The sequence below is a fragment of the Ostrinia nubilalis genome, chromosome Z (assembly GCF_963855985.1).
Source record: "Ostrinia nubilalis chromosome Z, ilOstNubi1.1, whole genome shotgun sequence".
Taxonomy (NCBI): Eukaryota; Metazoa; Arthropoda; class Insecta; order Lepidoptera; family Crambidae; genus Ostrinia; species Ostrinia nubilalis.
In genome coordinates, this window is record NC_087119.1 from 27,248,678 (window position 1) to 27,370,573 (window position 121,896).

The window sequence follows — 121,896 nt, forward strand, 5'->3', positions numbered from 1 at the left end:
CTATTTTCTTTGAAACTATGAGTCATTTGTAAATCAGGTCAACATAATGAGAGGGTTAATGCGCTATTTTCGTACGATTTTAATTATCAATCTCGCGCAAAATACATTTTAAACACGATTTTCTTTCAGTTAATGTCCGCGATTTTATATTCATTGAGGAAGGTCCCTTTTTTGCCAACTGGTAATCGAACCCGATACCCTTGGAATGAAAGCCGAGGTCCCGCATAAATTAATATTACCCGTTTAAAGCGCCTACCATAAATTGACTCAAAATTGTTTATTTTCTCCTTGAAAATTAAATTATTCATATCGAGTACATAATCGATTTTACAAAGTTTAATTATAAATATTCGTAGAGGATTATCAATGCTAATCATGGGAAGAAAAATATGGCATTTATGCTTGCTGAATGAAAAGATGTTTGGTAATATGAATTTTACATACATTTGATGGATATAAACAAGCTGAAGTGGCAAGGGTGTGTGAAGCGAAGACGGGCAGTAAAGAGATTGCGCGTGGGCAGCTCGCGTGGGGCCCTCCAGCGCGATGGAGATGCACTCGTATAGTCACAAATTCTAATATTCAACTTCAAGCTTATCTTTGCTGTGGTATTTTTGAACAGTATTATTATAAAACATCAACATATCGCACTAAAACATAGAAAGAGCGTTGGAAAACAGTAGCCGATATCAAATAAAGTCTTCAAAAGTTTAATAAAGAGTACAATAGTCCGTAGCCTGTCAAAGTTTATTCACGCTGGACACTGCGCGCTGCGCCGGGGAAATATGAAGGATTGCATGCGGAATTGGAAATTTTCGTTGCAGATATTTTCAACTTTTAGGTTTTCCCGAAAAAAACTGTTACGGAATTATTACTCTAACAATACTCTACACAACAAGGACGCTTACTAAAGCAATATTTTTCCGTTTCGAGTGATACGAGTAGCTTTTATGCTGGGAAATAAAACTATTCCCAAGAATGAAAGGCAATCTTTCCTTGACGACGAATCGTAACGTAGCCTACGTTACGATGTGGGAAGGTTTAAATTCAGAATTATTCATAATATCATGCACTTTATATCGTTAGTCCTCGCGGTCCTAGAGATAGCTTGATTCGGAGAACCAGAGTTTAATTTTCCTATGTCTGTCTTCAACTTATATTTTGTCATATTATTTAGCTAATGGAATACGAAATACAATATACGATATAAGAAACAGTTTACAATAATCTTTATTTTTTCAAGTTTACAAAAATAATAACGTTTTATTAAATGCTAACAACATACGTTTGATTATTGATCTTGAGCTTACTACAATGGGCTAACGGAACTATTAGTAATTCTTTAAAAATAAAAACTATTTCGTTTTTTATTTATATACCCATCTTGTTACGGATCATAACTAGTACTATGAGAATTCAACTGCCAAGACTTATCTTTCTGCTTTCCAGGGACTAAGTGAGAAAAATAAGTGACCGCTACATTTCGCCAGAAAGAAATAAGTACAGGACGGAGCGAGAAGAATGAAGCCATGAAAAATTCTGTGTCCATCGGGCCGGCTGATGAAGCGCCGCGATGTTTGCAGCAGAGCCACCCGCCGGAGTTTTGTTCCAATTAAAACGCGCATCGACGCCATCGCAGTGGGAAAATATTACACTTCAAAAGCGAATCCATTTTTAAATTACACCTATGTTTGGGTTACAGATTAAACCTATTTTTAGTGATTTATTTAATTTCTACCATAATAAAGAAATTTTATATGAGTATGAATTATATTCAATTGGCATTTGTTGTACGAGTAGATAGAGTTTGTTACAACTACATTATTTTCAATATAAACAACACTTCGTTCGAATCATCTCTTTATGATACGTCTCATTAACTTACCTATAACATTACAATTAAAACGATAAACGTATAAAATACCAATGCATATTTTATGATTTGCATTCTTCTTTTACCGGTGCCGTTGCTGTTACACTTGATAGTAAAACTCTATCAGAATTTACAAGAATAATTCTTTCTAAAATGGTTTCCGATTTAAAGAACGAAAAACGGGTAATTTGTAATCAGCTAATATATCATCATCATTCATATTAAGCTACCCGAAAAAAGATTTTTTAATTGGCTGGTATGAAATTAACTGATTAGAATTTGATGTTCCGAGCATTTTCCGAGGGATATGAAAAAGTTATTTAATTAACGAGCAAGTTCTTCTATTTCTTGCTTCATAATTGTCCAGAGAATACTAAGGCCGAGTTGTACCAGCTTATTTTAACCGTAACAATAACAATAACCGGTGCTTTTTGTATGGAGTTTGACAGATTTTAAAGTTAAATGGTGCAACTCCCTAATTCTTACAATAAATAATATGTAATTACTATGGCATACCTACTTACTTAAGATTTGCTTTGCGGGACTGATTTTATTTTACTCATAATTAGATTTCCCTGCAGAAAGAGACTGAAAGCAGAAAGAATAAATTAAACAGCTAGAGATATCTACGATACTCTTGTTTGTTACACAATAGACAGTTTGACACCATACCCCTATAATTCGAAACCACAAATTTTTTAAAAAGACCCTTCATTCTGGTCTTAAAAACTAAATTAATTTTATATTACCTGTAAATTACGATTTTTGTTCGCATTGTAATTGAAAAAAGTAGTTTTGAGTTGACAAAATAGGGACGTCACTTTGCTTGTAGTGCCATACAAAATGTATGGGAGAGTGGGAGAGTTTCGTTTTGACAGTTTTAAAAAGTACGTCAATTGATTGGTGGTGTCAACATGTCTATTATGACTTATAGTGTTTTGCCTTAAATTAGTTTAATTTTGGTTTTTAAAATGATGGCTTTAGAATAATATTTCCATATAATATCATTAGGCACCTATCTGACTAATCACGGTAATAATAAAAACCTGCCTGCCAATTGAACATAAAATACGTTGTAATAAAACTGATAACCCAGTTTACTGGCCATAAATTATTGGAAATAGGTTAGTTAGTTGCAGTTTTGAAGTTAGCGTGCTCGCGGCGCCGGCGCAGCCGTAACGGTCCGCGCGCGTTCGCTAATCACCCCGTGATGCGATGATGACTAATGACTGATGCCTCTTTGTCTGCCTCTCAGCCCTCGCTCGTAACTCGATTTGGCCACGATAAAGTTATCTTAATTAATGTTTTATTAGTGTTCGAGTGCAATTATGTTTCTACAGCTCTAGGTTATTGAGTGCTATTTTGTATAATTGTTAAATGGCAATGCCAGATTTTGTATGGAAGGTGGCGTCTTTCTTTTTTCGCGCGGCCATCGACCAAACTTTGTTTTTTGATTACAAAATAGTGTAATAAACCAAACTTACTATGGCATGTATACCTCTAAACTCAGTCTGAACTGAGTTACGAGCATTAGAAGTTTGATGATTTTCATACTAGATTTGCTTTTTGCGCGCAAGTTTTGTAAGAAATTGCAACAAAATATTGCGCTATTTCTTTTATTGCGCTGATTCTGCTGCATACTGATGTCTGGAGCCTTTTAATGGATGGTATTGTTTGTTGTCACATACAATGTCAATATTTTGTTGCAATTTCTTACAAAACTTGCGCGCAAAAAGCAAATCTAGTATGAAAATCATCAAACTTCTAATGCTCGTAACTCAGTTCAGACTGAGTTTAGAGGTGTACATGTCGTAGTAAGTTTGGTTTATTACACTATTTTGTAATCAAAAAACAAGGTTTGGTCGATGGCCGCGCGAAAAAAAAAAGACGCCAATTTCCGGCATTGTCTTTTATGTTTTACACCAAAACACGGGTTTTTATTTAACAACCAAGCAGTAATTCGACATTTGATAGACACTAACAAGAATCGCAGAAATATTTTTTCCAATGGAAATTAAAGAAAGTGGCCAGCAAATAAATAACTTCGCTTTAAACTTTTAAGGAAAAAACTGCGTTACAAACTTTGGCAGTTAAATATCCAGTAGTTTTTGTGAAGTGTTTAAAAATGCTAGATTGCTATCTAACAGTTAGCAGTAACCGGCGAAACAGGCCACCGTAGTGTTCGTTGATCTCATCAGAGCAAAGTTATGCTTTCGCTTGAATTACTCGTAACAGTAGCGCTATTTGCTTGTTAAAGAATTAACACAGTTAGCGTTTTACTCGTATTTACCGAGTTACATCTGCGCAAACAGTGTGAAGTTTTGGTATTTTATGGCGTATTAAATTGATATGTGTATTGTGCGAACTATATCGGGAAGGTTCGTGTTGGAGATCCTGGTGGTATGCGAAATTTGCGGGCTCGCGGGGCGCAGAGGGGCGGCGGCGCGGGAGTGCGCTGGTCTCGAAATAACCCGTCGTATTTCGGTCGCGGCCCCCCGCGCCACCCCTCGCGGCGCTCGCGCAGCGCGCGCTCCACACTATCCGCTAACTATTCGCAATCGACCGACGTCTTGGTTGTTGGACTTGGGTTATAATGACTTGACTTCTGCTAAATGAACCCGTGGACTACTAGTATAAGTTATAAGTGGCGTATTATCAAGAGTTCCGTAAGGACAAGTAGCGTCGAGTGAGAGTTTTTTGTGCGTTGTGCTGCGCCGCGGCGTGATGGAGAAGCAGTCGAGGTGGTCCTCGGAGCAGCGCTCCGAGCAGCACTCGGAGCAGCACTCGGAGCGGCGCGTGCAGCAGGAGCGCGTGCAGCGCACCGAGCACCACTACTCGCGCCAGATGATGACCCAGCACCAGGGTGAGTGCTGCACTGTACCTGTCATACGCATCCACACCATCGGTCCGCCCGACTAACCTGCTGAGCGACTAGCCTAAGGCGGGGGCGGGCGGCGCGCGCGGCCGTCCGCCCGCGAGTGTATTTGGTTTCCTGGTGCGTAACTTTATTTGTGCATAGCGCTTTTCCTCCGAGCGAGATGGTGCGCCTATTCTGGGGACGCGTGGGCGGGCGCGGCCGGGCGCCCGCATACTTTCCGCGCTCGCTTTTCTCGTTACATCCGAGGAATGATCTCACTGTCTCCGCTCGCCGGCGAATGCATCGGCAGCGGGAACGTGAACTCTCGCCCGACCGCTTTTATGCAACAGTTAAAACTTAAATGGCGCGCGAGAGTTCACGAGTCCCTCCACTAAGGTCGCTGCGCGAACTCACGCATCGAAACTTGTTTACTTTTATGGTACAAATTCGAGTCCTAACATGGAGGTTGAACGAATAATGTTCTCATTCAAGGATTACTTTTTTACTCGGCTCCATCTCTAAACTAGGCCGACTATTATTGAGAACCGTAACTCGTTTTGCCGAAGTGGACTGTCTCGAGTTTGTCACACATCACCATCACCGTTCGAGAGATGAGCATGAAAAAAACAAATGAAAATATGAAATCGAGTCGAGGTGTATGTTGCATTGTTGCGTGTCGCGTCGCAAATCGCTGATTGCATAAAAACAACATAAACACGAGAGAAAACGATCGCATCGAGGAATGTACGCGGCGCACGAGTCGCGGCCCGCTCGGCCTTTGTTGAATTTAGAAATGACCATTGATCAATTGTGCTTTCGGAAATGATGGTCGTGATTCAGCTAATTGTAAGATCCGTCCAAACATGATTAGTTGCTTTCTCGCATCGATCGATGCTATGATAGCTTGAAAAATCTTCAAATATCGAGGCGATCGGTGTTACTGGCAGCGGCCGGGGCGACACTTGTACAAACGCGCATTTGGCGCAAATTGAACAACAAACAGAGGTGTCGTGGGACCGCTCGCGTGACTCATGCGCCGGCGCCGGTAATCGAGTTAGTCTAAACGGAATGAGATGCAACCTAATTTACATACCCGCCTTTCAGTAAATGAATTAGCTCAATTAATGTACACATGTTTATGATGATTTTAATTTGTAAACTTACTTTGAAAGACAACGAATAGAGTCACGTATTATCGGGGCAATGTTTTAAATAATTTAACCTCACACGCGATGATTCACGTTTAGTAAGAGAAAGATGTAATCATCTGATGGAAACTATTAATGATATTCGATATTCTTATAAATAAAGGATCTATCTTGATTATACCAAACTTATCACGTGAACGAATAATACACATACAACGTAAGCAGTAGAACATCGTAGTAGCTCTTATAGTAAATAAAACACGGTCATAGAGAACACAGTCAGCGCGGCCCCCCGTTGTTCGCGGCGTTTTTGCTTCGGTGCATCAATTAACCGTTTTCTATTTCTATGTTCGACTGAGAACTAAAGCATAATGGAGCATTACGCCGCGAAAAACGCTTCTGCCACTGCGTTTTCACTCTCGGGGAACGTGGCACTGGCGATCACGCTTCTTGCCGGGCCCACTCAGCCGCGCCAACGTGTGTCAATCATCATTAATGACTAATTGTATGTTGCAACGCGAATTACCTATTTGCTCTGCGATTTTTTAACTATGCAATCATCACAACATGGAACCACAACTTCATGTTAAATATTATTAAATCTAATTAGACTTTTACTTCTTGAACTTTTATCAAGGGTCAGTCAGCATTCTTTATTTGTTGATTGGTTCGTATGTATCGCCGAGTGCACACGCTCAGTGTCGAGATGTTGCATGTGGGGGGCCCCCGCGACGAATGCAATATTTCGGTCAAAAATTATGATGCGTCACTTGCAGCCTGCGATACAAATGCCGATCCTCTTTGCAAACAATGGCTTGAACCCATCACTTTCCGATAACAATAAATTTGGTCACCATGTTGTGGTTTGCGCTACTAAATTAAGATGTTAAGACAATAACAACCACACTAAGGATTATCATTGGCATTAAAAACGTCGTGTATGAGTTTAATTGGCGGCATTAAGACGTCGAGGCCATCGAGGCGGGCAACGGTCGCGCATAGCGGCCGCCGCTCATTGTAACGTAACACCTTAACTGTAGCGCGTTGCGGTGCCTGCCCTCATCTCGCTCGACCTAGTCACACTGGGGGCATGCGCAGAAGTTCCACTCACATATTGTTGATACCAAAACAAATCAGTCGTCAATAAGCTGAAGTTGTTTGGTCTAACCTTACCTATCTTAAGCAATCTGAATTTAGTCAACCCAACGTTTCACATCGTCACCCACTACATATTTCATACAACTCACTATGACTCCGAGGCTAGCTAGGCCATGTTCATGACATCTCCGAATATCGTCAGACCACCAAACAGGCCGCTCGGCGCATTGGCTAATGGTCGTTCGCAGCGTGGCTACGGCCAGTAACTACGCTATGATCTAATCTCTGCGCACGCGCTCCCAATCTCGCACGTACTGACATACCACGCGTCGAAGCCATCATGCGCGTTACTGTTCGAGATGAATATCATCCGATGTAGAGCATGGGGTAGCTGCTGATAGCCACTGTTCACTAAGAATTCTATTCAATAAGCTGTTACTTTGGATTGGATACAATAATTACTATGTTGTTACACACCTCCCTATATGTAATTTAAATTATTTTCATGTAAGGTTAAATGGAACATGCCGTGGAAAATCGAACCAATTAAATTGACTTTATTGCTCACAATTTCATATTTATTACACACAGCTAATAATATGCACGACTAATATAACAGGAAGTAATGATAAGAAGTTACCTGTAGTGATTATATTTACTAAAATTTTAGAAGGTTTATGTCAGGTCAGAACTCTACCAAATATCTGCTGCGAAATTCCGGAAATTCTTTAAGTTTAAGTTGTAATATTTTATTGTCCGAAACAAAAATGAAAGGCAATTGTGCGGTTCACGTAAGCACAGGCGTCCCGCGGCCTAATGGCGATGAGCGGTCGAAAGTGCAAGCGGGGTCAGCGCGCGACCCGCCGTGCGCCGTCGCATCGCAGCGGTTTTACTACAATCGCAGTTCATTGCCGCCATTTTTTCGATGATACAATGCAAATACCTCTTAACTCTTTTCTGGATGGTAACTCTTACTTTATCCGCGAAATATTAAAGCAGTAATCCAATAAAACTGCTCAATCAATAAATTATTTTTGTAAGAGTGATATTGACGGCACTTTTAAGTTACTAATATTGTTCGTCATTGGAAATCATGAAACTCGCTATCTTATTGCCACTATCTAATCGTAGTGTCAGAAAAGAACTCATTAATTGTTAACGTTTGGTTATTAAACTCATTAATTAACAATAATTATTTTTAATGGTTTTGTAAATATTAGCCGCTCAGTTATTTAATCAGTGGAGTGTAACGTTTAACAATACGACATCTATCATAATCATTATAAAACACATATAAAATATCAATCAATAATTGTTTAGTGACAAAAAAAAAAGGCTACCGAGTGCATTACACGCTCGTATCTACATACTTGGTACATTCGTTGCAGTTTTATGAATCTTAGAATGAATCGATTTCTATGAGGCGGGGGTCGTGGTGTCACGACGTCGCTTGAAAGTTCAAGCGGTGAAAAAAGATAATGAAGTCGCAACCTGCGCCAGGGGGCGCCCGCGACGCTTTCTACGCGGCGTTACTCGTGGTATTAAGACTCAGCATAGATTCTTGAAAGTTGTCAGAAATTCACATAAATGTATTGCTGAAAATATTTTCGAACTTGAACAATCGCAATCGGTTCATCGTCTGCCTGTACTGTCTTCCATGTATTATTGCTAAACAAAACAACGCGTGAAAACTCGCAATTGTAATAAAAGACATAAAATGACACTTTTCTGCACGTAATTTGGGCAGTATTTCGAAAGCAGTTACGGTGGTCCCGTCAATGCCGCTGCACCTTACTTTTACCTCTTATCACCAACGTTCGATCGCGCCCGAATCGCCACTTTCGCCGTTCGCAGGCAGAGCAGAGCAGAGCTGAGCCAGAGCCCGGCAGCTAGCGGTGCTCCCCGAGCCGGCCAGCCCGGGCCAGCTCTCGGTGCACGCGCAGCCTAAGCGCCTGTTGATTGACGCTGCCGAGCGCCGCTTACCAGCTTAATTGTGTGTCAAACACGAACACAATTATATTAGCTCGAGTTATGATGTTTGCTTGATCAATTAGCATTGATTTCCGAACAATTTACTTCAATTCCAATCTGCCGGACTGTCTACATTACATACAACAATCGCATTTCTTAAACTTTCTAAGTAAACATTCTCTGATTTGTTTCTACTATTTATTTTTATTCTATACATTATTGATTTACTTTTTATTGAGTTTAGAAATTTCCAGCTTGATTCTTCGAATTTCAACAAATTTAGTGAAACAAATTGACACTTTCCAAACTTGTTTGTCTGTAATTGGACCAATTAGAAGAAAAGCATTTTCGTCATTTTGATTGGCACTATCTGGTTAGTATTTATTCTGTTAAGGCCCCACACAAAGATCAGCCCTTTTTAAGTCACAGATGTGATGTTATTGCAGCTGTGATCTTTTTTTGGTCACAGATCTTCTTTTATAAACAGTATAATTAGGTACAATAAATATCGGTAATGTTACTGGTTTGCTTGCAAACTATGCCCCCTCAGCGTGAGCACTAACTAGTATGAATGGCGAAACACGGTTTGAAAACTTTGTGACGTACTCGCGAGACAGCAAACGAACTTTGGCACGTGTGTGTGCCTATTGAAGCTGTGGAGTGTTTGAGCTCGTCAGAGAATGTTTCTATGGGCTTTGTGTCAAATTAATTATTCATACCATTCCCTGAACCTCCTAACGAGCAGAAACAACTTAGAAAGTGGTAGTTGTGATGGCGGAAATTGTCATCTGCCTCACTCACATAGATAACTGGCCTAAACCATGTAGATGTCATGCAGAACTTTCGCATGTTTATTTCTCCGTACTTTGAAAGTAATCAAGTGAAAAAAAAAACCATTCAATTGAAAACGTTGACTTCGAACACCTTTCTATTGCACGACATTCTGTGTCGGGAACCGTTTGCTATTCTCTAGATCATAAATAAATAACAGGTACCTACTATAATTATGTTTCTCATGCTGCAAAGTCGCAAACTAAGAATGAAATAGGTGTGTATAACTCTATTTTCGAATACCTATATTTCACCGTCCCCGATCTATTTTAAACATCTGCCCTCTACCTTAAGGTTGTCTGGAAAGACAACAATCTTAGGGTAAATAGCTAGCTATTACCACAACTGCACGGTGAAACCATCATAACTGGATGGTATACAGAGTCTGCGCCGCCAACCACTAGCCCCTAGAATCTAGATTGCTGAAAGCCGTAATGACGTTGAAAGTGTGCACAAACTTTTCGAATACTACGGTGGCTTTCATCAGAAACTATAACGTCGTATTACCCGCCATTACCGCCGGGCCGGTGATTAGCCGAGCCATGCGCGATCGAGGCGCAGTCACGGGCGCGTGAGATGCGGCCCGATGCCAGCACTGGCGGCTGTGCATGGAATATGCAACTTACAAAAAGTTAATTCGAAGCTTGATTACGATTAATTATGCATTCTTATAATAATTACACTGATTATCTAGCTATTAACTAAGCTAAAGCTTATACTTCAGTGGCTAATCCATACTTTCGTAAAAAAAATATAGTGCACATCGATCACTATGATTACAACGATACACTATGCATAACTGTATAATGTTTCTGAAAATTTCTTAAATAGGTACGAGAATTGAATAGATTTACTGAACGAACTCATTGCATTAATTCATCGCATAATATCACATAAAACAAAACCAAAAACGGTTATCATATCTTTTTATCCCTGAAAGAAAACATTATTTCACCAGCCATCACCAAAAATATTGAAATATAATATGCAGGCAAACTTTACATGTTTCATAATCTTGGCACCGACTCCAGAAGTATCAATCATGGTATACCTACATAAATATTAATAATTCGTCCTAATAAATAAGTAGGTAATTAGTAATTATTTTTCTACGTTTTAGTGTAGGTTTTTTGGAGTCGGTTTTATTTTTTTTTATAAAATTTTACTTATTTCTTGCTTTTTAGTTAACTAATTATTACCTTGATGTTACCACTGAAGGTAGGCAGTACACTGAGACCAAAAAAAATTGGTTCATAATCGGCGGAGATATTGCGTATAAAAAAGTTCATCCCCAATTTTCCACCCTTGGGGGTGAAATATTTTCTTCAAATTCGCATGAAACCACCCTTTTGATAATACCTATTCAACAAAAAAATAATCGTTCAAATTGGTTTATAATCGGCGGAGATATTGCGTATAAAAAAGTTCATCCCCAATTTTCCACCCTTGGGGGTTGTTTTTTTATTATTAAATTTAAATGGGACCACCCTTGAGGTATTACCTATACGCCGAAAAAAGATTTGTTCAAATCGGTTCATAATTGGCGGAGTTATCGCGTAACAAACATAGAAAAAAAAAAAAAAAAACATACGGGTCGAATTGAGAACCTCCTCCTTTTTTGAAGTCGGTTGAAAATTATGAACGTTCAAAATATGAAACTCTCGTGCATATTTAAAAGGAAATCTCTTCTGACTAATATGTAGGTTATATTGGGTAGTGTGGTCTGAATTCGTAAGCAATATTTTTGCAAACCTATTTCCAACATTCCCTTGATTTTCCACTTGTACATTATGTAGGTATGTAATAATTTTAGGATATAACCGATATAGCTTTTGAGTTATATTTAAAGCAGCGTAAAAATGTAGAAGTTCCAATTCATGCAAAATCGAAAAGATGGTTGCTTTTACCTTTATGGGTTTGAGTTTTTATGATTACGAGAAAAAACTGAGTATCTATTTATTATTGTGTGAATCTATGTATTTTATTGTTGTTATTTTCTACTTCTGCAACATTCGTTCACCAATAAAGCACTAACTTGCGAAATGACGCGTAGCGATCTCACGCATAGCTCGATGCGTGCGCGTAGAGTCGCGTGCCGAGCGAAATTGAACAAGCAATTAAATCAACAACGAATGAGTTGGCTGCGAGTGGTCTTAACGGTCGTAAGTGCAAAGTAATTGCTAAAAATTCTTTACCATTTCATCATGGTCTGTAATCTGGGGGCACGGGAGTGCTAATGTTTGACTCTACACGCGATCTGAAAGGTTTTTCAGTGTGGGCCATACGGTTCGCCTTGGCAACATTTGACATGAAATTTTTTTGGAGGAATCATTTACTTCTGAAAGTAGGTCCTAAGTTTTGCTCATAACGGTTTTCCCTGTCCTGTGGCCATTCTTAGCAATTTTGCAAATTATTTCGATATCCTATTTACGTCTATTTTAGTTATCATGGATAAGAAAAATCTGTCAGATTTATGGGATATTTAAATTGTGGAGTAGCTACCTACATATATTTGCGGTCGGAGTCCACGATAAATTACCCGTTATTTGGTCGTTGGCGAGTTGAATGCCTTGTGGATATGACTATTGTCGAGCAATTTGCCAAGTGAAGCTGTGAAGAAATTTAACGACAAATAAAACAAGTCAACAACAAGTCCAAGTAACTAGTCAGGAATGTCAGCCTAACCTAACCAGTGAAAATACTAGTAAATCTGAAGAGTATGCAGGTGGATGAGACTGCGCGTGAGACGCGTGGTGACGTTCGCTTCGAGCCGGCGCGCGCGCCGACTCAATATGCTCTACTCTACATATAAGGACTATATTTGCACCTGAATTGTCACTCTTGAACTAAATTTGAATTGTCCGAGCAACCAGCCCCGTAAGTAAATCGAATTAATTATCTCTCTGTAGTCGCCCCGGCGGCATGCGCATACATTAAGTTTAATAACCTGATGATACGCGAGATAAAGGTTGTTCTATGATTTGTTATGGCTTGTGCTCTCCAAAATTGAATCTTGACGATGGTTTAATCGCCTACAAAGCCTATCTCCGTGTTGGCTTAGAAAGATTGTAGAAAAAGTATTGATAGTTTTCACAGAGATTACCATCAATTGACTAATCAATTGACTCTACTGGATGTAACTACTACTGAGTAATGGAAAAGAAAATTATTTTACAAACTTCCACTTTATTACTTTGAACGCAGAACCATGGGTCTACATAAGATATCATTTTATGATAATTTAAATTCTTTACAATTTATTTCAATTCTTTAGAATTGGTTTTAGTTAAATGAAGGTTAGTGTGCGAAAGTAAATGATTAATACCTAAACTAAGCAAAATTGTTGCCTGTGGCATTAGGCGTTAAGAGGGATTTATGTACATTTGCGATCAATTACATTGTTCGAGCAAGACGTGGATATTTGACTTTGTTTAAATAATAATAGTGGGCTTCATACTCTTATTACACCTTAGTAAAATATTTCTTTTATTAAACGTGTGTGAATTGAACAATAATGTGTGAAAATGAAAGTTCGGCCAAGTTTCATTGCCGACAGCGTATGCGACATTCAACGGTGGGACTTAGATAAGCGGTGTGAACTTGCATAGTAATTGATCTCAGTTTTGCATTTTGTTGTTGCACTGTTTAAGTTCAATAGAGCATAGTAATAGTTTTGGCTGTACAAACTTTTACTGACCTTTGGTATGTTAGATACTATTAATAATGCATTTCTCATGAAAAAAAAATATCTTACATTCGCATATCCTGAAAACCACATACCTTTAATCGGCACGCATCTATAACTAAACTACCAAGTCGGTTAATCTGTAATTTAAATGTTTAATGAATTATAGCATGCATATTTTAGTAGCTACACCGCGTATTTTATAGCCAGATAAAGGAAGATTCGGAATGCCGAACGAATATAATGAATAATTTTAATTATTGTATTATAATTACGCCTGAGACTCGTTTATTGCTCATTCTCGTTTCACTTCTAACTCTGTGTTCAATAGGTGCATGACAAAACTCCACACGTAATGACAGCAAACGCAACGAACGTAAAATCAAATGATTTGCACTGCCACTTTCTCAAGTCAATACAATTTCCCATTAAAACATATTTTACGTATTAAAAAGCGTTGATCCTTCTTTATCTATTCTAATAAAACATATTTTGTCAAATTAATTAAATATTAGTTGAGCTCATCAATGAGGTCGCCCCTAAATACCACGATTCCCGCGTGTTTAGACAACAGCTAATTATATGCCCATTTTATATTATTCTATCAGTTGGGAGCGATGCGTAACGAGTTTGTTTCGAGTGGAAATATTTACACCGTTATGTGTTTACATTTACTGTTGGTCGACCAAACTGTTATTTGTAAAATAATAGATAATTAAGTTGTAAGAGTTTACTCTGTTATTTTGGTGGCGATTAAGTTCCGTGTGGGCGTGTGTGGTGGCGCTGCGTGGTGATTAGCTGAGCAAACATGGCGTAGGTTTTGGAAAAATTACTATATTAATTGCAATTGTGGAACGGTTCGCATTTCTTCTGCGGGTGGTTCGGTTGGCCGGCGTCAGCACAGGGCTGCCTACGAGATTGTATATGTTACGGTTAATGTGATAAATTGAAAATTATTAATAATAACCGGTTATTATGAATAATTACCGACAGTCGCGGTAAAAGTGATAAATTAATCACATTTAACAGTGATTATTTAATAATTCAACCTTAGTACTAACAAATTTCTTAAAAGAGAACAACATCTTGTGTACGTGCTCGTGTACAGCCAAACTTTAGAACGTTTTGATATCATATATTAATATAATTTGGCATAATGAGTTTGGAATGTTTCTTGCATAATATTACTTTTCCATGATGCCTATAACATAATGTTTTGATTTAAAGTGGAAAATAGGTTAAGGTGCGGCGGGGGTGGCCCTTGGGCCACCCCTAAGCCGCCTATTTAGTTTTATACACACATAAATGACCTCATATTAATCACATTAACCAAATCATGCGGTAATTATTCATAACTAGCTTTCCGCCCGCGGCTTCGCCCGCGTGGAATTTTGTCTGTCACAGAAAAACTTTATCGCGCGCGTCCCTGTTTCAAAAACCGGGATAAAAACTATCCTATGTTCTTTCCCGGGACTCAAACTATCTCTATGCCAAATTTCATCAAAATCGGTTGCGAGGTTTAAGCGGGAAAGCGTAACAGACAGACAGACAGACAGAGTTACTTTCGCATTTATAATATTAGTTGGGATGGGATAACCGGCGATTATTCATAATTTTCACATTTATCACTTTGACCGTAACATATACATATACATTATTATGTATATATCAAGCTAGGTGTGTCGTCAAGTTGGGGGTACAGGTATGCACTATACTATAGTGGATAGTTATGGAGTGGATATTTCGAATCGAAATAAGGTTTGCCAAAAAATTTCCCCAAGGCAAGAGAATTTAACTATCGTACAATAAATAATTTACTTTAATTTTATAACTGATATTAAATATAATGTAAGCAAAATGATGAATCTGCAAATAAGAAAGTACAGTTAAGTACATGTAGGGTATTCTTGAACTTTTAGGAAGTACATATTATGTGCATGTTGTGCATGTTGCAATGGCAGCCCTATGTAAGCCAATTATATCGGTACTAACGGCAGCGATCGCCTTCAGATAGCACGAAAGATATGCAATTTAAAAAAGGTTATTTACTAAAAAAAGCTTTGTACTTATCGAAACCGGTTCCGTCGGATCACGCCACCGTATCGCTCGTCAAAGTTTAATGGACAGCATGATCGATCGCCGAAGCCAATGATCGAAATCATAACAGTTAATGTGATTAATTGTAATTATGAATGATATCCGACGGTCGAGGCTTCCTAGTTTTGGTGAAGTCAACCAATTAAATTATCGCTACTGTATTGCGCGGTAACAACGTCCGTCTCGCCATTGAGCGCATCAGTCGGTGCATTCCCGGCTGCCTTCCGGGTTCCTATGAGCAAGTTTCACTTTCCCTGGGGCGGAGAAGCCTTGCAGCTAATCAATGTTTTAGCTAAGTACTGACGCACCTACAGCTTGGCTGATAAGAAGACCTTTTAGGGTGATAAGAAGACAGTATGATTTTAAGACATTCACTTGCGACTATAGCCTTGTTAAGACAGGCAAACCAGAAATACCACGTCTGGTGTTCTGAAAGTTCTATGTATCCTTGGAAAAAGAAAATTGTCCTGTAGCGGAAGCTAAAATAAGTCGAGTTCTTAGTTGCTAAAATATATTAAAAATAGCCAGCAAAAAATTTTAATTAACATATTACGTAAAATAAATCGGAAGGAAGGAAGGAACTAGTAAATCAGTCTAACCAATATGTCTAGAACACTACAGAAATACAATAATATCAGTGTGTTTACCTGTCAAACTATCTTATCGTGACTTTTTATTGCTGTCTGTTTTGTTTAAGCGAGATCTTGTTGTGTGTTCTTGTTATCTAGGTACTTAGTTACTTGTTCATGATACTATTTATAAATGTTATGTTCGATAATAATAAATGCTTGTTATTCTTGTAAAGAGCTGAGCGTTGAGCGTGTCTTTCGCACCCCGTTCAGCAGATAAGGTTCGGCCAAATCAACGCATGGAGCAAGCGTACACGATGGCGATTAGACTTAAACGCATTGATCGCCATCGCAATCGCGCCCGCAGGATGATCGCGTTGGTTTGGTTAGGCCGAATCTATAGCGTCAGGAACAATGAGTGACGCTGCGCGTGCGCGGGTAGCCGAGACAGTTACAAAGAAGGTGCGATTCAGCGAGGCCGCTGGCCATATGGCGCGCGGGCGCGGGTCATGCGCAGGGCTGACAGTATATAAAATTACAATCTCTCACGCAATTCTACAATTACAATTGAGACTAATTTCAAATTCTTCACTTTAAATAGAAAACTCATTTTTCTGTTTAGTAGTCCGTAGTCAAATAATGATACAAAGGATAGGCAAGCGAACTAATTCAGATCAATAAAATGATGATCTCCCTCCCTGCCAGATGGGCAGGGCCTACTCACTAAAACCTGAAGGTGTCCTCCCAAAGTCTTTGGGACACAGCCGTAATTTGCCGCGCGTCTTGCAATGTTTATCTACGATTAACACAATTTGATCAGATTATTGCATTTCTTCACATAGGATTGTATGAACCGAGACCATAGTAATATACGTTGTAATATCGAATTTGTATATGACAGTGGTTAGTGTCGCATTACGTATGCTTTCGAGACACCTCACTGACCTCGCCGGGCCCAGACCTGACACAATCTCAGCGTAACGTCCCCAAACAACTAGATCCAGAATGTCGTAGGTGTACTCAGTGCCTAGATAACACGAAATTGAATATAAGATGAAAGTACGAGTAACTGAGACTACTATACTAGCGCAGCGATCTTAAAGCACTTTGACCATATGGAGCGAGTTATTCCAAAATAGGGACAATATACACCTACTCTAATGTAACCTGCTGTTTACAGTAATACAATAGTATTATTTGCCTCGACGCCTTGTAGGCTTCGTGTGTAGTTTGCATTTGCAACGTGGAACCAGCGTCTTGGTTTGAGCACCGCAGCCAGCTCCGCGAGCGATGAATGTCATCTACTGTTCATGCGTTGATTGATTGCCTCCAGCCTCCACTCTCCGCCAGCGAGCACTAAACAGTACAATCGTAAAATACGCGTCAGATTCCAATTACGCGGCTACCGTGCGGTATTAACAGCGGGTTCGTATTAATTATTAATTAAGTGAAACCCGTCAGTCAGTATGACGAAGTATTGAGTTTCCCGAACGGGAGGGGTCAACCCAGGAATCGATACAAGGAGGTATCGTGCAATCTGCGGTTTTACACCTCCACCGCATTCTGTTCGGTACTACTTACTTCTGTAATTTAGATGGATGAGTCCGTAAAGTAGCAGAGTCTAACTTCACCTTCACTGATCTCTCTCCAAGATAGTATCTAAAATCAGATCGAAGTACCCAGGTAATAAAAATGGCCTATGTGTTCTTAGACAGACCATTTTTATGGTCAAGTGTAATGCGATTCGGGTAATAGCTACCTACAAGGAATTTATGATTAAGGTAAAAAAGCTAACAAATTATTTCGGTTGTTCGTTTAAGCCAAATGACGTCCACAGCTGGACTAAGGCCTACCCGGTAATAATGAACAAATGATTTAATTGATATTGTTTGTTACTAATTATCTTCTAAATGTGTATTATAACTCAAAGGTGACTGACTGACTGACATAGTGATCTATCAACGCACAGCCCAATCCACTGGACCGATCTGGCTGAAATTAGGCATGCAGGTAGACGTTATGACGTAGGCATCTGCTAAGAAAGGATTTTACGAAACTCCACCCCTAAGGGGGTAAAACGGGATCCACGCGTACGAAGTCGCGGGCGGCCGCCAGTTATGTATAAATGTAAATTTTAACATCTGTTAAATTTTCCTATGAAAGTCACGCGATATTATTCTAAAATGTAGGTACAGTCAAATTAGGTACATTTATGTGTTGTTTTGCAAATGCTAATAAACGTTAGGTGCACCCAGTCGCTAACAGGTCCACGAATGCTTTGATATTCAATTTCATGCTCAAAACCAACATTTGTACAACACGTTCCATTTGCGTGATTTTCAGCTGTAGTCATGTAAATCGGACTACTAAAATTGACTGAAGATATATGTATGACTCGTATAACACTGTTATATTTAATATTTAGTGGCTAAAACATGAGCTATTTAATTAACCACCGAATATACCACTGGAATGTGTTGTAAAGATTAATTTGCTAATTGGCTTGAAATTTTTGTTGAAGTCGATATTACTTAAATGAATTGTAATATTTTTTATTACTTAATTTTGTACAAATGCACAATAATAGCAATGAAATAGAAATCTATTGTTATTGATTTTTGCCTATATTGGTCATAAACATAATTATGTTGAGTTTACCTAAAATGAGATTAATTGAATACATAATATATTAGCAGTACATAGTATTTGTGGACTTTACTGTTCAAGAATCTACTTTTACTACTAATTAAAGCTCCATGAGCACTTGTAGTAACAGTTGACAGGCCGTGTGTTGGTCGGGCGCCAAAACATTGCGTCCAGTCCAACATTCATTTGCGAATATGTACACTCGCGAGCAAAAATATGGAATCACCCTATTTATTCCGAGCGATCATAAGAACTAATTGACTAATAGAAGATCAATAAAAATGGTACCATTTTAAAGGAGATATTATAAACTTAAAATTGATACCATAGATACATACAATACATAGTCATTCAGTTCTTAAGACCGCTCGGAACATAAAGGGGTGATTCCATACTTTTGCTCGTAAGTATAGTTACTATAATACATTCAGCGTACCACTTTTTTGTGTTTTCATTCTTCCAAAATAACAATTATTATTCTTTCTTCGCTAACCTAGTCAAGAATTTAATATAATTCAATAGTTATTACGAGTATTTTATTAATAGGAACTTTATTGCGTTAATAGGAACTTTTGCTCATCATACGGATTGACATGAACAATCGCAATAAATCAGCAATTGGTATGGCGGCGATCTTACCATCGAATTACGATTATTATCTCAGGCAGGTCAAAGGCCATTCAGAACGTGTGCGTTTCCCTTGTATGCCGGTTGTGTTTTATGCGATTTCTCCACATGTTGTTTATTATTGAATAAAATGCATATATTTGATTCTTTGTGATTTAGTGTACCACAAACAATATTCACATTAATTTAATATCCAGAAAGTCTATTAGATTTCTAAAGAAAATATTCACGATTATAAAAAATATCGATTAGGTTTAAAAGGAGCGCCTCACAATTAATGTCAAAATGGAACTGTATAACTAAATCACCTTACGCTGAATGGAGCATATTAAGTATGCGTGCGCGCATCGTCCATGCATTACATTTAAGACAGTTTATTACATACTCCACGTGAGGTGCATTATGTTTGATTTATATCTTCGACTTAAGTGCATATTACTGACAAGTTACTTTCGCATTTATAATATTAGTATAGAAGTATAGATTAGTGTCGATTTTTAAAAAGTTCACACGAAGTGATGTAACTGCTTAAAAACTGGTTGGCCTATATTTTTAGAGTAAGTTGTGTGTATTATGGTTGAGGGCCTTGAGGGAGAGTAACTCTTGAAATATTGGTCACTAAAAAGCGCATTCGGTATTTATTTGGTATTGTGAGAACATAATGTGTAATGTTTTTGCTGTGGTTATAATAATGGATGCTTGCATAAATTAAGACGAATAAATTTGAGTAAATGTATTAACAATCGAGCGGATTCCTCTAAATACAGGTTTTTACAAACTTAAAGAGAGGATTTCCCCAAAAAATTGTAAAATTTCATTTGGTTGCAATGAATATTAATCTTTTTCTTTAATTTTCTACTAAGGTTATAAAGCTGGAGAGTTTGTTTGTTTGGTCTAATTTGAGAAATTATTTTTGTGTTGGATAGCCCATTTATAGAGTTAGGCTATTATACCATCATGCTAAGACCAATAGAAGCAAAGCATCAACGAAAAATGTTGCGATAACGGGAAAAAATATTCAAACGCGTTACGAAATCGCGGGCACAGCGCTTGTTCATAATCCATGAATCTAATGTGAACAAAAGAATAAGATGTCTATTGAATCTTAAACGTCAGAAATAACCAGGGACACGCGTGAAATGTTTAATCATTCCCAGTGACCTTGACCCAAAAACTCGAAACCTTGGGACTGATGACGAGTCATTGGTACTTTGATTACGACCTTGAATTTGGACTAATTCAACAACTGCCCAAAGCTAGGCTTGCGTTGAATACATTCTTGTATGGATAAGTCTATTTACATTGATAAATAAATACTACATTGACTCATCATCATTGACTCAACCAATGAGAAATTGTAGTAAATGTAGGAATGCACATTCACACATATTTAAACGAAAATACCTACGCATAGTTGGATGGGTTCATTGTTTTCACTATAATTTTCCAACATACATAACGTAGCTGCTTTTATGATGATCCAGTAAACGTTCTAAGAGGGATGTAGATGTACGGTTGGGCTCGCAACCAATGCAAACTGCACTTCTTTAATTCAGAAACCGGTGAATAGTTGCCCTTACAGGGCAGCTAGTAGCTGCGAAACTGGTCTGCAAGGCCGGTCGCGGCCTGCTGCCTGCTTGCTGCTTTGCGCTTGAAATTTCTCAATGGTTTACTAAGACTCTTCAAGTATTTTTTCGTGTAAGCCCAATATTTAATATAAATGGCCTGCTCGCACTTTATGTTGTATCTTGTAAATTATATCTAATTTCCATAAAGTTTCAGACTTTTACTGACAATTGATAAAACATTTGAATGTTTACATTTTATTCTAAGGCATTTCTCTTTTCTAAAGTAGAATTTGTGTGAAATAAAGGTATACCTACATTAGAGGACGCTGTAAAGCTGAATAAATAGTAAGTCACGTTACATTAATTATAAACAAAGACTAGGAAACTGGTTTAATCTGTACATTTGTGCAATAATTGAAAGAAAGCTTGAGCTATCACATAATCATAATAATATCACATAAAAAAAAAAAAAAAAAAAAAAGCTTACGACAATTCTCCCTAGCTCATAACAATTTTCACGACCTTCGGTAACATGAACAAGTTTAAGTAGCGTGTTTACCGCAATGAAACAGGGCAGTTAACGAAAAAGGCGGTCGTAACAAGATCCAGAGTGTGCGCTCGAAATAGCCGATCATCCCGCGTGACTCAGGCTGGAGTGCACAGACGAGCCAACCCATGCGGCGTCAGAAGGGCCGCCCGAGGCCCGACAAATGCTCCATCATCTACGTTGATAAAAAATTTATCATTATGCTAATAGTCTAATACTACTTAGAATAACTAGGTACTCATAGCACCCAAATCTAGGTAAATGATTTTCTAACAATTTCTCAACTTATACTGTAGTTGAAAGTCGATCCTATTCATATTCAACTATTTCAAAGTTCTAGAACGCAATTACAGAACTAAATTCGAGTCTTTATTTGGCTTGTTTAGTCACATCACTAAGTTATAATGAGTAGGGGTTGAAGATGACATAAATTGGAAGCATGGACACGTAATCATGTCCAGCTATGAGCTGATGTAAGCCAGTGATGATGTTGTCGACGCATTTGGTACTCACTCCGCAAGTGAGGCTACTAGGTCTATTTATAGTAGCAACTCGCCCGCAGCCGCATACACGCATGATTCACTGATGCATTTCAACGCTCGCGTGGATTACAAAATTGTTATAATTAGAACGGACTTGCATATATTTTAGCCGGATTCTTTCACCGGTGTCATTTCTTGAAAGTTATTTACTGCGAGAGCACAGCGGAGCATTAATTCAAAAGTAATTACCTAGTTTTATTTGATTAATTCCATAATATTGTATTAAGTATTTATTAGTTTATGCTCTGCGAAGTTTTAAATAGAAAGTAAAAAGAAAATTTGCTTATTATAAAAGAATGTGTACTTACTTAGTTTATTTAATCATTCATATCTTTACCTAATCCTTTAAAATAGATTAGACCATTGATATTAGTTTCTAATAAGAGTTTCCCTATTGTTACAGTGGAAAGCACCGGGGGCGACCGTCTGGCTATCGCATCGGGCAGGCCCGGCGATCCCTCGCCGCCGATATTCGAGCAAATCTTTAAGAATGCGAGATTTGCGCAAGGCGGCAACGCTAAGTTCGAGGGGAAACTTCGCGGAAACCCCACGCCCGTCGTCTCGTGGACCAGAAAGAAGGCCCCGCTGGTAGAGTGCAACAAGTACAGCATGAGCTACAACGAGCAGACCGGCGACGTGTCGCTGCTCATCAAGCAGATCGGGCCTGGCGACGAGGGCGAGTACACCTGCACGGCCCGCAACCAGTACGGAGAAGCCATCTGCTCCGTGTACATCCAGCCCGAGGGCGTGCCCGTCCCCGCACATCAAACCTCGCAGCAGCACCAGAGCTATCGCCACGTCAGTGAGAGCGTCGAGCACAAATCCTACGGCACCCAGGGCTACAGCTCGGAACAGACACGACAGACACAGAAAGTAGCCTACACCAACGGATCCGACTACTCCTCCACCGAGGATTTCAAAGTAGACACATTCGAATACAGACTCTTGAGGGAGGTCTCCTTCAGAGAAACTATCACGAAAAGATACGTAGGAGAAACCGACATTCACATTAGCACAGAAATCGATAAATCACTTGGTGGTGTGTCTCCACCGAAAATTGCACAGAAACCAAGGAATTCCAAATTACAGGAGGGAGCAGACGCTCAATTCCAAGTGCAATTATCGGGCAACCCCAGGCCGCGAGTAACGTGGTTCAAGAACGGGCAGAGGATAGTCAACTCGAACAAGCACGAAATCGTAACGACACAGAATCATACGACACTTAGGGTAAGAAACACACAAAAGTCTGATAATGGCCACTACACATTACTGGCCGAGAACCCTAACGGATGCGTTGTCACTTCGGCGTATCTAGCTGTAGAATCTCCTCAAGAAACTTATGTACAGGATCACAAATCTCAATACATTATGGATAGCCAGCAGACAGGGATCGAAGAAAGAGTAGAAATTAGTGAAAAAGCTCTTGCTCCGCAATTTGTAAGAGTCTGCCAAGACCGAGATGTCACGGAAGGCAAAATGACGCGATTCGATTGCCGCGTCACAGGCAGACCTTACCCAGAAGTCACGTGGTTCATTAACGATAGACAAATTCGAGACGATTATAATCATAAGATATTAGTAAACGAATCTGGTAATCATGCACTTATGATTACAAACGTCGAACTCAGTGACAGTGGCGTAGTGACGTGCATTGCGCGCAACAAGACTGGAGAAACGTCTTTCCAATGCAGACTGAACGTTATCGAGAAGGAGCAAGTAGTAGCTCCGAAGTTCGTAGAGCGCTTCAGCACGATGAACGTGCGGGAAGGTGAGTCCGTCGTGCTGAGAGCGCGCGCAGTCGGCACCCCTACGCCACGGATCACATGGCAGAAGGACGGCGTTCCGATTATACCCAATCCAGAGTTACGAATCAACACCGATGGTGGGGCCTCGACGCTGGACATCCCTCGAGCCAAGGCGTCGGACGCGGCATGGTACCAGTGCACCGCCCAGAACGTCGCAGGCTCCACCGCCACTCGGGCGAGGCTCTACGTTGAAGTGCCGAAAGAGCCGCCGCCTGAACAGAAGCGTCTTCACTTACCGCGGCCTACGAAAATCATTGAGCCAGAGTGAGTTTAATTATCTATACCTACTTATTAATCTCTAAATAAATATGTTGAAGTCAAAACTCATACTCAGTCAAAACCACTTTTAGCTGCAAAAAATCAGTCTAAATTCAAAAAAAAGTGTTTGATAAGTGAAAATTACTTGGAAATCATCAAAAATGTGATAAAAAACTATTTTAAAGTCTAATTTTGATATGATTTGTGCATATAACGTGGTCACCTACCTTAGATATCACAGTAATGTTGCTTTTTATCTTTTATCATATTTTTAAGAAATCTAGGTATTTGTTAGACAAAATATAAGTAAAATCATAACTTTGTATGAAGTTTGGACTGATTGGTAAAATTTTAAATCAGGCGAAAGCACTTTTGACTGATTTCTTGTAGTCAAAAGTGGTTTAAACTAACTTTCCTCTTTGTCCAGTCAAAACCACTTTTGACTGGACAAAGAGGAAAGATTTTATTGTTTGTTTGTTTGTCAGAATCAATTTGAAATATTCTTTCAACATTACAATCCTACGTTATTTCTAATGAACACAGGCGGCACTAAGTTCGCTAAATCAGCTAGTAATAAAATAAATACTAATACAATTTTCTCAAACTATAATGTTTGTTTAATGATTCGAAAAATATTCAGAAAACATCGATTTCTACTCAGATATTTATACATTGTGAGTAATAGCGTCTATAAATACAGAATATACATTATTTTATTCATATTTATGCATGCTTAAGATAATGCATATTTTGCGTTTATAAAATGTTACATGCTTAGTCAAGCGTTCCATACGTTGCATGTTGCAGGCCAGCTCCTGGACCAGAAATCATATATTTGAGGCACGTGGAAAGAGCAAGACCTTACATTCCTCCGGGCGAGGAGGATCGCGTCTATCCTCCGCCACAGTTTATTGTGCCACTCAAAAGCGTCACGCAGATGGAGGGTGGCAAAATTCACTTTGAGACGAGGATAGAACCCGTTGGCGATCCAACGATGAAGATAGAATGGCTGAAGAATGGACAGAGTATCGAAGCCAGTAAGTGTAACTCATTTACAAAATTTCATTCATTCATTTTCAGGCATAGGTCGTCCACAGCTGAATATAGGCCTCCCCTAATGATTTCCACAATGGCCGGTTGGTGGCGGCCTGCAGGTCGTCATTTACAACACCTAATGTAAATCAATAACAGGAACTAAACTACATTTAATACGTAGAAAATCTTGAAATGAATTTAGCTCTTGTATATTTGATAAAATGAACTACGGATACTTGTTTCAGGTTCAAGGTTCACGTCAATATTCCGATTTGGTTACATTTCTCTCGACATGCTCAGTCTCAACATTCAAGATAGCGGCGAGTACACTTGCCGTGCTATAAGCGCGACCGGCGTTGCCGAGACCAAAGCTTTCTTACAAGTTACACCGCGCGCTACGATCGAAAGGACGAGCCAACACCCAGAGAGTTTGCAGTACATTCAACAGCTTGAAGACTACTCTAGGTACCAACACCAAGAATCAATAGAGGAACAAACTTCACAAAGGCCACAATTTATCAGGCCCTTACAAGAACTCGGCGAACTTCAAGAAGGAAGGAACGCTCATTTCGAGGGACAGCTCACGCCTGTGAGCGACCCTACAATGAGAGTCGAGTGGTACAAGGATGGCAGACCCATTACAGCCAGCTCGCGAATCACGTCAATCTTCAACTTCGGTTACGTCTCCCTAAACATCATGCACCTACGGGCTGAAGATGCAGGTTCGTACACAGTGAGGGCTGTAAACAAACTGGGCGAAGCTGTCAGTACGGCGTCTATTAGAGTAGCAGCTAGAAGTACTGTGACTGCTGACCTCGGAATACCTGAACAGCGACGATACATCGAAAAGACTGAGCAGTTAGAAGCCTACCAGCAACAACAACACCAAAAATACTATCAGGAAGTTCCTGAAAGCACTCAAAAACCAGAGTTCAAGACTCCGATCAGGGATCAAATTAATATTAAAGAAGGAGGCTTCGCGCACTTCGAAGCACGTCTTGAACCTGTCGGAGATTCAACTTTGAAAGTAGAATGGTTGAAGGATGGACGCCCAGTTGAGGCGAGTTCTAGAATAACTACATTTTTCAATTTCGGATATGTAGCATTAACAATTAAGTCAGTAACCGTCCATGACGTCGGCCACTACACTTGCCGAGCTTACAACGCTCTTGGACAAGCTACTACAAGCGCCAAATTAACAATTGTTACAAAAAAAGATATAATTGCTGAATCTCAGCATCCTGGCGGCCTTGAAAAGATTCAGCATCTTGAAGATTCAAGCAGATACATGAGGCGGTCTGAGGAGGAAGTTAAAGTAACTCAAAAGCCTCGTTTCTTGGGACCATTAAAGGGAACAAATAAGATTGTCGAAGGCCAGGGTGCTCACTTTGAGGCCAGAGTAGAGCCTCAGAGCGACTTAACAATGACTGTGGAGTGGTATTTTAATGGTAAGCAGATAAAGTCTGCCAATCGCATACAAACATATCACGATTTTGGATACGTTGCGTTGGATATCTCTAGTGTCCGCGCAGAAGACTCCGGTGTCTACACTGTAGTCGCTCGTAACGCAGCTGGAGAAGCGCAACTCAGCGCTTCTATGACCGTTGAAAGTAAGTACTTCTATAACATTATTTAATAAATGTCCGCATAAGCTTAGAAATACACTGATGTAACCTTTGTAAAGAAAATAAATATGACAGTTATAATTCTTATTTAATAATAGAAAATATGAAAAAAATTTATTTTGATAGCATAATAATAAATTAGTGTTCATTTTATTTCAGCCCGCTCAAGCATCGACACTTCCAGCATTCACAGAGGCTTATACGAGAAAACAAGGCAAATGGAAGAATCAAAATTCGTGGAGCCTATGTACGTAATTGAAGAAATTTCGAAATCGAAACCAGTATTTGTGCAACCTCTGACTGATCCAAAGCCAGTATCTGAGGGAAAAAATATTCATCTTGAGTGCCGTCTCGAGCCTATGGGTGACCCAACAATGAGAGTGGAATGGTTCCACAATGGTCGCGCTGTAACAGTCGGCTCACGATTTAGAACGTACTACGACTTTGGTTTCGTAGCACTGGACATAATTCACGCAACATCTGTAGATACCGGCGAGTACACAGTAAGGGCTGTGAACCATCTTGGTTCAGCCCACACTTCAGCTATGGTCCGAGTCATTGAAAGATCGGATATTGTGACCGACACACAGAATGAACAAGCCGTCGAACAAATTCAAATGCTGGAAGATGCTGCAAGGAGAAACCGACAAGTTCAGGAGGACATCACCGTCATGCAAGCACCTCAATTCTCTAGAGCGTTACATAACATTGAAACAGTTGAAGGCACCAACGTGCATTTGGAATGTAGACTGCAGCCAGTGGGCGATCAAACCATGCGAGTAGAGTGGTTCTGCAACGGCAGACCTATTAAGACTGGTCACAGGTTCAGACCAGCTTACGAGTTTGATTATGTAGCGCTTGATCTCTTAAGCGTGTACCCAGAAGATTCCGGTGTATACACGTGCCAGGCCACCAATCAACTCGGCGAAGCAGTCACATCTTGCGCATTACGTGTGATTGCCAAGAAAGATTTGATATTTGACTCTCAACATCCATCGGGTCTTGAGAAAATTCAATACTTAGAAGATACATCACGTTACAAGAAATCTGAGGTTATTGATGAATCCATAAACATTAAACCTCACTTTGTAACTAAACCCAAATCAATTGAAAATGTGGTCGAAGGACATCACGTCCATTTCGAGTGCAAGCTGGAACCAGTTACAGATTCAAACCTAAAGGTAGAGTGGTTCAAAAATGGTAAACCAGTGACTATCGGACATAGGTTTAGGCCTATCCATGATTTCGGCTATGTAGCGTTAGATATTATTGATCTGATTGCAGAAGATTCTGGAATTTACACATGTAGAGCTGTCAACTTAGTAGGCAGTGACGAGGTAAGCTGCAGGTTGACGTGTCGTGGGACTGCAGACATAATAAGAGCTACTCAAAATGAGGCTGGCTTAGAACAGATCCAGGTTCTCGAGGACAGATCCAGATACCACAGATCAGATGTCATGGATGAAATCACAACACAAGCGCCAATTTTCACAACTTCCTTAAAGAATATTGAAATCAAAGAAGGTCAACGCGCCCACTTCGAGTGCAGATTGATCCCAGTATCAGACCCGACTATGAAAGTAGAGTGGTATCACAATAACAAACCACTAAAAAGCGGTTCAAGGTTCACCGAAACTAATAATTTCGGTTTTGTGGCTCTGGATATTATGTCGTGTTTGCCTGAAGACTCAGGTACATACACTTGTAGGGCTATTAACGCTCTTGGGGAAGCAGTCACTTCTGGAATCGCTATAGTCCATTCTAAGAAATCAATTTATTTGGAATCGCAGCACGAAGGTGCATTGCCAAGATTGAATCAGCTGGAAGATACATCGAGATATCAACGTCATAGTGCACAAGAAGAGTTCACCACTCAAGCACCAGTATTCACTATGCCAATGAAGGACATTAAGGTGGCTGAAAACCAGGCAGCTCACTTTGAAGCTAGACTTATCCCCGTTGGAGATCCTAAATTACGGGTAGAATGGCTCCGAAACGGTGTACCCATTGAAGCATGTAAGTATTATTTATTTAGATAAATTAGTTTTATTGATCAATGAAACTCAAACTTCATAAATCGTTAAATATTTTTTCAGCTAACCGTTTAACCACCATGCACGATTTCGGATATGTCGCACTTAATATGAAGTATGTGAACCCAGAGGATTCCGGGACCTACACGTGCCGTGCTATCAATGAACTGGGAGAGGCTGTGACGTCATCAACATTATTTGTTCAATGTAAGTATTGCAGCATCGCACCAATTTGATGGACAGAATGCAATATAATAATGTTGAATATCACTTTTAATTTAAACCACTTTATTTTCAACGCAGCTAAAGCCTCTCTGCAATTGGAATCTCAGCATGAGAGTGCTCTGGAGAAAATACAGCAGCTCGAAGACTCCTCTCGCCATCAACGTAGAGAAGATGTCGAGATAGCCGTTAACCAGGCACCTAGGTTCATCACTCAACTGAATGGTCCTTCTAGACTTGTTGAAGGCCAGAGCGCTCACTATGAGTGCCGCATTGAGCCTTACCCTGACCCGAACATGCGAGTTGAGTGGTACTTTAACGGGAAGGTCCTGCAGAGTGGTCACAGGTACCGCACTGCTTACGATTTCGGATTTGCTGCTCTTGATATACTCACAGTATACGGCGAAGACTCTGGTGAATACACATGCAAGGTTATTAACAATCTGGGCCAGGCTATCTCTTCTATTAAATTAAACGTTCAATGTAAGTGTTTCGATATTAATTAAATATTATAATTAAGATTTTGTTATTAGCAGAAAATATAATGAAAATATCCATTACGTTTTTCAGCCAAGGAATCTATCATTAGAGACACTCAACATGAAAGCGCACTTGAAAAAATTCAGTACCTTGAAGATGACAGCAGATACAAACGAGTGGTTCGTGACGAGAGCTTTATCGCCGAAAAGCCACAGTTTGGCAAGCCCCTGAAGAATGCACAAGTAGCTGAGGGCCAGCCGGTACATTTGGAAGCTACGCTCACCCCTGTCAACGACCCTACGATGCGCGTTGAATGGTACTGTAACGGCAGACCAGTTCAACAAGGTCATCGTTTCAAGACAACTTATGACTTTGGTTACGTTGCATTAGATATTCTGTATGCTTATGGTGAAGATACTGGCACCTACATGTGTAAGGCGACTAATGCCGTTGGTGAAGCTGTAACCACCAGCTCTGTAAAAGTAGACGGTAAGACGAAAAAAGTAATTAATTGATCAATATAGATTAAAAATATCTAGTACATGTAATAACTTCACATGATGTATTTATTTCAGCCAAATCCGGATTATATCTGGATACACTTGATGAACAACGATTGAAGAAGATTCAAGAACTAGAAAGATATGAAAGACCTAAAGCTGTAGAAGAAGAGAAACCGGGGCAAAAGCCTGTCTTCTTGACAGCTCTTACTAGCCTTGAGAACCTTAAAGAAGGAGATCATGCCCACTTTGAATGCAGAGTAGAACCTATAAATGATCCTGACTTAAAACTGGAATGGTTCCTCAATGGGCAAAAGATTAGAGCCGGTCACAGGTACAGAACGACACATGACTTTGGTTACGTCGCGTTAGATATTCTGTACACTTATTCTGAGGATTCTGGAACTTACATGTGTAAAGCCACAAACAAGCTCGGTGAAGCAGTCAACACATGCACGTTGAAGGTTGCAGGTTAGTGTCTCAATTATTTTATAGTTATTATAATTATTAAACTAAGGGATATTACCGATACTTACCGATTATTTTATTTTTAGGGCACAGGAGTATTATTTTGGATACTCAACATCCAAATGGTCTTGAGAAAATTAGACAGCTCGAAGCACAAGGTCACCACACAAGATTAGAAGTGGAGGAGCCCAAAATTAGCCCACCACGATTTGTTACTGAACTTAGAGGAACAACACATGTTTTCGAGGGTAAAACAGCTCACTTCGAATGCCAGGTTGAACCTGTACATGATCCTAATTTGCGCATTGAATTTTATCACAACGGTAAAGCCCTGCAATCTGCCTCACGGTTCCATATCACTTTTGATTTTGGTTACGTGTCATTGGATATTCAGCACTGTGTTCCTGAAGATGCTGGCGAATACTCAGTGAAGGCAATCAACGCCCTTGGACAATGCACTTCCTCGATATCCATGACAGTAACCGCAAAAGGTAGTATTTTATCGGAATCTCAACGTCCCGAAGGCTTAGAGAAGATCCGAGAGCTAGAATCAGCAGAACCATTTAAGCGGCCTGAAATCCCGGAACCAGTAACAAGGCAGAGGCCTGTCTTCACACAGCCTCTACAGAACATCGACAACATTCAAGAAGGACAAACAGCGCACTTTGACTGCAGACTAATTCCTGTTGGCGACCCCACACTTAAAGTGGAATGGTTCAGAAATGAGAAACTCATTGAAGATAGTTCTAGAATTACGAAGACTCACGACTTCGGTTATGTGTCTATGACAATAACTCATGTACGCGATGAAGATGAAGGCGTCTACATGTGCAGAGCATCCAATTTACTAGGTGAAGCAGTAACGACAGCTGCTATGCGAATCAGAAGTAAGTATTGCAAAACGATTATTTGATTATTTATAGACGAATTAGTTTATTTTCAAGTAGATAAATGATGTATAAACTTTTTCATAAATTACACTGGAAGTGAGTTTTCAAAATTTGTTTCATCGTTATTGTTTTTCTTTATGAATCAGTTACCTACATAACTACACTAGCAAGATTTCACAGAAAAATATGGTGATCGCGATTTTAAAAATCATACTTTTCATTTCACCTACTCGTATGTTTATAGGTACGTCCTAAAACCAAAAAGACAGTAACTGATAAAATCAATGTATATTGTTAACAGCCAAAGCAGCTATACAACTGGACACACAGCATCCAGAAGGCATGAAGAAGATCCAACAATTGGAACAGCCTCACCCCAGGAGAGCTGACGAGCCTGACCGAGAGTTTGACAAGCCCATTTTTACTCAGGTTTTGACAGGACCTTCCGAACTATGGGAGGGTCAACACGCCCATTATGAAGCACGTGTTGTACCCGTCGGCGACCCTAGTCTCCGATTTGAATGGTACATCAATGGCGTAGAACTGAAAATGGGTATGTACCGTTATCACAATGTATTGTCCTCAATCACTGTATTCTGTAACAATTAAATAGTAAACAACATTTAATATCAAAGTATTACCTATGTTCATAGGGGTTATTAATAACACTAATTACAACTACATAAATCAATCATTTTTTAATAATAAAAAATCTTTCATTCTCTTGTTATAAATACAGTAATAATTTATAAAGTGGACTATGCGCATGTCGCAAGCTAGTTTGATAGTTATAATTAATTGAAAATATTTGTATGTTATAGGATCAAGATTCCGCACTACACACGATTTCGGATTCGTTACTTTGGATATCAACTCTGTGGTCGCAAATGATGCCGGATTGTACATGTGCAAGGCTATCAACAGGGCAGGTAGTACAGTTTCCTCTACTTCTTTGAAGGTGAAGACTAAATCAACTATAGTAGATCAAGCCATGCGTCCAGAGTCCTGGGAACAGATTCAGCTAAAAGAAGCTGCGATGAATAGAGTACCTGAAATGTTTGTGGACACTGGAGTCCAGCAAGCTCCTATTTTCACTACTCACCTCAAGAGCTACGACAAACTTGTGGAAGGCCAACATGTCTACCTCGAAGCTCAGGTAGAACCGAGAACTGATCCAAACCTAAGGATTGAATGGTTCAAGAACGGTGTATCTCTGACAACGGGGTCGAGATTAAAGAGTACTTTCGACTTTGGATTGGTTACACTGTCTATCAATGGCTTGAGAATCGATGATTCTGGCATTTACACATGTAAAGCTACCAATTTGATGGGTGAGGCTGTATCTACAGCTTCGATTAAGATTGAAGATCGTCACTGGCTTCTTGGCGAATCACTTCATCCTGAATCCTTGGATAGGATCGGTGCCCTTGAGCAACCTAAATCTGCAAAACCAGAATCACCTGAACCTAACTACGAAATCCCAGTATTTATATCTCATTTGAATAATATTTTGTGCAAAGAGGGTGACAATATTCACTTCGAGTGCAACGTTGAACCATCTCGAGACCCCACCCTTAAGATCGAATGGTTCTTTAATAATAAGCCCCTACCTTCAGGTACTAGGTACAAGAGCACACATGATTTTAGTTACGTGTCTTTGGATATTACTCATACATATGAAGAAGACTCAGGTATTTACACTTGCAAAGCTACAAATAACAAAGGATCCGCTACCACTTCAGGCTCTCTAAGATGCACAGGGGACAAAAATATTTTCTTTGATACCCAGCACCCACAAGGAAAAGCTGGTTTGGAAGCCGTTGAACAAGCTGAAGAAGCAAGGCTTTCTAAAGGTAGAAGAACGTCAGTACCTGATACTGAATATCCCAAACCTGAATGGGTTGTCCCAATTTCAGCCGAACATCAATTAATAGAAGGTCAAGCGCTTCACTTGGAGGGCCAAGTAGAACCTAAGAACGATCCTGACCTAAAGATTGAATGGTACTTCAATGGTAAAATACTGGAACAAGCTTCGAGATTCAAACTTACCAGCGATTTCGGTTTTGTGACATTAGACTTAACAGACGTGTATGAAAGAGACAGTGGAATTTACACTTGCAAAGCTTACAACAAGAGAGGTGAGGCCTTTACATCTTCGACTGTTTATTGCACTAGCAAGGAAAATCTAATAGAAAGGACTCAACATCCTAAAGGAACTGAAGGATTGGAAAAGATTCAAAATCTGGAAGATTCTTTGCGTCGTGAGCCTGGTCAGAAACCCGACGATGACACAGGAAGAGCACCTGAGTTTACAACTGTCTTTAAAGACATTGTTGATATCAGCGAAGGACAAATTGCTCATTATGAAGCATCACTGATACCAACAGGTGACCAAAGTATGGTAATTGAATGGTTCTATAACGGCAAGACAATTGAAGCAAGTCACCGCATCCGAACAGTGTATGCGTTTGGTATGTGTGTCCTTGAAATATTGGGCACTAAGACTACTGATTCTGGAACCTATTCCTGCAGGGCCACAAATAGGTGGGGCCAAGCTGAAATAAGCGTAAAACTTGAATGCGTTGATAAGAGCAAAGGACAAAAACCGAAGTTCACTACACATATACAAAGCATTGAAGGTCTTAAGGATGGCCAATCCGCACACTTTGAATGTACAGTTATACCTGTGGATGATCCAGACATGAAGATTGAATGGTACCATAATGGCCAACCACTTCGTCACTCTACAAGAATAAAAACAGTATCCGATTTTGGATTCGTTGTTATGGACATTGCTTATACGCAAAACCATGATACTGGAGAATATGTATGCCGAGCTTATAACAAATACGGGGAAGATTTCACTAAGGCTACCATTAACTGCTATGGCAGAAGTGGAGTCTACTTGGACAGCTTGCAGCCTGACTCTCTGGCCAAGATTAGGGAATTAGAAAGCATGCAGGGGGCACAGCAACAGGCGCCATCAGCAGCATCTGCCGAACCGCCAAAATTCTTGACCCAAATACAAGATGTTACAAAGTTAGTAGAAGGTCAGAGTGCACACTTTGAAGCTAGACTAATACCAGTTGATGATCCAGATCTGAAAGTAGAATGGTTCTACAACGGCAAGAAGTTACCACATGGACATAGATACAGGACTTTCCATGATTTCGGAATTGTCATATTGGATATCTTATACTGTTATGAAGAAAATTCTGGTGTTTACGAATGTGTTGCTACGAACAAATTGGGCAGAGACTCAACAAAGGCTACGCTCAAATGTACATCGAAGGAAAATTTGATCCTGGACTCGCAACTTCCGCGGGTAAGGATTTTAACTAAATACAAACCTTTCTTAGGATGAGTTGCACCACCTTAATTTAACCGTAACTATAATCATGACCAGTGACATACTTTTGACATTTGTTATACGTTAAAGTAAGATGGTGCAAACCAGCCTTAGAAATAATGCATAATATTTTGTGATGATACATTCAATGAAATGAGCTGTTAAACCAAAATAAATAAATGTATTTTTACAGGGCATGGAAGGTGGTTTAGAAAAACTTCAAACCTTGGAGGATTCAATGATTCGCAGAAAAGATACTACGGTTGAGGAAGAAAGGGGCAAAGCGCCTGTCTTTACAGTTCCTCTGTCAAACATAGACAACCTAAGAGAAGGAGAAAATGCCCACTTTGAGGCGCGACTTACACCAACAGACGACCCTAATCTTAAAGTAAGTAAGCTTTGATTAAAAAAAAAATTGACTACTAAGATAAAATACCAATTTAATAATTATTGTTTCAGGTGGAATGGTACTGGAATGGCAAGTCACTTAAGGCTGGATCTAGATTCAGAACGTTCTGCGATTTTGGATTTGTTATTTTAGAAATATCTCCTACCTATCCTGAAGACTCGGGAGAATACCTATGCCGCGCCTATAATAATTATGGTGAAGCTGTAACTACAGCAACTATGAAGGTGCAAGGCAAACGCAATATTATTCTAGAATCTCAACTACCAAAGGGCATGGAAGGAACAATTGACAAAATTGCTGCTCTCGAAGGCTACACTGGCACAGTCGACTCAATGACACCTGAAGCGGAGAGTGGTAACCCTCCTGAATTCATCACAACTCCTTCTGATCTTGTGCTCTCAGAGAACTCATCGGCGCACTTCGAGTGTCGCCTAGTCCCTGTTAATGACTCCAGCATGAGAGTAGAGTGGTACCATAATGGAAAACCACTTCTTACTGGATCTAGAGTCAAAACCATTAACGACTTCGGATTTGTCATATTAGAAATTGGCGGTGTTTACCAACGTGATGCCGGTTTATACACCTGCAAGGCTACTAACCGTCATGGTGAAGCTACAGTATCTTGCAAGTTACAAGTGAAAGGCAGACAAGGCATAATCTTGGAGCCTCAGCTACCATCTCACTTTAAATCAGGAACTGAAAGTATCCAAAAGTTGGAGGAAACATTACACAAACGAGAGGAAATTCAAATAGAAGATGAAAAACCAAACCCTCCGCGATTCACGGTAGAAATCAAGGACAACCTGGATGTCCCAGAAGGTGGCCCCATCCACTTCGACTGTCGTGTCGAGCCAGTTGGCGATCCAACAATGAGGATCGATTGGTTCTACAACGGTAGGGCATTTGCGACTGGATCTCGTGTACACATGCTTAATGACTTTGGTTTCATAGCCTTAGACATTGACTATATTTACGCTCGTGACGCTGGTGAGTACACTTGTCGCGCTACGAACAAGTGGGGCTCGGCAACTACTACAGCAAAGATCACTTGCAGCGCAAAGCGCGATATTGTACTGGAATCCCAGCTTCCGCAAGGCATGAGTGGCGAAAAGATCAAAGAGCTTGAAAGAGGACGTGTTACTGACGCTCCTAAAGAAGAGCCTGTAGTCAGCACGCCACCCAAGTTCATTACACAGATTCAGTCGCACACTGTCGAGGAATCAGAAGGCGTTCGTTTCGAGTGCCGAGTGGAACCTAAGGAAGATCCAAAACTTCGCGTCGAGTGGTACCGTAACGGAAAGCTGTTACCATCGGGACACAGATACCGTACAGTTTACGACATGGGTTTCGTTTCTTTAGATATTTTATACGTGTACGCGGAGGATTCCGGCGAATATGTATGCAGAGCAGTCAACGACTTTGGTGAAGATTTTACCAAGGGAACTATTTCCTGCAAGCGTAAGTGTTTTTCAATCGAACTTTAAGTTATTCACGAATAATAACAAATATGTACTAAACATTTACTTAATACTTGCAGAATTGCCAGATATCATCTTACAAAACCAAGTGCCACGCGGAATGAAGAGGTCAGAAGCTTTGACTCAAATGGAGGCTACAATCAAGAAATACACTTCGGAAATATTCTTGACGGAAGATGATTTGTACGATGTTGACAAAAAGCAGCCACCTAGATTTGTTACCCAAATTCAAAGCCAAACAACACTTGTTGAAATGGAGTCAACTAAGTTCGAATGCCAATTGGCACCCGTCGGAGACCCGAATATGAAAGTGGAATGGTTCTTTAATGGCAAACCATTGCTGCACAGTAAGTTATACTATAAATACATTATTGTTGTAAATCAATGAAAAACAAGTTTCAGCTATTAATTGTTACGATTATGTTCGCAGAGAACCGATTTACTCCAATCTACGACTTTGGCTACGTGGCAATGAACTTTGGATGGGTATACCCTGAGGACAGCGGCGAATATGTATGCCGCGCTACAAACCTTTACGGCATGGACGAAACTCGGGCCATCATCAAAACAGCCGGCAAGCCTGGCATCGTTTACGATTCTCAGCTGCCTAAACACATGAAGAGTATCGAGAAGATTCGCGAAATGGAAGCAGCATGGCAAACGTTAGTAATTTAAAATACATACCGGCTTTTTATAAATTTATGTTAAAATGATGCAGTATAATTGTATAATGATTGCATTATTTATTTTAAGGGCCCCTGAACCAATGCCGGATGAAACTAAGGCTCGGTCAGCGCCCGTTTTCGTGAGCCGACCGGACCCTGTAACAGTAGAAGAAGGCGAATGGGCCCGCTTCCAATGCCGTGTCACCGGCCACCCCAAGCCGCGTGTAATGTGGCTGCTTAATGGAAACACCATTGTAAACGTACGTTAATCATAATTATTATTACTTAATTGTTTGTAAAAAAGAAAAACAAAAGTCTTATTCACCTTTTATTTTTAGGGTTCCAGATATAAATTGACATACGACGGAATGTACCACTTTGACATACCTAAGACCAGGCAATATGATACTGGCAAGATTGAAGTTATCGCTAGGAGTTCCGTTGGCGAGGCTTTGGCTACGACCGAATTAAAAGTAATTCCGAGACACGACGATTACAGAGGAGTCCTTAAGAATGCTCCGAGACGTGAGTGTTTTTTACAACTGTACAAAAATCACTTAATATTGAAGTATTTATACCACGCTACATGACATACACAGTTTGGCATATTATTGAAATCTAATACCATAAGTTGGCTTGTCGACACTGCTGCTCTAACACACTTCAGCAATATCACGCACACACCAACAAACCGCTTAAGCACAAATAAACATTTGCTTTCCTATGATCCCTCCCTCTAAACCCAAAAGAAATCTGCAGCTAAATCACCTGCTTCTACCGGCTTAGCATCGGATTCTTAAGAAGGTATGTCTTCAGGTATTTACTAGATGATACAGTTTTCATTTGCCTAACTTATATTTTGATTACATACAGCTTGGTATGATGAGACGACACAACACCAACGCTCTGAAACTGAACTAGAAAAAACCTTCGAAGAAAGGCAAACTATGCAACGACAGGGTGTCATTGACCATAGACCAGAACTGAAACCTAAAGTCATTAAGGAGCCAGAAACTGAATGGCAACAAACTGTTAAGAAGAAGAAGAGCGAAGAGTATTACAACAAACTCCAGGAGTTAGAAAATGAACAGGTTATCAAAGAAAGCAGGATGAGAGAATCAACTCATCAGTATGCTATCCCTGGAGAAAAAATAGCAAGTAACTCCATGGCCAGGGGTATGGCTCAGAAGTACGAGGACAGTTTGTAAGTATTATACATTTCTTTTGTTCTTATAATAATATTATTATTTAATATCAACTAAAGTACATACAAATAGCATGTGCAGGCCCCACACTAGGTGAACCGGCGATCTGGTGAAGGTCATTAAAAAACTCAAAAGTCATTAAAACTGATTTTATTTTGCATAGGCTTTTAAAAAGCACTTTTACACGTCCCAATATTAACCCTACCACAGCTTCGGGACAATAAATGGACCAGTGTTGAGAAAAGGAAGCGCAAGAAACTCAGTCATTATTGTCAGCCTCTTTTTCAAAAGCTAGTCTAAAATATGTGTCTTATTTCAGAGAACAAACTGAAGAGGTCGTTGAACAACAAGTGCAGAAGAAGATCGTTCAAAAACCAAGGATTCCTGATCCATCTGAATCTACTGTACATGGTAAAGAAGTGCACGTAGCCAAGCAGAAGCAAATACAAAAAGAAGTCGTAGGCGATACAGAGATTACTCGAAAGATCACATCCACTGAGACTACTGAGGTGGAGCACAAAGCTCAAACACACGAAAGAGTTGTCGAAGGACCTGTTAAGCCTAGCAAACCCCCCGTATTTACTAAGAAAATGCAGCCATGTCGAGCATTTGAACACGAGCAAGCCAGATTTGAAGTAGAATTCGACGGTGAGCCATTACCTACCATTAAATGGTATCGTGAGAACTTCCCGATCAAGAACTCTCCTGATTTCCAAATTCACACGTTCAGCACAAAGTCTGTTCTGATTATAAGGCAGGTGTTTGTTGAAGATTCTGCAGTATTTGCTGCTGTTGCTGAGAATAGAGGTGGTACTGCAAAGTGCAGCGCCAATTTAGTAGTGGAGGAGCGTAGACGTCAAGGCAGAGGAGGTGTCACACCGCCCAGTTTTACGTTGACTGCACAGAATGTTAACGTGACTGCTGGCCAGCTCGTGAGATTTGACACTAAGGTTACTGGAACCAAACCTATTGATGTGTATTGGCTGAAAAACGGTAAAAAGGTTCAGCCTGACATAAGAAACAAGATTTTAGAAGAAGATGGTACTTTCACACTTCTTATTCTGGAAGCGTACCCGCAAGATTCGGGCAAATACGAGTGCGTGGCTATCAACAGTGCTGGAGAAGCAAGATGCGACGCCGAGTGTGTGGTCAGCGCACCTGCTACCAAAGAGAAGCCTAAACCTCAAGCTAAAGCTGCTAACGCTCCTCCCGAAATCATCGAACCTCTAAAAGACAAGGTCGTTACTGAAGGACAAGCCATCGAATTCAGCTGCAAGATAGTGGGCAAGCCGACACCTACAGTTCAATGGTACAAGGGAGATAAGTTGATAAAGCCGTCGAAATACTTCCAAATGTCAAGGACTGCTGACGAATACACTCTCCGCATTTCCGAGGCTTTCCCAGAAGACGAGGGTGACTACAAATGCGTTGCGTATAACTCTGCGGGCAGAGTGACCGTCGCTGCTAAGCTGAAAGTGACTCAACCAGACCAGGCTGACAACCTTCCCACCCTGACACCTCTTCGCGATATCGTCGTCAACGAAGGACAACCCGCTCAATTCAAGACGCACATTACCAGCAAAGTGAAACCTACGATCCAATGGCTGCGTGAAGGAGCTTTGATCCCTGAAACTCCTGATTTCCAGGTAATTATTTTTTTTTATAGTTGAATGGTAAAATAATAGGTCTAATGTGTGTAATTTAGTGTAGTAAAAGATTGAAAGCGACATAAGTGTCCATGCAATGTAGTATAAAAGATTGACTAAGTGATAGATAAGCACGTTCCAACAGTTACATAATGTTTAACAGCTAATCGATGCCTTTGTTTCGCAGATGATCCACGAGGGCAACAACGCCGTGCTGTTGATCGGCAACACGTACGAGGAGGACACCGGCACGTTCACCTGCCGCGCCACCACCGCCGCCGGCCAAGTCGAGACCTCGGCAAAGCTAGTCGTCAAAAGTAAGACATAGATACAGGCAGCGAGCTCGCGTCGCGCACTTTAATCCATTAATGTAGTGTTTCTTTGTTTCATCACTATACCTCTATGAGATCGGGTGAAAACTACTATTTATCAAATTCGAAAGTTGACAAGCGAATACACTTTAGATGGCTTCACACAATCGTAGCGGTTTCCGCAGTAATGACTCTCGCCCGCTTCTAGACCGCGCCGGCCCGGTCGTGGTGTTATGGCACACGGTCTGGACGACCGGCTGACGACCCTCCTCGACCGCGCGATCGTTCGATACCGCCGGGCGCACTCTAACATTACCTATACTTGCAACCGAGAACGATAGACGACTTAACTCAGTAGCACTATTTGAGCGAATTTCCGCATCTAACAACGCTGTACATTTAAGCTTTTTGTGTAAATAGTCCTAGTCGACCACGAGCAGGCACGCGGCAGGACACCAGGGGCCGAGCTGGAGCTACCTTTATGGACAGGACACACGTAACATGTGATTAACACGACACAAAACATTCTACGACTGTTTTGTTTTGCTTTACCGCTACGATGTTTACTAAATTTTGTAATTATTGATCGTTTAAATCATGACATAGAGACACATAGCAAAACGAGATGCGTCTTTCGACGAACTGTAAAATGTATTTTTCACCCAATACTCTATTTTTAAGCCTGCGCTAGTTAATGATTTATTTGGCCTTATTAACCTCAGAATTGTTGAGTCACGACGCTTTTTGTGTTGAGATCTGACCTGTGAAACTTATGCAAATGATCTCAGTCTTTGTTCTAGTAAGAACTTTCCGTTTCACTGAACGTATGTTGTCAAGTGATCGCCGGAACTGGGACTTGCGTGGGCTTCAGCGGTCTGCGATCGGTACCCGTGTTCGAGTTTGCTTTCTGTGTATATAAAACGATTAAACAACGACGACGTAAGAGTTCCCGCTTCAGCTTTGTCCTCGAGCATGAGTAATGTTTGTATTGTCCAGTTTAGATTGGAGTTCCGTCGAGTCCGTTGCTCTAACCCACCGCACGCAGGCCGCGCGTTGCCCGCTGTCACCTAACGCCCCACTAACCGTCACTGTCGTCCCCGCGCCCGGGTCGTCCGTCCGCCCGCCCGCCCTCGGCCCGCGCCGCTGTCAACTGTCAACTGTTCGGTGACAAAGAAACATAAAACTGACCACTACTCTCAAAGTACGCACGCACTACTTGCCTTGCCAGTTTCTATGTTTTGAAAACACTGCCGATGTTTATGACCTAATGTTTTCTGCAAGTACAAATCCGAATTGAATGAGATTTTATAGTTTAACGTTACAGTGATTTTTAACTTAGTTTGTTTTAAGTGCACGATATTGTTAAATTAAATTGTGTTGTATGTTTCACCTAATTGTATTAAGTTATTAGGCGTGGCAATATTTGATCACTAAATATTTTAGTGCCTATCCATATTTAATAATATATTTATGAAATAATTTTTTGTATGTTACCTTTATGTGAAAACTGTTTAATAAACGCTATTAAATTAATGACGATTTCGCATTATTCTACACACGTGATAAGAAAGAAGGGCTCCCGTGTAGGCAAAATATATCGATATCGAACAACACGCACGGACACGGCTCTGGCATCCATCAAGCCCGTCCCGCCGCCCGCCGCCTTGCGTGCGGACAATGCGCCCTAACCGTCCGGGACGACTGTCATCACCTTCTATTTGATGGATACCGAGATCTCGTTCGCTTTGATTCATTGGCTGACACACACACTCTTTCTTTACTTCTTTTTCTTTCATACCATTAAATGGATTTGAACAGTGATATAATATCACATTTTCTTTGCTACTGTTGTAACTAAACAGTTGATTAGCTTCTTTCTAATATCTTTAATTAAACCAATAAATGGATGTTAACTAATAATGAGAATGATTCAGTTATTTTCGGTCTTCGAACTGACTCGATTGGAATGGACCGCTGGGGAGATCCAGCATCAGCAATGGATATTCAAAGAGACTTTAGAATCGAGGCGGTTTGAGTCCGATGGTTTTGAGTTCCCATAGAAATATTAGATATTAAAATATTTTAGAACACACTATTATTAAAATTAAATAATGTATGCTATGAACCTTCCCCTACACACAAGAATGATTAGATGGTTTTGACACGAATGTTGTTGCCTCACGTCGCGGAAGGATTCCAAATGGCAAGTAACTACCTCGTTGCAGTAAAAGGTGGAACACTTGATAATAGTTTTTGCTCATTCATGTAAATGTTTGTTGATCATCAGTTATTTTAGATGAAATTTATTATCTCGTAGTAAATTAATTATGGCAAAAACTATTATCATTCATGGAAGTTCAAGCAAGAGATCAGAAGAAAATGGAATCTAAAGATAATACGATCAAAGTAGTAAGTATAAGAAATGGTAAGAAAAATTCACAGATGTTTCGTAAACTTGGTTCGGTTCCAAAATGAAAACTTCATTATTTTATTAAAACAATTAAATGGCCCGGCGAATTTCGTACCGCTCAAATAATGTAGTTTCGGAACTTATTATAGAAACAAACAATCACATTTCTCCTCTATGACGTTAGTGTAGATAGACACAAGTGTAGAGATGTAGATGACGAAACGTGTTAATTATTAAAGATCCTTCCAAAATGGAATACTTTAGTACCTATATTCAGTGATTTGAAGTATAGACCGTTATCATAAGTGCCACTTGTGGTCTAAACTGAATAAATATTTTTTGATTTGATTTGATTTGATTTGATTACAGCAATATTGTCATTTTGGTTGTAATACTAAAGATATTTTCAAAAAGGTTTTAAATAAATACATAAAATACTCGTATGTCAAAAGTCTCCAAGGGCATATTCTATTTGGCTTCACCCGCTCAGATTTCGATCTGTCAAAGAAAGATTTATTATCACGCGTCCGCGATGATAAGTAAATATGGAAATCGAAATGCACAAACACAACAATCAAATTAATATAGGTAAATAATGTCGGCATCGGACAACCAAGTCGAGATAGATTCAAGGATCAAGCGCTGGACTATTGTGGTGCACTGCATTTTGTTTGACACAAGCACATACATACATAAGCTTACTTCGAGGGGTCAACATAATAGTAATTTGTAATTATAACTTATAAAAAACCTTGACTATTTTTGAATGGTTATCTAAACTTTAGATATTATCACAAGTTACTTATGCTTTAGATTCTAAGGCATATCATTTCATACACGACACCCAATACAACTCCGTGACCTCACACAAACCTAAATCTATTCCATTCCTCGGCGTTCGTCAGCCGAGCGTTCGGAGGTCGAGCCGGAGGAAAACAGAACCTTAAATCATCACCTCACAATTTCAAAATACCGACGAGAATTCATTAGTTTCCTACCAAAAAAACATGGAACGAGATCTTTGAAATTCTTTTAGCGAGCCCCTACTAAAACGGGGAAAGTTTTAATTTTGGTTTTGTAACTCACTATAAAACAAACATGAATTAAGGGTGGTCAGGGTGGTGACGTTCAAAGCTTAAATTTAGATTCCTTAAATCAAGGTGTACTCGTATGTTCTACCATCTACGACTTTGCTTAGGAGATAATACAATCAATTTTGTGATTTTAACTTTCACCTATTGTTGGTTTTTAATTCTTTTCTCATTGTGGCGAGCACTTAGACCCTGTGTGATACATGCATAAAAGAATAAATAGAATAAAAGCTGAAAAAAATAATGAAACATAATTAAAACAAACTGGGTTTAGCATAAAGCGTTTCTTTCGAAACTCCCTTCCTATGGGCTACCCGAGAGATTATGCGGATGGGTGGCTAGTTTGTTAACAGACAGAAGCATAAAGGTCGTAGTCGACGGTAAATGCTCAGACTCTGTCTGTGAATGCTGGTGTCCCCCAGGGCTGTGTGCTATCGCCTACGCTCTTCCTTCTGCATATAAATGACTAGCTTTTGCCCGCGGCTTCACCCGCGTGAAATTCAGTTTGTCACAGATTGTCATAAATTGTAGTCTATACAGGGTGGAAACGATAAGTGATCTCACTCGATTATTTCTAAACTATACAATATATCGAGAAACTGGTTACTGGTCCTGAAAGTGCTTCACGAGCTCTTTCAAATGGTACCAATAACAGGTTACAGATTAAACTGACACTATCTGAAAATTCAATGTTTCCAGCTTCCATACTAAATGTATGCCAAACACAGAATGTTAGAAGTGTATTTAAAAAAAAATTAAATAATAAACTTAAAATAAACTCGTAAATTGCATTCTTATTTAAAATTATATAGGAAAACATTAGTTTTAGACTTTCCTTGCTATAAAATTTGCTATAATATTATCAAGAGATGAGTGCCATCTGTGATAGTACTAAATAGTAATAAAGTATGGAAGATGGAAACATTGAATTTTTAAATAGATCCAGTTTATTCTGTAACTTAATATTGATACCATTGGTTAGAGCTCGTGAAGCACTTTTAGGTTCAGTAACCAGTTTTACGATATCTTTTGTAGTTTTTAATATTATGAGGCCGTACCAAAGGTATGGAAGCCGGAATCATTGAATTTTCGGATAGATCCAGTTTACTCTTTAACCTATTATTGGTACCGTTTGATAGAGCTCATGAAGCACTTTCACACTTTCAGGATCAGTAACTAGTTTTTTTTATATCATGTATAGTTTAGAAATAATCGAATGAGATCACTTATCGTTTCCACCCAGTATGTTCTAGGTTATAAACAATTGTACTGTAAAGTTTCATCAAAATCCGTTCGGTAGTTTTGCGTGAAAGAGTAACAAACATCCAGACATCTACACAAACTTTCGCAATTATAATATTAGTTCAATGATATGTTGCGAATGAGCGGCATTCATTGTTATGCGGACGACAGCACGGTTGATGCCTCCTATACCGGTCGCGCAAACATCTCTCGGGAGAACGTACGTCATTGAGAACCGTAACAAACTTGTATTCGAAATTGAAACCTCCTTAAAAGAGGTCTCAAAATAAGGTCGACGCAATTTGGTTCAGTTTAACCCTACAAAGACACAAGTTTGCGCGTACACCGCCAAAAAGATGTCGTTTGTCAAATCTCGCTGTTTCGAGAGCACTCCCCTAACTGCCTCAACCAATATCGGAATCCTTAGTGTCGACATATTGAGTGTAGTCCAGTTCCGTGGTCACTTAAAGATAAGGCTAAATTAGCCTCGAAGAAGCTTGGTGTGCTTAATAGATCGAGCGAGACGGTATTTCACTCCGGTCCATCGCCTGCAACTATATTAGGCCTGCGACTCATGGAATGTTAAATGAATGGAATGTTATGGAATACTGTTCTCATCTTTGGGCACGTGCGCCCCAGTACCAGCTTCTCCCTCTGGACCTCATTGACCTGAACTTAGAGCAGCTCGTATCGTTGATTGCCAGAACATTTCGGATCGGCTTGACCTCTTGGCGCTGCTTAGAGATGTATCTTCACTGTGCGTCTTCTATCGTATGAATTGTCCGGACTTATCTCTGCCACCACTTTTCGCCATCGATCTACCCGACAACACTTCCATCCCACCCCCATCACTTAAGATGGTTGGCAGTCCACAACAGTACGTTTATCTAGAAACTTCCTGCCCCGTACAACCAAACTGTGGTATGAACTGTCGTCTGCGGTATTTCCGGACCGATACGACTAACAAACTGTCAAGAAGAGAGCGTATTACACCTTAAAGGCCAGCAACGCACCTGTAACACCCCTGGGACTGTAACGGTAATCACTTACCATCAGGTGATCCGTCTGCTCGTTTTCCCTCTGTCCCATAAAAAATCCCATATTATCAAGGATTATATTTTTATTGGCCCATTGTCGGCCCAGTCCGTAGTGGTAATATTTACTCGTACGTGTAACTCCAATAAAATACAATGATTTATGTGAAGTTAACACAGGCAAAACTATAGTTCCTTCGCGTTAAGAATGCAGTGAATCATCAGTGCAACTGCAGGGTAAAAGTGTATTCACAGAGGTGTAAAGATTCAAACAAATTACATTTTAAAAGATTAAGTTTCATGAATTTATAAAAATACACTTAAAAGCTTAAAATCAAAAGTTTGTCCTAAATATCTGAGTTTCTGATGCGCGAACGAACTATAGTACCAGTGCAGCAGTGGAAGGCAGATGTGGTAAATAAATTATAAGGTTACTTTATTATTAGTAGTCCACGTAATCGTATTAGCTGGTTAGCTGTTGTGAGGTAAACTAGCATAAAGTAAGCGTTTTTGAGTAACAATTCCGTACTTACGCGTGGTCGTGGTCCAGTAAATGGAAACCTGCAAACAAATAAATAAATGCGTTAATATTTTAGTTGTGATTGAAATTAATTCAATTTAAAACATATTTCAAAAGTATGCTGTTAAACCAACGACACATTCACTGACTAATATATTTAAGACTTGATGGAAATTTTCTTTAGAGGCTGCGCATATGTGGACACTTTTGTGTTTTGTGTTACCTACAAGCAACTCTTAAAAACACTTCAAATTCCATCGATAAGATGGGACTGGCAATCAAGAACCACCACTAATAGATTGAGATAGTTATAAAGTTTTATAACGTTAGCAGATGTTTTCAAAGCAAATTAAACAACAAATGACTATGATTAAATAAATAAATCTTTGGACAATTTCACACAGCGCCAGCTAGCCCCAAAGTAAGCAACTTAATGCTTGTGTTATGAGTGTTAGCTTAACGGATATTCTACTTTATAATTTTTATTACAAACGATTCACCCTGTATTACAAACGAACAGTGCAGTGTTAAATAAAAGCTCGTAAAAAAGATGAAGAAAATTCGTAAAAGTGAACTTCAATCCTCATTTTTAGGGTTCCGTACCCGAAGGGTAAAAATAGGACCATTATTACAAAGACTTCACTGTCAGACTGTCTGTCTGTCCTGTCAACAGGCTGTATCTCATGAACCGTGATATCTAGACAGTTGAAATTTTCACAACAAATAGTAAAAATAGAATATTCCATCAAAAACATAAATGTGAAATGAGAGCCAAGTTCAATATTATGATATATGCCCGAGTTGTTGACTTCAACGACAAAAGAAGTGACATCTAAATTACAGCTCGTTCCCACTAGTCGGTTGTCGGAGCCGTATATTAATCGGAGGTTCCATTGGCAGAGCATTATAATAAGGCTATTCACACTTATCGGAAACCGATTTTGTGTCGGCGCCGACATGAAATGTCGGGTGTTTTGCCAGCCCTCTACGCCCGGAAAAAAATCGTGTCGGGTCTCGCTCGTCTATGAATAAGAATGGCGCTGTTCACATTTGTCGGATGTCGGGGCCGATAGCACTCTCTCCGCCGCCCCAAATCTTGTGTTTTGGTAGTTTATACTCACCTCAGTGATATTTAAGCCAATAGATGGTTGAATGTAGTTATCGACATTCTAAAATAATTGAAAAACTTAATTTCGTCACTTCGCAATTCTGTTATTAAGTTCTGAAATGTTCCTAAGCTAAATCTTTCCCTCAGGGTTGGTTGTAGGTACCCAATATTTTCTTTCCTTGGCTTTATTTCGTCTTCTTCTCAAGTAATAATACATCACAACTAGAGCTTTGTCAACGTCCATCGTGTACAGTCGCCTCCCGTAGAGTGAAAATGGCACCAACCAGCTTAGGTCGGGCCGATAACCGATTTAAGTGTGAACAGAGGCGCCGACAACTGATTAAAATCCGGCCCCGACACCCGATAAGTGGGAACGAGCTCTTAGTTGGTAAAATCTGTTTTTATATATTATCATGTTGATAGATGGCGTTTCACGTCTTTCCCCGCATGAATATTTACGAACGTCAAAAACAGTAGTTTGTCCAGCGCTGTAGATTTTAACCAATGACGATAGATGGCGCTTTTTAGACACGTCTTATTTATTTATTGAAATTTATTTGTCACATATCGTCATACGTTATGGCCTATATGTTAATCTGGGTTATAAACAATAATACTGTAAAGTTTCAACAAAATCCGTTCAGTAGTTTTTGCGTGAAAGAGTAACAAACATCCAGACATCCACACAAACTTTCGTCTCCAACTAGATGGACCGACGATCTGGTGGAGGTCGCGGGAGGTGCCTGAATGCGGGTGGCGCAGGACCGGTCTTTGTTGGAAACCTTTGGGGATGCCTTTGTCTTGCAGTGGACGACTTTCGGCTGAAACGAACGAAGGAAATAACCATGTAAAGAACAATGGGACAAATCGTCCCAAGAACTGTAGCACTTTAATACCTACCTTATATGATAGGATAGACCATGCTAATACTATAATTTTATTATATGACAGCTCAAGTGTGACATGTCTCAGAAAAAAGTTATATCAAAAATAAAAATTAAAAATCAACCCTGAAAAAATACATACTAAATCTCTTTTGTCCAACTTTAAAGGGTATGGCGACAGCTTGACCCCGGGACAATTCGACCCCTGTGACAACTCAACCCCTGCGACAACTTGATTTTTTTCAACACTCAACACTTTTGACTTACTTCAAATGGTTTCACGACTGCTTAACGCTATGACAACTCGAATCCTGCGTCAACTCGATTCAATTACTTTTGATCTACTTCACACGGTATCACGACTGCTCGAGCGTTAAGAAAACTCGACCCGGACAACTCGTCTCCTGCGACATGTCAATCTCTATTACAACTCGACCCCTGTGACAAGTCGACAACTACGACACGTCAACCCCTGCGACAACTCTGAGCATTTATTGTAGATTCAGTTCAGGCATTGATTGATGGAGCTAAATGGTTTGTAATAAGTATCACAGTTAAATATTTTGGAGTCAAATTGTTACAGTAGTAGACTTGTTTTGGGGTCAAGTTGTCCGGGTCAAGTTTTCGTAGTGGCGAGCAACGTTTGAAGTAGGTTTAAATTAATTTAATCGAGTTGTCGCAGGGGTCAAGTTGTCACAGGGGTCCAGTTGTCATGGGGGTCGAACTGTTGTAGAGTCCAGCAGTCGTGAAACCATTTGAAGTAAGTCAAGTGTTGAGCGTTGAAAAAAATCGAGTTGTCGCAGGAGTCGATTTGTCCCGGGGTCGAGCTGTCGTGAAACCATTTTAAATTGGTCAAAATTGATTTAATGTGTATTTTTTGAGGGTTGATAATTTTTTGACATCTGGGGGCACGGCAGTGCCCCCGCCAAGTCGAGCGCGAAGCAAACACTGCCGTACCATCCTTTACTGGAACCATTTCGCCGCATTTTCAGGCCCCTATTTGAGAACCTCTGGATAAGACCAGAACGCAGAAATTTTCATCATCTAGTAAGCTATAATCACATACTTAAAATCCAAAATTTCAAGTCTGTAGGTCATTTAGTTCCGAAGTTAAGCGAAAGCGAAGTTTTGCATTTACGACACTCACTCACTCACTGATGATCATCAAAATAGAACTAGTACTTCCCATAAACTCAGAGAGCTGAAATTTGGTACAGAGTTAGGGTTTAATGGCCACATAAAGGGAAAACTATAAAAACTAGGAAAATCGAAGATCTGGAGTAACACCACATTCATAGTCAATACTACTCCGGCACCGTGGTGTTCGCCTGTATCGCTCACCGCTAGATGGCGCTAGCACTAGCAAGCGGTGTCCAGATTTTTTTCCTTTCTAGAGCCCCCCGTAGATTAAGTTGAATGTTGTGTAATTTGCATTTCGTTGATTTCGTTTATTATAATTGTACCTAAGCTTAGATTAATAAATAATCTAAGATTGTAAGGTTCGCTAAGGTTATGTTATTAAAACAATTCTGATTCGTTGTCCATTTTAAAGGTCGTTGAGTTTATTTGTGTTTAATATCGTAAAAAAAATAGATAAAACGACGACGCGACGTTAAATAATTTTGCCACTTTCTACAAAAATAAGTGAAATCCCACCAAAAACATTCTGTAAAAAATTAGCCAAGTCTCGATGGAGCTGCTTGTTTATCTCTAAAAAGTAATGAAATCTAGACAAAGTCGTGCCAAGTCTATGGTTCCTTACTGCGATTTCTTTATTATTATAGTTAATGTTGTGTGACTTGGCCGTTGAACAATCTTTATTAAGATAATCATACATAAGTATTATTGAAATACGCAGCTTTATTAAACCTACAATTGACTGGTTATTGTTGAATCAACGTTTTCCAAGTGTCAATTTTCCATCGTCAATGGGTAGCGGTTCTGGCGAGAGATTGGTGCAATGGTGTCATGGAGCACCTGGTTTTGTCACCCTTCAACGGCCAAGTCACACAACATTAACTATAATAATAAAGAAATCGCAGTAAGGAACCATAGACTTGGCACGACTTTGTCTAGATTTCATTACTTTTTAGAGATAAACAAGCAGCTCCATCGAGACTTGGCTAATTTTTTACAGAATGTTTTTGGTGGGATAACTTTTTTCTGAGACATATCAGGTATGAGCGTCATATAATAAAATTATAGTATTAGCATGTACTATCATTAAGGAAGGTATTAAAGTTCTACAGTTCTGGGGACGGACTTCATACAAAATGTTCCATTGTTCTTTATAAATTACTAGCTTTCCGCCTACCTACCAACCTATGAATAATGTGGCTTTCTATTGGTGAAAGAGTTTTTAAAATCGTTTCAGTAGATCCCGAGATTACCCCTTACAATTTAACAAATATACAAACACACAAACTTTACCTCTTTATAATATTAGTATAGATAAATTTTACTTAATTAACTAGCGGCCGCCCGCGACTTCGTACGCGTGGATCCCGTTTTAACCCTTAGGCCTTAGGTTTTATTGCCTACGTCATAACATGTATTTGCATGCCAAATTTCAGCCCGATCCGTCCAGTTATTTGGGCTGTGCGTTGATAGATTACTATGTCAGTCAGTCAGTCAGTCAGTCAGCCAGTCACCTTTGAGTTATATGTCACCTTATAATTGTGAATACCGTCAGATTATAATCTGACGTAGTTAAATTACAATCTAACCTAACCTAACCCACTGTTAGTTTACAATCTAACGCGTTATATTATAAACTGACAGAGTTCACAATTTCACGTTGACATATATAATCCTACTTCCTACCTCAGGATGTCTGGATGTTTGTTACTCTTTCACGCGAAAACTACTGAACGGATTTTGATGAAACTTTACAGTATTATTGTTTACAGCCCAGAATAACATATAGGCTACAATTTATGACGATCTGTGACAAACTAAATTTCACGCGGGTGAAGCTGCGGGCAAAAGCTAGTATTACATAAACCATTTGGTGCCACTTTTGACCCTTCTCTTCTTCAAAACCTCTTTAACGTAAACACATAAAACAACGTGTGTTTAATGGACAAGTTTTCAATTTTTTTCTTTTAATAAATCTTGAAAATCAGTAAAACTTATAAAAATTGTGAAAGACTCATGAAAATATCTCTACAAATACAAAAGTTACAGGGCCCTAAAGTTGCGCATAACAAATATCGCGCCATTTTGATCGGTGTAGTCACGACATTCATTCGGAGTACAAACAGTAAATCACCCCTGGTCCAGTGCTGTTGACAGATCCAATTTTTTTAACAATCTAGTAGTTTTTAATTTTTCAGCCAGGGCACAGAATAATAATAAGTACTACGTACAGAACTTTTACTTCGCCAAGGTATTTAAAAAAATGTATGGTCAATGTCATTAACAAAATGGTGTAATTTAGCCTGTCTCAAGAGTCAAGCACCATTTTCAACCGACTTCAAAAAAAGGAGGAGGTTCTCAATTCGACCCGTATGTTTTTTTTTTTCTATGTTTGTTACGCGATAACTCCGCCAATTATGAACCGATTTGAACAAATCTTTTTTCAGCGTATAGGTAATACCTCAAGGGTGGTCCCATTTAAATTTAATAATAAAAAAACAACCCCCAAGGGTGGAAAATTGGGGATGAACTTTTTTATACGCAATATCTCCGCCGATTATAAACCAATTAGAACGATTACTTTTTTTGTTGAATAGGTATTATCAAAAGGGTGGTTTCATGCGAATTTGAAGAAAATATTTCACCCCCAAGGGTGGAAAATTGGGGATGAACTTTTTTATACGCAATATCTCCGCCGATTATGAACCAATTTGAACGATTATTTTTTTGTTGAATAGGTATTATCAAAAGGGTGGTTTCATGCGAATTTGAAGAAAATATTTCACCCCCAAGGGTGGAAAATTGGGGATGAACTTTTTTATAATATACATTAAGAATATGGTCTCAATGTACTGCCTACCTTCAGTGGTAACATCAAGGTAATAATTAGTTAACTAAAAAGCAAGAAATAAGTAAAATTTTATAAAAAAAAATAAAACCGACTCCAAAAAACCTACACTAAAAAGTAGAAAAATAATTACTAATTACCTACTTATTTATTAGGACGAATGATTAATATTTATGTAGGTATACCATGATTGATACTTTTGGAGTCGGTGCAGGCAAACTTTACATGTTTCATAATCTTGGCACCGACTCCAGAAGTATCAATCATGGTATACCTACATAAATATTAATAATTCGTCCTAATAAATAAGTAGGTAATTAGTAATTATTTTTCTACTTTTTAGTGTAGGTTTTTTGTTGACAAACGTCAGTGATCGGCACTGCGCCGAAGCTATAGGGCTGACTTCGGTAAAATGATGTGAAGTGAGGTGCCAAACTGCGGAAAATGTAGTATGAATGTAATAAATGTTAGTACACCATTTTCTTTATTTTCTTCCATCATACACAAGATTACGCGTGCGTGAGTCAATGTTCGCTCGTATGTGAGGCCTTGTCGAATAGTATCCTGTAGGTCGGCCATCGTGTGTGTTTTGTTTTCGATGTAAACTCGCGGAGATGAACAGGCCTGGCCAGGGTCACTCAAGATTCTTCCTTAGTAAGACATCCATATTTAAAAAGAATAATTAACTTTTAAAAAAAATAAAACCGACTTCAAATGCGTGAACACAAAAAAAAACTAAAAATTAAAAATATTGCGTATAAAAAAGTTCATCCCCAATTTTCCACCCTTGGGGGTGAAATATTTTCTTCAAATTCGCATGAAACCACCCTTTTGATAATACCTATTCAACAAAAAAATAATCGTTCAAATTGATTTATAATCGGCGGACATATTGCGTATAAAAAAGTTCATCCCCAATTTTCCACCCTTGGGGGTTGTTTTTTCTATTATTAAATTTAAATGGGACCACCCTTGAGGTATTACCTATACGCCGAAAAAAGATTTGTTCAAATCGGTTCATAATTGGCGGAGTTATCGCGTAACAAACATAGAAAAAAAAAACATACGGGTCGAATTGAGAACCTCCTCCTTTTTTGAAGTCGGTTGAAAAGAAGACTTTAACATTATAGTGTCATTCTCGACAATGCGTTAGGGGTGGTAAGCATTGTGTTTGAAACTTCAACAGGTGGCCTGACGTTACGGCACCGCCTATGTTTAAGTTCCACGCGAAAATATGGAGGTAATTTAAATAGTTAATTTCTCAGTCATTTCTTGATGGATTTCAAAAATAGCGTCACAAGCTTTGGGCTAGTTCAGTGATTCGTCCCACAACACGTTCGTCCCACTGGGACGAAACACTGAATTCAAAAAAATATACATTTTTCGTTCTGGATTCGTCCCATTTAATTTATTCTTTAACGTAATGAGATTTAGTACCGTCAGAAAGTCAATGAAATAAAAGAAAACATGAATTTGTTAACAATATCTGTATTTAAATAAAATCAACACGTGAATCTACTCATAGATTAGCAAAAAATTTTATTAAATAAAATTTAAAATCATTGATTGCATTATTTAATACAGTGATTCTTTAAGCTATGATTTCTTATTAATACAAGTAGTTTAAATTTTCTATGTTGATTTCTTTTTAAATACAGACATTGTTAACATTCATGTCTTCTTTTATTTCATTGACTTTCTGACGGTACTAAATCTCATTATGTTAAAGAATAATTTATATGGGACGAATCCAGCACGAAAAATATATATCTTTTTTAATTCAGTGTTTCGTCACAGTGGGACGAAACTGTTGTGGGACGAATCACTGAACTAGCCCAGCTTTTTAGTTTTGGTCTATATTTTAATCCCATTTAGTGAAATCTAATGTTTTCAACATCACGAAACTTCTCCATTATAACCATTAAGGACACCTAGAAGCCCAAACATCATGAAGCTTGCTCAAACGGTTATAAAGATAATGAAGGTCAAAGAGTCGTTAATTTTGGTATTAACTGACTGACTTTAGTTCCTAATTCTAACCTACTTCCCGATGACCTAGAAGGATAACATTTGGGATCCAGCTTGGTAATTGTGTGTAAGCGTAGCGTATCTAAAAATAAAAAAATAAAAAATTGGGCCGTCCCCATACAATGTTTTTTAAATTGTAGCTTTGGAACCGTCACAAGCAGATATTTGAAACTATCCTAATATAATATGAATTATAAAATTTTGCTATATAACAGAAATATAAAAATAAAGTTAAGTCAAAAAATAACTGGTGTCCCCATACAAAAAACTTGTAATACGCGCTAAACATCACATTTTTAAATAACAGCAATTGTTATAGGTACTTATCCAATTAGCAAAGAAATATAGTTTAATACTTGTTTATAATGTTATTTTGTTCATATAAATACATATTATTATTTGGATTTTCCACAGAACTTAACACTCATTTAGATCTTCATTCTTTTTGCGGCTAAGCCCACAGCCAAGCATATTTTTTTTATTGAACTTTGCTCTCCTTTTTTACATGAAGTTTTTGGTGGTATAAAGTAATATATTACTATAATAGGTAGGTAGGTAGGTGAAATGAGTTGCAGAAAGCACATGCCTTCTGCAACAAATTTTTGTTTTAGCCTATAATACAACATAATAAAGAATTATACTACATTTGGAAGTATTGGAAGCGAACCTAGTTCACATTTATTATTTTATAACGGCTATATTTAAACTCCGATGAATTTATAAAATATAAAAATTCACGGCTTTTAGCTTGTACTGATTTTAAAGTTAAAAGCCTGCCGTGAATTTTCATATTTTATACATATTATTGCACAAACGATATACTTAAAAAAATATAATTTAACCCTTCTATACATAATTATGTTTTGTTTAATTTCAGAATCTCAAAAAAGAATGACGCACAAAACTTACTCTGAAAAATCCGATATAAGATCTTCAACATCCGAGAAAGGAGACATAACAACTAGTAGAGCACTATACCAATCTACTGAAGAAACAAACATCCTTAAGTTACAAAATTTACAAGAAATAGAATCGAAAAGGGTGTCAAGTAATGTCCCTTGGCGTAAAAAAGATCAAGTCGAAGTAGTTCAATCGAGTAATGATGAAAAATTAGAAGTAAAGCACTGGAGAAAACAGCGCCAAGAAGATACTAAATCGATTCAACAAATATCAACATCTGAAGATACAAATATTTTATTATTAGACAGACAAGAAACAACTGACACCGAAGTCAAATCAATAAGAAAAGAAGATCTGCAGCCAAAACACTGGAGACAGCCTCGTGCGGAAAAGAAGCCAGAGCTGGTTGAAAAAACAGTGCATACCGAGGATTCACAAATCCTTCAAAAACAAGAAGAAGAGGTTATAGATCAAACGGTTAAAAAAGAAACTCTCGAAACAAAAGTTTGGCGAAAGCCTCGAAAAGATGACAAACCAAATTTTTTGGATAAAACTTCACATGTGGAAGATTCTACAGACGTACATATAAAAGACACTATGCAAGAAACACAAGAGAAGTTAGAGGCCAAAAGCTGGCGGAAGCCACGCCCAGAAACTTCAGAAAAAGTCTCTATAACATCTGAAATGAAGGAGGAAACTAAACACTGGAGAAAGCCTAGAGTGCAAGATTCAAATGAAAACGTAATTCAAGATATTAAATCAGAAATAATTGAACAAGTTGAGGAAGAAGCTACTACTAAACAACATTGGCGAAAACCTCGAACGGAGGATAAACGCCCTGTGCAAGAGCGAAGAGAAAGTATTCCATGGACAGAAGAAAGTATTCGTCTGAGGCCTACGAAGGTGGAAAAGAAGGAAATTGTAAAAGAAAAATTTGAAGACGTGAATTTGAAACCGGTTCGCAAAGATTCTGTCCAGAAAAGTACACTTGTAGTTGACGAGTCATTAACGTATGAAGAAGACACCATTGTACTAAAAATATCGGAAGATGAAAACGTCACAGAAGCGCACGTACCGATAGAGCCCAGTGATGATAAAACGCCATCTTGGCGAAAATCAATCAAGAAAAAGCAGGTAGTAAAGGATGATGTGAATAGAGATATAGAAGAACAGACACAGAGGGAACCTGTAGACGGACCAATAATCCAACAAGACGTAAAATCCAAACAGCTCGAAGAGCTTCCTCAAGAAGCACCCAAATGGTTAACAAAGGGCAGACAGCCGAAACAAGATGAACTCAAAGAGGAAGTGGTACTCAAGCCGGTGCCAAGACAAAGAGAGCTAGATGAGAAGAAGCCTGAGGAGGTCCAGCTGAAACCAGTTAAGAAACAGAAACCTGTCGAGGAGACCACTCCTGAGGAAGTCAAATGGCCTACAGGCAAGAGGCGTCCCAAGGAAGAAGAACCGAAGGAAGAGGTGGTCCTCAAGCCAGTGCCAAAACAGAAAGAGCCTGAGGAACAGAAGCCTGAGGAGGTCCAGCTGAAACCAGTTAAGAAACAGAAACCTGTCGAGGAGACCACTCCTGAGGAAGTTAAATGGCCTACAGGCAAGAGGCGTCCCAAGGAAGAAGAACCAAAGGAAGAGGTGGTCCTCAAGCCAGTGCCAAAACAGAAAGAGCCTGAGGAGCAGAAGCCTGAAGAGGTCCAGCTGAAACCAGTTAAGAAACAGAAACCTGTCGAGGAGACCACTCCTGAGGAAGTTAAATGGCCTACAGGCAAGAGGCGTCCCAAGGAAGAAGAACCAAAGGAAGAGGTGGTCCTCAAGCCAGTGCCAAAACAGAAAGAGCCTGAGGAGCAGAAGCCTGAGGAGGTCCAGCTGAAACCAGTTAAGAAACAGAAACCTGTCGAGGAGACCACTCCTGAGGAAGTCAAATGGCCTACAGGCAAGAGGCGTCCCAAGGAAGAAGAACCAAAGGAAGAGGTGGTCCTTAAGCCAGTGCCAAAACAGAAAGAGCCTGAGGAGCAGAAGCCTGAGGAGGTCCAGCTGAAACCAGTTAAGAAACAGAAACCTGTCGAGGAGACCACTCCTGAGGAAGTCAAATGGCCTACAGGCAAGAGGCGTCCCAAGGAAGAAGAACCAAAGGAAGAGGTGGTCCTCAAGCCAGTGCCAAAACAGAAAGAGCCTGAGGAGCAGAAGCCTGAGGAGGTCCAGCTGAAACCAGTTAAGAAACAGAAACCTGTCGAGGAGACCACTCCTGAGGAAGTCAAATGGCCTACAGGCAAGAGGCGTCCCAAGGAAGAAGAACCAAAGGAAGAGGTGGTCCTCAAGCCAGTGCCAAAACAGAAAGAGCCTGAGGAACAGAAGCCTGAGGAGGTCCAGCTGAAACCAGTTAAGAAACAGAAACCTGTCGAGGAGACCACTCCTGAGGAAGTTAAATGGCCTACAGGCAAGAGGCGTCCCAAGGAAGAAGAACCAAAGGAAGAGGTGGTCCTCAAGCCAGTGCCAAAACAGAAAGAGCCTGAGGAGCAGAAGCCTGAGGAGGTCCAGCTGAAACCAGTTAAGAAACAGAAACCTGTCGAGGAGACCACTCCTGAGGAAGTCAAATGGCCTACAGGCAAGAGGCGTCCCAAGGAAGAAGAACCAAAGGAAGAGGTGGTCCTCAAGCCAGTGCCAAAACAGAAAGAGCCTGAGGAGCAGAAGCCTGAGGAGGTCCAGCTGAAACCAGTTAAGAAACAGAAACCTGTCGAGGAGACCACTCCTGAGGAAGTCAAATGGCCTACAGGCAAGAGGCGTCCCAAGGAAGAAGAACCAAAGGAAGAGGTGGTCCTCAAGCCAGTGCCAAAACAGAAAGAGCCTGAGGAGCAGAAGCCTGAGGAGGTCCAGCTGAAACCAGTTAAGAAACAGAAACCTGTCGAGGAGACCACTCCTGAGGAAGTCAAATGGCCTACAGGCAAGAGGCGTCCCAAGGAAGAAGAACCAAAGGAAGAGGTGGTCCTCAAGCCAGTGCCAAAACAGAAAGAGCCTGAGGAGCAGAAGCCTGAGGAGGTCCAGCTGAAACCAGTTAAGAAACAGAAACCTGTCGAGGAGACCACTCCTGAGGAAGTTAAATGGCCTACAGGCAAGAGGCGTCCCAAGGAAGAAGAACCAAAGGAAGAGGTGGTCCTCAAGCCAGTGCCAAAACAGAAAGAGCCTGAGGAACAGAAGCCTGAGGAGGTCCAGCTGAAACCAGTTAAGAAACAGAAACCTGTCGAGGAGACCACTCCTGAGGAAGTCAAATGGCCTACAGGCAAGAGGCGTCCCAAAGAAGAAGAACCAAAGGAAGAGGTGGTCCTCAAGCCAGTGCCAAAACAGAAAGAGCCTGAGGAGCAGAAGCCTGAGGAGGTCCAGCTGAAACCAGTTAAGAAACAGAAACCTGTCGAGGAGACCACTCCTGAGGAAGTCAAATGGCCTACAGGCAAGAGGCGTCCCAAGGAAGAAGAACCAAAGGAAGAGGTGGTCCTCAAGCCAGTGCCAAAACAGAAAGAGCCTGAGGAACAGAAGCCTGAGGAGGTCCAGCTGAAACCAGTTAAGAAACAGAAACCTGTCGAGGAGACCACTCCTGAGGAAGTCAAATGGCCTACAGGCAAGAGGCGTCCCAAGGAAGAAGAACCAAAGGAAGAGGTGGTCCTCAAGCCAGTGCCAAAACAGAAAGAGCCTGAGGAGCAGAAGCCTGAGGAGGTCCAGCTGAAACCAGTTAAGAAACAGAAACCTGTCGAGGAGACCACTCCTGAGGAAGTTAAATGGCCTACAGGCAAGAGGCGTCCCAAGGAAGAAGAACCAAAGGAAGAGGTGGTCCTCAAGCCAGTGCCAAAACAGAAAGAGCCTGAGGAACAGAAGCCTGAGGAGGTCCAGCTGAAACCAGTTAAGAAACAGAAACCTGTCGAGGAGACCACTCCTGAGGAAGTCAAATGGCCTACAGGCAAGAGGCGTCCCAAAGAAGAAGAACCAAAGGAAGAGGTGGTCCTCAAGCCAGTGCCAAAACAGAAAGAGCCTGAGGAGCAGAAGCCTGAGGAGGTCCAGCTGAAACCAGTTAAGAAACAGAAACCTGTCGAGGAGACCACTCCTGAGGAAGTCAAATGGCCTACAGGCAAGAGGCGTCCCAAGGAAGAAGAACCAAAGGAAGAGGTGGTCCTCAAGCCAGTGCCAAAACAGAAAGAGCCTGAGGAACAGAAGCCTGAGGAGGTCCAGCTGAAACCAGTTAAGAAACAGAAACCTGTCGAGGAGACCACTCCTGAGGAAGTTAAATGGCCTACAGGCAAGAGGCGTCCCAAGGAAGAAGAACCAAAGGAAGAGTTGGTCCTCAAGCCAGTGCCAAAACAGAAAGAGCCTGAGGAACAGAAGCCTGAGGAGGTCCAGCTGAAACCAGTTAAGAAACAGAAACCTGTCGAGGAGACCACTCCTGAGGAAGTCAAATGGCCTACAGGCAAGAGGCGTCCCAAGGAAGAAGAACCAAAGGAAGAGGTGGTCCTCAAGCCAGTGCCAAAACAGAAAGAGCCTGAGGAGCAGAAGCCTGAGGAGGTCCAGCTGAAACCAGTTAAGAAACAGAAACCTGTCGAGGAGACCACTCCTGAGGAAGTTAAATGGCCTACAGGCAAGAGGCGTCCCAAGGAAGAAGAACCAAAGGAAGAGGTGGTCCTCAAGCCAGTGCCAAAACAGAAAGAGCCTGAGGAACAGAAGCCTGAGGAGGTCCAGCTGAAACCAGTTAAGAAACAGAAACCTGTCGAGGAGACCACTCCTGAGGAAGTCAAATGGCCTACAGGCAAGAGGCGTCCCAAAGAAGAAGAACCAAAGGAAGAGGTGGTCCTCAAGCCAGTGCCAAAACAGAAAGAGCCTGAGGAGCAGAAGCCTGAGGAGGTCCAGCTGAAACCAGTTAAGAAACAGAAACCTGTCGAGGAGACCACTCCTGAGGAAGTCAAATGGCCTACAGGCAAGAGGCGTCCCAAGGAAGAAGAACCAAAGGAAGAGGTGGTCCTCAAGCCAGTGCCAAAACAGAAAGAGCCTGAGGAACAGAAGCCTGAGGAGGTCCAGCTGAAACCAGTTAAGAAACAGAAACCTGTCGAGGAGACCACTCCTGAGGAAGTTAAATGGCCTACAGGCAAGAGGCGTCCCAAGGAAGAAGAACCAAAGGAAGAGTTGGTCCTCAAGCCAGTGCCAAAACAGAAAGAGCCTGAGGAACAGAAGCCTGAGGAGGTCCAGCTGAAACCAGTTAAGAAACAGAAACCTGTCGAGGAGACCACTCCTGAGGAAGTTAAATGGCCTACAGGCAAGAGGCGTCCCAAGGAAGAAGAACCAAAGGAAGAGGTGGTCCTCAAGCCAGTGCCAAAACAGAAAGAGCCTGAGGAACAGAAGCCTGAGGAGGTCCAGCTAAAACCAGTTAAGAAAGTTACCACAGTAGAAAGTGAAGAACCCACTGTAGAGGAAAAAGAAGTAACAATTGTAAGCAAAACAAAAGTAGTGAAGAAAAAGGTACAAAAAGAGGAAGAACAAACAAATATAGAGGAGGTTATACCTGAGACAAAACCAATAGAAGAAAAGAAGTTGAAAAGAACGCGTAAAGACGACACCAAAGTGGAAGAAATCGTGATTGTAGAAGAAGTGAAAAATGAACCAGCTGTTGAACAAGAAGAAGAAGTAAGAGTGGTAACCAAGCAATCGAAAGTGGTGAAGAAGAAGACACGAAAAGAGAAAAAAGGTAAGATTCACACCATTCATAATCTCAGTTAATTTAAAAATAAATAGTATAATTATTGAAATAGTATAATTATTGGAACAACAATTGTTTGTAAGCAGATGCATGGCCAACAATTCCAAATTCTAATTTTTTTAAAGTGTTACTCCAAAACGTAGTTCTTGTAGCTTGGCCGTCTATCGTTTTTAGCCGTTGTTACAAATTATGTATTAAATATTTATTGGAAAAATGAACACACACACACACGAATAAAAAATATACTTCCGTTTTCATTCTCCATTAAAAACTAATAACAGATAAAAGTCTATTTAATTCAATTTACTTCCTCATAATTTTACCAACAACATCTTTTTGATATCAGTGTGTACTATTTCCATTTTCTTACACTTGGATGGCTACAGGTGAAAACACCTTGCTCTACTTATATTCTTTTGGGTGTCTTCGTAATAACGTCTGTACAAACAAATAACAAGTTTCACTCTCATAATAATCTGCTAAAAGTACCTCCTTAGTGTCTAACCACATATTTCAATGTTGTAATTAGCTGTATCCGTTGTAATTACTGCTACTTACTTTGTTTTTTTAAATTATTAGAAAATACACTACGCATAACAAATAAGGAAGTATCGATATGTTTTAAAATGATGTACATGTTTTGCAGAAGTTGGACCAATAATTATAAAACCTTTAACGGCAAAGAACGTTTTGGAAAACACAGACTTTGAACTCGTCGTTTTCTTTGAAGCGGAAGATGACTGTCAAGTAACATGGTACCGTAATAACCAACTCATAGAGCCTAGAGATGACTGCATAATTAATACAGAAAGGGGGAAATCATTTGTTAAAGTTTTAGATACAGATAAAAGTAAACTTGGAAAATATGAAGTAATCATTGAATCTATGGATAAAACAATTAAATCAGCATGTTCAGTAAAATTATCAAAACCTTCAGACGAAGGGCAAGTGCAACCACCAGTGTTCATACGACCTCTCTATCCAAAAGAAATACGATTAGGCGATATACTTTTGATGGAAGCCGAGGTAATTTCTGTTCCATGTGCCTCTTTCCAATGGTTTATAAACACCAAGGAGGTTACGTCTCATGCAAAAGAAAACAAACTGAATAACATATACGTAACAACCAGAGAAAATATATCTTGTCTATGTATCGAAAACATTACAGAAGATTTGATTGGAGTTATAACGTGTAGAGCAGAAAATTTTGCAGGATCAGTGTCCTGTTCAGCTTCTTTAATTCTCATAGACAACGAACCTTGTTACGTAACAGGAAAGGGTCCTGAAATAGTAACACCCCTAAAGTCAGCCACTGTAATGGATGGAGAACCAATATATCTTACTTGTGAAGTATCTGGTGAACCTTGGCCGAAAATTGAATGGTATCATGATGACAAATTTATAAAAAAAGTTAGAGATATAACCTTTGCCCGGCAAGAATCGGGACTGTGTGGATTATGTATAAAAGAAGCCTTTCCAGAAATGTCGGGAAATTACAAATGTGTGGCGACAAACACTTTTGGAAGTAGTAGCACCGAATGTACAATAAATGTAGAAGGTAGCAGATTGGTTCCAGTTTCAATAAATATTTCATGATTGCATGAGTTGCATGTATGACACTGTAAAACACTGCACTTTATTTTCATACTTCACTAAAACATCCTAACATACACTTGCCATGCATCTGGAGGGATAAATAAACTACATAGGGTCATTAATTTAGTTTAAGAGTTATCTCCGACTGATGTAATGATTACAAGAATGAAACAGCAATTGGTTTGGGCAAACAACTCAGTTTCTCACCGTTCACTGCTTATTTATGCACAACAACATGATTATCACTGTTTATTAGGAGTTTACTTCAGAAAAATCAAAGTTTTTCATGTGACGAATGATTTTTTTGTTTTGTTGCACTTAGATTTTATGCTTTTTAAGAATGTGTAATGGATGATAATGATAATTAAAGATAGGCTATTGTGATGGCTATGATATTTATTATTTAGGAGCTGAAGAGTAATGATTTTGGGACACTCAAAATTCATAATCATAAATCAAATTTTAACCCATCAACCAAGTATTTAGTGACAAAATTCCCTTTGACCATCTTAAAAAGTTCTATCAGTTCAACAATTCTATAACCAAATATTGATCTGAATGGATTGTATCGAAAATGTTCATACGATCATAGGATACTATAAGATAGATACAGTGAAAATAATAATGAAAATTCTTCGTACTACTTGTAATTTGTAATAGAAAGATAAATAATTCCATGTATTAATATTTGTTTTATTTTCTAGCGTACGAATACGTCCCGAGTGCTTCGGAGGAAGATATACTCAGTGACGAGGTAAAGTAATCTGGTTTTACAAAATTAAGATCTTTACAAAATCGATAATGACATTATAGGGAAACAAGAAACGTGACTTAGGCGTTAATAGCAGTGCATCTTAAAATACCGGCCAAGTGCGAGTCGGAATCGCGCAACGAAGGTACCTACAAAAATTGACGGTTTTCGCAATTTTTCTTTTATTTGTGCTATAAGACGTTGCTTCGTACCCAAATTTCAAGATTCTGAGTTCACGGGAAGGACCCTGTAGGTTTTGATTCCCTTGCGAGCGTCGAAAATACTGAAAATACCGAATAAACGGATTGCGTTGGCTTAGATGTTTGATTTTTTCACAGCTCCAAGGGACAGCAGACTTGAGTAAATTTTAGCTTGATACCTCCTCGAGTTTCTGAGAAAAGGGGTCTTGACAGACGGACGGACAACAAAATGATCCTATAAGGGTTCCGTTTTTTCCTTTTGAGGTACGGAACCCTAAAAATGTTGCAAAGACGGGAAATATTATTCAAACTATTTTCCTGCGTACGAAGTTGCGGGCACAGATAGTTAAACATGTACGGAACCCTCGGTGGGCGACTACGACTCGCACTTGTACGGTTTTTTCATTCTTATCGATTTTGACATCTCACTCGTAGAGTACTTTCAGCAATGCAAGGAATTAATAAATACGCAATAAATGATTTATTGATTTGATTTGATATTTTGTTCTCTAAGAATATTAAATGTTGTGTTTATTAAAAAACTTATAAAACTCATTTATTTTTGTAAGTAGTCTTTTATAACTCACTATTACACGTCCCAGTATTAACCCTACCACTGCTTCGAGACAATAAATAATAAATTGGCCGGTGCTGAGAAGAAGCAGCTCAAGAAACTCAGACACTATAGGTTAAAAGGCAGTTATGTACCTGTAGTTTATGATAATTATGTAAAATAATAATGATGCTCAAAAAGTAGAGTTATCATCATGCCTTTTTAGTAATGATATATTTATTTTAAAATAATCGATTATTTTTTTCAGAGAACTAGTGATATAGAGGAATTTGCACCTCGTATAGTAAAAGCACTACCAACGGTTGTAGCGCCCAGCGAAGGCGAATTAACCCGGTACGATTAATATTTTATTATAAGCCCTTTGAGTTAAATGAAAACGCAGTTTCACATACTTATCAGTAACAGTAAAATTAATATCTGCTGAATTTCAGGTTAGAAGCAAAAGCAATTGGCGTGCCTAAACCACAAGTCCGGTGGATGAAACAAGGTGTCGAAATAATACAATCTCAAGAATACCAAATTGAAGAAATGGAAGATGGCACATCTATTTTAATTATACCCGAAGTTTACAAGGACGACACTGGAGAAATTAAATTTGAAGCCTACAACCCGCTCGGAGTCACATCCACTATTGCCGCTTTGTCTGTACAGAGTAAGTGGTTATTAGCAATTAAATATGCTAATACCTATACATACGTTTTTATTTTTCAGAAATGCATTGGGCAAGATAACGGAACTTAATGTAATAGCTATTCATTTAAGGCTGGATTGCACCAGCTTACTTTTAACAAACGTCAAAAATCTGTCAAACTCCAAACAGAAAGCACCGGTTACGGTTAAAGTTAGGTGGTGCAACTCAGCCTAAGACTTTTTATTCGAACGGTATAAAATTGGAGAAGTCACAGTTCAGGCTCAGTACCGGCACAGTGCGAAATATTCTTTCATACAGTTTCTATGAACGCATCCCCACTTGTCAGTGTCAGTGACAACACAGTGCTCTCAGTGTCAGTACCTACACCGGCAATCACGGACGTATTCGTTGACGACGATATTATTTGTCGGATCACGGACGCCGCCGCGGCATCAAAAACAAAATAACTTACTTCATAGTTTCTGAACAAGAATATTGAAACAGCTCTCTGACATTTTTAAATATTCGAAATATTTCACTGACGCAACACTGTAGCACTGATACTGAACTGAGCGGACACTGTGACGGAACTGTGGCTTTACTGATACGTGTGAATCGAGCTTAACGAAGTTTTTTGACATAATTTATTTTTGAGATAACGAAGGCAAGGTTAACTGTTCCAATTGGTATACCAACAGTAACTTTTAGTTAAAATTATTGAGAACTATAATAACTAACCTACTCAAATGACCTTTTTTTCAGTCTTCACAGACAAAAAAACATTTCTAGCTAAAACTGTGAAGTTACCGAATAATGAAGGCCTACCCTCTGTTAACAGGATTCGTCGCTGGAATTGAACCATTTTTATTCACACGTGTAAAATGTGCTACATGTGTAACCTAACCCCTTTTTCAACAGTGTCCCAATCCTTTCCTGAACTTTAAATACTTTCAAGTCATAATTTTCACTAAACACTGACAGTTTCACACTATGAACTGCTAAATATTATTTTCTAATTACGATACTTATTCAGATTTTTTTTTTAAATAAGTATGCTGCTACGAATGAAAGAAATTCATAATTATACAGTTTGAAAATAATAGCCGTGCTCGACAACGTGGTATTCTGTTAATTCCTGTACACACACTTCAAATATTATTTCTATTTAGTTTTAATGATAAAAAAAACAAATTCATAATAGTAATGTTAAATATCTTAGGTATCATTGGCACTAAGGAATACAGGAAACCGGAATGGGTCACTCATATGGAAGAATTGCAAGCCGCTCTTAAAGGTATCCCAACTAATATTATAAATGCGAAAGTAACTCTGTCTGTCTGTCTGTCTGTTACGCTTTCCCGCTTAAACCTCGCAACCGATTTCGATGAAATTTGGCAGGGACATAGTTTGAGTCCCGGGAATGGACATAGGATAGTTTTTATCCCGGTTTTTGAAACAGGGACGCGCGCGATAAAGTTTTTCTGTGACAGACAAAATTCCACGCGGGCGAAGCCGCGGGCAGAAAGCTAGTTATTAATAAATTATGAATGAGATGAGATTTCTTACTCGCAGTTATAATAATCATATTTTTTGCAGCAACACAATCTGTTCCAACTTTCGTCAAAGACATCTTGGGCGAACGTGTTCACGAGGATGAGACAGTTGTGTTTGAAGCTGTTTACAGCGGGAATCCCACACCAGGTACCTATGTTTTCTTTATTGGGCAAAAAATCAAGTAGGTACAAATATAATACGTCGTGTTATAGAATGCTAATTGTTTTCCTAACAATAAAATATTAAAAAAAAAATATCTATGCGTCTAAAAGTGGCGTCAACATAATAATATTTTTAAACTGGTAATAAATATCCTATATGTACCTATACAAAACAAAAATAATATAATTTATATATTTGTAGTTTTACCAATTTTTCGATATTTTTTTCAGAAATATTGTGGTACAAAGATGATAAAGTGATAAGGTCTGATGAAAGATTCATCATAGAAAATAAAGACAACCGCACAAGTTGTACGATTCGAAAAGCAGTGAAAGAATTGGAAGGATCATATATGTGTAAAGCTGTCAGTGATATAGGTATGGCAATAACTAAAGCTAAACTTCAAATATTCGAAAAAGGAGAAAAGATTAAGAAACATACTGCCAAGGAAGTGAAAGAAAAATTGAAAAAAGAAAAAGTAACTCGACGGGAAGATAAGGCCGTCAAGACTGAAACTGCTCTTGAAAAAACGGAAGATTTACTGGAATCCGCTAGTATTACTGAAGTACAGCCGATAGATGAGCCTGTCTCAATTAACGAGCGCATTGACAGACGAAAGGCTAAAGTGATAGTTACTGAGGCAGAACATGTGGAGATTACGGATACTGCTTCATACAAAAAGGTGGACAAAAAGGAAAAGACAAAACCAATGCCACAAAAAATAGAGCCAATTGTAACTCCACAAGACTATTTGGTATCATCACAGCAACAAAAAGAGGAGACAGCAGAACCTCTTGAGGACAGTCCTTACGAAAAACAGAAAGGTATTATTAAAATGGTTGACACTGATTCGCGAGTGGTTGCTGAAATAAATGAACTACTTGAAGTTATAAACGCTAAAGAATTTGGCTCTGGGGAGTCACCTTTGCGAGAATTAGCAAAAATTGGCTACATGCTTAGACGTGGTATAACGACAGATGAAATAGAAGGACTCTACGATTCTGAATATTTCCCAGCGTTAAGAATACCGCAATCACAGTCGGCTCTAGTTCAACTTGTAGAACGACAAGGTCATGGAGCGCTTATTACTGAAGTACTTACCGAAGAAACAACTCACGACGAAGATATTATCGCGGCAAAAGTAGGCTTCCGCGCATTCTTGAAAATGGTGGAAATGAAACATACTTCAGTCGAGGAAGTAATAGCTCACTTCTATCCTGAAGATTTCAAGCCCCGATCCTGGGAACAACGAGAGGCACATGAGGTATAATACTAAAAAAAATATATACACTACATACTTATTATAAAACAAAGTCGCTTTCCGGTCTGTCTGTCCCTATGTATGCTTAGAGCTTTAAAACTACGCAACGGCTTTGATGCGGTTTTTTTTAAATAGAGTGATTCATGGTGAAGATTTTTAAGTATAATACATTGTACCTGTGCGAAGCTGGGGCAGGTCGCTGGTATTTAATATGCATGAAAACATTATAAACGCGGAATCATGTTTTTTAATTTATATCTTATTTATTTATAGAAAAAGTGTGCTTCAGAAAAGTACAAAATTTGGTACCTACTAAAGTAAAAACATTGATAATTTATGTTTCAAATGATGTTTTCCTTTGTTTAAATAGGTCATCGTAGAATCATCGGCCGAATATTCTGCGAAAACACACATTCCAACAGTAATAAAAGGTAATAAGAACATAAAATTAAAAGTAAAACTATATTTAGCATGTTTTTCTGATTTAACGTAAAACGAAACCACCGCTCTCATAGTTGTAAAGATTTTCCTTATTTTTATGTTCTATTAAGCTTAAACTTGTTTGTGGTTCTTTTAATAAATTAAATTAAACACAACGTGACGCGTAATTTGACGGACACAGCTCTTTGTTTATGTATAGCGAAAAAATAACTTTTTTCTCATAAAATAATATAAATCATTATCTTCACATTCATAAAATGTTTTTCTAACCCAATTAGCTCGTGCCTTTGGTTGAGCTTACATCGGAGTACACATTTATGTACCAATGTGATTATTTAAGTCTCATACCTACAACACTAGTTAGCTACCAAAAAAGTTAAGATTGATATTGTATTAAAATATATTTAATAATTACAGATGAGAAAGTTATCAGCAAGGAACAGCGAGGTAAGTCTTAATTATAGTAAGTAACATAATATTGTAAGTAATATTTAAGATAATTAAAAGGTTCGCAGCTTGTAACTCATGCTTTGAATAACAAGTTGATGCCTGTTCTTACAACTAAAATGTAACGCTTTGCGGCTGTCTTATTAATGCTACAAGTAGAGCAATAACATTTAAATCAGAGAAATAACTTAAGAATACTTACCGATTGAATAAATATCGGATAATCCAGAAAGTGAAAAAAAAATAAAAAATAACTAAGTTAGAAAATAATAATTTACCAGATTAATACTTGTTAAAAACTAGACACTGAAAAGCCTTTTTATTTAAACCAATATCAAATCAATAATTATTTCGTTTATCTTATATGTGTTTATTTTATAAGAAACACAGCTTTTATTAATACTTGTAACTTAAATCTAAATTAATTGTAGGTATTATTTATGTACGCATTTATTAATTATAGAATTTTAAGTAATGCTCGGCCTATCTTTTTTCTACCTTATGCTTCTATTTTACGCAGCTTTGAATACTACATTTGGCTTCATCAGTGTGTGCTACATTCTTACTTATTAATATGAAGAAAATAGCGAGAGTTGTAAGTATTGACTTTCTATACAACCACTGCACTCATAGTTTAACAATAACTAAACACTTGCAGTTTATAACTCAAACAACACCTTAACAATAACAATGATCGTGGGCGCTTTTAGTTACTTATGTAGTGATAGGTTAGATTTAGACTGACAAATTGAAACAAATAAAATTTCGCCACTTTCACACTTTACTATAATTTCACAGATACCAAAGAGAATGACAAGAGTAGACGAAAATTAATATCTAAAGAGCAGGAATCCCTAGAAGTGGAGGAAGTATTGTATGAAGATAAAAAGTTCGCTGTAATGAGGTCAAAAGAAAAATTGGAACATTATGAAGAAGACAATACTGAAATTTTAGAAGATGAGCCATATTCATGCACAAAAGCATTGGCCGCAGACATTCCTGAAAGCCGAATTGAAATAGTACCGGCCAGTCAAGTAACACATCTTGTTTCTCCGAAAACCAATGATATAACAGCAAATATCAAAGTTGACAGTAATTACCCCTTAATGAATGAAACAAGAATTACACATGAAAATGAAATTCCACTTACATTAAAAGACAACACGAAGGCTTTTGGAAAACCAGTCATATCAGAGTTAGAACCGATACAAATAACACAAACCGAAGTAAGTACTTCGTTGGATGAATATGACATCGCTAAACCCAAAATGGAGATTAATGCCACTAAAGGCATTGTTCCGACTGAAGGATTAATAACTTCAGAAGTATTGACTAGCATTGAGGCTACTGATTTCAAAAAGACAGACCAGTCTTCTGAAAAAGCTAAACCAAATGTAATACCAAGAGATGCTTTACATGTTTCTGAAAATATAACATCTGACAAAGAAGATTTACTAGAAGATTTAACAGTAAAGAAACTAACAGCTACCGTTGGATATTCAACGTTGACCGGATTGAATGTTACGGAAGTAAATGAAGAAATGAAAGAACACGTTATGGAAACAACAACTAAAGATAAGATGGCAACGTCAAAACTTAATTTTACTTTATTAGAAAGTGTCGAAGTAGGTGAAGTATTTGTAGAAGACAAATCAGGTAAATATTATCCTGAACTTATAGTACCTACTGAGACGGCCAAAAAAGAATTGCTAGTTTCGAATCAATTGATTACTGAAATACACAATTTACAAGAAAAGGAAGGATCTCTAGCCACACTTAAAATACCACAAACACAGGAGGCGAACATTGATGTAACATCAACAGACAGTATAGTAGTAAAAGTTGAAGAGTTACACGAAAAAGAGGGGCAGTTACCAAAAATTGAGATGCCAACTCAAATAAATGTAGACAAAGACGTAATGTTACATACTAGTTTATGTAATACCATAGTTACTTCTCAGTTAAAAGAAACGGAATTCACTCCTGAACCAGTAACTACTAAAAAGGCAACTATAGGTGTAACAGAACATCAACATAAGTTCAATACGGAAACAAATATACAAGATTCAGAAAATGTTTTCGAAAAACATAAATCAGCAGCCACTACTCAAGCAGAGGTATCATTATCTTTGCTAGATAATTCTATAATTGAAGAAGTACAAATTAATGAAAGTGAAAAAGAACTCTTAATTAAGGACGATGTTCCGTCTGCCAAGGCTGAAGCTGAGTTTAAATCTAGTCAGCCAATTGTTACTTCTCAAATTTTGGAGCTCACATCAACAGGGGAGTTAGGTATTATGGATAAAATGACAGATGATACTGCAACCGAGACAATAATAACAGAATGTGCCAAAATTGTGATGTCACCATTAGTGCATGATCAAGAAACTACAGAAGATTATAAGACTAAAAAACCTGAAAATATTACAACGTCTTTGGTACCTAATGTCCCAATTACAGTCTCTGAAATAGAATCAAATGAGTTAGAAAGTAAACTCAATTTAAATAAATTACCCGATAAAGTATGTGCAAAGCAATCTCCAACGCACCATCTCAAAACACCCCTTTCTGAAGAAATTACAACAGCAGATCAATACGATAGTCTTAAACCGCTTGACATAATCTCAGAAAAAGCCACAGAGCAAAGAGATTTACAAAAAGAAATAAGAATACTTCAAACCACAGTTGATGAACAACTTCAAAAATTAGATCAGAATGAGATCTTACATAGTAACGCTAATGCTACATTTATAGGTAATGAAAGTATAAAGGTAACTGAAATAATCTCAAACGTAACTGAAGAAAATCTTGAAATAGCCAACACTAAGCCAAACGTTTTTGCCAAAATGGATATAGACGCAGATCACAAGATAGCCTTAACTTCAGAAATAAATTTAGGTGATGTACTAAATCCTTTGGGGCTTATAACCCCTAAACAGGAAGCTGCTAGTTTAACATCTAGCGCACTGTCTTCACTTGAAGTAACTGAAACAAAAGTTTTAGACAGTCAGTCAGATTTATCAGCTGACACGAAACCAGAACTTAAATATCTGAAGCCGGATGTTGTCTCATTAGCAGAAACAATAAATGTTACAGAGGTTATCCAACATGAGAAGGAAACGAATTATGAACAAACAACAGCACCAGAAACTTGTATAGCGTCTGCTGATTTGGTTGGCCAACCGGTTGCTATATTGTCAGAATTAATTCCAGATTCATCTGTTGGTATAGCCAAAGAGGACAATATACTTGAGTTGACTAAAAAAGCTACAGTGGAAAATATCACTCACAAAGAAATTATAACCAGTATGACAAATTCAAACGAAAAAGAAATGATTTTAAAGAAAGCTGAAAGACCAATTTCGGCAGCTGCTATGGTTAACATCGATTCAAGCCAAGCTTTAATGATAGAAGAAAATCTATCAGAATCTCTTCCTACTCCTGTTATTCAAGAGAAAGTATTAAAAGCTACTGCTCAAGAAACTACAATAAATAAAGAAGCCATTATACAACAAGAAACTGTAGCGCACACATCAGAACAGGATTTGATTTTAAAGGAAAAAGAATGCAAGATAAATCCTAAGCTAACTTTGACAGCTTTACAAGTTCCAGAATACACAGAAAGATTGATGGTAGAACATGAAAATGAATTCACAAGTGAAACTACGCCTGATCATCAAACAGCAGAGTCATCTGTGATCTTAAAACATGGTTTTGAAACAACAGAAATTGTATCCCAATCAGAAAATCTTGAAGAAACGCAAAATACTTCGGTTCCCTACAAAAAAGCAGCACCAAAAGTAGATGAAATTTACGGAAAAACCGCTAAAGTTCAAGAAATTATTCCTAACCAATCTGCAGGGGATTTAGCAATTGAAAAAGTTGTATCTCAAGTACCTGACGTGTCACCAGTCACTTCTCTAACAGTTGAACAGACAGAGATAATTACAGCAGAAAAAGAGATGGTACTAACGAAAGAAATAACAAAAACATCAAATATTGAACCACAGTATTCTGAAAAAATAGCAATAATAACTAGTAATGTTGATGCTGTAGACCAAGAGCAGGAATTTGAGGGCAAATTTTCCATTCCTGGACGCAAAATATCTGTAGGAATAGTGCCTTTGAGCAGTACAATAAATTCAGAGGTTTTATTAAGCGGTAATACTGAAGATTTTAGTGAGCAAAATATCAAAACATCCACAGCTATTGAGGTACCTATGGACTTACAAAAACATATACACGAGACGGAAGTTTTCCTTGGAGAAAAAGAATCTATTTTATCGAAAGTTAAAACTGATATGCAAACTGCCTCCACAAAACTTACGGAAGTTGCAGCGACGCAGATAACCGAAATAAATACAGTTGAAAAAGAAATGCTTTTGGCAGATACAGTAAAAGCTACTGAATTAGAAGCTATATCATCAATTAGTGAAAAACAACCATTACAGAATACTGAAGTTATAGCAACAATTGAAAGTGAAATTTTACAGGTGTCTCAACAAACACTGTCGAATGCACTTTTACTACAAGGTGAGCAAGAAGCTTTACAGCAGTCTGAGCCATTTGTCGGAGAGATAGAAAATAATTTTATGGTCGAAAAAGTGACTGAAAGATTGCCAACAAAAAGTCTGAACGAACAAAGACCATTGGATATAACTGAAATAATGGTAACGGAATCAGAAAACTTGTTGGATAGCAACTTAAAAACTAAACTTGAAACGTTAAATCCTGATTTTGAAAAAAGCTTTTATGTTCAAATATCAGAAATTGCCTCTTCTGAAAGAGAAGAACACTTTGATATTAGTAAGATAAACGATGACAAAACAGTTAATCCAACGTCAAGTATAACCCCTTACTCTAGTGTAGGAGTTATTGAAAATATAATTAACGAAAAGGAAGATTTATTCAAAACAAAAAGTGAATATAAGTCTCAACAAGCCGGATTTTCAGTTGAATCACAACTTCACGTTACAGTGATTGACAATTTAATAACGGAAAAAGAAGAAGCTCTGAAACCGCTGACATTACCATCAACAAATGATAACCAAAACCAAGACATAACACTTTTAAGTCATTTAATGACATCAGAAACAGTAACGCTAGAAGATAGTACGGAAATTTATGAAAAAAAATCAAATGAAGAAAAAGCTAAAACTTCCCAAGATATGATTGAAGCTATAAATAATGAGCAACAACAAGTTTTTGAGCAAATTCAAGATTTAATAGCATCGGGAAAACAAGAACTACTACAAGCCAATCAAAAGATAATCGATTTGAAATCTCTAGAACAAGTAGAAGTTATTCCTCAAGAAAGTTCAGATTTTCTAACAAAAGATCATAAAAAAGAAGAAAACGCTTCAACTACTCATACCTTAGTAAAGGAACTTGTTTCTGAGCAGCCACATGTAGTAGAGACTACATCTGCATTAATAACAGAGAAATATGAACCCGACAGTAACCAACCTTCATTTGACATCGAGACACGAAAAAGTTGCATCATTACTGAGAGTATACCTCAAGAAATCCCACAAGCTTTCACAACAGGCGTACAAAAATCTAATAAAATATTGGAACAGGTAATAGAAATTAGACATTTAGAACAAACTGAAGTAGTTCCAAGCGAGAACGTGGATGAATTAAAAGATGTTCAGACTATTGAAGAAAAAACCATTACAGAGGTGCCTCATGAGAATTTGGCACTGATTCAAAGTAAAACCATGGTTCATGAGAAAGAAACTGAAACACACTTTGAAAAACCTTTGACTATGGGAAAAGTTACAACTTCAGTCAATACTAACGAAGGCATATCAGTATTTGAAGTAACCCAGGGAGATACACAAGGCAACTACGTCTCAGAGCAAGGTAAAGAAACAAAAGCAGAAAAATCTATAACTTTACTTTCACATTTGCAATGTACAGAACACATACCGGAAACTCATACTAGTGAACTTTTAACACATGAAGTACAACCTAGGTTGTCAAATATAACATCTACCAGTATATCGCCTTTGATAATCACAGACAATACTATCTTCCAAAAAGAAACCGACTTACAAATTCAAACAACTAAAAAACAAACACTGCGTAAAGGTTTGACAGTTGCAAACGAAATAGAAGTCACTACCGAATTCATCGATGAGCAAATATCACCCATGCCAGAAAAATCTCAAGAAAACATACCAGTTCGTAAAATTACTCAATCTGAAGATCGCGAAGATGTCGTCATTTCGGAACAAGAAGTATACACTAAGGGTAAGTAATGTAATGTATTTATAAATTAGATTATTAGAAATCTAAGGGTCTTCTCAGCGTTACTGCTCAGGATAAATATCATCATTGATGAACTATTTATACAAACACATTTATAAGTTATGGGACCGTTTTGACGTTATTTTGTATGGTGTGGTTTTAACAGGACTATTTTAACACGGTTGCAAGTTACACATAACCAGGAAAAACAAATTAGGGTGAAGTAAACGGCACTCGGATATTTATTTTTGGAAAGCTTAAAAAAATGATAAGAAACTGAGCAGCCGTATACTCCATCTTAAAGTCTATCATCCTACTTGACACACAGAACAGTCAAAGCATTTTAAAATTAATATTTATTTGACACTATGAAGATTTTTACACTAAATCGGTAGACAAATACAAAAAACTAGCAGAAAGGTGAGATAAGTATGAATTATGCTTTTTAATTATATGGTACCTAAATTAATAATATTTAGTATTTAAAAAAGTTAGTTACAAAGACAATTTTCGATGACAAAGTAATCCTAAGTACAAAACTGTAACTGAGTAGTAACAACAATTACATCAAAAATACAGGACGAAAGACAGACCTCGTTACAAAAAATATAAAATAAATAAAAAACTGTACATTAATAAACAAGTTGCATTCTAAAAGCCACATCGTAAAATATCGTAATCTTCATTATAATGACAAAAATATAATTATTATCAAAATAAATTTTTTTATTGTAAAAAAAAAACAATAAATTATTTTCTCTATAGATTACACAATACACAGTTGTCACTCGGTGATATACAAATATCAAATTACACATGCAACAAGGATAGTCAAAAACTTATTTTTAAAACACAATTATAAACTAAATCAATGCACAAACAAATTAAAATTGGAACTCGAACTTTTACAGAGATATCAGACGACATCACGTCCCCAAAGTCATCAGACTTTGAAGAAACTGAAGAAATTTTAACCAAATTTACACAATCGCCAGACGGCCGAGAACCAATACAAACCAAAACAAAAAGAACTATATTACGAAAAAAGAAAAGAAGCAAGGACCACGATATGAATGAAAGAAATGTCGTTATCGAGGAAACCCTAGATGATTTCGCAAATGAAACCCCGAAACAGGATTTCCATAGCAACATTGATATAGAGGAGTATATAGGAGATGAAGTACTCCCAGTCGATGATACTGAAAAAAGTACTGTTGAAATGCCTGAAGATCATTTACATATACCTAAACTACCCAACCAAGTTCACATCGAGGAAATGATAGACGAAGAAATTGTTGAACTTCCAGAAGATACAGTCGAGGAGACCGAAACGCCGGAAGGTAAGAAAACATATATGAAAACTAAACGCATCCTGAAACATAAGAAACAGCCAAAAATACAGACTAAAGAGATCACCACTGAACACACTGACGAATCACTCATTCCATTCGAAACACCACAAATCTTAGACAAGGCCGAAGTTATCGAAGAAGAGCCTGACAAAGTGCAAGTTACTCAAGTGCGCACGGAGACGGGCGAGGTGAAGTCAGTCAAGGTAACCAAACGCGTCATCAAAAAGAAGAAGGGCAAACAGCAGGAAGTCACAGAAATAACCACGACGCAACAGGACGACGAGGCTCCCGTGACAACGGTCAGCGTCACCGCGGAAGAAATCCCTGAAGAACAGATTGCACCCGTGGAGATAGCAGAACTGCCCGAAGAAACGGCCATCGAAGAAATAGAAACACCCGAGGGTAAAACTATTCGCAAGAAGACGATAAAGCGCGTCGTCAGGAAAAAAGGACCCAAGCATGAAACTGTCGAAATCATCACCACACAGGACGATGACAAGGCTCCCGTCACCGAAATCAACTTCGTGGAAGAAAAGCCGGTCGAAATTGTTGAACTGCCAGAAGAGACCGCAGTCGAAGAGACTGAAACGCCAGAAGGTAAGAAAACACATAAGAAAATCACTAGACGCATCATCAAAAAGAAAGTAGGGCCCAAAATTCAGACTACAGAGATCACCACTGAACAAGAAGACGACAAGACACCAGTAGTGTCAGTACACACCACCGAACAAACCACTGACGAATCACTCATTCCATTCGAAACACCACAAATCTTAGACAAGGCCGAAGTTATCGAAGAAGAGCCTGACAAAGTGCAAGTTACTCAAGTGCGCACGGAGACGGGCGAGGTGAAGTCAGTCAAGGTAACCAAACGCGTCATCAAAAAGAAGAAGGGCAAACAGCAAGAAGTCACAGAAATAACCACGACGCAACAGGACGACGAGGCTCCTGTCACTACGGTCAGCGTCACCGCGGAAGAAATCCCTGAAGAACAGATTGCACCTGTGGAGATAGCGGAACTGCCCGAAGAAACAGCCATTGAAGAAATAGAGACACCCGAGGGAAAAACTATTCGCAAGAAGACGATAAAGCGCGTCGTCAGGAAAAAAGGACCCAAGCAAGAAACTGTCGAAATCACCACCACACAGGACGATGACAAGGCTCCAGTCACCGAAATCAACTTCGTGGAAGAAAAGCCGGCAGAAGAAGAAAAGCCACTTGAAATTGTGGAACTGCCAGAAGAGACCGCAGTCGAGGAGACCGAAACGCCGGAAGGTAAGAAAACACACAAGAAAATCACTAGACGCATCATCAAAAAGAAAGTAGGGCCCAAAATACAGACTACAGAGATCACCACTGAACAAGAAGACGACAAGACACCAGTAGTGTCGGTACACACCACCGAACAAACCACTGACGAATCACTCATTCCATTCGAAACACCACAAATTTTAGACAAGGCCGAAGTTATCGAAGAAGAGCCTGACAAAGTGCAAGTTACTCAAGTGCGCACGGAGACGGGCGAGGTGAAGTCAGTCAAGGTAACCAAACGCGTCATCAAAAAGAAGAAGGGCAAACAGCAGGAAGTCACAGAAATAACCACGACGCAACAGGACGACGAGGCTCCCGTCACAACGGTCAGCGTCACCGCGGAAGAAATCCCTGAAGAACAGATTGCACCCGTGGAGATAGCAGAACTGCCCGAAGAAACGGCCATCGAAGAAATAGAAACACCCGAGGGTAAAACTATTCGCAAGAAGACGATAAAGCGCGTCGTCAGGAAAAAAGGACCCAAGCAAGAAACTGTCGAAATCACCACCACACAGGACGATGACAAGGCTCCCGTCACCGAAATCAACTTCGTGGAAGAAAAGCCGGCAGAAGAAGAAAAGCCACTCGAAATTGTGGAACTGCCAGAAGAGACCGCAGTCGAGGAGACCGAAACGCCGGAAGGTAAGAAAACACACAAGAAAATCACTAGACGCATAATCAAAAAGAAAGTAGGGCCCAAAATACAGACTACAGAGATCACCACTGAACAAGAAGACGACAAGACACCAGTAGTGTCAGTACACACCACCGAACAAACCACTGACGAATCACTCATTCCATTCGAAACACCACAAATCTTAGACAAGGCCGAAGTTATCGAAGAAGAGCCTGACAAAGTGCAAGTTACTCAAGTGCGCACGAAGACGGGCGAGGTGAAGTCAGTCAAGGTAACCAAACGCGTCATCAAAAAGAAAAAGGGCAAACAGCAGGAAGTCACAGAAATAACCACGACGCAACAGGACGACGAGGCTCCCGTCACAACGGTCAGCGTCACCGCAGAAGAAATCCCTGAAGAACAGATTGCACCCGTGGAGATAGCAGAACTGCCCGAAGAAACGGCCATCGAAGAAATAGAGACACCCGAGGGAAAAACTATTCGCAAGAAGACGATAAAGCGCGTCGTCAGGAAAAAAGGACCCAAGCAAGAAACTGTCGAAATCACCACCACACAGGACGATGACAAGGCTCCCGTCACCGAAATCAACTTCGTGGAAGAAAAGCCGGCAGAAGAAGAAAAGCCACTCGAAATTGTGGAACTGCCAGAAGAGACCGCAGTCGAGGAGACCGAAACGCCGGAAGGTAAGAAAACACACAAGAAAATCACTAGACGCATCATCAAAAAGAAAGTAGGGCCCAAAATACAGACTACAGAGATCACCACTGAACAAGAAGACGACAAGACACCAGTAGTGTCAGTACACACCACCGAACAAACCACTGACGAATCACTCATTCCATTCGAAACACCACAAATCTTAGACAAGGCCGAAGTTATCGAAGAAGAGCCTGACAAAGTGCAAGTTACTCAAGTGCGCACGGAGACGGGCGAGGTGAAGTCAGTCAAGGTAACCAAACGCGTCATCAAAAAGAAGAAGGGCAAACAGCAGGAAGTCACAGAAATAACCACGACGCAACAGGACGACGAGGCTCCTGTCACTACGGTCAGCGTCACCGCGGAAGAAATCCCTGAAGAACAGATTGCACCTGTGGAGATAGCGGAACTGCCCGAAGAAACGGCCATTGAAGAAATAGAAACACCACAGGGAAAAACCATTCGCAAGAAGACGATAAAGCGCGTCGTCAGGAAAAAAGGACCCAAGCAAGAAACTGTCGAAATCACCACCACACAGGACGATGACAAGGCTCCCGCCACCGAAATCAACTTCGTGGAAGAAAAGCCGGCAGAAGAAGAAAAGCCACTCGAAATTGTGGAACTGCCAGAAAAGACCGCAGTCGAGGAGACCGAAACGCCAGAAGGTAAGAAAACACACAAGAAAATCACTAGACGCATCATCAAAAAGAAAGTAGGGCCCAAAATACAGACTACAGAGATCACCACTGAACAAGAAGACGACAAGACACCAGTAGTGTCGGTACACACCACCGAACAAACCACTGACGAATCACTCATTCCATTCGAAACACCACAAATCTTAGACAAGGCCGAAGTTATCGAAGAAGAGCCTGACAAAGTGCAAGTTACTCAAGTGCGCACGGAGACGGGCGAGGTGAAGTCAGTCAAGGTAACCAAACGCGTCATCAAAAAGAAGAAGGGCAAACAGCAGGAAGTCACAGAAATAACCACGACGCAACAGGACGACGAGGCTCCCGTCACAACGGTCAGCGTCACCGCGGAAGAAATCCCTGAAGAACAGATTGCACCCGTGGAGATAGCAGAACTGCCCGAAGAAACGGCCATCGAAGAAATAGAAACACCCGAGGGTAAAACTATTCGCAAGAAGACGATAAAGCGCGTCGTCAGGAAAAAAGGACCCAAGCAAGAAACTGTCGAAATCACCACCACACAGGACGATGACAAGGCTCCCGTCACCGAAATCAACTTCGTGGAAGAAAAGCCGGCAGAAGAAGAAAAGCCACTCGAAATTGTGGAACTGCCAGAAGAGACCGCAGTCGAGGAGACCGAAACGCCGGAAGGTAAGAAAACACACAAGAAAATCACTAGACGCATAATCAAAAAGAAAGTAGGGCCCAAAATACAGACTACAGAGATCACCACTGAACAAGAAGACGACAAGACACCAGTAGTGTCAGTACACACCACCGAACAAACCACTGACGAATCACTCATTCCATTCGAAACACCACAAATCTTAGACAAGGCCGAAGTTATCGAAGAAGAGCCTGACAAAGTGCAAGTTACTCAAGTGCGCACGGAGACGGGCGAGGTGAAGTCAGTCAAGGTAACCAAACGCGTCATCAAAAAGAAGAAGGGCAAACAGCAGGAAGTCACAGAAATAACCACGACGCAACAGGACGACGAGGCTCCCGTCACAACGGTCAGCGTCACCGCGGAAGAAATCCCTGAAGAACAGATTGCACCCGTGGAGATAGCAGAACTGCCCGAAGAAACGGCCATCGAAGAAATAGAAACACCCGAGGGTAAAACTATTCGCAAGAAGACGATAAAGCGCGTCGTCAGGAAAAAAGGACCCAAGCAAGAAACTGTCGAAATCACCACCACACAGGACGGTGACAAGGCTCCTGTCACCGAAATCAACTTCGTGGAAGAAAAGCCGGCAGAAGAAGAAAAGCCACTCGAAATTGTGGAACTGCCAGAAGAGACCGCAGTCGAGGAGACCGAAACGCCAGAAGGTAAGAAAACACACAAGAAAATCACTAGACGCATCATCAAAAAGAAAGTAGGGCCCAAAATACAGACTACAGAGATCACCACTGAACAAGAAGACGACAAGACACCAGTAGTGTCGGTACACACCACCGAACAAACCACTGACGAATCACTCATTCCATTCGAAACACCACAAATCTTAGACAAGGCCGAAGTTATCGAAGAAGAGCCTGACAAAGTGCAAGTTACTCAAGTGCGCACGGAGACGGGCGAGGTGAAGTCAGTCAAGGTAACCAAACGCGTCATCAAAAAGAAGAAGGGCAAACAGCAGGAAGTCACAGAAATAACCACGACGCAACAGGACGACGAGGCTCCCGTCACAACGGTCAGCGTCACCGCGGAAGAAATCCCTGAAGAACAGATTGCACCCGTGGAGATAGCAGAACTGCCCGAAGAAACGGCCATCGAAGAAATAGAAACACCCGAGGGTAAAACTATTCGCAAGAAGACGATAAAGCGCGTCGTCAGGAAAAAAGGACCCAAGCAAGAAACTGTCGAAATCACCACCACACAGGACGGTGACAAGGCTCCTGTCACCGAAATCAACTTCGTGGAAGAAAAGCCGGCAGAAGAAGAAAAGCCACTCGAAATTGTGGAACTGCCAGAAGAGACCGCAGTCGAGGAGACCGAAACGCCAGAAGGTAAGAAAACACACAAGAAAATCACTAGACGCATCATCAAAAAGAAAGTAGGGCCCAAAATACAGACTACAGAGATCACCACTGAACAAGAAGACGACAAGACACCAGTAGTGTCGGTACACACCACCGAACAAACCACTGACGAATCACTCATTCCATTCGAAACACCACAAATCTTAGACAAGGCCGAAGTTATCGAAGAAGAGCCTGACAAAGTGCAAGTTACTCAAGTGCGCACGGAGACGGGCGAGGTGAAGTCAGTCAAGGTAACCAAACGCGTCATCAAAAAGAAGAAGGGCAAACAGCAAGAAGTCACAGAAATAACCACGACGCAACAGGACGACGAGGCTCCTGTCACTACGGTCAGCGTCACCGCGGAAGAAATCCCTGAAGAACAGATTGCACCTGTGGAGATAGCGGAACTGCCCGAAGAAACAGCCATTGAAGAAATAGAGACACCCGAGGGAAAAACTATTCGCAAGAAGACGATAAAGCGCGTCGTCAGGAAAAAAGGACCCAAGCAAGAAACTGTCGAAATCACCACCACACAGGACGATGACAAGGCTCCAGTCACCGAAATCAACTTCGTGGAAGAAAAGCCGGCAGAAGAAGAAAAGCCACTTGAAATTGTGGAACTGCCAGAAGAGACCGCAGTCGAGGAGACCGAAACGCCGGAAGGTAAGAAAACACACAAGAAAATCACTAGACGCATCATCAAAAAGAAAGTAGGGCCCAAAATACAGACTACAGAGATCACCACTGAACAAGAAGACGACAAGACACCAGTAGTGTCGGTACACACCACCGAACAAACCACTGACGAATCACTCATTCCATTCGAAACACCACAAATCTTAGACAAGGCCGAAGTTATCGAAGAAGAGCCTGACAAAGTGCAAGTTACTCAAGTGCGCACGGAGACGGGCGAGGTGAAGTCAGTCAAGGTAACCAAACGCGTCATCAAAAAGAAGAAGGGCAAACAGCAGGAAGTCACAGAAATAACAACGACGCAACAGGACGACGAGGCTCCAGTCACGACGGTCAGCGTGACCGAAGAACCAGTGCCCGAGCAGGAGGTCACCCCCATCGAGACTGTAGAGCTACCGGAGGAAACCGCCGTCGAAGAAATACAAACCCCCGAGGGTAAAAAGGTGGTCAAGAAAACCACAAAGCGCATCGTGAGGAAGAAGGGCCCGAAACAAGAAACCGTCGAGGTCACAACTACGCAGGAGGACGACAAGGAGCCAGTTACATCCGTCAACATTGTCGAAGAAACGCCCACCGAAGACACGCCAGCCGAAGTTGTTGAATTACCTGAACAAACGACCGTTGAGGAACTCGAAACGCCTGAAGGTAAGACTGTACACAAGAAAATCACAAAACGCATTATCAAAAAGAAGGTAGGCCCCAAGACACAAACAACAGAGATAACCACTGAACAGGAAGACGACAAAGCACCCGTTGTCTCCGTACACTCAACTGAACACATCACAGACGAGGCTCTCACTCCATTTGACACTTTACTAGTTACCGACACAGCAAAATTGATCGAAGAGGAACCTGAGAAGGTTCAGGTCACTCAGGTACGCACGGACACCGGCGACGTCAAAACAGTCAAGGTCTCTAAGCGCGTCATCAAGAAGAAGCACGGTCCGAAGCAACAAGTAACTGAAATCACCACGACGCAACAGGACGACGAGGCTCCAGTCACGACAGTCAGCGTGACCGAAGAACCAGTGCCCGAGCAGGAGGTCACCCCCATCGAGACTGTAGAGCTACCGGAGGAAACCGCCGTCGAAGAAATACAAACCCCCGAGGGTAAAAAGGTGGTCAAGAAAACCACAAAGCGCATCGTGAGGAAGAAGGGCCCGAAACAAGAAACCGTCGAGGTCACAACTACGCAGGAGGACGACAAGGAGCCAGTTACATCCGTCAACATTGTCGAAGAAACGCCCACCGAAGACACGCCAGCCGAAGTGGTTGAATTACCTGAACAAACGACCGTTGAGGAACTCGAAACGCCTGAAGGTAAGACTGTACACAAGAAAATCACAAAACGCATTATCAAAAAGAAGGTAGGCCCCAAGACACAAACAACAGAGATAACCACTGAGCAGGAAGACGACAAAGCACCCGTTGTCTCCGTACACTCAACTGAACACATCACAGACGAGGCACTCACTCCATTTGACACTTCACTAGTTACCGACACAGCAAAATTGATCGAAGAGGAACCTGAGAAGGTTCAGGTCACTCAGGTACGCACGGACACCGGCGACGTCAAAACAGTCAAGGTCTCTAAGCGCGTCATCAAGAAGAAGCACGGTCCGAAGCAACAAGTAACTGAAATCACCACGACGCAGCAGGACGACGAGGCTCCAGTCACTACGGTCAGCGTGACCGAAGAATCAGTGCCCGAGCAGGAGGTCACCCCCATCGAGACTGTAGAGCTACCGGAGGAAACCGCCGTCGAAGAAATACAAACCCCCGAGGGTAAAAAGGTGGTCAAGAAAACCACAAAGCGCATCGTGAGGAAGAAGGGCCCGAAACAAGAAACCGTCGAGGTCACAACTACGCAGGAGGACGACAAGGAGCCAGTTACATCCGTCAACATTGTCGAAGAAACGCCCACCGAAGACACGCCAGCCGAAGTTGTTGAATTACCTGAACAAACGACCGTTGAGGAACTCGAAACGCCTGAAGGTAAGACTGTACACAAGAAAATCACAAAACGCATTATCAAAAAGAAGGTAGGCCCCAAGACACAAACAACAGAGATAACCACTGAGCAGGAAGACGACAAAGCACCCGTTGTCTCCGTACACTCAACTGAACACATCACAGACGAGACACTCACTCCATTTGACACTTCACTAGTTACCGACACAGCAAAATTGATCGAAGAGGAACCTGAGAAGGTTCAGGTCACTCAGGTACGCACGGACACCGGCGACGTCAAAACAGTCAAGGTCTCTAAGCGCGTCATCAAGAAGAAGCACGGTCCGAAGCAACAAGTAACTGAAATCACCACGACGCAGCAGGACGACGAGGCTCCAGTCACGACGGTCAGCGTGACCGAAGAACCAGTGCCCGAGCAGGAGGTCACCCCCATCGAGACTGTAGAGCTACCGGAGGAAACCGCCGTCGAAGAAATACAAACCCCCGAGGGTAAAAAGGTGGTCAAGAAAACCACAAAGCGCATCGTGAGGAAGAAGGGCCCGAAACAAGAAACCGTCGAGGTCACAACTACGCAGGAGGACGACAAGGAGCCAGTTACATCCGTCAACATTGTCGAAGAAACGCCCACCGAAGACACGCCAGCCGAAGTGGTTGAATTACCTGAACAAACGACCGTTGAGGAACTCGAAACGCCTGAAGGTAAGACTGTACACAAGAAAATCACAAAACGCATTATCAAAAAGAAGGTAGGCCCCAAGACACAAACAACAGAGATAACCACTGAACAGGAAGACGACAAAGCACCCGTTGTCTCCGTACACTCAACTGAACACATCACAGACGAGACACTCACTCCATTTGACACTTCACTAGCTACCGACACAGCAAAATTGATCGAAGAGGAGCCTGAGAAGGTTCAGGTCACTCAGGTACGCACGGACACCGGCGACGTCAAAACAGTCAAGGTCTCTAAGCGTGTCATCAAGAAGAAGCACGGTCCGAAGCAACAAGTAACTGAAATCACCACGACTCAGCAGGACGACGAAACTCCAGTCACGACGGTCAGCGTGACCGAAGAACCAGTACCCGAGCAGGAGGTCACCCCCATCGAGACTGTAGAGCTACCGGAGGAAACCGCCGTCGAAGAAATACAAACCCCCGAGGGTAAAAAGGTGGTCAAGAAAACCACAAAGCGCATCGTGAGGAAGAAGGGCCCGAAACAAGAAACCGTCGAGGTCACAACTACGCAGGAGGACGACAAGGAGCCAGTTACATCCGTCAACATTGTCGAAGAAACGCCCACCGAAGACAAACCAGCCGAAGTTGTGGAATTACCTGAACAAACGACCGTTGAGGAACTCGAAACGCCTGAAGGTAAGACTGTACACAAGAAAATCACAAAACGCATTATCAAAAAGAAGGTAGGCCCCAAGACACAAACAACAGAGATAACCACTGAGCAGGAAGACGACAAAGCACCCGTTGTCTCTGTACACTCAACTGAACACATCACAGACGAGACACTCACTCCATTTGACACTTCACTAGTTACCGACACAGCAAAATTGGTCGAAGAGGAACCTGAGAAGGTTCAGGTCACTCAGGTACGCACGGACACCGGCGACGTCAAAACAGTCAAGGTCTCTAAGCGTGTCATCAAGAAGAAGCACGGTCCGAAGCAACAAGTAACTGAAATCACCACGACTCAGCAGGACGACGAAACTCCAGTCACGACGGTCAGCGTGACCGAAGAACCAGTACCCGAGCAGGAGGTCACCCCCATCGAGACTGTAGAGCTACCGGAGGAAACCGCCGTCGAAGAAATACAAACCCCCGAGGGTAAAAAGGTGGTCAAGAAAACCACAAAGCGCATCGTGAGGAAGAAGGGCCCGAAACAAGAAACCGTCGAGGTCACAACTACGCAGGAGGACGACAAGGAGCCAGTTACATCCGTCAACATTGTCGAAGAAACGCCCACCGAAGACACGCCAGCCGAAGTGGTTGAATTACCTGAACAAACGACCGTTGAGGAACTCGAAACGCCTGAAGGTAAGACTGTACACAAGAAAATCACAAAACGCATTATCAAAAAGAAGGTAGGCCCCAAGACACAAACAACAGAGATAACCACTGAGCAGGAAGACGACAAAGCACCCGTTGTCTCCGTACACTCAACTGAACACATCACAGACGAGGCACTCACTCCATTTGACACTTCACTAGTTACAGACACAGCAAAATTGATCGAAGAGGAACCTGAGAAGGTTCAGGTCACTCAGGTACGCACGGACACCGGCGACGTCAAAACAGTCAAGGTCTCTAAGCGCGTCATCAAGAAGAAGCACGGTCCGAAGCAACAAGTAACTGAAATCACCACGACGCAACAGGACGACGAGGCTCCAGTCACGACAGTCAGCGTGACCGAAGAACCAGTGCCCGAGCAGGAGGTCACCCCCATCGAGACTGTAGAGCTACCGGAGGAAACCGCCGTCGAAGAAATACAAACCCCCGAGGGTAAAAAGGTGGTCAAGAAAACCACAAAGCGCATCGTGAGGAAGAAGGGCCCGAAACAAGAAACCGTCGAGGTCACAACTACGCAGGAGGACGACAAGGAGCCAGTTACATCCGTCAACATTGTCGAAGAAACGCCCACTGAAGACACGCCAGCCGAAGTGGTTGAATTACCTGAACAAACGACCGTTGAGGAACTCGAAACGCCTGAAGGTAAGACTGTACACAAGAAAATCACAAAACGCATTATCAAAAAGAAGGTAGGCCCCAAGACACAAACAACAGAGATAACCACTGAGCAGGAAGACGACAAAGCACCCGTTGTCTCTGTACACTCAACTGAACACATCACAGACGAGACACTCACTCCATTTGACACTTCACTAGTTACCGACACAGCAAAATTGGTCGAAGAGGAACCTGAGAAGGTTCAGGTCACTCAGGTACGCACGGACACCGGCGACGTCAAAACAGTCAAGGTCTCTAAGCGTGTCATCAAGAAGAAGCACGGTCCGAAGCAACAAGTAACTGAAATCACCACGACTCAGCAGGACGACGAAACTCCAGTCACGACGGTCAGCGTGACCGAAGAACCAGTACCCGAGCAGGAGGTCACCCCCATCGAGACTGTAGAGCTACCGGAGGAAACCGCCGTCGAAGAAATACAAACCCCCGAGGGTAAAAAGGTGGTCAAGAAAACCACAAAGCGCATCGTGAGGAAGAAGGGCCCGAAACAAGAAACCGTCGAGGTCACAACTACGCAGGAGGACGACAAGGAGCCAGTTACATCCGTCAACATTGTCGAAGAAACGCCCACCGAAGACACGCCAGCCGAAGTGGTTGAATTACCTGAACAAACGACCGTTGAGGAACTCGAAACGCCTGAAGGTAAGACTGTACACAAGAAAATCACAAAACGCATTATCAAAAAGAAGGTAGGCCCCAAGACACAAACAACAGAGATAACCACTGAGCAGGAAGACGACAAAGCACCCGTTGTCTCCGTACACTCAACTGAACACATCACAGACGAGGCACTCACTCCATTTGACACTTCACTAGTTACCGACACAGCAAAATTGATCGAAGAGGAACCTGAGAAGGTTCAGGTCACTCAGGTACGCACGGACACCGGCGACGTCAAAACAGTCAAGGTCTCTAAGCGCGTCATAAAGAAGAAGCACGGTCCGAAGCAACAAGTAACTGAAATCACCACGACGCAGCAAGACGACGAGGCTCCAGTCACGACAGTCAGCGTGACCGAAGAACCAGTGCCCGAGCAGGAGGTCACCCCCATCGAGACTGTAGAGCTACCGGAGGAAACCGCCGTCGAAGAAATACAAACCCCCGAGGGTAAAAAGGTGGTCAAGAAAACCACAAAGCGCATCGTGAGGAAGAAGGGCCCGAAACAAGAAACCGTCGAGGTCACAACTACGCAGGAGGACGACAAGGAGCCAGTTACATCCGTCAACATTGTCGAAGAAACGCCCACCGAAGACAAACCAGCCGAAGTTGTGGAATTACCTGAACAAACGACCGTTGAGGAACTCGAAACGCCTGAAGGTAAGACTGTACACAAGAAAATCACAAAACGCATTATCAAAAAGAAGGTAGGCCCCAAGACACAAACCACACACATCACAACAGAACAGGAAGACGACAAAGCACCTGTCGTCTCCGTACACACAACAGAACACATCACAGATGAAACACTCACTCCGTTTGACACATCACTAGTCACCGACACAGCAAAATTGATCAAAGAGGAACCTGAGAAGGTTCAGGTCACTCAGGTACGCACGGACACCGGCGACGTCAAAACAGTCAAGGTCTCCAAGCGCGTCATAAAGAAGAAGCACGGTCCGAAGCAACAAGTAACTGAAATCACCACGACGCAGCAGGACGACGAGGCTCCAGTCACGACGGTCAGCGTGACCGAAGAACCAGTGCCCGAGCAGGAGGTCACCCCCATCGAGACTGTAGAGCTACCGGAGGAAACCGCCGTCGAAGAAATACAAACCCCCGAGGGTAAAAAGGTGGTCAAGAAAACCACAAAGCGCATCGTGAGGAAGAAGGGCCCGAAACAAGAAACCGTCGAGGTCACAACTACGCAGGAGGATGACAAGGAGCCAGTTACATCCGTCAACATTGTCGAAGAAACTCCCACCGAAGACACGCCAGCCGAAGTGGTTGAATTACCTGAACAAACGACCGTTGAGGAACTCGAAACGCCTGAAGGTAAGACTGTACACAAGAAAATCACAAAACGCATTATCAAAAAGAAGGTAGGCCCCAAGACACAAACCACACACATCACAACAGAACAGGAAGACGACAAAGCACCTGTCGTCTCCGTACACACAACTGAACACATCACAGATGAAACACTCACTCCGTTTGACACATCACTAGTCACCGACACAGCAAAATTGATCGAAGAGGAACCTGAGAAGGTTCAGGTCACTCAGGTACGCACGGACACCGGCGACGTCAAAACAGTCAAGGTCTCTAAGCGCGTCATCAAGAAGAAGCACGGTCCGAAACAACAAGTAACTGAAATCACCACGACGCAGCAGGACGACGAGGCTCCAGTCACGACGGTCAGCGTGACCGAAGAACCAGTGCCCGAGCAGGAGGTCACCCCCATCGAGACTGTAGAGCTACCGGAGGAAACCGCCGTCGAAGAAATACAAACCCCCGAGGGTAAAAAGGTGGTCAAGAAAACCACAAAGCGCATCGTGAGGAAGAAGGGCCCGAAACAAGAAACCGTCGAGGTCACAACTACGCAGGAGGACGACAAGGAGCCAGTTACATCCGTCAACATTGTCGAAGAAACGCCCACCGAAGACAAACCAGCCGAGGTAGTGGAATTACCTGAACAAACGACCGTTGAGGAACTCGAAACGCCTGAAGGTAAGACTGTACACAAGAAAATCACAAAACGCATTATCAAAAAGAAGGTAGGCCCCAAGACACAAACCACACACATCACAACAGAACAGGAAGACGACAAAGCACCTGTCGTCTCCGTACACACAACAGAACACATCACAGACGACACAATCACTCCATTTGACACATCACTAGTTACAGACACAGCAAAATTGATCGAAGAGGAACCTGAGAAGGTTCAGGTCACTCAGGTACGCACGGACACCGGCGACGTCAAAACAGTCAAGGTCTCTAAGCGCGTCATCAAGAAGAAGCACGGTCCGAAGCAACAAGTAACTGAAATCACCACGTCGCAGCAGGACGACGAGGCTCCAGTCACGACGGTCAGCGTGACCGAAGAACCAGTGCCCGAGCAGGAGGTCACCCCCATCGAGACTGTAGAGCTACCGGAGGAAACCGCCGTCGAAGAAATACAAACCCCCGAGGGTAAAAAGGTGGTCAAGAAAACCACAAAGCGCATCGTGAGGAAGAAGGGCCCGAAACAAGAAACCGTCGAGGTCACAACTACGCAGGAGGACGACAAGGAGCCAGGTACATCCGTCAACATTGTCGAAGAAACGCCCACTGAAGACACGCCAGCCGAAGTGGTTGAATTACCTGAACAAACGACCGTTGAGGAACTCGAAACGCCTGAAGGTAAGACTGTACACAAGAAAATCACAAAACGCATTATCAAAAAGAAGGTAGGCCCCAAGACACAAACCACACACATCACAACAGAACAGGAAGACGACAAAGCACCTGTCGTCTCCGTACACACAACTGAACACATCACAGATGAAACACTCACTCCGTTTGACACATCACTAGTCACCGACACAGCAAAATTGATCGAAGAGGAACCTGAGAAGGTTCAGGTCACTCAGGTACGCACGGACACCGGCGACGTCAAAACAGTCAAGGTCTCTAAGCGCGTCATCAAGAAGAAGCACGGTCCGAAGCAACAAGTAACTGAAATCACCACGACGCAGCAGGACGACGAGGCTCCAGTCACGACGGTCAGCGTGACCGAAGAACCAGTGCCCGAGCAGGAGGTCACCCCCATCGAGACTGTAGAGCTACCGGAAGAAACCGCCGTCGAAGAAATACAAACCCCCGAGGGTAAAAAGGTGGTCAAGAAAACCACAAAGCGCATCGTGAGGAAGAAGGGCCCGAAACAAGAAACCGTCGAGGTCACAACTACGCAGGAGGATGACAAGGAGCCAGTTACATCCGTCAAAATTGTCGAAGAAACGCCCACCGAAGACACGCCAGCCGAAGTTGTTGAATTACCTGAACAAACGACCGTTGAGGAACTCGAAACGCCTGAAGGTAAGACTGTACACAAGAAAATCACAAAACGCATTATCAAAAAGAAGGTAGGCCCCAAGACACAAACCACACACATCACAACAGAACAGGAAGACGACAAAACACCTGTCGTCTCCGTACACACAACTGAACACATCACAGATGAAACACTCACTCCGTTTGACACATCACTAGTCACCGACACAGCAATATTGATCGAAGAGGAACCTGAGAAGGTTCAGGTCACTCAGGTACGCACGGACACCGGCGACGTCAAAACAGTCAAGGTCTCTAAGCGCGTCATCAAGAAGAAGCACGGTCCGAAGCAACAAGTAACTGAAATCACCACGACGCAGCAGGACGACGAGGCTCCAGTCACGACGGTCAGCGTGACCGAAGAACCAGTGCCCGAGCAGGAGGTCACCCCCATCGAGACTGTAGAGCTACCGGAAGAAACCGCCGTCGAAGAAATACAAACCCCCGAGGGTAAAAAGGTGGTCAAGAAAACCACAAAGCGCATCGTGAGGAAGAAGGGCCCGAAACAAGAAACCGTCGAGGTCACAACTACGCAGGAGGACGACAAGGAGCCAGTTACATCCGTCAAAATTGTCGAAGAAACGCCCACCGAAGACACGCCAGCCGAAGTTGTTGAATTACCTGAACAAACGACCGTTGAGGAACTCGAAACGCCTGAAGGTAAGACTGTACACAAGAAAATCACAAAACGCATTATCAAAAAGAAGGTAGGCCCCAAGACACAAACCACACACATCACAACAGAAAAGGAAGACGACAAAGCACCTGTCGTCTCCGTACACACAACTGAACACATCACAGATGACACACTCACTCCATTTGACACATCACTAGTTACAGACACAGCAAAATTGATCGAAGAGGAACCTGAGAAGGTTCAGGTCACTCAGGTACGCACGGACACCGGCGACGTCAAAACAGTCAAGGTCTCTAAGCGCGTCATCAAGAAGAAGCACGGTCCGAAGCAACAAGTAACTGAAATCACCACGACGCAGCAGGACGACGAGGCTCCAGTCACGACGGTCAGCGTGACCGAAGAAACTGTGCTCGAGCAAGTCACCCCCATAGAGACTGTAGAGCTACCGGAGGAAACCGCCGTCGAAGAAATTCAAACCCCCGAGGGTAAAAAGGTGGTCAAGAAAACCACAAAGCGCATCGTGAGAAAGAAGGGCCCGAAACAAGAAACCGTCGAGGTCACAACTACGCAGGAGGACGACAAGGAGCCAGTTACATCCGTCAACATTGTCGAAGAAACGCCCACCGAAGACAAACCAGCCGAAGTTGTGGAATTACCTGAACAAACGACCGTTGAGGAACTCGAAACGCCTGAAGGTAAGACTGTACACAAGAAAATCACAAAACGCATTATCAAAAAGAAGGTAGGCCCCAAGACACAAACCACACACATCACAACAGAACAGGAAGACGACAAAACACCTGTCGTCTCCGTACACACAACAGAACACATCACAGATGACACACTCACTCCATTTGACACATCACTAGTTACAGACACAGCAAAATTGATCGAAGAGGAACCTGAGAAGGTTCAGGTCACTCAGGTACGCACGGACACCGGCGACGTCAAAACAGTCAAGGTTTCTAAGCGCGTCATCAAGAAGAAGCACGGTCCGAAACAACAAGTAACTGAAATCACCACGACGCAGCAGGACGACGAGGCTCCAGTCACGACGGTCAGCGTGACCGAAGAACCAGTGCCCGAGCAGGAGGTCACCCCCATCGAGACTGTAGAGCTACCGGAGGAAACCGCCGTCGAAGAAATACAAACCCCCGAGGGTAAAAAGGTGGTCAAGAAAACCACAAAGCGCATCGTGAGGAAGAAGGGCCCGAAACAAGAAACCGTCGAGGTCACAACTACGCAGGAGGACGACAAGGAGCCAGTTACATCCGTCAACATTGTCGAAGAAACGCCCACCGAAGACACGCCAGCCGAAGTGGTTGAATTACCTGAACAAACGACCGTTGAGGAACTCGAAACGCCTGAAGGTAAGACTGTACACAAGAAAATCACAAAACGCATTATCAAAAAGAAGGTAGGCCCCAAGACACAAACCACACACATCACAACAGAACAGGAAGACGACAAAGCACCTGTCGTCTCCGTACACACAACAGAACACATCACAGATGACACACTCACTCCATTTGACACATCACTAGTTACAGACACAGCAAAATTGATCGAAGAGGAACCTGAGAAGGTTCAGGTCACTCAGGTACGCACGGACACCGGCGACGTCAAAACAGTCAAGGTTTCTAAGCGCGTCATCAAGAAGAAGCACGGTCCGAAACAACAAGTAACTGAAATCACCACGACGCAGCAGGACGACGAGGCTCCAGTCACGACGGTCAGCGTGACCGAAGAACCAGTGCCCGAGCAGGAGGTCACCCCCATCGAGACTGTAGAGCTACCGGAGGAAACCGCCGTCGAAGAAATACAAACCCCCGAGGGTAAAAAGGTGGTCAAGAAAACCACAAAGCGCATCGTGAGGAAGAAGGGCCCGAAACAAGAAACCGTCGAGGTCACAACTACGCAGGAGGACGACAAGGAGCCAGTTACATCCGTCAACATTGTCGAAGAAACGCCCACCGAAGACACGCCAGCCGAAGTAGTTGAATTACCTGAACAAACGACCGTTGAGGAACTCGAAACGCCTGAAGGTAAGACTGTACACAAGAAAATCACAAAACGCATTATCAAAAAGAAGGTAGGCCCCAAGACACAAACCACACACATCACAACAGAACAGGAAGACGACAAAGCACCTGTCGTCTCCGTACACACAACAGAACACATCACAGATGACACACTCACTCCATTTGACACATCACTAGTTACAGACACAGCAAAATTGATCGAAGAGGAACCTGAGAAGGTTCAGGTCACTCAGGTACGCACGGACACCGGCGACGTCAAAACAGTCAAGGTTTCTAAGCGCGTCATCAAGAAGAAGCACGGTCCGAAGCAACAAGTAACTGAAATCACCACGACGCAGCAGGACGACGAGGCTCCAGTCACGACGGTCAGCGTGACCGAAGAACCAGTGCCCGAGCAGGAGGTCACCCCCATCGAGACTGTAGAGCTACCGGAGGAAACCGCCGTCGAAGAAATACAAACCCCCGAGGGTAAAAAGGTGGTCAAGAAAACCACAAAGCGCATCGTGAGGAAGAAGGGCCCGAAACAAGAAACCGTCGAGGTCACAACTACGCAGGAGGACGACAAGGAGCCAGTTACATCCGTCAACATTGTCGAAGAAACGCCCACCGAAGACACGCCAGCCGAAGTGGTTGAATTACCTGAACAAACGACCGTTGAGGAACTCGAAACGCCTGAAGGTAAGACTGTACACAAGAAAATCACAAAACGCATTATCAAAAAGAAGGTAGGCCCCAAGACACAAACCACACACATCACAACAGAACAGGAAGACGACAAAGCACCTGTCGTCTCCGTACACACAACAGAACACATCACAGATGACACACTCACTCCATTTGACACATCACTAGTTACAGACACAGCAAAATTGATCGAAGAGGAACCTGAGAAGGTTCAGGTCACTCAGGTACGCACGGACACCGGCGACGTCAAAACAGTCAAGGTTTCTAAGCGCGTCATCAAGAAGAAGCACGGTCCGAAACAACAAGTAACTGAAATCACCACGACGCAGCAGGACGACGAGGCTCCAGTCACGACGGTCAGCGTGACCGAAGAACCAGTGCCCGAGCAGGAGGTCACCCCCATCGAGACTGTAGAGCTACCGGAGGAAACCGCCGTCGAAGAAATACAAACCCCCGAGGGTAAAAAGGTGGTCAAGAAAACCACAAAGCGCATCGTGAGGAAGAAGGGCCCGAAACAAGAAACCGTCGAGGTCACAACTACGCAGGAGGACGACAAGGAGCCAGTTACATCCGTCAACATTGTCGAAGAAACGCCCACCGAAGACACGCCAGCCGAAGTGGTTGAATTACCTGAACAAACGACCGTTGAGGAACTCGAAACGCCTGAAGGTAAGACTGTACACAAGAAAATCACAAAACGCATTATCAAAAAGAAGGTAGGCCCCAAGACACAAACCACACACATCACAACAGAACAGGAAGACGACAAAGCACCTGTCGTCTCCGTACACACAACAGAACACATCACAGATGACACACTCACTCCATTTGACACATCACTAGTTACAGACACAGCAAAATTGATCGAAGAGGAACCTGAGAAGGTTCAGGTCACTCAGGTACGCACGGACACCGGCGACGTCAAAACAGTCAAGGTTTCTAAGCGCGTCATCAAGAAGAAGCACGGTCCGAAACAACAAGTAACTGAAATCACCACGACGCAGCAGGACGACGAGGCTCCAGTCACGACGGTCAGCGTGACCGAAGAACCAGTGCCCGAGCAGGAGGTCACCCCCATCGAGACTGTAGAGCTACCGGAGGAAACCGCCGTCGAAGAAATACAAACCCCCGAGGGTAAAAAGGTGGTCAAGAAAACCACAAAGCGCATCGTGAGGAAGAAGGGCCCGAAACAAGAAACCGTCGAGGTCACAACTACGCAGGAGGACGACAAGGAGCCAGTTACATCCGTCAACATTGTCGAAGAAACGCCCACCGAAGACACGCCAGCCGAAGTAGTTGAATTACCTGAACAAACGACCGTTGAGGAACTCGAAACGCCTGAAGGTAAGACTGTACACAAGAAAATCACAAAACGCATTATCAAAAAGAAGGTAGGCCCCAAGACACAAACCACACACATCACAACAGAACAGGAAGACGACAAAGCACCTGTCGTCTCCGTACACACAACAGAACACATCACAGATGACACACTCACTCCATTTGACACATCACTAGTTACAGACACAGCAAAATTGATCGAAGAGGAACCTGAGAAGGTTCAGGTCACTCAGGTACGCACGGACACCGGCGACGTCAAAACAGTCAAGGTTTCTAAGCGCGTCATCAAGAAGAAGCACGGTCCGAAACAACAAGTAACTGAAATCACCACGACGCAGCAGGACGACGAGGCTCCAGTCACGACGGTCAGCGTGACCGAAGAACCAGTGCCCGAGCAGGAGGTCACCCCCATCGAGACTGTAGAGCTACCGGAGGAAACCGCCGTCGAAGAAATACAAACCCCCGAGGGTAAAAAGGTGGTCAAGAAAACCACAAAGCGCATCGTGAGGAAGAAGGGCCCGAAACAAGAAACCGTCGAGGTCACAACTACGCAGGAGGACGACAAGGAGCCAGTTACATCCGTCAACATTGTCGAAGAAACGCCCACCGAAGACACGCCAGCCGAAGTAGTTGAATTACCTGAACAAACGACCGTTGAGGAACTCGAAACGCCTGAAGGTAAGACTGTACACAAGAAAATCACAAAACGCATTATCAAAAAGAAGGTAGGCCCCAAGACACAAACCACACACATCACAACAGAACAGGAAGACGACAAAGCACCTGTCGTCTCCGTACACACAACAGAACACATCACAGATGACACACTCACTCCATTTGACACATCACTAGTTACAGACACAGCAAAATTGATCGAAGAGGAACCTGAGAAGGTTCAGGTCACTCAGGTACGCACGGACACCGGCGACGTCAAAACAGTCAAGGTTTCTAAGCGCGTCATCAAGAAGAAGCACGGTCCGAAGCAACAAGTAACTGAAATCACCACGACGCAGCAGGACGACGAGGCTCCAGTCACGACGGTCAGCGTGACCGAAGAACCAGTGCCCGAGCAGGAGGTCACCCCCATCGAGACTGTAGAGCTACCGGAGGAAACCGCCGTCGAAGAAATACAAACCCCCGAGGGTAAAAAGGTGGTCAAGAAAACCACAAAGCGCATCGTGAGGAAGAAGGGCCCGAAACAAGAAACCGTCGAGGTCACAACTACGCAGGAGGACGACAAGGAGCCAGTTACATCCGTCAACATTGTCGAAGAAACGCCCACCGAAGACACGCCAGCCGAAGTAGTTGAATTACCTGAACAAACGACCGTTGAGGAACTCGAAACGCCTGAAGGTAAGACTGTACACAAGAAAATCACAAAACGCATTATCAAAAAGAAGGTAGGCCCCAAGACACAAACCACACACATCACAACAGAACAGGAAGACGACAAAGCACCTGTCGTCTCCGTACACACAACTGAACACATCACAGATGAAACACTCACTCCGTTTGACACATCACTAGTCACCGACACAGCAAAATTGATCGAAGAGGAACCTGAGAAGGTTCAGGTCACTCAGGTACGCACGGACACCGGCGACGTCAAAACAGTCAAGGTCTCTAAGCGCGTCATCAAGAAGCACGGTCCGAAGCAACAAATAACTGAAATCACCACGACGCAGCAAGACGACGAGGCTCCAGTCACGACGGTCAGCGTGTCCGAAGAACCAGTGCCCGAGCAGGAGGTCACCCCCATCGAAACTGTAGACCTGCCGGAGGAAACCGCCGTCGAAGAAATACAAACCCCCGAGGATAAAAAGGTGGTCAAGAAAACCACAAAGCGCGTCGTGAGGAAGAAGGGCCCGAAACAAGAAACCGTCGAGGTCACAACTACGCAGGAGGACGACAAGGAGCCAGTTACATCCATCAACATTGTCGAAGAAACGCCCACAGAAGACACGCCAGCCGAACTTGTTGAATTACCTGAACAAACGACCGTTGAGGAACTCGAAACGCCTGAAGGTAAGACTGTACACAAGAAAATCACAAAACGCATTATCAAAAAGAAGGTAGGCCCCAAGACACAAACCACACACAACATAATAGCACAGGAAGGCGACAAAGCACCTTTCGTCTACTTACACACTATCACAGATTACACACTCACTCCACTTGACAAATACAAAATTGCCACAAATAAGGAATTTGAGTCCGTCTTCCTAATTTGTAGTACTTGGTACGAATTACTTCAGTCATTCACAAACAGGTAGGAAATATTTCAGGAGAAGATTACGTCAACAAACTCATCGCAAACAAACGTTCAAAAGATTTGAATATCTTGATAGAACTTTCTGTTGCAGAAATTGAAGCAGCTAAAGGTGAGGCTTTAAAGCAAAAATTGCATACAAGCAACTCGTTGCACAGCATTTAATAAAATTCACAATATTATACAACTTACACAACACAGAGATAAAATTCTAACTAGTTTTGTCTCTGTACACATACGATGCGGTAGTTCTAAGGGAAGTTATTACAGAGGGTAAGGTTTTGGCTGTTAAACTTTCAAGCAGTGTTGATAAGATAGACTAACAAGTTTTGTCTGTGTACACGTCATACGACGCGGTAATTCTAGTAAGTTACTACAGAGGGTAAGGTTTTGTCTATCAAACTTTCAAACAGTGTTGTTAATATATCTTACAGTCCATCATTCGTTTATATGCTACGATAGCAAAATGCGAGAAAAGGCGAAGAAATATTGCTAAAACAAAAACCTCAGTTTATATGACCTTGTTATCTATTAAAAAATTTTTCATTAGAAGGAAAATGAAGAAGAATAATTAATTTACTTTTAATAATAATATGAAATTTTATTTAAAATAAACGTACCTTTGTTTAATTAATTTATGTAATTGATGCAAAGAAAACGGCCGATGGTGAGGTTTGTTGTTTGTATAGTTCGTCCAATTTACATACCCACTAATTATTTTACAATACATTGAAGATAATCTCGTAGACATTACAACACTTTAAGACAATCTTTATCAGTTGAACGTGCATGAGTAATATGCCATGTTATGAAGTCCATACACTTACATATAATGTATAATTTTTAGTTATTGTTTATCATACAAATATGATTCATAATAATTAGTAAAATAAACCTTAAGCAATGTGTTATCACTTTTGCAGATACAGAAACTTTAGATTTGGAGAACAAACAGCCCCAGCCCATAAAGAAGCACAAGAAAACAATTAAGAAAAAGGATATTTCAACAGAGGAAGATACAGTCGATGCGTCATTAGATAAGCCCCAAAAAACACTAATCGAGGATGCCGATGGAGCGACAACTAAAGAAAAGGCTAATAAAAAACCAAAACTAATTCCGATTAAAATTGAACGTATGGATGTTAAGCTAAGTGAAGCTCAGCATCCTGAAAATGTTGAAGGTCCGCAATTTACTAAACTAAAGTTAAAAAAGCCTTCATTGAAACCTAAACAAGAAGTTACGCAGATTACATTACCTAAGTTTCAATTAAAAAGCCGTATACGTTATGTCAATGATTGGCCACCACAAGACATTAAACCTGTAATAACATATTTAGGAAGTGTAAGACAAAACGGTGAATTATCGAGAAATATTAAAGAAGCTTCAAAAATAAAAAAGAAATCACTGAAATTGCCAGAAATACCAGATTTAGAGAAAGTCAAACTTGAAGAACCTGAAAAAATGGACTTTGAGTACAGTTCTCTTAAATTAGAAAAACCTTGTTTAATCTCACCAGAAAATGCGGAAGTCGTAGACATCACAGAATCACCATCACGTTTAAAGCCAACTGATGACGAAAAAACGCCACTAGAAGATGACAAGGTAGTGAAAACGATTACTCCTACAGAGATGTTGGAGGAACCTAAAGATAACCAAATATTACCATCACGTGACAAGCCAACTGATGAAGTAAAACCGCTAACAGAAGATACTCCCACAGATGAACCTAAAGATGAACAAATGTCTGAAACTGAAGTGAAAGAAGATTTCAGTAAGCCTATTGTAGAAAAATCTGAAACACCTGAAGAGCTGCCACAAAAAACAAGCAAACAAAAGCCTAAAAAGCCATCTAAAAAGGAAGGACATCCACAACCAGATCAACCAGATCTAAAAGAACCAGTAACGTCTACTGTTGAGATGCCAAATAAGGATGTAAAGAAAAGTGAACCTGTGAAAATAATTGCACAGGATGAGCAGCCTGCAATGCAAGAAGATTTAATTGAACCCAATAGCATTGAGAAACAGGTACCGGATACGCCTATTTCGCCCAAGGAAGATAATTTATCACCTATAAAACTCGCAGAAAAGAAACCTAAAAAAACAAAGAAAAAAGAAGTCAAAGAACAAATCACAGAACCTATTAAAGAAAACGTGCCAGACTACGATAAACAGGATGTTAAAGATGATTTTGTAGAAAACGAACCAGAAATTAAGCCTGTAGAAGTTGAAAAACGTACTGAGAAAATCAATGATGATAAAAAGATTAAAAAACATAAAGATACTAAGGCCAAAGATAAATCCGAGAAGCCTGAAGAAAATCTTGTCACGGAAATTGTAGAAGAAAAGCCCGTAGAACCTCTTAAAAAGAAAATGAGTAAATCAAAGCTGACACCTATAACAATAGAACGTAAGACCATTAAACTAAGTCAGGCTCAACACGCTGAAAACGTTGAATCTCCTCAGTTCACGAAATTGAAATTAAAGAAAACAATTACTAAACCAAAACCAGAAAGTGCTACTACGCCATTACCGAAATTTCAACTAAAAAGTCGAATAACTTATGTGCGAGATTGGCCACCTAAAGCTAACCTACCTCTTATAAGTTTCTTAGGTAGTGTACGTCAAAACGGAATTTTATCAAGAAATGTTAAAGAAGCCGCCAAAATAAAGAAAAAAGTTTTTAAACAACCTGAAATACCTGACATCGAAAAAACAGAACTTGAGAAACCAATGTTTGGGCACGAAGATATAATTCAGACGAGAAAACAAAGTGATGCAAAAATAGAGGATGACGAAACACCTGAACAAATCATAGATGATGAACCAGAACAAGTCACTCTTAAGCCTAGACGCCCTAGCGTCAAGAAGTCGGAAGAAATAGTAGATGAAGTCACAATAAAAAAGAAATTGAAGCCTTTAAGAAAATCTTCCGTTACATTGCCAGAAATAACGGAACCTGAAAATGTGACATTCAGACCTAAATCTACCAAAACAAAAGAAGATGTTGAACAAGAATTTAGTATACATTTGGACTCATATGCCGAAGAGGAAATTTCTATGTCTAGTAAAGTTAAACTAAAACCACAGAGACACCCTACGTTTAATGAGGAAGCCAATGAAGCATCGATCAAATTTTACGAGGAAGAAGAAGAAGAAGGCCCTGAAATAGTAGAAATTATGGACAGTGATGAGGACAAAGCCGATGAAATGGCGCACGTTATGATGCCACTAAAAAAGAAAATTCCAACTAAAACTGAACAGTTCGAGGAAATAAGTTCAAGCGTTACGCTTCATAAACCTAAAAAGGAGCAAGATTCCGAAATAACGCAAGACGTTGAAGTTACTTTGGGCAGAAAGCCGAAATATTCAACTGAAAATCAGGAAGAAGTAATATTTGATGTCAAAACACAAAAGGAACAATACACACAAGAAGAATTATCTCTATCAAGTAAAGTTAAACTTAAAGCTAAAAAGAAGGTTACTGTTTCCGAAGCGGCAGATGAGACATCAATTCGATTAACACAAGAAGTAGAAGATGATAGCCAGCAAGAAGAAATTATTATTAGCGAAGCGGAATCTGAAGAAAATATTGAAATGGTTATTAAGCGTAAACCCAAAAAACCGGCATACGAGGTTAGTGAAATAGAAGAACTGAGTGTCGACTTGAAGCCTTCTCGGCAGAAGGCTGACACTTATGAGGAAGAGCAACTTACCATTTTAGCCAAACGAAAACCTAGAAAACCATCACAACTGCAGGGTGAGTTAATTTAGTTAATTCAATTTAAATTTCTTTTTGAAAATATTTATTTAGCACACTATGCATATATTCACATATTAGGTATTTTTTCGTGAACTTGTAAGCAACTACTTTTATAAAATCAAGCACTATACCTTTACGTCTACGGCATGGCAAACAATGGTATTTGAATTAAATAAAAAGAAATAAAATATGGGAGTAACTTGAAACTTGAAACTATAACTTGAAATTGTAAGGTACATTCAAAGCATGAGTTACGAAATGTTTCATCTAATTCTTACTTAACTCAGGTAATTTTATTAAATGTTTATGTTCGGTACACAAGCTACGTGGAAAAATATCCCACAAATACAATTATATTGCCGAATTTTTCCTTTTCCTAATATTATGTAGGTAGTATGCCAGTTGCGAAAATATAAACAAAACCTTAACTTGAACTATGGATAAAAGAATACAGGAAGAAATACTTAAGTTCATAAAAAGGTATTTGTTAATCTTGTTGCAATTGGCAATTTATTATGACTTTATTGATAACAGAAAATGAACTTTATTATAAATGAAACTTCATTTATTAACACCAACAGAGGCAGATGTATCAATGAGTATCGCGAGAGAACAAGAATTTCCAGGTTTGTACCAAAATAAGCAATTCAAATTATGTATTTTCATATTTTAAGCTTTCTTCAGATCAGGCCGAGGCCGCACTCATCGCGATAACCCGAAGATTCGAGCTATCGCGATGTTTGTAGCCGAGTATTCGCGTATACTTCGGTCCTATTTTGCATAGTCGCAAGAACTTCGAGCGGTTGTCGCCCGAATGTTATCGCGATGAGTGCGGCCTCGGCCTCAGAAACCTAATAAACCCATAATTTCCGCCTTAAGAGCGTTTACGTCTAGCGTGGCATGTCAAGTTTAGGTAATTTCGATGCTAGTTTTATTCACACTAAAATAATTATGACTGTGTGCGTGTTCTCACGCTCTATAGTCAAACCAAAATACTTTGATCCACCATCGTAAAAGTGTGCCAGGCTGTCAAGTGACAGCTCAAGGAAACTATAAAATCCTAATCAATAATAAATACGTAAATTCTTTATCAAATAGTAAATTATCAATTAAAGATTTTTTACTATTTTGAGAATATTTTATACAGCCTATGTTCAGCAGAAAAATTTTTGAATTTTAATGGTGAGAGATTTTTTCAAATCGGTTCTATTCAAAACAAACTTTTCCTGTTTACTATTCTTTTTTTATCCGGAAAATGCATAACATTTCATACCCACCAGCTGCGGGGGCAGCTAGTGGGTTATGTGGGGTTCTTCCTACCAGAAGGTGGGTAGCCCCTACACCCACTAAAAACCTGACCCGGTTAACCAGAGTCTCGGCTGAGGCCTCTCGCTCCCCTTTTCCACTGCTTCTTTCTGTGAAAGAACGCTTTCAAAGAAAGTAAGCACACTATGCCATAAGATTATTTGTCTCATCATATATTTTATACTAATGTAGATATTGTTTCCGAAAGCGAGCGGGTTCATTCCGTACCTGTACGCTTCATGCGTTCTCTAGCAAAAGCTGAAAATCAGTGTTCTGCCCTTTTGAGGGTAGTGTTTATACTGAGCTCTTTGCTTTTTGCATCGCTGCGGCACACATCACTCTGACGCAGGGAACTATTTGAAACGCTAGTCATCTTTATCTTATGTTGTTTTGTCACTTTTGTTATGTTGCAATGCAACTGTTGAAATTATTGCTAACCTGTGAACCTGTGTAACAAAATACCAGTGGTGTCACCTAGTGTGTTTCTTGACTAACTTTCGATGCTAACTTTATTTCGATATTGAATTGAATTTCAATAGCAACTATACATAATGTGTGTGTTAAAAGCATTAAAAAAAGTGTGTCACAACAAATAAACAATTTATCTATCTATCTCACGCCTCTTCCCGATTGGTAGGGAGAGGTCATTTCCAACCGCCGCTTGTTCGCTTAGGATGGGCACTGTTGGAGCGTGTCAGACGTCAGTCTGCTGCGGTGACTCACGTGCCAAGACTGCAGTGTTAACTGACAACCATCTACAGGCTCTCGGCCTATACGGTGGAGGAATGGCCCGAAGCACCCATGGCCCGGTAGAACCTGGGTCGCCCTTTGTGTGAGGCGATCATGCCGTCGCCACCCACTCCTCTAATACAGTCAGAACTGCCTCTATGGTGCGACGTAAAATTTGGCTGACGGCCAGGCGTACCCTTCAGCACTCTAGGGCTTAGATCCTCAAGCCTCTACCTTTTGGTTTCCACCTCTCGTGATGCACGTACACGTACATTTCCCCTTGGGACCTATGGTCACCTCGCAACTGGCGTCTATTCTCGGTTGTCGACACTAGCTTTGTCGCCACTGAGGATAAATGGCATAAATAATATCGATTGTCACCAGTGGTGACACATACTTTCCCAGTTGTAGCTACAGGCTTTCTCACAACTTATGTCAAATTAAAAAAAATACATCCCAATTATGCCTAGTGGGGACGTACACAAATATTGACGCAAATGTCATCGTGCATGACATACGTAAAGTAAAAGTCAAGTAAGACCAGATGAATACAAATATTATTAATTTTATTAATAATTCGTACGCGTGGACCTCGTTTTACTCCTTACTTCGTAAAATCTGTTGTTTGATATCATGTTGATAGATGGCGTTTCACGGCTTCCCCCGCATGAATATTTACGAACGTCAAAAACAGTAGTTTGTCCAGCGCTGTAGATTTTAACCAATGACGATAGATTGCGCTTTTTAGACACGTCTTATTTATTTATTGAAATTTATTTGTCACATATCGTCATAAATTATAGCCTATAATTATGTTAATCTGGTTTATAAACAATAATACTGTAAAGTTTCAACAAAATCCGTTCAGTAGTTTTTGAGTGAAAGAGTAACAAACATCCAGACATCCAAACTTTCGCATTTATAATATTAGTAGGATTGTTATACGTCGCCACTAATGACAATATTTTTTTTTCCCATTTATCCTCAGTAGGGACATAGTCAGTGTCCACAACCGGGAATAGACGGACTGCGGATACTATGCGGTATCCACGAATTACCTCAGCCTGTGCCTCAGTGATATCATGCGTTGCGCTTTTTTGAACAGTAGGATGTTCCACGACTACACAGCACTGTGCCATACTCGAGCCCCATATAGGACCATATAACGCGCGACGCAAAAGTATAGTCAGCGACTCAGTGCAGCCGGGCCTCCGAGATTAGGCATCAACCGGCTTAGTGCGCCGGCGGTAGCCAAAAGCTTAGGGGTGAGACGATTCAAGTGGCCGTCAAATGACCACTGTCCAACTAACTACAATCCGAGGTACCTACCGCAAAGATTTTCCGACTGTAATATGTTGTGCATGTTCCCCCTACAACTAGGTGGGACCCTGCTGGCAGAGCATTCCTATTAACTATTCTGTAACCACCTATTTATGGCAAATAAATTATTAGTATTATTCCTCTTTATAATATTAGTAGGTATACATACATAACTTGCTGTTCCAAATTTTCGTCATTCGTTTTCGTTTCATCGCTAAAAATAACTTAATTTTATTTTTCATTACGTCGGAAATAGAATTTGTAGTAAAAATAGACTGTAATGAAAAATAACAATAAAATATTTTAATTACCACGTGATCGCAAAATCTACCACCAAGATTTTGCGGATACACTATAAAAGTCCAGCTACCTGTCAAAGATCAACGTACGCGTGACACATGTCAGCAGAGCACCGAGCGACGTGACCTCACTCTGGAACGCCTCGAGGCGGACTGAATTTGAACGATTCGTGCGCGGCGTTTTATAGTACTTTTCAAATACTCATAGAAAAAAAATTACAATGAATTATTTTAAATTTCAAAGTAAATATTTTTGATAAGATATTCTTCTATAATATTAAGCTATTTTTGTGTTGAATAAAGGAAGAATATTGGTGAAAAAATCACTTTGATTTTTGGGTATTTCACGTTCTTTTAATTTGTGATTTCTTATTGTAAAATGCTTAAATCTAAAAATTTTCTCAGATAACTATTTGCCCAAGGATCTATGCTATAGGATATAAATGTTTGTTAAATCGTTTTCACAGTATTTTTATAAAGATTTCGGCTTGTAAACTGACGCTAAAGTGGAAATTTACAAAACCTGTGTGGACTAATCTTGATAGAATTCTTAAATACTAAACTAATCGCAATATTTTCTCAATTAACTATTTAGACGACGAAATTGCCTAACTATTAATGCCTATAACATATTTGTAGTATTACTGGTTAATGATTGTAACGAGTTGAAAAAGTACTGTTTTTGCGCCAAACGGCGTAAACGCTCTTAATAAAAATCCATAACGCCGTCAGCAATGACATGAGAGCAAAGCAATTTTAATACACATCCGTGCTGTAATTTTGATACCCCACCTTGATCTGGCGAAGTGAATGCAAAGGAAGGTAAAATGCATTGGAATCGTTTCGCTGTTATGGTTTTGCGGCGAAGGTATACTACGCAAGACCTCCTTCCTTAGGCTGGGTTGCACCATCTTATTTTAACTTTGACAAACGTCCAAAATCTGTCAAACTCCATACAAAAAGCACCGGTTATCGTTATATTTTCCGTTAAAGTTAGGTGGTGCAACTCAGCCTTAGTAATTTATACTTACATTTTGGGCTTGATCCTCATTCGCTGGTAACATTGGGTGGGAACTTATCTGTAAGATTTCTAATGCCCCTTTTCACCGTCAATCAAATTTTTAAGTGACCCCTATGAAAACAAAATTCCTGATATGTGTTAGCATAGGAAAAATTAGGGATCGATGGTGAAAACGGGCATAAAAGTCATCGCATCGGTAAATAACGACCTCTGTTTACGAGATAGCGTTAACTAAAACTTTATGGACCGAAACCGGTGTAAACAGTCATAAAGCATATCTTTTTTGCAAACACCCGTACTCCAAAAAAACGGGATACTGTTGTCTGAATACACAAGACTACTGATGTGCATTACTGGATCCGTTAAAACTGGATTACCGTGAGAAAGGGCCCTAAGCAAGCGCACTTAACTCTTATTCGTTTTATAAGCCTGGGTTGCACCATCTTACTTTAACTCCATACAAAAACACCGGTTATAGTTACAGTTAAAGTTAAGGTAGTGCAATGTGTTGCATCTTTATGCATTTCTAGAAATTGTAAGGTACCGACTAATTCTAACTACCTACCTACTAATCCGTCTTTCTTCTTGTTTGTTGTCATTTTAAATAAAATATTGCTGCATATTTGTAATGCAATACAATCATAACTTTATAGAAACCCCGCTCGACGTACGAAGTGGCGACACTGTATTTGCAGTTTATTCATACGTGGCTGAAACTGATGAAGCAATTAACCTCGTGGAGGGTGAACGACTATACATACTAGGTAAGGATTCAAGCGAATATTCTGTCAAAGGGCAAGATAATCTAGAGTTCGTTAGGTACTAGTAAAAATATTATACTATTTTATAGAATGCCTAAAATTAATGAAATCGATCGAATGATCAGAAATCGAATAGATAGATTTTAACCGAAATGTAACTTTCTTTTGTTTATTTGTAGAAACAACAAATCAAGATTGGTGGTTCGTTCGCAAACATCTGACAGAGGAGAAAGGCTGGGTTCCTGCACAGTATTTGATGGATGAAGCCAACTATACACTGTATTTACAGAAAAAGTTAAATGAGAAAATCGATAAGCTTCCTGTATTTGAGAGTAAGTATTTATTGGGGTTGAAACATACAATTTATTTAAATAAATATCCTTAGACATTTTACACTGCGTTATCTAGTTCCCAACTACTCGTATAACCAGACAACGGATATATTTTTTCTAAACACATGCATAATGTTATTATAATACATAGAAAACACCCAGACCAATACAAACAGATGTGGCATCTTCAATTATATTAACATAGAAGATGTCACATTGTCGTCGCAAATGGACGAGATATGTTCATGCACCCACATACGTAGTGGTTCGCGTACGCGGACTACAATTCCAGAGGTCGTGGGTTTGATCCCCGCACAATATAAATATTTGTGTGCATAAACAGACCAGTCCTGGTAAATTTTCTATGTAAAACAACCTAAAAAAGTACAATAAGTATGTTTATATCGATTGTCTGCCTGGAACGCATAGCATTATGAGTTTTGTTTAGTTTGAGACTGAATAGGGCAGCATAATATAATGTCCAAGATTTTTTAAACCTTTTTAACTACGTAAGTTTTTGTTATTTAGAAGTAAATAAATGATATATTTTTTTGTTATAGAACCAGCATCAGAGGAGCAAGCTAAAGCTCCGATTTTCGTAGAGAAATTGCGACCAAAACATACACCTGATGGTTCAACTGTACAATTTGAGTGCCAAGTAGAAGGGTATCCAAGGCCACAAATAACATGGTTTAGACAAACTGCTATTATTAAACCATCACAGGATTTCCAAATGTACTACGATGACGATAACGTCGCTACTCTTGTTATTCGAGAAGTATTTCCTGAAGATGCGGGTACCTTTACGTGTGTAGCCAAAAATGCTGCTGGATTTGCATCAAGTACTACCGAGCTCGTAGTAGAAGCTCCTCTTTCAGATCACGGTTCTGAAATGACCATTTTATCAAGAAAGAGTCTTTCCCGAGAGTCGTCTCTGGCTGATATCTTAGAAGGCATACCCCCAACATTTTCTAAAAGACCAAAAGCACAATATGTTGATGAAGGTTCACAAATATTCTTAGAATGTAGACTGGTAGCTATTCCAGAACCTGATATTGCATGGTTCTTTAAAGGAGAAGAAATAATCCCCGATGAAAACATATCAGTGGCTACTGAATCGGACATGCATATGTATTGCAGTGTGCTAAAAGTGTCAAATGTTAAGAAATTCCAAGAAGGGACATACACAGTTCTAGCGGTAAATAGGGAAGGTGAAGCTAGTTTGCCTATTGTACTCAAAATAAAAACGGGTCAAAAAGAAAAACCACAAGTGATAGAACCATTAAAGAGCATGACTATAAGAGAAGGTGAAAGTGTGGTCTTAACTACACAAGTTGTTGGGAATCCGCAGCCAAAGGTTACCTGGTATAGAAACAATGTACCAATAAAATCACAAACTACAAAAACAGACGGCGACACACATACTATAACAATAATTAAGCCCAAAAAGGGCAAAGACGATGGTGTTTACAGTTTAAAAGCTGTCAACTCTGAAGGATCTACAGAAACAAATGCTGTCATAACCATAGAAGGTAAGCAGCTTAATTAAGTTAAGCCCAGTTTATGAAATTAATAAATACCTACAGCAGATTTCAAAATAAACATTGTATACAGGGTGTTAGGTAAATGGGTATATGAGCCGAAACTAGCCCATGTTAACATGGTCATATAAATGGTATGGTGAAGTCAGATATTTGATATCATCATTTCAATTTTTTTAATTTTCATACAAAATAAATTTTATAAAATCCGATTTGTATGAAAATTAAAATAATTAAAATGAAGATATCGATTTTCTGACTTCACCATACCATTTATATGACCATGTTTACATGGGCTAGTGTCGGCTCATATACCCATTTACCTAACACCCTGTATAAAAATATTCGTATAATACTAAAAATAAATTACTCGAATTCTCACTAATCGACGTTTTAAAATTTATTCGTTGAAAAAATCGAGGCTTAGTCACATTAATGTGTTTTGTAATTATTTCAATATTTCAAATTCAATTCATTGTAATTAAGTAAAAAGTACACTTAGATTAAAACAAAAAAGGATTAGGATACGCCGAATCTTTTTAAGACATTTGTGATATTATTACATTATGGTGATTAGTGTTTGTTTTATAATATTTCAGAACCCACTGAGGAAAATGCAGAACCACCTCTCTTCATCAACAGATTCCAAGAAATAACTGTCAAAGAAAAAGGAACTATAAAACTAGTGGCAAGAGTTACAGGAAATCCGGTGCCAACTATTACATGGTACAGAAACAACCAAATCATTACCCCATCGAATACCGTCACTCAAACTTTCGATGGAGAAAATATTCAATTAATAATAACGAACGTTGATTCTGAGATCGATTCTGGTGACTACAAATGTGTCGCCTCAAACAGCGCAGGCAAAGCATCTCATGGAGCTCGTGTGACAATCGATGTTGATAAAGTAACTTTTGTTAAAAACTTACAAAATATATATGAAATTGAAGAGGGAAAGACAGTTGTCTTGGAGTGCCAAACATCTCATACAGTGTCGACCAAATGGTACCATAATGATCAAGAACTTAGCGGCATGGATCACAGAGAGATTATACAAGAAGGACGAACTCACAAATTAAGAATCAAAAAGACTAAGTTAACTGACGTCGGAATAGTCAAATGTGTTGTCAAAGGACAGGAAACAAGCACAAAATTAATAGTTCACGAAACCATTCCTGAGTTTGTACGTAAGTTACAAGACTTTGAAGTGAAAGAAAGAGATATTGCTATCTTAGAAGTTGAAATCAATTCAGAAACGGCTGATGTATTTTGGGAAAAGGATGGAGAAAGAATTAAACCTAAGAAAAATAAGTATGATTTAGAAAAACGAGGCAATGTACGTAAGCTCTTCATTAGAAATACCTCAGTGCACGACGAAGGAGAATATACTTGTATACTACGTGACGACACTTGTACGGCTGAGGTGACAGTTGTCGAATTACCTCCTGAAATAATATCAAGGCTTCAAGATCAAAAAGTTAGCAAAGGTAACAAAGCTATATTCGAAATAGAACTGACTAAAGGTGACGCATTAGTTCGCTGGTTCAAAGATGGATCAGAAATTCAATTTTCCAACCATATACAGTTAACTATTGATGGCAAGAAGCAGAAATTAAAAATATATGACACTGACAGTAGTGATGCTGGTGAATATTCATGTGAAGTGGGCAGCGACAGATGTGCAGCTAAGCTGACCGTAGAAGAGCCTTCAGTCAATTTCGTACTTAGACTTCCAGAAGTTATTGTAGTTCCTGCTAATACTGATGCTTACTTAACAGTCGAAATACCTGATGAGACACAAGAGGTAATATGGTACAAAAAGAAATCCGTGTTGGAAGACACGGAAAAGTATACACTTATATCAGACGTCATGAAACGTACATTAATAATAAGAAAATGTACTGAAGAAGACCAACATGAATACTCTTGCACATTATTAGATGCCAAGTGTTCCACAAAACTGATTGTAGAAGGTATGTTAAAAAAGCTAACTGTACTAAACAAGCATATTTTTCATTTCACCGGAAATATTTATATGCGCATCAGTATAGTGATATCTAATTATCTACTTTATGGTTTTTCAGTTCTAGAATCTCCACCTCGCATTGTTGAGTACGATAAGGAATACAGAGTAAAACGAGGCAATGATGTGGTTCTGAATGTACAATATGAAGCTATACCACAACCTAATGATGAATGGGTAGTTAATTCGAAAATTATTAAGAAAACGAAGCACACCAGACCGCAAATCGATTCCGTGTGCGCCAGCTTAACAATTAAAAAAGTTGAGCATACGGATGCCGGAGTTTACAAACTTAGGCTTGAAAATAACTGCGGAGAAGCGGAAGTAGACGTTTCCGTCGTGGTTTTGGGTACGTTAATCAATAAAAATTGAGTTATGATTATTAGTTTGAAGCTGTGCAATTAATAATATGATTTTATTCATCAGATATACCATCACCGCCTGGAAAACCAAACATTTTGGAGACAAGTGATACGTTCATCAACATTTGTTGGGATGAACCATCGGATAAAGGTGGATCGGAGATAAACTTCTATGTTGTGGAATACCAAGAAATAAATACATCAGAGTAAGTAGTTACGAGTAATAGTTTAGAGAGTTTCATATTTTTATTTTTTTATTCATACATGTACATATTTCTTTAAAATCGAACCATATTTAATGACGCTATTATAATTTAATTGCAGATGGATATCTATCGAAAATATAACTAAAACTCAACATGCTGTGGTCAATTTAAAAAATAAATCTTCGTACAGATTCCGTGTATATGCTATTAACGAAGTTGGTGTAAGTGAATGCTCAGAATCGACAGAATATGTCAGAGTAGAAAAAGTACTTAAGTTCCAACCACCTACTGTTGAGAAGCCACTGAAGGATGTCATCAGTGCACCAGAAGAAGATGTGGAGCTGGTTTGCATATTTGGTGGTATTCCACAACCCCAAGTGACATGGGTAAAGGACGGTATGAAACTAACAACCGCTAAAACTTCATATGAAAACAGAGTAGCTACTTTGGTCGTTACTTCTTCAGAAAAATCAGAAGGGTTATATCAGTGTATTGCAACTAATGAACACGGTGAGGCTGAAACATCATGTAATTTGGAAATTCAATTGAAACCTATTATTACAATACCAGAAAAAGACATAAACCAGAAACGCCGTGTAGGTGAAAAATGGTCTATAACGGCTAGTGTTAAGGGTATACCTACACCATCCATCTGCTGGTACAGAAATGGCTCTAAAATTGAAAAATCAAAGGAGATTCAAATATCCTCTACAGAGGAGACCAGCACCATTACAATATCTCAGTTAGAAAGAACTCATACTGGCAAGTACACCATTGAAGCTCAAAACAAAGCTGGCACAAGTACGGTTGAGCTCTCACTTCGGGTTTATGGTAAGTAAAAAACATAGAATACTAATAATCTAAGAAAAATCATTTGCCTCCTAGATTCGAGTTTACCAATATTCGGTTAAACCTAGATTTAAAACAGTCGTAAATGAGTACTATTGAATATATTCCAATAGATTTAAATATAGATTTATAGTGTAAGGGCTCATACATTTCATCGCATTAACATGAAATCGTAATAAATTATTATATAAAAAATCGTAATAATTAATTGGATATTGTATTCAGGAGTGTTCTCTTTAGGGTTCCGTACCTCAAAAGGAAAAAAGGAACCCTTATTTAAAGGATCACTTTGTTGTCCGTCCGCCCGTCCGTCTGTCAAGACCCTTTTTCTCAGGAACGCGTGGACGTATCAAGCCAAAAATACCAAATACTCAGGTCTGCTGTCTCATGGAGTTGTGAAAAAATCAAACTTCTAAGCCAACGCAATCAAAAGATACAGCCGTTTATGCCGCTCCGCATTTTTCGACACTCGCAAGGGAATCAAAACCTACAGGGTACTTCCCGTGAACTCAGAATCTTGAAATTTGGTACGAAGCAACGTCTTATAGCACAGATTAGGGAAAAATAGCAAAAACCGTAAATTTTAGTTACATTATTATAATAAAAATAATTTTAAGCTTACTACCCCTTTCCTCATGAACGCGTAGAGGTATTAAATTGAAATTCATATTAAATACTCAGGTATATTTTGAAACATTTAAGCTGTAACAAAATCAAAGTTATATACCTACAGGTTTGTACGGAACCCTCGGTGCGGGAGTCCGACTCGCACTCAGTCGGTTTTTTTTTAAACTATTACAGAATTTTATGGTAGGTAAAAAGAATCAATTTCACTAAAATTAAAATAATAATTTATTAATCGTAGTAGTGAGAGTGACTGACTGTTTTGGTTTTTATGGGGTTTATCTTATAAATACCGTTTGGGTTCTTGATGGGCTTCTCAAAATTTTGACGGGAAGTGTCTGAAGCTATAGTGACTCGACCTAATGTATGAACTTTAAAAATCTGGTAATATTTGCATATCCATTTATGTTATCAGCCAAATGTTTTTTGCTCTGAGATCCAGCACAGTTCTCAAAACTGATAATAATTCTAGATGACAGTGAGCGCCGTAGCAAATCCAAATCACCAGAGGAGGAATATCTGGGTAATCGTTTAAGAGTACAGATGTCCCCTAATACCCTCCGAGAACCTACGCTAATTACGTTTACCATTTATTTAATGTCATTCTGACAGGATTGAACCAATTAACAAGACCTTTTTTTTTATTCAATCATTAAACTGAAAACCAATTAATCAATATTTTAATTAACTAAGAAAGCTCTCCCAATGTAAGTACTCTCTCTCTGACTGTTTGTACTCGTATCTACTTTAATAAAGTTTTTTTTTATCTTTTTTCTACTTTTTAAATAACCACAACATACAAATTACATGACTACCAAAGAACTAGGTAAGGTCATCTTTCCTTTTATTCAAAATATTCAAACAGAAATCTTATTTATCTGAAATAATTTAACTGCCATCGTTACAGCTGCCCCATGTACAACAATAATGAACATTTAGGCTGGGTTGCACCACCTTACTTTAAAAATCCATACAAAAAACACCGATTACCGTTATAGTTACGGTTAAAGTTAGGTGGTGCAACTCAGCCTTAGTGTTTGATCAATTCAGTATCTTAGTCTAAAGCAGATAAATCAGGGATAATATTATATGACACACGATTCTAAATTAAATGAAGTAAGATAGACTTGCTTTAAAAATTAATATGATAATTTAAGACCGGGTGGACATAATATTTTTATGATAATATGTTCTGATTTGTTGGATTTGTCTGCGCTCCGAATTGAAGGTAATTGAAATTTAAACCGAATTGAAATATACCTACATAAGATATTTACACCGCCATCTTCCACAATCGACACTTCAAGCACAAAACAGATAGGTACTTTCTACTTCAAGTTCCACAATTGACAACATACGTTAAGATTAAGTTTGGCGGACCAGTTATGTATTACTCTAAACCAGTGGTTCTTAACCTTTAAGTCATGAGGGACCATTTTACCAAATTTCTGTCTTGTCAGGGTCCACCTCATAATCATAATCGGTCAAAAGTAAACCAGTTTAACTGCAAAAATCAGTTAAAAGTGGTTTTGACTAAGGCGTGCAAGTGCACTTCGTGGACCACTTGGAATGCCTCCAGGGACCACCAGTGGTCCGCGGACCACCGGTTAAGAACCACTGCTCTAAACAAACATAATAATAATGAATATCCTTGGACACTACGCTTTTAGCCCCAAACTAAGAAAAGCTTGTACTATGGGTACTAGACAACGGATTACGGATAAAATCCGGATAAATAATATTATTACTTTTTTTGTAAATACATACGTATTAAAGATAGAAAACACTTAGACCAATACAAACAAATATGTTTAAGTTCATGCACACAAATGTTTGTTTCGTGCGGGAATAAAAACCCGCGCCCACTGGCATAGCAGTCTGTATACGAACCAACACCAAACGGCCGGCAACATACAAATGTTTCACAATGACACAATAATAAAAAGAAATATTCTGGAAAACTAAGCAAATCGTGTGCTATAATTAAGGGTACCTGATAATGGATTATGTCACCGTGAAAATGTGTAATAAATAATTTTTAGTCTGCACTCTGTATTAATTTTAACTGTGAAAACTTTGCCTGTATATCAAAATTGTTTATTTCCCTAATATAGTATATAAATAAATAAATAAATAAACTAACAGTGGGTTAGGTTATATTAAATCTAAGTACTAAATCTAATCATTATCTGATGAAGTTCACAATTTTACGGTGATAAAATAAACAAACAAGTTTAGTTTATAGGTACTTTCTTTTGTAAATACCTACATACATAATGAACATAGAAAACTCCCAGACCTATCAAACAAACAAAATATTTGTATTGTGGGGGGATCGAAACTGCGACCGTAGTAGTCCGGTACGGGAAGGTTCCCGAATAGGTTTCGGTATACAATTTAAGCATTTACACTAACAAATTAAAACTATTTCCAGATCACAGAAATATTTACCTATCAAGCCATGGGTTTTAATTTTTACTTTTAATAACAAGCGATCAGTCTATTTTATTTTATATTAAGTTGTTTTGCATTACTGCCCTTACATTACTGTAAAGTTGAGCTAAATAGTTACTAAATCTGAACATCAAATCACTGATCGTTCAGTGCATGTGGGTTCCGGGCGGTTAACTCATTTATGTCCCATACTTGTCCCATAACAACTCCCACAACAAATTATAATATAATGCAAAATAATTGTATTTTGATGGATTGTATCCACCAGTAGTAATATTGGTCGGTGAAGAATGACAATTAAGTCTAACAAACGAGTTTACCATACCATAACAGACTAGACCAGTTTACAAATTTAGTATAATATTTTCAGACAAGCCAAGCAAGCCTGAAGGGCCAGTGGTTATGAGAGAGATCAGTCGTGAGTCTGTGACGATTGAATGGAAGCCGCCACTAGACGACGGAGGATTGGAGCTGACCAAGTATGCCATCGAGAAGCACGAGCCGGAGACGGACCAATGGATCAAGGTGGCAGACGTCGACAAGAGCGTCGAGACCTACTGCATTCAGAGGCTAAACGAGAACTGTGAATACATGTTCCGTATAATGGCACAGAACCCCATCGGCTTCTCAGAGGCTCTGGAGAGCGAGCCTATAGTGATCAAGACTGCTCTAGGTAAATCACCAACATTTAAATATTATTGGTATTACTTTTTCTACTCATATTATACCTACTAGGTGTTTATTTGTGAATCACATCTTATTATCCTAATTTTTTTGCAAATAATCAATTTTGTGACAAGAATTGAGCTGTTTTTCCCTAAATTATGACAAAAGACATTTTGATGTGACTTAATTTATAGTACTTTATATTTAATTATGGATTTCCGCATATTTATTTACATACATCACTATTTTTTACAGACGTTCCATCCCCCCCACTTGGTCCGCTCGGACTGTACGGAATAGACAGCAATTCCCTGACCGTGGTGTGGTACCCATCGGAGAGGAACGGCGGGTCACCCATCCTCGACTACAGCGTGGAAATAAAACAAGAAGGCAAGAAATGGAAGCAAGTGGCCACCGTTAACGAAACTCAGGCCAAAATTGAAAAACTCAGTGTTAATACTACATACCAATTTAGGATATGCGCAAGAAATGAAATTGGTACTAGTCTACCTTATATTTCCGATGAAAAGATTACCATAGGAAAGACTTTATGTAAGTACAATAATAACTAGGTATAACTAGTAACAATACTATGTAGGTACTCTAGGTTTTTATAGAAAAGAATCAGTGCGTCACTATCTAATCTAGACGTACCTAAGTATTTGACGAATTTAGGTTCTGTATCGATGATGCAGATGGTGTCCTATTAACTAAATGTCAAAGTCAGCGTATAAATGCATAAACATTTCATTTCTCATACTTACTCGCTTTTGTTCCTATAGTATCCCGAATAACAGTTTTTTTTTGTCGCGGAGGAAATGCTTTGCGTACCGTCACCACTGTCGGGGGACAGGGTGGTGTGTGAGACTCCCGGCGCACTGAAAAAGGCGCTGCTCCGTCCTGAAAAGGACGCATACCCACTAAAACCTCCGCGACGTTCCGTCATCGCCCAAGTGGGAGTGTCGCGAGTACCTATCCGGCCGTAGCCTTAGACTTCCGGAACAATCCAGAATAACAGTAACCTAACCCGCATGTAGAGTCTTAAGTACCTACTTAATATTCCAGACAGCCGTCGGTTTAATGGGTTGTTATGGATAATTTTCGAAATAATTTATGAAGCTAGTACCGACGAGCTGGTTAGAATCTTGAAAGAACGAAAGTTTTGCACTTGACCACTGACTCTCAAATGTTAACTTATAATAATTACGATTACGAACCTATTACGTTCTTTGCGCTGCTTCTTCTCAATACCCATTTGTTGTCCCGAAGCAGTGGTAGGGTTAAAGTACTAGGACGTGTTAAAGAGCTCTTTATAAGCCTAGTTGCAAAATAAACGAATTAGAATTTGATTGGTTTGTGGCCTACAGCGCCCCCGTCGCAGCCGCGCAGCTTCGTGGTCCGGGAGACCACGTCCAGGTCCGTCACGCTGCAGTGGGCCGCGCCCGAGAGTGACGGAGGAAGCGTCATTACAAGTAAGTTTCCATTTTTAGCTTTCATTCAATATAATAAGCACCTACCTAACTATTTTGTTATTGACACTGAGCTCTAAGTCAATGGGCTAGTAAAAACTACCTTCTTTATTTTCTATTTTTTCACTTCACTATTATGATAAACTTATTTAATTTAAAACAAAGATGGCAAAAAAATATGGAAAAATAATAGGTAATAAAGTAGGCATTTTAACATACCTTCACTTCATGTCCCACATACTCTTTTTGGCCCAAAGGTTGACTTGAAGACAATTCCACATGCATTAAGTTTGCCTTTTGTACCATAATACAATACCTTACATAATAAGTAACTAAACTCAACTTGTTTTGTCCAAGTATTAAGCTCAGTCGAACTGATAACTTAATATCAAATAAACCTTGAAAATATTAAATGCAAAGAACTGTGTCTTAGATCTTTAATAAATAATATTATCATAAATACATATTACTATGTAACCCATTTAACACCCAGAAAGTCCAGAAACTAATAGGAGTCTTTGATGAAAATAGAAATTTAAAAATAATTTCCCTTTATCTAAATATTGAATAGAGTTACAGAGTAAAACATGTTTCCAGATTACATTATCGAGTACAAAATACTGAAAGGCAAATCATGGAGCAAGGTAGTGACCGTGAGTGGGTCAGTGTACGAGCACTGCATAGAGAACATCAAGGAGAAGGAGCTGGTGTTCCGGATCTCAGCAGAGAACGCTATCGGAGTCAGTCTGCCCGCAGAGTCGCAGACTGTGAGCTTGGAGAAGCATGCGAGTGAGTACAACCATCCAGGCGCGGATCCAGCCCTCAAAAAAGGTTGTGGGCACAGCCACCAAAAATTAGCAAAGTGAGAGTTGGATCACTACATGCCCGGACATTCATACATGCCTATCGATCTTATTAATAGATCATAATTAAAACAAGTAAATTAGGGTTGTGGGCATGCCCACAGTGCCCACAACGGTGGATCCGCGCCTGCAACCATCACAAGTAGATCAATCAATACTATGAAAATAGTCTAATTGATAGATCGTACGAAATGTGACATTCTTTTTATTATGTAATCAAACTATATTATTTTTCTATTACTTTTGTTATTAAAACAAGTTTAAGCCTGAAAAAATCACCAGCATTTTTTATGAAATTATTTTATGAAAATTATACCCAAAGAAAGAATTAGACTCAAAACTGTTCAGAAAACCAAGACTGCATTAACAGTTTAGAAATAATAAATTCAGCTTCAATAAGTGCTTGTTTTAATTGTTTTTGGCAAGACTTTAAACTCAGATTATTAAGTATGGTGTTAATGTTAATGTTGTATTTAAAACCACAAATAATTGTGTACATGTGGTTGAACTTTTTAAGAATTAATTACCTAATTGGTAAAGATAAGTATGTCATGTAGTAGTTTATATCATAATACACCCTTATGAAGGTTTCCCAATTATTTGACTCAATGCAACTGAAAGGATAAAAAGTTGTTAATAACATTATAACACACACAAGGAAACACCTTTCAGAGTTACAAAACAAGCAAACAAAGTCCCCTATCACAAAAAAAGATGTTTGAATCGAATAAAAATTAACAAGACAAATATTTCAGCCGTACCATCACCGCCTACCGCGCCGCTGGAAATCCGCATGGTGGGCAGCAACATCGTCATGACCTCGTGGGGCACGCCCGAGTGGGACGGCGGCGCGCCGCTGCTCGGCTACAACATCGCCATCAGGGACGTCACCAAGACCATGTGGATGGAGGTCGGCAAGGTCGACGCCCACACGCTCAAGTTCGCCATCAGAGACTTGAACGAAAACCACACCTACATGATCAGAATCTACGCCAGGAACGAAATAGGCATCAGCGAGCCGCTGGAGTCCGATGAGCCCTTCAAGGTCGAACCTGGAGAAGGTAAGAACTATCCAATATAAATTTAATTTACCTCTGTATCAATCATTTCGGCAGTTTATAGTTATCCATCCTGTTTTTTAAGCATTTTTAAGCACTCACAAGTCGAAAACTATAAACTTCTTTTTTATGCACTCTTTCACACGTAAACTTATTGACACTATTCCAAACACTTGATTTTACAGTAATTAGATACAATACACTGTCCTAAAACTTAAAAACTAAAAGTTTCTTGCTTTTTGCACGTAAACACGATTCCCGCGCTAAAACTATTACATACAACTGTCAATGTCATTGCAATCAATGTCATATTTGTCAAACCATAGACAATTGTGTTCCTTTCCACGTATATGGTTCTTTCCGTGCGGTTTAAGGTTTTATTAATATTTAATTTTAGATTTTTGTAGAAGATGTAGATTGAGTAAAAATCTCTAATAAAAAAATGAATCGCAAAATGTGTTGGTAAGCGCATACCTACTCAACAACGCCTGAACCAATTTTACCTATTCTTTTTTTTAAATGTTCGTTGAAGTCCAAAGATGGTTTTTACGGCGAGAAAAATTCGAACAATTTCCGAGAAAACGGAAAGCTAGTAAATGAATAAAAATCGATATCCCCCATTCCTAGATGAATTTCAGTAAAGATTGGCAGTTTAGTCTACAAGAGTGTATTTTTTTTTCTAAACAGAATTAAATTATTTAGTAAGTAGAGCGGATATTACCGAATCTGAGTGTGTCTGAGGTTAATTCTTCTTTTCAACCGACTTCAAAAAAGGAGGAGGTTCTCAATTCGACCCGTATGTTTTTTTTAAAACTATCTATTTAATATTAAAATAGTAGGTAGGTATAGGGAAATCTTCGTCATGAAGAATTTTTCCATGATTTGTTGTTTACGAAATAATAATAATAATAATCGAAAATCGTCGCTTCGTAGATTCACATGCTGACGAAGAGGCTGGCGAGCACACGGAGGCTACGGAGCCCACGTCGTTCAGCACGCAGACCACGACGTCGTGGCTGCGCGACCACAACATGGACGCCGACATCCGCTCGTACGCGCGCGGCTCGCTGCTGCGCCGCGACGAGTACTTCTTCAGGATATGGCATTACGCTAAACAGCTGTTCAAGTAAAGCGACGCCGTCGCACAAACGATTACCTGTGATATTTAACGACAAATTGTTCATAGTTGGCGGATTGCAGTGTTTAGACGTAATCACATGTCAGGCAGTGCGTCCAACCTCGATTTTATTATTTTGTAATTTTCTAAAGCGATTTTGATACTATGATAATTTCAAATATTTATTCTAGATAAGATTTAAATTATTTATTTATTTAATTTATTGTACCTAATAGTAATTCAAAATTTCTGATACATAAGTTTGAATCTCATTCAATAAAATTTACGGGAGACGTTTTTAAATATAGGTGCACATTTTCGATAAATTGAATGAGGTTCGAATATATTATCAGAAAATATAATTGAAAATGATAATTTTAATAAAATATTTTATATCTGTTAACAATGACCCTTGCAGTTTTATTATAATTATCTTATCTGAATAATTGGAAAATAATATAACTATCAAGAAGCTTAAACTTTGCAGGCGAAAAAAATGTGGTGCCACTTCAACCACAATCTTTTCCGTTGATTGCGGATGCTTCGGATACGTAGCTTAGTACCTTTTATTATAGTAGATAGTAGGTATGTAGTAATAGGTAGCTAGCGGATTTATGGTGGGCTGAACTTGATACCTACGAAGTAAAATACTTACATCGAACGAAGTAAGCTAGAAGAGGAAGCAACAACGATATTGCATATCACGGGGAAGCAAGGAAACAACTTTTTGAACCATCACGCTCTG

General features: G+C 40.3%; 1 protein-coding gene across 12 annotated transcripts; it reads left to right on the plus strand.

The window, feature by feature from the left end:
• The first annotated feature begins 4,395 nt into the window (after positions 1-4,395).
• LOC135086950 (titin) lies at positions 4,396-121,560 on the plus strand. 12 transcript variants are annotated; one of them, XM_063981773.1, is made up of 48 exons: positions 4,397-4,736; positions 22,463-24,128; positions 24,930-25,159; positions 25,403-26,767; positions 26,942-28,798; positions 28,879-29,022; positions 29,119-29,520; positions 29,608-30,006; positions 30,093-30,488; positions 30,572-31,372; positions 31,677-31,928; positions 32,197-34,700; positions 34,918-35,112; positions 35,184-36,591; positions 36,671-36,958; positions 37,042-37,273; positions 37,365-37,536; positions 37,615-37,801; positions 38,150-38,480; positions 38,801-40,127; positions 40,315-40,444; positions 55,618-61,371; positions 62,030-62,941; positions 63,684-63,733; positions 64,752-64,837; positions 64,936-65,156; positions 66,355-66,429; positions 66,732-66,836; positions 67,082-68,115; positions 68,483-68,543; positions 68,971-69,000; positions 69,799-75,255; positions 76,164-98,144; positions 99,312-102,146; positions 102,731-102,775; positions 107,477-107,587; positions 107,764-107,916; positions 108,477-109,448; positions 110,057-111,433; positions 111,545-111,832; positions 111,910-112,051; positions 112,170-112,882; positions 116,349-116,651; positions 116,900-117,196; positions 118,012-118,116; positions 118,711-118,902; positions 119,732-120,037; positions 120,968-121,560. In XM_063981773.1, the coding sequence occupies exons 1-48, from the start codon at positions 4,598-4,600 to the stop codon at positions 121,162-121,164; spliced, it is 58,227 nt and encodes a 19,408-aa protein (XP_063837843.1). In that variant the 5' UTR covers positions 4,397-4,597; the 3' UTR covers positions 121,165-121,560. The 12 variants fall into 12 exon arrangements, with proteins under 12 accessions (XP_063837854.1, XP_063837843.1, XP_063837847.1 ...); XM_063981777.1 differs by having other exon boundaries at positions 76,164-82,625; XM_063981778.1 differs by having other exon boundaries at positions 76,164-77,201.
• The last annotated feature ends 336 nt before the right edge of the window (positions 121,561-121,896 follow it).

Excerpts from the sequence above, each read along its gene's own strand:
- LOC135086950 (XM_063981773.1), top strand. The coding sequence starts at position 4,598 with ATGGAGAAGCAGTCGAGGTGGTCCTCGGAGCAGCGCTCCGAGCAGCAC. Across the intron at positions 63,734-64,751 it reads AAGATATACTCAGTGACGAG|AGAACTAGTGATATAGAGGA; the intron begins GTAAAGTAATCT and ends TATTTTTTTCAG. Across the intron at positions 116,652-116,899 it reads AGTGATCAAGACTGCTCTAG|ACGTTCCATCCCCCCCACTT; the intron begins GTAAATCACCAA and ends TATTTTTTACAG.